The sequence below is a fragment of the Dryas octopetala genome, chromosome 1 (genome assembly GCF_963921425.1).
Source record: "Dryas octopetala chromosome 1, drDryOcto1.1, whole genome shotgun sequence".
In the NCBI taxonomy this organism is placed as follows: Eukaryota; Viridiplantae; Streptophyta; class Magnoliopsida; order Rosales; family Rosaceae; genus Dryas; species Dryas octopetala.
This window is the reverse complement of record NC_141366.1, coordinates 17,396,843-17,538,960: the sequence shown is the minus strand read 5'-3', so window position 1 is coordinate 17,538,960 and position 142,118 is coordinate 17,396,843. Positions and strand designations below refer to the sequence as shown.

Genomic DNA, 142,118 nt, shown 5'->3' with positions numbered 1-142,118 from the left:
AATATTCATCTTAAACAGTTGTGTTGAAACCCAATACACAACGTTTACAGATACAAAACAATTGTATTAGTAATGATTAGACAATACTTATATGATATAAATGTTGTCTGAAGTCTTATTAAACATCCGTTTTAAGAAACACCATTGCATAATTAAGTATAAAACCAGCATGATGTTTGTACATAAGAAACTCAACAACAGTTTTTACTAAAACATGTTATTTTAATTACTTATACATATCATTTTATATCTTAAAACCGTTGGGTAATCATGTTTTCCACAACTTTTTTTAACTATATGCGATGTTAAGTTAGGTGTTTGACAAGTAATTTTTTTTTCAAAAATGTTGTATAGATAGATGATACACATCAATTTTTTGGTTAATCGTTTTAACTGTTGTTAGTAGGTGTTTTATACAATGGTTATTTAACTAAAACCGTTCTCTATTATTAATTAACATAATTTTTTTAAATTTAAAACTGTTGTTTGTTTGATTCACATTTTAATATCCTTGCTTACATCCAATTGAATCCCCATTAATTCCCTGCTTGCATATCCAATTGGAATTAAATCCCACTAAATCCCTGCTTGTTGCATCCAAAGTAATCCACAAATATTGGTAACTCAAAAAGATCCATGAATTCATTAAATTGGAATTGGAGTTTACAAAGTCGATCATGATAACAAACCCATTCACACATTCCTTGCCAATTAATGTACAGCCCAAAAAATTATAAGTAACTTGATAACTACAAAAAGTACTTGTTGATTACAAAAACTATAAAGCTAGGGATGACATGGTCTAACCTAAGTAATCGTGCAAAGTCAGCCATATAAATACCAAAATATCTGACTTTGCAAGATTAGCTAGTCAATGAACTGCTCCCATCATAATATTGCATGTCTACACAGCCTAGCCAGTTAGCTATACAAAATATTTACCAAAAAATGCTTGTTAAACCCAGCCAGCAGATTTAGGGAAGTGAGGAGTACGTATTGGATCTACATATAGCGCACCAGAAAGCCTGCCCATTCAGCACGTACTTCATCAATCTGGTCCTGTGAGTAGGTGTTGTCCTTAACACCTAGACAAAGTCATAGCAAACTCATTCACACATCCCTTGCTAATATTAACACCCTAAAAATTAATTGAAAGTAGCTTGATAGCTATACATATAAAAAAAGTACTTGTACAATTACACAAACTATAATGTCACTCAAACACTACAAGGAAACTAAAGATAGAAAAAGACAAAGTAAGAAATGATAGATTATTGGTTGCCTGACTTGTTCTTCTTTCCTGCTCATCTTGCATCATAAAATGACTCCATTTTGAAGTGTCCTTGGCAATTCTAAACTAGCACTTCCTCTCCTCCTCATCTGCAATTCAAAATACATACAAGCATGTCTATCATTAATCAAGTTTCTTCCAGATCTTCTATAGCTATATTCAGCATAAAAACCAGATTTTAAACTCAATAAAAGCCATGGCATGGTCCAAGCTAAGTAATCGTGCAAAGTCAGCCATATACATACCAAAATAACTGAATTTGCAAGATTAGTCGATAAACTGCCCCTAGCATATATGTACCAAAAATAATATATGTCTACACAACCTCGTTAGCTTATCACTAGCAGCAAGGCAAATGACAACCACACATCGAGCTATTGAATACAAAGCTTATTTTGCAACCCTTGTACTTCCTCTCCTCCTCATCTACAATTAAAAATACATACAACTTAATTACAATCTAATGGAAGTCAATGTACTTAATCGAAGCTGCAACTTAATTTGCGTACCAAATGAGTAACTCAAGGATAAAAAGATCCTAATAAACTTTAGATGAACCTTAGGGAATGTTTACAAAGATGCAAATTGCTCAACTGATCGAATGGGAGAGTTTTAAAAAAATGAAAAGATTAATGAATTGCTGACTGCCAGCAAATAGATTCATCAGAAAATTTCAGATGCAAAGACAATTAAAACCGTAGAGCGATAAGATAATATTCTATACTATTTATGTTTTGAAGTGTCTGACCTAGAAGAAAGATCACAGATTCTTCTTTGGCCAGCTTGAAGTGTCTGACCTACAAAAACAAATGAGCTTCTTTTTCAGGGAGGCATTATCAAGGAATACTCATTAAGCTTAGGATATTAGTCAAATGGGTCTGAAGATTTAGACTTGAAATATATTAGTCAAGTGATATTAATGAATAGAAAGTGATAGTGATACAAGTCAACAGTACAGAAAAATAAACATAAAGTACATATTAAGAAGCAATTTCACCTCACTTTCTCTAGTCTCGGTATAGAGATGAGATATGGCATATTGACAACATTCTCACCACACAAGTGAGATGCACTATAACGTAATCACAACTTATTGCACACCATACTGTAGGGCTACTATGCAACTAACAATTGTTAAACCAATCTAATTGATATGAAGAAGGAAAAAGATAATTTCGATATTCTGTCCTTTTAACAACATATATGTGTGCATGCTACGATATCTACGCTATTTATTTTTTATCTACACTTAAGTGCATCTCTTGTGGTTTTTAAAGTACTACTACATATGTAACAGCAGAAGTAAAACGATCACCATCTTATCCCTCTCCACTTCTTTCACTTTCCATAAATCTGTTGGTTTCACCTTGCTACTGTCCACCCTTAAGCATCAATCTTCATACCAGAGCTCATAGTTGCAATATAATACATCATTTCATATCATTATGACACTGCCAGACTCCTATAGTGCTTTGACTACTTTCTAATACAAAACCTAGCACCACCTGATTGCCTTACTGCACCAACAGTAAGCTGAGCCTTCCTTTTTCTCTGCTTAACCCTGTGAATGTTACCTGGGTGCACTGACTGCAGTAGCGAACATGTTTGAACCCACCCAAACTCTTTACATTCAGTAAAATTGAATGTTCTCATTTACTAGAGGTGAAACAATAACATTGTAGGCAACCTGGATGTGTGTTATCTGTTATAGGAGCCAATGTTTCATACACAGCACAGGCTGCACATCTGGTCTGGGTTATGATACCATAAACAACGATCTGGTGCATCCACCAAGTTCTGTCCTAATTCTCATACTCACACCGTTGAAGAACCTCAACTATAAATGCTTGGCTAGAGCTAAAACACAACCAAGAGAAAAAGAAAAACAATGGTTCTTGACCCTTATTCCCTCGGATTCCTAGAATCTGATTCTGCACAACAAACATATCCTAGTTGTTAGTTAGAATTTAAGACCAAACATCATATTCAGTTCAATAAGCACTTCAAGGCCGGCCTTGTTTTAGGATTTTATCAACATTCTAGCTTCATTGTGACTGTTTAACTTTCAATATTATGAACAAGTAGCTTTGAAGCTCAGTACAAGCCAAAACTTGTTATGGAAATGGTAGGCCATTCCATCTTATAATATTTCTTGTGAGACTGGAAGGAAGACATCATAATCCAAACAGCATGAACCTCGACAGGAAATAAATGTGTAGAATCAGTTTTAGGATTGTAGAGAAAAATTGCACTTCAACATTTCCATGAATAGTGATGATAGCCTTCCATTTCTAGAAATGGTCCCTTTCGTTCATATTGATTGAATTTTACCGAAGGACACATGGACCTAAATGGACCTATTCAATATATTGTGGTTAGGCATGCTGTAAGAAAATCATATTATCTCTTCAATGTTTACTAACCCTTTCTGCAATGCTTCTGGGATGAGTTGCACAGCCACGCTTAGCACGGATTTTGCAAGGAACAGAATCTTCAGGGATGTGTAGTAGTTTCTCTACTGTAGCCATTTCTAAAGTTGTCTGGGGCAGGCTAAACTGAAATAGACAATGAATCAAATTATTAAACAGAAAAATTTGCAACTCACCATGAACCAGAGACTAAAATTACAGTGAGTAATCAAGGTGACGGACTTCCAAACAAAATTCCATCATAAACTACAACATGGAACATTGGTACCATTATGATATTATCATATATTAAAGTGAGATAAGAGCAGACCGTTCCTTAGTTAGAGCTACATTTGGTACATTTGAGGGTTCAATTATGTAATCTCATCTTTTAAAGAGAGGAAGAGTTGGAGAAGTATTATCCCATGTCCATTTGACATGTCAATAAGAATCACAAAAGAACAGAAAAGTGTACGACTGGGATATAATGAAAATGTAATCATGTTTTCCTATAGTTCTAATCGTTTTTTATAAGGAAAATAATTTAGAACTACAATAGTCTTGTTGGCTATAATTCTAATCGTTCTTCTTATAAGGAAAAAAGAATTATCACCTTAAGGGAAGCTCCACAAACCAAAAATCCATCCACATCTGGCTGTATTGCCAATTCTTGCAGTTTGCTCCATTTACAGAACCTAAAGAAGATTGTGTGTGTTTAGAACATAACTTTACATGGGGTAACTATATAAATATATATATTTATATATTTACAACTAGAAAATATATATATTTATAGCTAGAAAATTGTCAAACCACATCTAGCAAAATGAACATATCTAAAAGTACTTTGATGAAAACCAGCACACAGAGCTTAACAACAAAGAAAATCGATCAGTAGAACCTACAAAGAATAAATAAAGATAGCATATATTATAAACATTAGAATTGATTCTTTACCCAATTTTATATTTCCTCGGCTAGCAGATAAATGCAAGCCCAACTAAAAAATAACATCAAATTAGATAAAGTTAGGGCCACAAATACAGAAAATTACCATAAAATAAGAAACCCCCAAATTTCACGAACTAGTGTATATAAACCCTAGAAAATGGGAATTAAAATTTAGCAAAAGGGGATCGAGGGTAAGGTTGTACGAATTACTTGAGGTCTAACTGGGAGTTGTTTCTTAAAAGAATAATTAAAGAAAATATACAGAGAGAAAGAAAAAGGAGAAAAAGAGTACCTGACATAAATTATAGCATAATGCTGATAAATTTGTTTTCGATTTAGGATATAGAGAGAAAAATAAGTTAGGGTTTGCTGAAATCAAAGAGAAATTTATGAATTCATACATTGATTTACCTAAGAAAGAAATGGGGAGTTACCTCATAACTTTAGAACAAACACGAGAAAGAAGGGTATTAAAACCATATCAGATTCCACAGATCCAGTCGCTTTGGTCTGGTCCTATCCGACCCAACCCAGGAACGAGTGTTTTAGAGTTCTTCAAGTCGAAGTGGATAACATAGATTCTCTACCCCATTTTGAGTTTAAGGTGAAAGGGCGAGGGAGAGGTTAGAGAGCGAGGGCGAGGGCGAGGGCGAGGGCGAGGGCGAGGGCGAGGGCGAGGGCGAGGGCGAGGTCAGAGAGCGAGGGAGAGGGCGAGGGAGTTTGAGCGGGAGGCTGTGAGAGAGATAGAGAGACTGAGGAGAATAGAAGAGGAAGTTTGAAAGTGAGAGAGAGATCGAGAGGGCAGATCGAGAGGGAGAGGGAGAAAGAGAAAGAGCGGATCGAGGGAGCTGAGAGAGAAAGAAGGTTTGTATGTGTGATAAAGGAGGATTAATGAAGATACTGTAGCACCGGTTTTTTTCATTTCCTTTCACATACATAACGGTTGCAGCTAGTAAGTGTTGTTTAGGCAATTTCATAAACTCTACTCTGCCAAAAACTATTGGATTTTATGCATTCATACAACGGCTTTTTAAAAACTGTTGTGTGTTAAAATTACACAACAGTTTTTAACAAACTGTTGTGTAGGTAGTGTCGTCTATTAACATTATTGTAGTAGTGAGAGGTGTGTGGGTGAGGGGGTGTGTACGGGGGGGAGGGGGGAGATGGGGATGGGGTGTGTGATTTTTGGGTGTGTGTGTGTTTTTTTTTTTTTTTTTCTGTTTAGGAAGGGTGTGCAAAAAGAAAAATGGATGGGGTATAAGGTCTTTTCCTTTGAGTTTTTTTTTTTTTTTTTTTTTTTTTTTTAAGAAAGGGTGTGCAAAGAGAAGAAAAGGGTGTGCAAATAGCAGCACTCTTAAATAATCACCACCAAAGTTGTCCTCCAGAATTCAATTTCTTGGTTCCTTCCATACAAAAGAAGGTGAAATGAATTTAATGAAAATGAAATAAAAAAGAACTTTGGCAACATTATCCACATAGACTGACATTGTCTTCACTCTTCCATGTGATGTTGCACTAAGCTAATTAAATTGACAGTTCACAGTTCTAATTAATAAGAACAGCAGCAACTGCAATCAGATCAATTGACTTCTATAGGGTTTGCCAAAATGAAATTACGCACTAACAAAGCACCACTAGCATTGTAAGACCCCCCCCCCCCCCCCACCCAAAAAAAAAAAAAAAAAAGTAACGCTAGTATCCATAGTAGTCCATCCTCGATTTCCCATACAAGGAACCTGACAATACAGGGGTTGGAAGCCTACCACAATCCATATTTTTCACGTGACCAACTTACACAGGCTTGAGTTGGCCACTTGTCGTTCTGAATTTGCAAATGGCAATGTTTGGGTGAGGTTTTCCACTTTCACTTCCTCAACATGGAATAACATGTTCTTTATTGATTCATAGTTCGATTTGCTTGTGCGTGTGTGGGTTGTGCATAGAATACTGCTTGATGGGTATGAAGCTTGGGAGATTCCGATCCTTGCTTGTGTTTTTTTTATCACCTTTCAGGAAAAATGGGAGTTTCAGTCCGGCTTAAGGTTCCCTTTTTAGTTCTAAGCAAGGAGTAAAATTTCGGTTTCGAGGAAATTTTCGATGGAAATTTCGACGGAAATTTTCGTGGAAATTTCGATTAAAATTTCGATTTCGATAAAATTAGATAAAAACGACGGAAATTGTTATCAAAATATGGAAATTTTGAATGAAACTTGACCATATGTTTATTTAACATATTATCTACTATATTAATAAAAAACATTGAAGAAACCAAATTATATAATAGGATTCATGTGATATAAGATGAATATAATGCGCGTTGGAGGCAAATACTGTTAAACAAAATTAGTATAATGAATAATGAAATCAGTATATTCTTTATACTCTATAATTTATACACTAACCCTAATACTAAACCCTATATACTCTATATATTCTAATACTCTTTATACTCTATAATCTATGCACTAAACTCTATATACTGTATGTTCTTTAAGATATGGACCATATGGTATAAAATATTATGATTTAGGCCCTTTAGGGTATTCTTCCCCACCAAGCACCAGCCCCCTGCCTCTCTCCCCCCAACCCAGTCCATCCCCGACACACCCCCCCTCACCCAGCCCCTTTTCTGTGAGACCCTGTATTTTCCAAATAATTATTTTAAATATTTTGAGAATTTATTTTAAGGATTTTGAGAATTTATTTGGAATTTAAAAAGTTTTAAATTTTATTTTAATTATTTAATTATTTTTGTTTTAAATTAGGCTTGATCCAAAGTTAACTTTTAAATTTAGTGGACTTTTGATTCGGACTTTGGGCACGTTGGATAGGTCTCGAGTTCACGAGTTCGTAGACACGTAGCACGCGTCGATCGGAGTTATGGTTTGAAAGTTACGGACATTTGAAGTAAAGGGCAATTTTGTAATTTTTACAAAAGGGGTTTTAAAACCCAAAAATCAGATTTTTATCCCATTCTCTCTCCTCTCTCCCGGTTCTCTCTCTCTCTCTCTCTCTCTCTCTCTCTCTCTCTCTCTCTCTCTCTCTCTCTCTCTCTCTCTCTCTCTCTCTCTTCTCGCGTGCCTTACCTTCGCCGCGCCTGCCACCGGCGCGTGGCGGCGCGTCCAGCCATGGCTGGCAACGGGACCGGCCCAGATCTCCTCGCCATTCTTCCTTCTTCCTCCCCCTGGTGGCGGCGCAGCCCAGAAACCTCCCCCGAGTCGCGAACTAGCTGAGGCCGATCCTTGGAGCTCCGGCGGCGATCTCACTTTTCTGGCGACGACGCGACCTCCCATCACCTGGGTTGTCTTCGTCTCGTCACGGTGAGTCTGCCCATGTGCTTCCCTGGCTCCGACGACCCCGCACGGCGGCGGATCGAAGATTTTGCCAATTTTCCCGAAACCAGCCCATTTTCCCCCAAACCCAGCCGAAATTTCGAGAAATTTCGCCAATTTCGCCAAAATAATTACCGAAAATAATTGGGTATGTGATAAAATTTCGGTGACCCAAAAAACGAAATTTCATTCCTTGGTTATAAGTATATATATATATAAATATGCATTTGTAGTTGTGTGTATATATATATATATATATGAATTCTCATGTGCAGTCTGCAGAGGATCCGCACTAATTGTTTTTGCGGATGTGTATAGGATGACGTGATTCCTATATAGGTCCTATACATAAATCAAGTCATTCTATATGCATCCACAAAAAAATAAGTGCGGACATCCTCTCTAGAGGACTATATATATATATACAAGAATGCTCTAAAACTAACTAGTTAGTAAGTTAATACAAAGTTAACCACCATGTTGAGCCCACCACACAATGTAATCTCAAAATCCGAACCGTCTATTTTTTAGGTCCTACTTCAAAGATCATCCCTGTAAAAAATTTTTAAATTCAGAAATCATTTAGTCATTTGATTATAACAACTATTTATATGTTTTTATCAAAAACACTGATCCTCTATTTATTTGATCTCAATTAGATGACTAAATGATTTCCAATTTAGTTGATTTTTTGTAATGATGATCTTTGAAGTATGACCTAAATAATTGACGGTTCGGATGATAAGATTAGTTATGTGGTGGTCCCAAAAGCATGGTTAGCTTCGTATTAACTTGCTAACTAGTCAGTTTTAGAGCATTCTTTTATATATATATATATATATATATAGTCTTCTAGAGAGGATGTCCACACTTATTTTTTTGTGGATGCATATAGAATGACTTGATTTATGTATAGGACCTATATAGGAATCACGTCATCCTATACACATCCGCAAAAACAATTAGTGCGGATCATCTGCACATGAGAATTCCTATATATATATACACACAACTACAAATGCATATTTATATATATATATATATATACAAGAATGCTCTAAAACTAACTTGTTAGTAAATTAATACAAAACTAACTATCATTTTGGGACCACTGCATAATGTAATCTTAAAATCCGAACCGTATATTTTTTAGGTCCTATTTCAAAGATCATCCCTGTAAAAAATCTTCAAAATCGGAAGTCATTTAGTCATTTGATTATAACAACAATTATTTCTATGCTTTTATCCAAAACACTGATCGTCTATTTATTTGATCTGAATTAGATGATTATATGATTTCCGATTTAGTTGATTTTTTTCTATGATGATCTTTGAAGTATGACCTAAATAATTGACGGTTCGGATTATGAGATTAGTTAAGTGGTGGTCCCAAAAGCATGGTTAGCTTCGTATTAATTTACTAACCAGTTAGTTTTAGAGCATTCCTCTATATATATATACTTATAACTAAAAAGGGAAACCACATCAAATAATGTAGCAGCAGTGCTTTTAGATACTGGAAACTTCATTTTGAGATAAAATATATTTGGAGGGATCCTATGGGAAAGCTTCAATTATCCTTGTGATACTTTCTTACCTGAAATGAACACCAAACCGGAGAGAGACGCTTCTTGGAGTCTTGGAAATCAGAAAATGATCCATCACCCGGAGATTTTTTCATTGGAGTTACTCCTGAGATGCCACCGCAAGTTTTTGTTTGGAAAGGGTCAAATCTATACAGGAGAAGTGGCCAATGGAATGGGTTGAAGTTCATAGGGATACCAGAATTAGGTGCCTTTTACTTTAATAGATTTAGGAGGATGTATTCAATTAGGATTTTAAATGACTTTGGTGGAATTAAAAAGTCTGGTGGTATTCAATCAAAACTTTTAAAAAGTTTATAAAAGTCTGGTGGTATTCAATCATAACTTTTAAAAAGTCTCTGGTATTCAATTAAGACTTTTAAAGAGTCTATAAAAATGACATGGTATTTAAAAAGTCATTGACTTTATTAAATGATAGACTTTAAAAGACTTTTATGGACTTTGTAGTGTAAATTATGTTATATCAAAGTCAATAATTCTCCAGCGTTCTCTTTGTAGATTTTAAAGGATTTCAAATATTAAAAAGCTATTAAAAAAGTGGTATTTTTTTTTTAAAGAGTGATGCTAAACCCCCTAATTTTATTTCTTCACCCACCTCTTAATTTATTTTTCTAATTACTATATCCTCTTATATTAATTTTCTTTTTCTCTTATATTAATTGACTCCTCATCATGGGTTGAAACCAACAGCATTGCCAGAATGCAATGTAACAACAAGATATTCAAACCAACCACTTCACAGTTTTTAAGTACTCAACAAAATCATAAGATTATATATTCATAATTTGAGAAATAATGTTGCCACCACATCATATAATGTTATCAACCTGTCAATTCAATTAGACAAATTCTAGCAATTCGTTATAACACAATATTTGACAATCTAATAACATAAAAACATAAAATTCAAAACACTTATAATAAATTATGCAACAAAATAATTTTGGTCTCTACAATTTTAGTCCCAACTTTTTTATATTGTTTGCAATATTAGGACAATTTATAACACATGCATCTCGGTCTTGAAGCTCATCCTCATTCCACTCACTCATAGAGGACAAAAAAATAAAAAACATATTGGAAAAATCATAAAATAAATAATAATAAATTATATCAAAGTTATTAGAAGTTTATAAAAATCTTTCAAAATCTATGAGAAAAATCAGGGAAACTCTAAATAGGATTCTGTCAAAGTTTATGTGGAGTTTATGAAAGTTATTAAAAATCTATTAATTGACTTTTAAAAACTCTACAAAAGTCCATTAAAATTCTAATTGAATACACCCCCCTTAGTCTCATGCAAGATGATCAACAAGGGACCCAATATTTTACATTCAAATTGCACAACAGCTCTTATATATGTTGCAATCATGTCCATAACATCTCGAGGGTCACTGCAGAAAATGAGTTGGTCGAAGAAAAGAAGGAATGGGTTGTTACTTGGGTGGCAATAAAGAGTTCATGTGATGTTTATGGAGCCTGTGGACCCTTTGGTGTTTGTAATCAACTTGAATCTCCAATTTGTAGGTGTTTGAAAAGGTTTGTCCCAAAGTCAAGCGAAGAATGGGACAGAGGAAACTGGACAGGTGGGTGTGTAAGGCGAACTTTGTTACCTTGTAAGAAGAACAACAGCAGCTTCATCACTGGGAAAGGGGAAAATTATGGGTTTTGGAAATTAAGTGGGATGATACTACCAGATAATTCGGAAACTGTGTATGAAAATGATGGCAAGAGATGTGAAACTTGGTGCTTGAATAACTGCTCTTGTGTGGCATATGCATATGTGACGGGGGTCGGGTGTATGGTTTGGGCAGGAAATCTAATTGACATTGAAAGTTTTTCATTTGGGGGTGAGGATCTTTTCCTTTGCCTTACTAATTCAGAGCTAGGTATAACTGTACTTTTTTGGAGATAGATTATTCTTTTGTCATTCTTGAGATTTCTATTTTCATCTTTTTCTTGGCTCACATTTCTCAACTGCTTTTCTAATTTGCAGGTAAAGAGAAACAAATAGCAGTACTTAAAATCTGTCTCTCAGTTATATCTAGCTAGTGTCCTCATCTCTGGCATTTTAGTGTATGGCCTCTGCTGGTGGAAAGGAAACTGAAGGGGTAAGAATTAAGGCCACTACGTACAATATATTCAAGGTTTCTAATTCCATATTGTTTCTAAATAAAATATACTCTACTCTTGTCAAGTTGCTTGAACCTTCTCCATCTGAGGACATCAGAAAGGAAAGAACGTACGTACTGCAACTTGATGAACCCAAAATGTTGCATTTGAGCCTGCTGAAGAATGGCAAGTTGACTGATTTGTATTCATTTATTTTCTTTTCATCAGGGAATTTTGCAGTTCCATCCAAAAAATGGGATAAGAGAAAAGGAAGTATGGAAGGCTTCTTTTCTGACCTAATTGACACTTTAAGTGGCATCTCAAAATGAAGCATGAAAAAACGAGATCCACCAATTTTTAACTTCAATGAAATAGTAGTTGCCACCGAGAACGTCAATCTTAAAATTAAGGTTGGAGAAGGGGGATTTGGACCAGTTTATAAGGTAAGTAAATTGGCTTCGAAATGCTTTTGTATTGCAAATAAAACTGCATGTATTGATCTATTATGGAGTATGGACTGTACTTTCAGGGAAAGCTTCAAGATGGACAGGAAATAGCAGTAAAAAGACTTTGTAGCAGCTCAGGGCAAGGCATAGAAGAGTTTAAGAATGAGATCACATTAATTTTGGAACTCCAACACAGGAATCTTGTCAATCTCCTGGGCTGCTGCATTGAAGGAGAACACAAGTTACTGATATATGAATACATGCCCAACAAGAGCTTGGATTCTTTTCTTTTTGGTTGGTTTCATTCTGCATGAACTGTCTGATCTATTCTCTTGCAAGTGCCTGTTATGTGATATTGCTACATTGATGTGGAACTGACCTTGTTCATTATCTTCTTAATGGGTGAATTGGCTAGATCCAACTAAAAGAGGACAGCTATGTTGGGCTAAACGTTTCCACATTCTCCTTGGCATTGCAAGAGGATTTGTTTATCTCCATCATGATTCTCGCCTAAGGGTTATTCATCGAGATCTCAAAGTCAGCAATATTCTATTGGATGAAGATATGAACCCAAAAACTTCTGACTTTGGGTTGGCGCGAATTTTCCAAGTCCCTTGCCAATACTCACAGAGTTGTGGGAACATTGTAAGCACCCTTCCTTCTCTACCGGCCAGCAATTGATTTCCTGCTCCCTCTGAACCTTATTTTTGTTAATGCAGCGGCTATATGTTAGCTGAGTATGCCATGGGAGGAATATTCTCTGAGGAATCTGATGTGTTCAGTTTCGGAGTTTTGCTGCTCGAGATTGTTAGCAGCAGGAGGAACACAAGCCCTGATTAATTATCGCGAAAGCCACAAACATCTAAACGTTCTTGGTTATGTATGTTCACAAGCTGACCTTATAAAGTGCAAAAACTTCCAGTCATCTTTAAAGTTACACATTTACGAGCTCTCTAATTTTTGTTTCAGGCATGGCATTTTTGGAGTGAAGGCAGGCCACTTGACTTGATTGATTCAGAACTGGCTGTTGCTTCTTCATTTTCCCCATCAGAAGTAATGAGATGCATACATGTTGCGCTTCTTTGTGTTCAGGACAATGCCATGGATAGGCCGACCATGCCAGACTTGATTCTCATGTTAGGCAGTGAAACAGGTCGTTGTCCACAACCTAAGCAGCCAACTTTTACCTTGCGAAGCTCATTGACCTATGAATTTCAGCCGCAAATTGACGATATATGCTCCGCAAATGAGGTCACAATGACAAGGGTTGAAGGGCGTTAGCTGAATTCTAGTTTTATCTTTGTAATTCAATGAACTTTATTAACTTATACTCCATTACTCTTCTAGTCTCGATCTGTGTCGATCATTTTGACATGAAACATGCTATGAAAGATTGCAAGCTAGCCACATACAATTAAAAGGAGATGGGGGAGACTTATTAGACTAATTTAAATACTAGATGAACCATGCACCCACCATATTTGGCCTCAAATTCAACCAAAAAAATTCTCTCATCCACATGAGAGTTATCTATATATCGTCCGCATGTAATCCTATACGAGCAATCCTATATGCAAATTTTGTATAAATGAGCAATCCTATATACCAAATTGATGGTCATCAATCTTACATGTATACATGGATTTGACATATAGAATTACTCGTTTATATAGAATTGACATAAAATTGTAAGATTTTATGTGAACCACATGGAGATGACCTGATTTTATGTGGACCACATGCAGATTACTTGTGATGCGAGAATTACGTACCCCCTTTCAACCATATCATCAAAACTAGCTACTTTAAATAGTATTTTGTAAAGACGCTAAGAAAAAAACAACTTTTTGACACGAGTGGATTGGGTGTATAGCCAGGTCAAAATAATATAATATAATGATTACCCAATAAGTTCTCAATTTGTTGTTGGCTCTTAATGTTATGGAAGGGTTGGTGGTTTGTTTTAAAGTCCAGATTATGAAAAATTTGTTAATGATCAGTCAAGTCATTAGATTCATATATTAGTACATGGTGAGTAACGTTTCATTATTTATGTAGAGAATAAAAATAGCCGTCTTTCCAAACGCACTCTGACCTACTTGCAATGGAGAATCAAAATAATTGATCATTTTCAAGTCATGATCGCGATTTGATAAGAACAAATATGGTTTTTTGAAATTAAATAAGAATGTATGGGACATGTTCGGTTGGTCAAAGGTCAATGAAAATTACTGAAATAAAACATAATCCATATGATTCTAAAAGAACTAAGGAATGCAATGCCTTTGATGGTAAATAAATGTATAAAGAAAGAACCAAAAAAATTTATTACCAAATCTTAATTGATTTGATAAAGAAATCAGATGAGTTTATTTTAAAAATTACATAAGAATGTATATGGTGACCTGTTGAGTTGGTCAACGATAAGTACTAAAATAAAACACAAAATAGAATGCATGCATTTGATGGCAATAACTGATCAATAAAGAAGAACATGTGTGCACCACGACAAGGGTTTCACTTTTCCTTGGTGCATCAATTGCCTATATGAATGACTTTATAGTTTGTGCACATATCCGTCTTTCATTACAATATTACATGCCTTGCTTACTCCCTATTTGTTTGAACACTGCTTAATTGGAAATGAATATGAGATTTTATCATTATCATATTTGGTATGAACATTTTCAGAAATGTATTAACTTTTACATATTATGAGTTTTTATGATCAAAATTATTCTTATTATAAATTAAGATTATAATTCTAGTCATGCAAGTATGAATAACTTTTAAATTATCATTTTGGTTCATTTTATTGACGTACCAAACCAAGTATTGAAATTAAATGAGAATAAAAGTTATTTTATAGCTATCATTTTCAACATTTCCAAACACTAGAGTCATTTATCCTTTTATCCCTTTAAAACCCGTATATATGAAATGGGGGCAAATGGCTTATTCCATCAAGCATATATTTAGATTACTGAGACTAGGGGTGGGTTCGGTCCGGTTACCGAACCGAGAACCCCAAACCGGCAATCGACCGGACCCCCCTCGGATGCCCCTTTTGGTTACCGAGACCGGAACCGAAATGCCGGTAAACCGGCACTCGGTCGGACCGGCATTTCGGGTCGGCTCGGCTCGGTATGGGCCTTGACCGGCTTGAGTTAAGAGAGAGAGAGAGAGAGAGAGAGAGAGAGAGAGAGAGAGAGAGAGAGAGAGAGGGAGAAGAGCAAGGGAACAGAGAGATGCCATCGGAGGTCGAACTGGGTGGCTTCGATTCGCCGCCTTGGGGAGTCGTCGGCGTGAGGGAAAGGTACCAAAATGACCGGCTCGATGAGAGGAATGAGTTCTGGGTGGTGGGAAGTCGCGAAGCCGTCGGAGCACAGAGATCGCCGGCAAAGGGCTCAGCTCTGCCCCAGCTCAGGTTGCCGCGATCCTTGCCTTTCTGGAAAATCAAAACACATGGGCAAAGAGAGGAGGGAGAGGCGAGCATTTCGAAGGTGGTCTCGCCTCCATTAGCCGCCGAACGACAGTGTATCGCCGATCAAAGGCACGGCGAGAGAGAGAGAGAGAGCGTGACGTCAGGGAGAGAGAAAGGGAAAGTGAGAAATGAGAGAGAAATGGGGAGTGTTGGCAGGAGAGAGAAGAGATGATTAAAAACTAAAAATAAAATGTTTTAAAAATTCATTAAACATTTAGACAATAGGGTATTTTGGGGTTTGGACTTTGGGGTTTGGGTGGGGTTTAGGGTTTGGACTTTGGGGTTTAGATTTTTACTTTGTATTACATATGTTTTATAATTTATATAAAACATTTTATAAAATGCATTTCTAAACCCTAAACATTTATATAGACTATAGTTATTAGTTATAGACTATTATCATATTATACCATACTAAACATTTCTATAGACTATAATTATTAGTTATATACCAACTATAAATTATTGAATTATTATCAATTATAGTCTTAGGGTATATGGTATATAGGTATATGATATAATAAGCCTTATAATGTATATGATTTAAAAATTTTAAAATACACAATAGAGTTAGGGTTTAGGGTATGAGATATAGGAATATGATATAGAGTTTAGTATTTAGTTTATAGTTATATGATATAAATTGTTTAGAATATGGTATAATATTAGTTTAGGGTATTTGTAATTAGTTTTTATATAGAAATGTATTATATAAATTAAAAAACATATAAATTATTAATTATGGGGTTTAGGGTATAGAAAGGGTTAATTTAGGGTTTAGGGTTTATAAATTTATATATTTTTTATATAAATGTATTATAGAAAGGTATTTTAGGGTATAGAAATGTATAAAAATGTAATATTTAAATTAAATGTTATATATACTTGGTTCGGTTTGGTAAACCAGCGGTTTTAGAATCTGAGAACCGGAACCGGAACTGAACATACCGGTTCGGTTGGCAAACCGAGATCTCGGTACGGTTTCTCTCCGGTACGGTTATTTTCGGCATCGGTTGAAGCGGTTTCGGGTACGGTCTCGATTTTTCGGTCAAACCAACCCAGCCCTAACTGAGACTGGCATTGTAAAGCAGACAAATTGATCGACCATTGGAAATGGAAACGTTGTGCCTTGTCATACGCTCTTGGACTAAACTGCGAAATTTTATATATCGAGAACCAAAATAATTTTTATTAAAGGACATAAAATAATTAAATGAGAGAAGACTTGACGCAGCGAAAATCTAAGGGATTCAAACGAAACCATAAAAGTAATGGTGTGTTTGGATGGAGAAAAAAAACTTGGAATTTAAACAAAACTCAGCATTTAAGAAATTACATGCTCTAATTTCCTTGTTTGGATCTATAATTATAGAATTTTGTAAATTCTATGTGGAAAAAAACTTGGGATTTGAAGGTTGTAAATTCCAAGTTTAAATTCCACCTAAATTGGTGTCATTTTCAAAATTCCAATTTTTATAAATAAAAAAAAGGTCGTGTTCACCCATCACCTTGCCAATTAATTACAATACCACCACCACTACCACCATGCCGTAGTTACCATCACCGCCACCATCACCACCACTGCCACCTACGCCACCACCATCACCACCATAACCATCGACACCACTTCCGCCGCCACCACCACCTTTGCCACCACTACGACCGCCACCGCCGCCACCGTCACCACCACCACCACCGACACCGCCACCACCACTACCACACCCGCTGCCACCACCACCACCACCGACACCACCTCCACCGCCACCACCACAGCCGCCACTACTGCCACCACCGTCGCCGCCACCGTCACCACCACTGACACTGCCACCACCACCAAAACTGACACTGCCACCAGTACCACCACCACCGACACTGACACCGCCGCCGCCGCCTCCATCACCAGTGCCATCACCACCACCACCACCACCACCGTCGCCGTCGTCACCACCACCGCCAATGTTGCCGTTGCCGCCACCTTCAATACCCCAATTTTTGCCACTACCATTTCTCTCACCGCTCATGGGCCATCACCCCTATTACCATCATCAACTCACCAAAAGCATCATTTTTATTATTGTCACCATCACCATCACCATCAGTCTTTTATAAAACTACTATAAATTTCATTTTTAAATTCTATTATGATTACATTTATCAAAACAAGAGAATTTACAAATTTTAGAATTTTAAATCACGTCATTTTTAATTCCGTCATTTGTGAATTCCTTAGTAGTTTCAAATTACTTCATCCAAACGTACCATAATAGATTCTGGAGTCCACCAGAAAGATTGAGAGAAAACCCTCGTTTTTAATATTGATAAACTGAATAATAATAATCCAGGCAATTGTAAAATTGCTTAAATATGTTTAGGAAAACCCTAGGGCGCTAACAACCTCATAACTAAAGCCCACCGACATTAGGAAACCCAAATCAAATAGAAGCGAAAATTAATAAAATGTCTGAAAATTCGGAAAATAATTAAAACGCTGTTTTGAGGCCCTAAACGAAGGAATTTTGCCAAAAACTGAACGGGCTCATGATAGTACTATGAGTCTTGTAGATCTCATCGTTTCCCTTGAAATCGATATATTATACGCTCAATTCTGACACCAAAATATTCTTTCCTGCCTTTTATGTCTCCATATTAACTGTATATGATTTGTTTCTTTATTTCGTGTTTTGCTAATTTTCAGCCGCTTTCTTTTCCTGGTTTTATTTTTCTTAAATCGAACGTACCCTAACTTGTCCTATATCAAGACTTCCTGGCCAAAAAAAAAAAGGGAAGACTTTTTTTTATTGGAAAATTCCTATTGAATAGAAAAGAGAAGATTTGAACAGTTGCATATGCATTTACCTCAGAATTTCTTTAGTAAGGCGGTCGTGCCACGTGTTTGGTACGACCTTCAATAATATACTAACATGTGTGTATATTTTAAGTAAAATTTACAATTATTTAAAATAAACAATACACATGGCATCGTAGAACTTGATGGTCATACCATATACATGATCAAACAGTTTTATTTAAGAATTTCTCCATTTACCTTCTAAGGGGATTGTCTTTTACAAATCAAGATAGGCACAACAATACAATATGGTATGTGCAAACAATAATAATTGTGTCTGGGAAAGCAAAATACTACTTAATGCAAATGAAGTATATTTTTCCGAGATGATTATGTAATTTTTCTAATTTTTAATTACCTTTTTTTTTGTAAAATAATTTTTAATTACTTCACAACTGTTTTATAAGGCGTAAAGTTGAAAGAATAAAAGATTATATAATTGACAAAACTATTTAGCCTCTCCTCATTCGACCGTATCAAATAACAGATTACGTGATAAACTAATATGTTATTTTTTTAATTACATTAGAGGGAAAAAGAAATCTTAACCTACCATGATCCTAATCTATTATCTCATCTACCTTCACTACTTGAGTTAACCCTAAAGACTTGTATTGTGTTACCATTCTTTTTGTGAAAACTAATATGTTATCATTTTTTTTTGTACAACTAATTAATTGTTATCATTGATACATCGTAACCAACACCTCGAGTTTTCTTTAGTTAGTCAAAGTATGTATGGGGTTGTGAAAATTAAAAAAAAAAAAAATTCTTAATTCAACCTGTTAACAAATAATTTTCAGAACATAGTTGAAAAGTGAAAGAATCAAACTCAATCAATGTAAACGAGGAAAGATGGAGCAAGAGAGAATGTATTTTGTGCAAACCATGAAAGAATACAAATTTGGGGAAGGAAATCCAAATCCTCCAAAATCAAAACGAAAAAAAAACAAAAAAGTAGATTCAAATCTTTGGGAGATCAAGCAAAATTTGGAAAGCCAAAAACAAGGGTTAATACTCGGGCTTAGTAAAAGTTTGTCAAACACGTATACAGGCCCAAGTCATGCCAAGTCCATTACCCTTCCATGTTTGTAACTTTTGTTTTTCAAAATTCTTTTATTCAAAGAAGAAAATAGGAAAGACTAGGAAAATACATAAAAGGCAAAGTCGTCAACAAGTCCTCTTTTGTCTTTGCCTAACAAAGAATACCAAATGGCTTAAAAATTGAACAAAAACCCAATGCCTCTCATATCATATGTGGTTTCAGCAAGAGAACCCCAATAGTGAAACAATGAAAGCCTTAACAATAAAGCACCATTGTTCCACCACCACTCTGTGCCTCTCTTTACTCATCACTTTCTTCCCAATTGCCACCTCCAAAGACACCTTGTATGCAACCCAATCACTCCAAAACAACCAAACCCTAGTCTCAGCCGGCGAGGTCTTCGAGCTGGGCTTCTTCAATCCAGACAGTAGTAGTTCAAAGTGGTACTTGGGAATATGGTACAAGAACATTGAACCTGCTCTGATACCATGACAAGATTCATGGAACCTCCATTAGAGAGTTGCAGAAGAAATTCTTAGAGAGAGAAAGAAGATATTGTATGAAGAGAGGGAGAGAGAGAAGATTAGATTTTGTTATTTAATCTCAGAATGATTTGTTACAGATACAAGAAAAAGGCATTGTGCCTTTATACAAAGTCAACTGAACAAACAAACAAAATAAGACAGCTGGTGAATAACAATCACCAGACTGTTATACAAAAGTAGACAAAACTCATTGGCCATGTCAGCATTGATGATACACTCTTATCAGCCTCCCTCAAGCTCATGCTGGGCAGAAGGGCACAACATGAGATTGGTTCTCATAGATTGAAGTAAGGGAGAGGATAAGGCCTTTGTAAGAATGTCTGCATATTGTTCTGCACTAGACACAAACTCAAGCCGCAAGTCACCTCTTGTAACTCTCTCTCTAATGAAATGATAGTCTATTTCTATGTGCTTGGCCCTGGAGTGAAACACAGGGTTAGAAGAGAGGGATATGGCAGAAAGGTTATCACAATGAAGCACATGAGGAGTGGGTAGATACACATGAAGATCACAGAAGAGCTGTCTAAGCCAGGCCAATTCAGCAGCAGTAACTGCCATGGCCATGTATTCTGCTTCAGTAGATGATCTAGAAACTGTTGGTTGCCTTTTGTAACACCAAGAAATGGGATTGTGACCAAGAAACACTACATAACCTGTAGTAGACTGTCTTTCATTTGGATCACCCCCCCAATCAGCATCAATATATGCATTGAGATCAAGCTGACTAGGTCTAAACTGTATGCCATATCCAAAGTACCCTTGATATACCTTAGAATTCTTTTGACTGCCTTTTCATGAAGATTTGTAGGAGATTGCATAAATTGACACACTGTGTTCACTGAATAAGCAATATCAGGTCTTGTAAAAGTAAGATACTGCAACCCGCCAACAATACTTCTATATGGAGTAGGATCTGCAAGAGGAATGCCATTGGACTTGAGCAATTTCACAGTTGGTAAGCATGAAGAGGAGCATGGTTTACAGTCTGACATGCCAGCCTTTGAGAGAAGGTCCTGAGCATATTTCTGCTGATTCACAAACAGACCAGAGACAGATGTAGATATATGCAACCCTAAAAAGAAGTTGAGAGAACCAAGATCCTTCATATCAAACTCTTGAAAGAGATGATCAATGACCTGTTGAATAGCAGCTGAATCATTCCCAGTTAGGAAAATATCATCCACATAGAGAAGAAGGATGACAAGGGATGACCCAATACATCGGACAAAAAGAGAAGAGTCTGCATATGAAGATTGGAAACCAAGACTGGGAAGAAAACTTGTGAATCTTTCATTCCAAGCCCGAGGAACTTGTTTTAAACCATAGAGTGATTTTTCCAGCTTGCATACATAATGAGGATGATCTGGATCAACAAACCCCTGAGGTTGAGCCATATAGACTTCTTCACGAAGAATGCCATGCAAAAATGCATTCTTAACATCAAGCTGCTTTAAAGGCCAATGAAATTGAGCTACCAATGCAAGAATAACTCTGACTGTAGCATGTTTGACAACAGGACTGAATATTTCATCATAATCAAGTCCTGCTTGACAAGGGACACTAGATCTGGCAAATACTCACAGGCTTGTGGGAACACTGTAAGCATCCTTTTTGATCTAACATTTTGTGGTTGCTATTACTTTTTCTTATACCTTGCGTGTTAGTTAGTAGCATATTTATGTACAATTTGGGATACCATCTGAGTTAAATGGGTTATCATCCACTTCATCATACTAGTTTGCACATGCTAAGTGAGCATTAAAAATATCATATCTTGGACTTCAGTGAACATTCAAGTCATTTCAATTAGTATTAGACTTTGTCAAGAAATTGGGTTATCTACTAAAGGAGAACTATGAAAATTATTAGTGTTGGAATTTAAATTCATGCACTGTATGATTTTGTTCAGCATGTGTTAGCACTTAATGTAGTAACCCTTTGCTTGATACTTGTGAGATGGATAAACACTTATGTTTGGACACTCATCATAAATCATATTTGAATCAACTGCAGTATGTCTCCTGAGTATGCGATGAGTGGACTATTTCTTGTGAAATCTGATGTCTTTAGCTTCGGTGTATTGCTACTGGAGATAGTCAGCGGTAGGAAGAACACCAGCAATTCTACAATGATGAGCAACAGATAAGCCTGGTGGCTTATGTAAGTATTTAGTACTCTTGCATCTTTATTAAATAACCCTTATATATGAATCTATCTTACAAGTGATGTACCATGCATATCAGGCATGCAAATTATGGAAGTGAATACAGGGGACTAGAATAAGTGGATGAAGCATTGGTTGGCTCATTTTCTCCTTCAGAAGCACTGAGATGCATACCGCTAACACATAGGCCAACTACACCGGATATAGTGTTTGTGTATAAATCCACATGGATTTAACAACCAATAATGGATCGACACGTGGCAAGTCAGATCCAACATCAGGCTTTGACTTTTCAACGGTTAGACTTGGACCTCCACATCATCATGCCAGCTCGGCACAATTTCATTGCTAGTTCGGATCGGCTCATCTCGGCGAATCTCCATATCTGATCCGACCCGATCTGAGGATCTTCTAAGAATTGAGTGTTCATCTTTTCTTAATTATCCCAATTCGGTTCGGCTCGGCTTATGGTGATTATCTTCTCAGACGAACAGATTATCATCGGGTGGTGACTACCATGTCATATGTCGAGCCAGTCCGAACTAGTCCATCCCTGTCCGATCCGAACGTAGACATATTTTATACCCGCGTATATAATATCTGTGATCGATTCGGCTCAGATCCACCGCCATTCTAGAAAATTGGAGTCAGGACGAACCGCCTCACTCGAATATCTCTGACATGGCTCTCTGACAGATGAGACTTCCCAGCTCACAGTCATGACTATTAGGGCATCCCAGTTTATCTTCCATCCTTGCATTTAATGCAGCATTGAATGTAAAGAAGATGGGTAGCTGTGCATGTCACTATTCATGACCGAACGCGTAGCCTCTTCTCAACCATTCACCTTCATGCAGGTAACTTACCCCTCACCATTTCCTTTGCCTATATAAACTACCTTATGTGCACAAAAAGGAGAATCTAAGACACAACTTCACTCACCAAACAAGCCTATCAGAATATCTCTTACTTGCTGAGAATAAACCCAGGAGATCTTACCTTGTTCTTCCTCATTCTCCCAAGTTCATCACATGTTCTTCCTTGTTCTTACACAAACACCTCCAAACACACATCACTGACTTCATCATTGGAGCGTGTTTGGCTGGTACCACACCGGTCCATCTCCTTTGATCTTGTGTTCGTACAGGAAGATCTCGGTTCAACATCCACTTCATCATCCAGTAGGACTTCTGATCAGCCAGATCAGCCCCTCTATGTTGTTGCATCTCTTTTACAAAAATTTGCATCATCATATAGTTTCCATGCTAAGCAGTGAAACAGATCGTCCACAACCTAAACAACCTATATTTGCTTTACAGAGCTCTTTAAAATATGATCTCCAATCACAAAGTGACGATATTGTATGCTCTCTAAACGAAGCTACCGTAACAGTGGTCCAAGGGAGATAGCTAGGTAAATTACAAATTTTTGGGCCATAGTTTTCAAGAATAAAAGTAGAAAAAAGTTTGGAGTTAGATTTTGATAAAATAAACACTAGTTTGTCTGTGTAATATTTGAAACCCTACTATCAATGTATGAAATTCTGAAGTAAGCCCTCTGTCATAATAACTTTCCAGTGCACCCACCAATCCATTATAGTTTCCAATTTTTTTTTTGTCTTTTGTGATTTCTTTATTGGACTACGCTCTTCAGTCAAATGATCTCCAGAAGGCGCCCAAGCCTATTATTTTTCAAAGTTTTTCTGCGCAAGACTTCGAAAGCATTGGCAGAATTTTCTTCATGACAACGAAGTTCAATAAATATCTTGGGCTTCGCTGTTGAGTAGTTGGGATGACAATTAGAGACCACATGTTCGTTAAGAAAAATCAACAAGCTGCAATATGTTAACCCATTTGTTATGGACAGAGTCTGGATCTAAATTTTAGCCCAAAATAGTATTGGGATGCAAATGGGTATTGGAAAAGCGTACATGTTCTTCCTATTCTTCATCTTGCTTCTGTCACAGTATTATTGTGCTGAAGTTTATAACATAACTCGTTCCCAACCATTAGCTCAGGAACAAACCCTTACCTCCCCTGGCCACGTTTTCGAATTGGGTTTCTTCAGTCCTAATAATTCAACTAATAAATATGTGGGGATATGGCACAAGAATAGATCTCCCCGCAAATTTGTATGGGTGGCCAACAGAGAGAAGCCTCTTGCAGTTTCAGACACCTTGGCTACTTTGACAATTAGCAGCAATGGGACTCTGGAGCTTTTAGATGGGATGCAGAGTTCTGTCTGGTCAACCAATATTTCGGTGCAATCTAATGGCTCAGCTGCAATTCTTTCAGACAATGGAAACTTTGTTGTCAAAGATAGTATAGGAACTGAATTATGGAAGTCCTTCGATTATCCGAGTGACACACTTTTACCAACTATGCTGTACGGGCTTAACAGTAAATCTGGAAAGAGGAATTTCTTGACTGCCTGGAAAAGTGAGAATGACCCATCAAAAGGGGTATTCATGGCTGGACTGTCACAACAGACCCCATCACAAGTTTTCATTTGGGTTAATGGATCAACGCCCAACTGGAGAAGTGGACCGTGGGATAAATCAAAGTTCACAGGCATACCGCAAATGGATGATCAATATCGAAGTGGGTATACTCTAATTGAAGACGTGGACCAGGGAACAAAGTATTTTTCTTATAAATTGTTTGACAAAACTTTGGCATATTTAGACCTTTCTTCAGAAGGAGTACTAAAGATGATGGTTTCGGAAAATGGCGATAACTGGTATCCTAGATGGGTGTCACCAAGGAATCAGTGTGACATTTATGGAGCATGTGGACCTTATGGGGTTTGCAGAGCTTCTAAAACTCCAATCTGCAAGTGTTTGGAAGGGTATGTTCCTAAGTCAGGTGAGAAATGGAGCGGGTGTGAGAGGAAACTCCAATCGTCTTGTAAGACCGATGATGGGTTGTGGTCCTTTTTGAAGATGGAAAGGTCAAAACTACCAGATTTTCATGAATTAATTCCGATGTTGGATGCTGCAGAGTGCAAGATATGGTGCCTTAATAATTGTTCTTGCATGGCTTATGCATATGTTAATAATATAGGGTGTTTGGTATGGTCCAAAGACCTTATTGATTTACAGGAGTTTTCCTCTGGCGGAGTAGATCTTTTTATTCGCCTAACAAAAGCAGAACTGGGTAATTGATGATATTGTTTGCACAACTCTAAGATTAGCACCATATTTTCTTTTCTGTCTCGTTCTTCTTTATGTATATTACAAATTCATTTTTTCAGGTGAAGGAAAGCCAATAAAGTTAATTGTCAGCCTCACTGTTATTAGTTTTCTCAGTATCTTGGGTGCCATAGTGTTCCGTTTGCACAGGTTGCGAGCTAAGAAAAGGGGTAAGAGAATAGTATTAATCATATCAGTAGACTTCCATGCATAACTTTGCAAGAGCTTATCTACTGGTTGATATCCCAAAACTTGATAGCCTTGCTGTGGTGTAGGTGAGCTGACTGATCTGACTACTTTGTTATTTTTCACTGACTCGGAATTTGTTTGTGTATTTGAAAAATCAGGAAACATCAAAGTATCAAGAAAGGGCTTTGGATTGACTGATACGATTGGGACTTCAAGAGACACTCTTCAAGAATATATAAGAAAGCATGATCCGTCCGAGCTATTCATCTATAATTTTGAAAGCATATTAATTGCTACGAACAACTTCAGCATCACAAACAAACTCGGAGAAGGAGGATTTGGCCCAGTTTATAGGGTGAATATTTATTTATTTCTTTGTAAAGGAAGATCTAGTATTACAACAGCTACATTACAAGTACAGACATGAATGCAATGACTAATTTGTGGACCTTATGTAGGGTATGCTACAAGAAGGGAAGGAAATAGCAGTAAAAAGACTGTCCAGTAGCTCATCACAAGGCATAGAAGAGTTCAAGAATGAGATGTTGTTGATTTACAAACTCCAACATAAAAATCTTGTTAAGATCATGGGTTGCTGCGTTAAGGAGGATGAGAAGTTACTGATTTATGAGTTCATGCCAAACAAAAGCTTGGATACTCTTCTATTCGGTTAGTTTACCTGGGGATTCTTATTTGCTGCAATTTCTCATTCTTGCCTATCTTTTTTCAATTAGGGGTGACAAATTTTGACACAACACGATAACACGACTCGAACTCGACACGAAGTTAGCGGGTTTGGGTTAGCTATTTCTTGACACGAGCACAAAAATGACACGACCTGCTAAACACAAATAATAAACGGGTCGGGTTAGTGTCAAGTAGTGTAACACGATTGTAACACGATAAACATATTTAAGTAGTATTATATGAAGAAAATGAATAATTTTTCTCCTTTTTTAATATGTGTTATATGACCTACTGTAGAATTATGACTTATTTGTATATGACCTACTGTGAGTATAGTTCAGTTCTCTATAAAGTTGAAGAATAATATTGAACTAGACCTTGAAATCAGTTTTAATCCACTTACTCCGATCCCCTCTTTCACTATTGTCCATACAACTGTGTCTGTATTTTCTAGCATATAAGGGCTAGAAATCAAGTGATAGTCAATGTTTTCATTGTACAATGAATGTGATATATGACATTATTGGTTACATCTTGAATGGGTGCATTGATTAGATCCAACGAGAAGAGCAGAGCTTGATTGGGCTAGACGGTTCAATATTATTCAAGGTGTTGCTAGAGGGCTTCTTTATCTCCATCATGATTCCTGCTTGAAGGTCATACATAGAGATTTGAAGGTCAGTAACATTCTCTTGGATGAGAACATGAACCCAAAAATTTCAGATTTTGGATTGGCTCGTATCGTTCAAGGGACACAGAATCTAGCAAATACTCAGAAGGTCGTGGGAACACTGTAAGCATCATTTCTTCCCTATTCTCAGAATCGTTCTTTCACAACTTAAGTTCTAATGCTTAGCCTATTACTAGGCATTGTGTCAGTTAAATGGTAATGATCAATTGTCTGTGCAGTGGCTATATGTCTCCGGAGTATGCCATGGGTGGGATATTTTCTGAAAAATCTGATGTCTATAGCTTCGGGGTCTTGGTTTTGGAGATTATTAGTGGCTGGAAGAATACCAGCTTCTACTACAATGACCAACACCTAGGCTTCCTAGCTTATGTAGGTTCACACTCTAAATCTTGATGTGAAATTGTGAATTTTATGATCAGTCTCTTTCATATAGCTTGAACAATACATATCAAGCCAAATGCAGCAGTCTAACAATTTCTAGCCAACATATATAAATTTTGTCAGGCTTGGCACTTATGGAGTGAAGGCAGGGGACTGGACTTGAAAGATGAAGTATTGGCTGATTCATATTCCACATCAGAAGTAATGACATGCATGCATATTGGGCTCCTTTGTGTACAGGACAATGCTGCAGATAGGCCAACCATGTCGGGTGTAGTTTTCATGCTAAGTAGTGGGACTGGTGGTCCTCAACCTAAGCGACCTATATTTACTTTCCAAAACTCACTCTCTGATCTTCAACCACAGTATGGCAGTATTTGCTCAGTAAATGAAGCTACCATAACAACCGTGAAAGGACGATAAGTGATAGAAAATTAGGCAATGGCTTTTGGTCATTTTGAATTGTTCATATACATATTGAAGGCTTTCCTTTTGCCACATCATTTGTGAGCTAAATTTGTTACACAAATTTAGAATTCTTAGCATTATTGACTTAAGACTGGTGTAATATAACATCTTATAAATAATGATTTGTATTTTGCTCTGTTAGCCATTTATGAAGTACGTATTTCATCCCCGCCAAATAAAAAAATCTGGATTCGTCCCTGGGTTATACGACTAGGCGATCATACAGAAAAGAAAGGGTTAGGATATTGAGATGAAGGACCCTCCTTCCTCACAATCCTAGCCTCCTTGGCAGGTTTTTCTTGTCATGACACATGTCCATGGGCCATAAGTAGAAAGTAGAAAGTCTACAGGGGTATGTGCAAATACGTTTGTTGTACATGGTTGTGGAAAACTATGAAAGATTCTCATTCCTACATAAAGCTATGAAAGAATTCACATCAACTAAATTATCTGGGCACAAAGAATCATTGAATTATTTTTGAATGATGCACAATGAATTGTGGATTATTTTTTATACACTAGCATTAATCGAGCAAGACAGCTCTGCTGATTAAATTCTCCTAACTATCAACTGAATTTCCCACTCTGTGAGTACAGTTCAGTTCTCTAAAAAGTTGAAGAGAATATGAAACTAGACCTTGAATCATTTTTACTCTATTTACAACCCTGTTTCATTATTGTTCCTACAACTGTTTTAGTATTTTTTAAGCAATTAAATGAGGTATAATGTATATAGATTTATAAAGCTTTTTGTAAACTTTTTTAAGTGATAGACTTTTATAGAATTTACAGATTTTCGCTGAGGTTTATTGAGTTCTACAGTGTCTATAGAAATCCTTAGAAATCCGCAGGGGAGAAATCGAATTTCATAAATATACATAAAAGTCATTACAAATCCGGCCATCATTAAATGAATTTCATAAAAGTTAATGACTTTTTAAATACACAGAGACTTTTACAGATTTTTTAAAAGTTTTAATTGAATGTCACATGATTTTTATAGACTCCTTAAAATTCTTATTTAAATACACATAGACTTTTACAGACTTTTTTAAAGTCTTTAAAAATCTTAATTAAATACAACATGACTTTTAAATTTTACAAAAATCTTTTAAAATTCATATACAATACACTCCAGTAAAGTAGAAATCTAGCCGGTGACGCTTCAATATTATTCAGGGCGTTGCAAGAGGGCTTCTTTATCTGCATCATGATTTCCGTTTGAAGGTAATACATAGAGATTTGAAGGTCAGTAACATTCTCTTAGATGAGGAAATGAATCCAAAGATGAAGAGTAGTACTCGGTGAAAAACCATTGTTACTCATTTTTAATATCATATCCAAGTGTTTTAGGTTAAAGATTCAGGGGTTAGTAGTAAAATAGCTAAAAGCCAAAATACCGTGATTTTAAGCTTGTTGGGTTGATTCCTCTAAAGGATGCAATTAGATGGTTTGACTTTGACAAATCACAGGGTCATCCAAAAGGCAATCCCAGTAAACCCTAAAAAGTAAAAAAGAAAAGCAAAGTATTCATATTTATCAAACCAAGAAAATATTTAAATAGAAAAAGTAATTAAGAGACTAGTTTGTTGAACAAAATAAATACTTGAATTATTACCTGTATAAGTAAATATCATAATGATGATTAATGATTAACTGACCTAATTGTACGTTCAACCGTACGTACTGTTAATGTGCTGGCCTATGAGAATTGAAAGTTGGTCATGCAAATGGCCAAAAACAAGAGAAAGTAGGTCATGCAAGAGTCTAAACAGGTTTATATTCTCATTAAATAATCACCACCAAAGTTGTCCTCCAGAATTCAATTTCTTGGTTCCTTCCATACAAAAGAAGGTGAAATGAATTTAATGAAAATGAAATAAAAAAGAACTTTGGCAACATTATCCACATAGACTGACATTGTCTTCACTCTTCCATGTGATGTTGCACTAAGCTAATTAAATTGACAGTTCACAGTTCTAATTAATAAGAACAGCAGCAACTGCAACCAGATCAATTGACTTCTATAGGGTTTGCCAAAATGAAATTACGCACTAACAAAGCACCCACTAGCATTGTAAGACCCCCACGCCCCCCAAAAAAAAAAAAAAAGTAACGCTAGTATCCATAGCAGTCCATCCTAGATTTCCCATACAAGGAACCTGACAATACAGGGGTTGGAAGCCTACCACAATCCATATTTTTCACGTGACCAACTTACACAGGCTTGAGTTGGCCACTTGTCGTTCTGAATTTGCAAATGCCAATGTTTGGGTGAGGTTTTCCACTTTCACTTGCTTGTGTTTTTTTATCACCTTTCAGGAAAAATGGGAGTTTCAGTCCGGCTTAAGGTTTCCCTTTTAGTTATAAGTATATATATATATATATAAATATGCATTTGTAGTTGTGTGTGTATATATATATATATATAGGAATTCTCATGTGCAGATGATCCGCACTAATTGTTTTTGCGGATGTGTATAGGATGACGTGATTCCTATATAGGTCCTATACATAAATCAAGTCATTCTATATGCATCCACAAAAAAATAAGTGTGGACATCCTCTCTAGATGAATAAAAATATATATATATACAGGCTCCTTCTGTTGAGGTATACCTCAACTTATTTATGTTGAGGTATAAAACAAATAGACGGTTTCATAAAAAATATTTGGTTCGTCCATTTATTTGATCAAAATTAGATAGGCAAATGATTTCCGATTTGGCTAATTTTTTGCAAGGATGATCTATCTATGGAGATATAAAAATTGAACGGTTCGGATCGACACAAAACGACTCGTGTGGGCCCCAACAGGGTATACCTCAACATAAATAAGTTGAGGTATACCTCAACAGAAGGAGCCTGTATATATATATATATATATTTGGTGTGTAAATTAAGACACCCCTCTTCCAAATACCATCCTTTGTACGTTGCTTATTCTGTATTTTGTTTCCTAATGCAGACAAGGTGTGATGAATTGGAACAGAATGTGTTGACAGCCTATAGTGCAGTTTCTATGCATGACATAATGTCCATTCTTGATTGGAGGTGAAACAGAATCCAGAAACCTTTAGAATTAAGCATCCTCAGATGTATACTCTCAGGTCTTGATCCTTATTCTTATATCCAACATCTTTCAAGGCAAATGGTTTCATCACCTATTTACAACATGCTGTTCTTGTCCATATTTCTCTTGCACTACTTGATTTCTTTTCATTCTACTGCTGCAATTGACAGTTTAACTCCGTCCAAGCAAATCTTGCAAAATGACACTTTAAGCTCTACCAACCAAATTTTCGAATTGGGCTTCGTTAGTCCTGGTAATTCAGGAAAACAATACATTGGAATATGGTATAAGAATATCTCTGTACGCCGAATTGCGTGGTTGGCCAACAGAGAGAAGCCACTTGCGCGCAGTTACAGACTCCTCCGTGAGTCTAAGAATTGGCAGTGATGGAAAAATGGGGCTTGTGGATGGAAAACAGAACACTGTGTGGTCAACCAATGTCACAACCACATCAAATAATGTAGAAACTGTTGTAAATATATTGTTATATGTGGCTATTCCTGTAATTAGTTGTAGGGGCATACTAGTAAATATTCTAAATCTAGTAAACCCTATCTCTATATAAGGATATTTATAAGATGAATAAGATGACGACTGATATATTTCTCTCTGCCTCCTCTTTTCCACAAACCCTAATCTCTACATATTTTACAACACGTTATCAGCACGAGAAGCTCTTTGGATTGTGGATCGTTAAACGAAAGAGGATCATCATTCAATTTGTTCTTCAATCAAGTAGGTTTTATAAAATAATTTTATGTTCATGGTTATTTAACCTTGATTGATTGAAAAATCCCCATAAAGCATGAACCCTAGATTTATGTGATTGATTTATTTGGGTTTACATATTTTATACATGTCTTCTTGGATTGAATGATTAAAATAAAAAGAGGAATAATTTTTGGGTGATCGGAAAACCACCCCGCGCGTGGCCAGCAGCCGCGCCTCGCTGCCAGCAGCCTTGCTGCCCTGTGCTGCCAGCAGCAGCCCCACTGTAGCCTTGCACTTCGCTGCCAGCAGCAGCAGCTCTCGCGCGCGCAGCAGTGCCTCGCTGCACGCTGCCAGCAGCAGCTTTGCTGCCCACCAGGCAGCCCATGCAGGCCTACCAGGCAGCCAAGCCGCTGTCACGTCAGCGCCATGCAGGCGCCACGTCATTGACACGTCAGTGCCACGTCGCTGCCACTCCCACGCTGACACATGGCGAGCCTCCTGAAACTTTGTAAAAATGAGATGTTAATTCTTGTCATACCTGGGGTTTGAACCCAGGACCTCTTGGGTACCAAGAGTGCACCTTAACCACTGTGCTACTGATAGTTTATTGTTAGTATGCAAACCGTTTAATATATATACCTTAAATGTCAGAAACTTTTATTCAAATAATTTTGTGATATTTTTCTGTTCTACTTGGGTATATGAATATTTTACTTGTTTAAATTTTTGCACTAGAATATATGTGTAGAAATTGCAGGTAATTAATGAACCAGTAGTTCATACATAAATATTGAACCTGTAGCTTCAATAATGCCATATAAGGAACCTGAAGTTTCCTTTATAATTTCACCATACATGATAAAACCAGTAGATTTTACATGTCTATACCATGTTATAGAACTTGAAGTTCTTATTTATTGTTTATGGATATTATTGCCCGAAGCACTAATCATGATTATTTGTTCCTTTCAACCAAAGAATGTCAAATCTCAACAAGCTTGATTTCGTCGCTTTGGAAGTTTCCGGAAGAAACTATCTAAAGTGGACTCAAGATGTTAAGCTTCATTTGACTGCCAAGAAGATGAGATCGACAATCAATGCAGACAATGTTGTCGCAGAATCTCTTAAGGCAAGTGCCATGATCTTCATTAGGATGCATATGGACGAAGCACTTCAAGTTGAGTACCTCGCTGAAGAGGATCCACGAGCTCTTTGGGTTGCTCTGGAAGAGCGGTTTGACCATCAAAAGACCATTTTCTTCCCTGAAGCAAGACATGATTGGCAGAACATTCGTTTCCAGGATTTCAAATCCGTGAATGAGTATAATTCGGAGATTTGCCGGATCCGGTCGCTCCTCAAATTTTGTGGGGAGGAGCTCACCGAAGCTGACCTATTGGAGAAGACTTTCTCCACCTTCCCTGCCTCCTGTTTGGTCCTGCAGCAACAATACAGGGAGAGGAATTTTACCAAGTTCTCGGCATTGATCACCACTCTGTTGCTCGCTGAAAAGAACAACAACTTATTAATGAGAAATGATCAAGCCCGACCTGTCGGTACTAAAGCAGCACCATTGCCTGAAGCAAACGCTGTTGCTTATCGCGATTCAAACCGTGAAAGAGGATACCGAGGTCATGGAAAAGGCACAAAGTCTGACCGCCCGAGATATGGAAGGAAAGGTTCTCAAAGGAATGGCATGTATGACCGAGGCCAACGTGGTAGGAACCACGGTCTCTCGGCCCCAAGAACTCGAAATAAGAGGAACACTGGTTCGGCCCGTCGCCACCAGAACCAGAATTAGAATCAAAATGATCTCTGTTACCGATGTGGAGGAACTGATCATTGGTCCCGCACCTGCCGTGCATCAGCGCAAGCTGTAAATGAGTATCACGCCAGTCGCGGAACTCGAGAGACCAATCTCGTTGAGGGATCATTCCCTATGGATACCACCTTAGAGGTCACTGATTTCCAGACTGAATCTGGACACTTCGAGAATTAGAAACTCGATGACATGGATATGATCGGCGCTTGTGCCGTATTTATTTTCTGAATAAAGTTTTTCTTATTCAGATTATTTTGGTGATTTATGATTTGGATTATTTGTTTTGAAAATTTGGTTATGCTCGAATATTATTTAATTCAATTAAGTTATTTTCATACATGTGATCTATTGAATTAAATTTATGAATAAGCATGTTTAGTGGGGAAGTTTGTTGTCTGGCAGATAGTGCTATTACGCACACCATACTTCAAGATCAGAAGTATTTTTCAAACTTATTGCTTACTCGTACCTCTGTGAAAACCATATCAGGCTAATCCAACCTGATAGAGGGCCATGGCAAAGCCCATTTTTATGTTGTCCAATGGTACTGAATTACCATTAATGAGGCCTTATATTCTCTAAGTTCCAGAAGAACGTTGTTGAGTTATAAGGATATTCGAGCCAACGGTTATCACGTTGAAACCACTGAGGAAAATGGAGTGGAATATCTTTGCATAACCTCCAATTTGTATGGCCAGAAGCGTACATTGGAGAAATTGAAATGCCTATCGAGTGGTCTTTATATGACCACCATTAGATCGATTGAGGCCAATCACATAGTTAACCAGAAGTTAACCAATTCGAGCAGTTTCTTTCTATGGCATGACCGGTTGGGATACCCAGGTCAAAGTATGATGCGCCGTATCCTCAATTCATCACACGGGCATCCCCTTACTAATAAGGATCTTGTGTTTAGTGACACACTATGCCAAACTTGCTCGCTCAGAAAGTTGAATACTAGACCATCATATGCAAAGACTAGTAAAGACTCCACCATTTTCTTGCAAAGGATACAAGGGAATATTTGTGGACTTATCCAACCACCATGCGGACCATTTAAATATTTCATGGTTTTGGTTGATGCATCGACAAAGTGATCACATGTTACACTATTGTCCACAAGAAGCGCTGCTTTTGCTAAACTTCTCGCCCAGAAGGCTCACCACACGGATTATCCTATAAAGTCCAGAAGATTTGATAATGTCGGAGAGTTTACATCGAAAACTTTCGATGATTATTGCATGCCCCTAGGGATTAATGTTGAACATCGAGTTCCCCATGTTCACACCCAGAATGGTCTCGCAGAAGCGTTCATTAAAAGATTACAAATGATCGCACGAACCTTGGTTATGCGCACCAAGTTTCCAATTTCTGCGTGGGGTTATGCAATCTTGCATGCAGTCATGTTGGTCCGGTTGAGGTCCATTGCTACCTAACCTTACTCCGCGTTACAGCTGATGACTGGGTACGAACCTGACGTTTCGTACTTACGCGTAATTGGGTATGCAGTTTACGTGCCAGTTGCGCCGCTACAACGTACCAAAATGGGTCCTCAACGAACGATGGGCATATATGTCGGTTATGAATCCCCATCCATTATACGCTTTTTAGAGCCCTTGACAGGCGATCTCTTTACCGCTAGATTTGCGGATTGTCACTTTGATGAGACAGTCTTCCCGCCGTTAGGGGGAGATAAGAACGTCACCGTTCCTGAAGAACGACGTGAATTGACGTGGAATGTCCCCACTATGTCTCATCTCGATCCCCGAACCGCACAATGTGATAGTGAAGTGCGGAGAATTCTAGATCTACAGAGTATAACTCATAATATGCCAGACGCATTCTCTGATCTAGCTAAAGTGACGATATCACATATACCTGCTGCAAATGTGCCTGCAAGGATACCCGTCCCCGAAGAACGTGTGGTCCTAGGAGGACGTGTCGTCCTAGGAGGACGTGTCATCCCAGATGGACGAGGTACAACAATAGTGGCTAACCAGTCATATGTCCCTGCCCAGAAGTGAGGTTGACCACTAGGTTCGATGGACTCTTATCCCCGGAAGAGGATACATTTGGCACAAATGAGTCCCCTTGACATCGCGATCTCAATCGATCCATCTCACGAAATAGTTCCGGATTATGGGTCCGTCCCAGAAGAGACGGCGTTGGGGGACGCTCCAACGTTAGAACCCACTCCCGAGAACATAGAGATCTCTATAAATTATGCATGCTTAAGTGAGCTCTGGAATCGAAAAAAGATTATCATCGATGATATATTTGTATTTTTGTATTCGCGGTAGCTACCGAAATCATAACTAGCGATGACATCGAACCTCACTCTGTTGATGAATGTCAACGTCGAGACGACTGGCCAAAATGGAAAGAAACAATCCAGGTCGAATTAGATTCTTTGACAAAGAGAAAGGTATTTGGGCCTGTCGTTCATACACCTTCCCCATGCTAAACCTGTAGAATTTAAATGGGTATTTGTAAGGAAGCGTAATGAGAAAAACGAGATTGTGAGATACAAGGCTCGTCTAGTGGCGCAAGGATTTTCTTAACGCCCTGGGATTGATTACGAGGAAGAGTATTCCCCCGTAATGGACGTCATAACGTTCCACTACCTTATCAGTTTGGTAGTTTCCGAAAAACTGAGTATGCAGCTTATGGATGTGGTCACTGCTTATCTCTATGGGGATCTTGATACAGAGATTTATATGAAAGTTCCCGTAGGACTTAAGACACTCGATGCAAATAGTTCCAGACCACGGAACACGCTCTCCATTAGTTTGAGGCGTTCACTTTATGGATTGAAACAATCCGGACGGAGGTGGTATAACCGTCTAAAGTGAGTATTTGATCGAGATGAGATATGTGAATAATGTTCTATGCCCTTGCGTGTTTATTAAGAACAAGTTCCGGTTTTACTATTGTAGTTGTTTATGTCGATGACATGAATCTAATTGGTACTTCTGAAGAGATCAAGGAAACAACTAAACACCTGAAGTTGGAATTCGAGATGAAAGATCTTGGGAGAACGAATTTCTGTCTCGGCCTGGAGCTCGAGCACCGTGTAGATGAAATTCTAGTCCATCAATCGAATTACATCCAGAAGATGTTAAGGCGCTTTAATGAGGATAAAGCAAAGCCTTCTAGCACGCCCATGATCGTCCGTAGTCTAAATCCTAAGAAGGATCTGTTTCGTCCCGCAGATGATAACGAAGAGATATTGGCACCAGAAGTCCCATATCTAAGTGCAATAGGCGCATTATTGTACTTGACTCAATGTACTAGACTGGACATCTCATTCGCTATGAACTTGTTAGCTAGATATAGCTCTGCGCCAACACGCCGCCACTGAAATGGCATAAAAGACATTTTCCGCCACCTTAGAGGTACGACGGATATGGGCTTATTCTATCCCTAGCTACGCATCAAGGAATGAATCGAACCCCCTCGATCCTCGGAATGATGCCCGCCTTTTGGATATGCTGACGCAGGGTATCTATCAGACCCGCATAAGGCGCGTTCTCAAACTGGTTATGTCTTTACTATTGAGAATACAACAATATCTTGGAGGTCTACGAAACAGACCTTTGTTGCTACCTCTTCGAATCATGCTGAGATTCTAGCCCTTCACGAAGCAGTTCGTGAATGTATATGGCTAAGAGCAGTTTCCAAGCATGTTCGAACTACGTGTGGGCTGAATTCCACCACTGATGAACCAACGATTATCTATGAGGATAATGCCGCTTGCATCCAGTAGATGAAGACAGATTTCATCAAAGGAGACAACACCAAGCATATTGTACCGAAGTTCTTCTTCAATCAACAGCAACAAGAGCATCAGATGATTGAAGTCAAGCAGATCCGATCTCAAGACAACCATGCAGACCTCTTCACCAAGTCACTGCCAAAGTCCACGTTCTTGATGCATGTTCGAGGTATTGGTTCACGTAGATTGGCTGATTTACCTAGTATGTAGTCTTCAGGGGGAGTCAACATCAGGGGGAGTATCCCGAAGCATACTCGCTTGATCATCGTGTACTCTTTTGTCCTTCGTCCAGGGTTATTTTCTCCCACTGGGTTTTGTTACCTGGCAAGGTTTTAATGAGGCACATCTTGGCATGGTCACCCTACTCATACTACATCCTGAAGATGTGTTGATCTGATATATATGCATTTGCTCATCTTTTCCCTTCGACCACGGGTTTTTCCCATTGGGTTTACCGGGCAAGGTTTTGGTGTAGCAACTCTAATGCATCTCGCTCCCATAGACATACTATCTGCTCATGATCCAGAAGATATGACTTCACCTACTTTTGAGGTTCTGATGTGACTACTCCACACTTACGCGCGTTGCACTCTTTTTCCTTCGACCAAGGTTGTTTTTGTTCCCACAGGGTTTTTATTACTTGCCAAGGTTTTAACGAGGCAACTTAGAAGCGCATAGCAAAGACAACACTAATGACATGGAATATCCAAGGGGGAGTGTTGTAAATATATTGTTATATGTGGCTATTCCTGTAATTAGTTGTAGGGGCATACTAGTAAATATTCTAAACCTAGTAAACCCTACCTCTATATAAGGATATTTATAAGATGAATAAGATGACGACTGATATATTTCTCTCTGCCTCCTCTTTTCCACAAACCCTAATCTCTACATATTTTACAACAGAAACAGTGCTTTTAGATACTGGAAACTTCATTTTGAGATAAAATATATTTGGAGGGATCCTATGGGAAAGCTTCAATTATCCTTGTGATACTTTCTTACCTGAAATGAACACCAAACCGGAGAGAGACGCTTGTTGGAGTCTTGGAAATCAGAAAATGATCCATCACCCGGAGAATTTGTCATTGGAGTTACTCCTGAGATGCCACCGCAAGTTTTTGTTTGGAAAGGGTCAAATCTATACTGGAGAAGTGGCCAATGGAATGGGTTGAAATTCATAGGGATACCAGAATTAGGTGCCTTTTACTTTAATAGATTTAGTCTCATGCAAGACGATCAACAAGGGACCCAATATTTTACATTCAAATTGCACAACAGCTCTTATGTTGCAATCATGTCCATATCATCTCGAGGGTCACTGCAGAAAATGAGTTGGTTGAAGAAAAGAAGGAATGGGTTGTTACTTGGGTGGCAATAAAGAGTTCATGTGATGTTTATGGAGCCTGTGGACCCTTTGGTGTTTGTAATCAACTTGAATCTCCAATTTGTAGGTCTTTGAAAGGGTTTGTCCCAAAGTCAAGCGAAGAATGGAACAGAGGAAACTGGACAGGTGGGTGTGTAAGGCGAACTTTGTTACCTTGTAAGAAGAACAACAGCAGCTTCATCACTGGGAAAGGGGAAAATTATGGGTTTTGGAAATTAAGTGGGATGAAACTACCAGATAATTCGGAAACTGTGTATGAAAATGATGGCAAGAGATGTGAAACTTGGTGCTTGAATAACTGCTCTTGTGTGGCATATGCATATGTGACGGGGGTCGGGTGTATGGTTTGGGCAGGAAATCTAATTGACATTGAAAGTTTTTCATTTGGGGGCGAGGATCTTTTCCTTTGCCTTACTAATTCAGAGCTAGGTATAACTGTACTTTTTTGGAGATAGATTATTCTTTTGTCATTCTTGAGATTTCTATTTTCATCTTTTTCTTGGCTCACATTTCTCAACTGCTTTTCTAATTTGCAGGTAAAGAGAAACAAATAGCAGTACTTAAAATCTGTCTCTCAGTTATATCTAGCTAGTGTCCTCATCTCTGGCATTTTAGTGTATGGCCTCTGCTGGTGGAAAGCAAACTGAATGGGTAAGAATTAAGGCCACTACGTACAATTCAAGGTTTCTAATCCAATATTGTTTCTAAATAAAATACACGCTACTTTTGTCAAGTTGCTTGAACCTTCTCCATCTGAGGACATCAGAAAGGAAAGAACGTACGTACTGCAACTTGATGAACCCAAAATGTTGCATTTGAGCCTGCTGAAGAATGGTAAGTTGACTGATTTGTATTCATTTATTTTCTTTTCATCAGGGAATTTTGCAGTTCCATCCAAAAAATGGGATAAGAGAAAAGGAAGTATGGAAGGCTTCTTTTCTGACCTAATTGACACTTTAAGTGGCATCTCAAAATGAAGCATGAAAAAACGAGATCCACCAATTTTTAACTTCAATGAAATAGTAGTTGCCACCGAGAACGTCAATCTTAAAATTAAGGTTGGAGAAGGGGGATTTGGACTAGTTTATAAGGTAAGTAAATTGGCTTTGAAATGCTTTTGTATTGCAAATAAAACTGCATGTCTTGATCTATTATGGAGTATGGACTGTACTTTCAGGGAAAGCTTCAAGATGGACAGGAAATAGCAGTAAAAAGACTTTCTAGCAGCTCAGGGCAAGGCATAGAAGAGTTTAAGAATGAGATCACATTAATTTTGGAACTCCAACACAGGAATCTTGTCAATCTCCTGGGCTGCTGCATTGAAGGAGAACACAAGTTACTGATATATGAATACATGCCCAACAAGAGCTTGGATTCTTTTCTTTTTGGTTGGTTTCATTCTGCATGAACTGTCTGATCTGTTCTCTTGCAAGTGCCTGTTATGTGATATTGCTACATTGATGTGGAACTGACCTTGTTCATTATCTTCTTAATGGGTGAATTGGCTAGATCCAACTAAAAGAGGACAGCTATGTTGGGCTAAACGTTTCCACATTCTCCTTGGCATTGCAAGAGGATTTGTTTATCTCCATCATGATTCTCGCCTAAGGTTATTCATTGAGATCTCAAAGTCAGCAATATTCTATTGGATGAAGATATGAACCCAAAAATTTCTGACTTTGGGTTGGCGCGAATTTTCCACGTCCCTTGCCAATACTCACAGAGTTGTGGGAACATTGTAAGCATCCTTCCTTCTCTACCGGCCAGCAATTGATTTCCTGCTCCCTCTGAACCTTATTTTTGTTAATGCAGCGGTTATATGTTACCTGAGTATGCCATGGGAGGAATATTCTCTGAGGAATCTGATGTGTTCAGTTTCGGAGTTTTGCTGCTCGAGATTGTTAGCAGCAGGGGAACACAAGCCCTGATTATCGCGAAAGCCACAAACATCTAAACGTTCTTGGTTATGTATGTTCACAAGCTGACCTTATAAAGTGCAAAAACTTCCAGTCATCTTTAAAGTTACACATTTACGAGCTCTCTAATTTTTGTTTCAGGCATGGCATTTTTGGAGTGAAGGCAGGCCACTTGACTTGATTGATTCAGAACTGGCTGTTGCTTCTTCATTTTCCCCATCAGAAGTAATGAGATGCATACATGTTGCGCTTCTTTGTGTTCAGGACAATGCCATGGATAGGCCGACCATGCCAGACTTGATTCTCATGTTAGGCAGTGAAACAGGTCGTTGTCCAACCTAAGCAGCCAACTTTTACCTTGCGAAGCTCATTGACCTATGAATTTCAGCCGCAAATTGACGATATATGCTCCACAAATGAGGTCACAATGACAAGGGTTGAAGGGCGTTAGCTGAATTCTAGTTTTATCTTTGTAATTCAATGAACTTTATTAACTTATACTCCATTACTCTTCTAGTCTCGATCTGTGTCGATCATTTTGACATGAAACATGCTATGAAAGATTGCAAGCTAGCCACATACAATTAAAAGGAGATGGGGGAGACTTATTACACTAATTTAAATACTAGATGAACCATGCACCCACCATATTTGGCCTCAAATTCAACCAAAAAAATTCTCTCATCCACATGAGAGTTATCTATATATGGTCCGCATGTAATCCTATACGAGCAATCCTATATGCAAATTTTGTATAAATGAGCAATCCTATATACCAAATTCATGGTCATCAATCTTACATGTATACATGGAATTGACATATAGAATTACTCGTTTATATAGAATTGACATAAAATTGTAAGATTTTATGTGAACCACATGGAGATGACCTGATTTTATGTGGACCACATGCAGATCGGATTACTTGTGATGCGAGAATTACGTACCCCTTTTCAACCATATCATCAAAACTAGCTACTTTAAATAGTATTTTGTAAAGACGCTAAGAAAAAAACAACTTTTTGACACGAGTGGATTGGGTGTATAGCCAGGTCAAAATAATATAATATAATGATTACCCAATAAGTTCTCAATTTGTTGTTGGCTCTTAATGTTATGGAAGGGTTGGTGGTTTGTTTCAAAGTCCAGATTATGAAAAATTTGTTAATGATCAGTCAAGTCATTAGATTCATATATTAGTACATGGTGAGTAACGTTTCATTATTTATGTAGAGAATAAAAATAGCCGTCTTTCCAAACGCACTCTGACCTACTTGCAATGGAGAATCAAAATAATTGATCATTTTCAAGTCATGATCGCGATTTGATAAGGACAAATATGGTTTTTTGAAATTAAATAAGAATGTATGGGACATGTTCGGTTGGTCAAAGGTCAATGACAATTACTGAAATAAAACATAATCCATATGATTCTAAAAGAACTAAGGAATGCAATGCCTTTGATGGTAAATAAATGTATAAAGAAAGAACCAAAAAAATTTATTACCAAATCTTAATTGATTTGATAAAGAAATCAGATGAGTTTATTTTAAAAATTACATAAGAATGTATATGGTGACCTGTTGAGTTGGTCAACGATAAGTACTAAAATAAAACACAAAATAGAATGCGTGCATTTGATGGCAATAACTGATCAATAAAGAAGAACATGTGTGCACCACGACAAGGGTTTCACTTTTCCTTGGTGCATCAATTGCCTATATGAATGACTTTATAGTTTGTGCACATATCCGTCTTTCATTACAATATTACATGCCTTGCTTACTCCCTATTTGTTTGAACACTGCTTAATTGGAAATGAATATGAGATTTTATCATTATCATATTTGGTATGAACATTTTCAGAAATGTATTAACTTTTACATATTATGAGTTTTTATGATCAAAATTATTCTTATTATAAATTAAGATTATAATTCTAGTCATGCAAGTATGAATAACTTTTAAATTATCATTTTGGTTCATTTTATTGACGTACCAAACCAAGTATTGAAATTAAATGAGAATAAAAGTTATTTTATAGCTATCATTTTCAACATTTCCAAACACTAGAGTCATTTATCCTTTTATCCCTTTAAAACCCGTATATATGAAATGGGGGCAAATGGCTTATTCCATCAAGCATATATTTAGATTACTGAGACTGGTATTGTAAAGCAGACAAATTGATCGACCATTGGAAATGGAAACGTTGTGCCTCGTCATACGCTCTTGGACTAAACTGCGAAATTTTATATATTGAGAACCAAAATAATTTTTATTAAAGGACATAAATAATTAAATGAGAGAAGACTTGACGCAGCGAAAATCTAAGGGATTCAAGCGAAACCCTAAAAGTAACAGATTCTGGAGTCTACCAGAAAGATTGAGAGAAAACCCTCATTTTTAATATTGATAAATTAAATAATAATAATCCAGGCAATTGTAAAATTGCTTAAATATGTTTAGGAAAACTCTAGGGCGCTAACAACCTCATAACTAAAGCCCACGGACATTAGGAAACCCAAATCAAATAAAAGCGAAAATTAATAAAATGTCTGAAAATTCAAAAAATAATTAAAACGCTGTTTTGAGGCCTTAAACGAAGGAATTTGGCCAAAAACTGAACGGGTTCGTAGTTTACTATGAGTCTTGTAGATCTCGTCGTTTCCCTTGAAATCAATATATTATGCGCCCAATTATGACACCAAAATATTCTTTCCTGCCTTTTATGTCGCCATATTAACTGTATATGATTTGTTTCTTTATTTCGTGTCTTCTTGCTAATTTTCAGCCGCTTTCTTTTCCTGGTTTTATTTTTCTTAAATCGAACCCTAACTCGTCCTATATCAAGACTTCCTAGCCAAAAAAAAAAAAAAAAAAAGGGAAGACTTTTTTTTATTGGAAAATTCCTATTGAATAGAAAAGAGAAGATTTGAACAGTTGCATATGCATTTACCTCAGAATTTCTTTAGTAAGGCGGTCGTGCCACGTGTTTGGTACGACCTTCAATAATATACTAACATGTGTGTATATTTTAAGTAAAATTTACAATTATTTAAAATAAACAATACACATGACATTGTAGAACTTGATGGTCATACCATATACATGATCAAACAATTTTATTTAAGAATTTCTCCATTTACCTTCTAAGGGGATTGTCTTTTACAAATCAAGATAGGCACAACAATACAATATGGTATGTGCAAACAATAATAATTGTGTCTGGGAAAGCAAAATACTACTTAATGCAAATGAAGTATATTTTTCCGAGATGATTATGTAATATTTCTAATTTTTAATTACCTTTTTTTTTTTTTTGTAAAATAATTTTTAATTACTTCACAACTGTTTTATAAGGCGTAAAGTTGAAAGAATAAAAGATTATATAATTGACAAAACTATTTAGCCTCTCCTCATTCGACTGTATCAAATAACAGATTACGTGATAAACTAATATGTTATTTTTTAAAATTATATTAGAGGGAAAACGAAATCTTAACCTACCATGATCTTAATTAGTTAATTACACTTATACCCCCTGAGGTTTATCGTCTTTTCACATACACCTCCTGGGGTTTCAATAATTACACATACACCCCCTGAGGTTTTAAAGCTATTGCATATAACCCCCTACAAGAGAAAAAAAGAAATAAACAAAAAATAAAATATTTGTATTGAAGTTGAACCTTACACCTTGAGTAATCTTATTAGGCCATTTTACCCATTAGCATGTCTTTTTGCATAATTTCTCAACATTTTTCGTCTTACTATAGGGGGTTATATGTAACAGTTTTGAAACCTCAGGGGGTGTATGTGTAATTATTGAAACTCCAGGAGTGTATGTGAAAAGACGATAAACCTCAAGGGGTGTAAGTGTAATTAACTCTATTATCTCATCTACCTTCACTACTTGAGTTAACCCTAAAGACTTGTATTGTGTTACCATTCTTTTTGTGAAAACTAATATGTTATCATTTTTTTTTTGTACAACTAATTAATTGTTATTATTGATACATCGTAACCAACACCCAAGTTTTCTTTAGTTAGTCAAAGCATGTATGGGGTAGTGAAAATTCAAAAAAAAAAAAAATTCTTAAACTAATATGTTAACAAATAATTTTGAGAACACAGTTGAAAAGTGAAAGAATCAAACTCAATCAATGTAAACGAGGAAAGATGGAGCAAGAGAGAATGTATTTTGTGCAAACCATGAAAGAATACAAATTTGGGGAAGGAAATCCAAATCCTCCAAAATCAAAGCGAAAAAAAAAAAAAAAGTAGATCCAAATCTTCGGGAGATCAAGCAAAATTTGGAAAGCCAAAAATTAAGAAGGGTTGATACTCGGGCTTAGTAAAAGTTTGTCAAACACGTATACAGGCCCAAGTCATGCCAAGTCCATTACCCTTCCATGTTTGTAACTTTTGTTTTTCAAATTTCTTTTATTCAAAGAAGAAAATAGGAAAGACTAGGAAAATACATAAAAGGCAAAGTCGTCAACAAGTCCTCTTTTGTCTTTGCCTAACAAAGAATACCAAATGTCTTAAAAATTGAACAAAAACCCAATGCCTCTCATATCATATGTGGTTTCAGCAAGAGAACCCCAATAGTGAAACAATGAAAGCCTTAACAATAAAGCACCATTGTTCCACCGCCACTCTGTGCCTCTCTTTACTCATCACTTTCTTCCCAATTGCCACCTCCAAAGACACCTTGTCTGCAACCCAATCACTCCAAAACAACCAAACCCTAGTCTCGGCCGGCGAGGTCTTCGAGCTGGGCTTCTTCAACCCAGACAGTAGTAGTTCAAAGTGGTACTTGGGGATATGGTACAAGAACATTGAAGAAAAAACATATGTTTGGGTGGCCAACAGAGACACCCCACTTTCAAATTCATCATCAGCAACTTTCAAGATCGGAGGCGGCGATCATGGAACTACGAGTAGCCTTGTCCTTCTCGATCAAGCCGGGACCATCAAATGGACCTCTGCTTCTTCATCATCCAATCAAACCCAGTTGGGTCCTTCCCCTGTTGACCCAATTGTGCAGCTTTTAGATTCAGGCAATCTCGTCCTCAAAGAAGCAAACGAAAACGACCCAGAAAAGTTCCTCTGGCAGAGCTTTGATTACCCAACTCACACTCTGCTCCCGGACATGAAGCTTGGGTGGAATCTAACCACAGGTTTGAACAGGTACTTGACCTCATGGAAATCCCTAGAAGACCCCTCTACAGGAGACTTCTCTTTCAAGCTAGACTACCATGGTTTCCCGGAGATTTTCCTCTGGAACAAACAGAACATAACATATCGCAGTGGACCCTGGAATGGGTTGAGATTCAGTGGCGTCCCAGAAATGAGCGCTCCAAATGGTATCGAATTCAGCTTCGTAACAAATCAGAAAGCGGTCTATTACTCGTTCCACATTCAAACCCATTCCTCGGAATCTTTGTACTCGCGGTTGATTGTGAATCCCGAAGGAGATCTTCAACGCCTGACATGGATAGAAAGCAGAAAGACATGGAATCTGTTCTGGTACGCGCCGAAAGACCAATGCGACAGATACAGGGAGTGCGGTCCGTACGGTATCTGCGACTCGAATGCATCACCAGTTTGTAAATGTGTGAAGGGGTTCGCGCCCAAGAACTGGGACGCGTGGAGTCTGAGAGACGGGTCCGATGGGTGCGTGAGGAAGACGGAGTTGGGGTGTGCAAACGACGAGTTCTTGCGTTTGGGGAACATGAAGTTGCCGGAGAGTGGTGGCGCGTTTGTGGATAGGAGCGTGGGACTTGAGGAGTGTAAGAAGAAGTGTTTGGCCAATTGCTCTTGCACTGCTTTTGGGAATGCTGAGATTGAAAATGGAGGGACGGGTTGTGCGATGTGGTTTGGGGAGTTGATGGACATGAGGGAATATCCACAAGGTGGTGGTCAGGTTCTCTATGTCCGATTGGCAGCTTCCGAACTAGGTAAGTCCTTTTGCTTTCCCACCTTTCCCATCGTCAGTTAGTACCATTTCTAATAATATATTTATATATGTGCTTATTTCAAGTAAAATTTTTTATTTTTAAAAATATATAGTACATAGAGTGATCATATCATATATGCCATCAAACAGTCCTGCTCAAAACTTTACTTAATATTATTATCACTATTCCAATTTATTATTATTATTATAGCAATATAATAATAATAATAATAATAATAAATGTTATGCTAGAGGAAGACCTAGTGATGGGTGAGTTCTATATGTATTTTTTATTACATTAGGGAGATGAATCTACCGTTCAAATCGTTAAAATTTTTTATAAAATAGGTTTTATTAAAAATTTGTGTTAAAACATGTGTAAAAGATATGGTGTCAAGGATCGTCTCTTTATATTAGAAGGGTCCAACACTTTTTTTTTTTATTACAAGAAACGAGAGAGGTTCGAACCCAATTGTGTAGAGAGATATTTTTTGTCCTCAGCCAATTATGTCAAACCCAATTCACATAAAGGTCCAACACTTCACTTGTCATAATTTTAATTCAATTTCTCACCTCCTTCACAAATACCCAACTCAAACCGGAGGTTTCTTCTTAGAATGACTAGCCGTATGGAAAGTGGAAAGTGGAAAGTGGAAAGTGAGAAAGGAAATGAGAAATGCATGAGAAATGCATGTGACTGAGAAAGGAAATGAATGGAGGTGTGCGTCACTGGTGTCTATATGTCAATTTCGTGGAACTGGGCCACTTGTTTTGTCGTTTGTGTGGGTCCCATCCGATTCAAACGTCTTTCACATTTGTAGATAGTTGTCTTTTGTTGGTAGGATATCGTCTTTTTTTTTTTTTTTTGACACAATAGTTTATATGATATACAATTATAACTACTGATAAAGAATTTGGTTAAATGTGATTTGAATGCATTTTGACCCTTAGATGTTGATAAAGTCGACTTATCTCTTGTTAGAGTGTAGTTTTTCACCATCAGATCTAAGTGTATCAATTCCAATAACTATATCACAGAAGTTTTAGTATGCGCTGCTGTCTAGAAATACCATTCGATTATACCAATAGCAAGTTGGTAATTTTTGTGAACTATGAAAACAGTTTCAGTCTTTCCTCTAGTGGTTGCGTGATACAATCCTTAGATTGAACCAATTTTGATTTGGGATCAGCCCCACATCACAAGAAAAAGATTATAATATAATGCCATGGGGCCATACCCTTGTTTCTTTTTTAAGTGATTTTTGGACGGTCACCCAGCCCCATGTATAATGTATGCAGCTTGTGGAGTTAGGTTCTAAATCTTTAGACTTTGTGGGCCGACATTTTTGACTTGGTTAGGTTTTCTTGTGCTAGAGCTGGGGGTCCTTTTCATTCTTTGCTTTTGAAAAATTAATTCCGCTGGTAAATGGTCCAAATATTCCAGGCGGGACAACATATCTGTGGGCTCCTCTATAGATATTTTTTATTTTTTTTGGCCACTAGCACCTCTATAGATTTTAGTAGAGAAAGAAAGGAAATTGAACCTTTTGAAAATTTCGACCACAAGAAAAAGAACCTTTTGATAATAAGTCCGGTGTGAACTTCCAGTGTGATAAATCGTTGCTGTTGTTGTTGTTTCTTTTTTTTTTTTTTTTTTTTTCTTCTGGTTAGTCACTGACTCACTCTAATGATTATTATTGAATTATTGTTTAGAAATGTTAATCACGTTTTCCAAGAACATTTATGCACTCTTGTTAGTAGTACTGTTCATGTTGGGTCAGTCCATCAAGTCTTTGATCATCGAAAAATATGGGGCCCATTTACCGATGGGTTAGGTATGCTTCCACATCTACTTGGTAGTTTGCATATTTTTAACTTTTATTAAATTTTCAATCAAAAACTTTATAGGTTGATATTGTGATTCACCAGTATTTCTTTTATTTTTAATTTTATAAAGTTCTATAAAATAAATTAGTGCAACTTTGATATTTCTGCAAAAAGAAAAGAGCTCAGTTTATCATACATGTGCATATTGTGAATGTGCATGCCTTTAATCTTAATTATCATTGTTAAGAACATTCCAATCACAACTTTTTTTTTTTTGGAACAACATTGAATATCACTAACTAAAGATATACGTTCAATATTTCAGGAGATGATGGGAAAACAAAACGTATAATCATGATTGTAAGCATTGTAGTTGGTATTGGCATTCTGCTATCAGGGCTTGGTATCTACTTTCTATGGAAGAGGAATTTGCGCAAAGGAAAGATAGAACGAAGAGGTACCAAGGAACTTCTATATTCAACAAATGAGTGTGTACTAAAACTTAGATATCTACCTACCAAGAAACCAAGAATTTCTATTTTTTTTACTTTTTTTGTGAACAGGTCCTCATGAAAGAAGCCAGGATTTTCTGCTAAATGAGGTGGTTGTCTCCAGTAAGAAAGAGCACTACTACTCAGGTGAAAGGAGCAATGATGAGGTAGAGCTGCCATTGTTTGATTTAAGCACTTTGGCAGCGGCTACGGAAAACTTTTCAGATGAAAATCAGCTGGGACAAGGTGGTTTTGGTATTGTTTACAAGGTAAACATTTTGTTAGAAATCACTAGAATATATAAGAGAAAGTACAGATGTAACCAAAGAGATATTTAACCTGACAGATTCATGTGTGGTTAATTTAGGGGTTGGTTGATGGTCAAGAAATTGCTGTGAAGAGACTTTCAAAGAACTCTGGACAAGGAACTGAAGAATTCAAAAACGAAGTAAAGTTGATTGCAAGGCTTCAGCACAGGAATCTTGTTCGACTGCTTGGTTGCTGTGTTGACACAGATGAAAAGATGCTGATTTACGAATACATGGAAAACAAAAGCCTCGATTCTGTTTTATTCAGTTAGTGCCTCAACTCTATAGAGTTAGAATTGTTATGAAACCAATTTTGATCAGATGGAATAACATAAAGTTGAAAACATTGCAGGTAAATCAAAAAGGTCTTTGCTGGATTGGCCAAAGCGCTTCAACATTATTTGTGGGATTGCTCGAGGACTTCTTTATCTTCACCAGGACTCCAGATTTAGAATCATCCATAGGGATCTCAAGGCAAGCAATGTTCTACTTGATGGAGAATTGACCCCGAAGATATCGGATTTTGGAATGGCTAGAATATTTGGTAAGGATCAGACAGAAGCCAATACGAGAAGAGTGGTGGGAACATAGTGAGTACCATATATATATAATAAGCTTTCAATTTTGCTAAGGCCAACCCATTTACGGATTTACCTGACTAATATACTAATTTCACTTGATTGGTGATCTGCAGTGGCTATATGGCTCCTGAATATGCAATGGATGGGCTCTTCTCGATCAAGTCCGATGTCTTTAGTTTTGGTGTTCTAGTGCTAGAGATTATCAGTGGTAAAAAGAACAGGGGATTTTATTATTCAAACAATGAACTGAACCTCCTAGGACATGTAAGTAAATAGGCATATCTAGAAATGGTTACATCCCATTTGTAAAACCATTTCATTTCATCACTACTAACAAAGAAATGACTTCAAACTGTTGCAGGCTTGGAAGCTATGGAAAGAAGAAAAGGGGTTGGAAATAATAGATTCATCAGTTGGGGATTCATATTCCCCCTTGGAGGTGCTGAGGTGCATGCAAGTCGGCCTTGTATGCGTCCAAGAGCGTGCAGAAGATAGACCTACAATGTCCTCTGTGGTTTTGATGTTGAGTAGTGAAACTGCAATATTGCCACAGCCTAAAACCCCTGGTTTTTGCCTCCAAAGGACTGCGGTTGAAACTGATTCATCGTCAAGCAAGCAAGAACAATCCTGCACTGTAAACCAAGTAACAGTCACAATGCTAGATGCTAGGTAGTGAAAGGTATGACCTCATTAGGCAGACTGGCATGTTTGTATCTTACATAAGCGCAATTTTGAGTGTATATATATTTAATAGGGATTTTTTTTCTCAAAGCTTCGAGGATCAACGGATCATCTTCAACGTAACATGGAAGGGATTTTATGTCACAATTTGTATTAGAAAGTCTTGCAGCCAGGGCCTCCATTAATAACCACATTTGGGTTTATGGAGAAGTATTTTCTTAGCTTTTTTTGGTTGACCATGTATTTGCTTTTCATGTCCCATTTGTGTGGTTTTTTTTTTGGCCAGGCCATTTGTGTGGTTCAATATGCTTGATAATTAACATAGGCATGCTAGTTTAATGTTTCCAGTTCTGAGTAGTGTTGTCACCCCAAAATTGAAACCTAGACATGTGACAAAACATGTGGTACTTCTAACATTACTCATCAAAATAGAAAGTCTTTTGTGGCCACAAGGCTGAAAAGGATGGCACTGGTGCCCTGAGCAACTGAAAAGAATGGGGACTGCAATTTATATATTTCAATTCGTGGCTTATCTACAGTTGCACATCCATTTTCCAGAGGGGAAAAGAAAACTTTGAATGTAGATGACATACTTGCATAACTTGATAACTTAAAGCTTTGACTTGGCGCCAGCGCTGGCGGACTAGTGTCAAGTGGTTTCAATCTAACTTTTTCCAGATGATGATTGAAGACCCAGAAATACAAATTAATCAAAATCGTGTTTAAAATATCAAAATTATTATACTATTGGTATTTGGTACTTTAAGCACTGATTCATTTTTCTCAGCATCAAAGTCCAAATGGGTTACCCTCTATTGCTTGCATTCTGTTGCATTTTGCTATCTTCAACTTCACCAATTTCCACTGCACCAGATACTTTGAGACCAAACCAGGGCCTCAAAGATGGCCAGAGTTTGGTGTCCTCTGGCCAGCGTTTGAGCTTGGGTTATTTAGCCCAGGAAGTTCAGAAAACAGTTACTGGGGTATTTGGTACAAGAACCAGCTCCTTCTCACTGTGATCTGGGTGGCCAACAGAAACAACCCAGTTTCTGGTTTTTCAGGACGTTTGGCATTGGACTCTATTGGGTTTTCGATCACCACTACTAAAAGTTCTGTGACTGTGTGGTCTGTCAATGTCACTGTGGACTTAAAACAGTCCCATGTTGCAGCTCTTTGACAATGGCAATCTTGTTGTGAGGGATGAAAATGGATGGCGTCCATGGGATGGGGTCAGGTTCATTGGTAGCAATGAGCATAAGTCCAATCCTGTATTCATACCAATGTTAAATTCAAGCACAGTAGAGCTTTTTTATACTTTCAAAGTCATATACCAGTCCATTTTTTCAAGGTTTGTGGTTACCCAAGAGGACTTGGTTCAATACCTCACATGGAGAGAAAGTAGCAATGGGTGGAGTGTTATGGGGACACTTGTGATAGGTATGGGGTATGTGGTCCTAATGGGAATTGTTATACAGATCATCCAAATTGTATGTGTTTGAAAGTTTTCACCCCCAAGTCATCACAGGATTGGCAGTTGATCAATTGGTCAGGCGGCTGCCTCTGCACTCTGCAAAGGGACTTGGATTGTGGGAATGGAGATGGGTTTGTTAGGTATAAGGGACTGAAGTTGCCTGATAATTTGCGTTTGGCTGGAAACAAAAGCTTGAGCCTTGAGGGATGTGAGGCAGAGTGTTTGAAGAATTGTTCTGTGTGGCTTACACTAGAATCGACATTCATGGAAAAGGGGGAGACGGAGTTATGTGGTTTGCTGATTTGATTGATATGAGAAACTTCCCTGATGGTGTGGATGAGCTTTATATACGAATGGCAAGAAAAGAACTCGGTATATAATTGATCAGCTTTATGATGGATTCTGTTGCTTGACTTACTTTGATTATAGTCACCCTTTATATTAAGTTGCTCTAGTTTACACACAATGTGATACTTGAAGAACCATATGACTAATTTTGTCAAATTTTCCGATGGTCAGAGTCAATTGCTGATGCTAAGATGAAAAGGCAAGTGAAATTGGTTGTTGTGATCATCATGTCATCAGTTTCTGGGATGCTTCTCTTTGGTGTCATGGGCTGGAATATTAATCGGATTAGGAAGACAAGGAGGAAAGGTATAACAGCTTATGAAATCCTGTTTGTTTCTTCCACTATTTTTTTTGTCTTTTGTATTTTCTTTTCCTTCTACTGATGAATTTTCAATGTACTAGCTAGAAGCAGAGACAATCAATATCAAGTATACAAAGAAGAAATGCAGGAAGAGGACATGGAGTTACCTGTTTTGGATCTGGATACAATTCTTGCTGCTACTGACAAATTCTCTATTGCAAATAAAATCAGACAGGGTGGCTTTGGTACTGTATACAAGGTAATTTCTACTAATCTTATGAAATTATCTTGCAAAACATAAAAATAAGATGTAAATAAGGCTAAATGGCTCTGTGTATATGACACAGTTGCAAATATTCAATATGATAAATTGCAGGGTGTATTACCTTCTGGTCAAGAAATTGCAGTGAAGAGACTCGCAATGGTGGTATATATGTATAATATTATGTAACTTAGCAAGAAAAAGAAATAAAAGATACATGTTGCCTCAAGCAAACAATGTCGGTTTTTGTTTTGTAAAACTACATGTCATCTGCAATTTACAAGTGGTTTCCATCCCAGATTAGCAGCGCTTGAGCAGTGGAACAATTGAATAAACAGATTTCATAATCAAAAGAAAATTTACGTTTCTTTTTCTTTTTTCTTATGTGCAGGTCTGTTCACCAAATTCTCATCCACGCAGTCAATATGCAGCCACTGAGGGCCTGCATCTTTATCGTCCTACAAATTTAGTTATTGTCACATCATTATCGGAAAAAGATCCTCCTGCTATTGATGAATCAGTATTTTTGCAGCAAGTTTTTTTGTAGACGAATGCTGGCTGTTGAGGGGATGCAAGAGCTCTTTCACCACTCAACATGTGAACAACTTCTGACATAGTTGGTCGATCCATTGCATCTTGTTGTAGGCATAAGAGCCCAATTTGAATGCATCTGAGGACTTCATCAATATGGAATGACTCTAGTGATGAATCCACAATGTCTAAGACTCTCTGCTCTCTCCATAGGTCCCAAACCTGTGTAGTTCACAACATCATCTAAGAAAGAGAAAAATAAGTGCAAAGGGTATATGAGTAGAATTAGCATAAATTTGTGTTACTTACATGTCCTATCAAATTGAGGGAATGATCCTCCTGATAAGCACCATTGTTTTTCTTGCCACTTACAATCTCCAGCAATATGACCCCAAAACTGAACACATCTGACTTTGTTGAGAATTTCCCATACACTGCATACTCTGGTGACATATAGCCACTGCATATGACAAAAGTAGAATATGGAGAGGTGATCATATGGCATTTTATTCACAAATGTATGTGTGTAAGTGTGATACTTACTATGTCCCAACAACTCTGTTCGTCTTATCCTGTAGTTGGTCCCCATTAAATATTCTGGCCATGCCGAAATCTGAAATTTTTGGCTTCATGTCAATATCTAGAAGAACATTGCTGGTTTTTAGATCCCTGTGGATAATTCTCAACCTTGAGTCTTGATGGAGATACAACATCCCACGAGCAACTCCGACGATTATTTCAAACCGGTTTCCCCAATCCAAGAAGGACCTTCTTGTTCGATCTACATCAAGATTTTGGCTTTCATGTACATAGAGTAATCTTATACTGTAAGGTAGGAAAATTTCAAATATATTCTTTTTAACATGGTCATAACTTCGGAGTTGACAGAAAACAAATGGCATAAATAAATCTTTCGTCAAGACATACCAAAAAGAAAAGAGTCCAAGCTTTTGTTTGGCAAGTACTCATAGACTAACATCTTTTCTTCTCCCTTTATACAACATCCTAACAGTTTCACAAGATTCCTGTGTTGAAGTTTCGCAATCAGCGTAACTTCATTTTTGAATTCTTCACTCCCTTGTGTTGAACTCTTGGACAATCTTTTCACAGCAATCTTCTGTTCATGGGATAACTGACCCTGAAACAATAATCCAATGTTAAGCTTTAACATAATCATTTCTGAAGGAGGTACTAGTTCTGTTTCTTAATAAAGAAAGATACAAAATCAGGAGGAATCATAATCATCCTTTTTTATTCATAAACCTCAAATTACTTTAGCTTCCAATTTCAAAATTCCAGGGATATTTAATTTGGACCTTCACCTTATAAACAGAGCCAAAACCACCTTCTCCAAGTTTGTTAGCCAGAGAGAAGTTGTCTGTTGCAGCTATTATTGCACTCAGATGGAAAAATTGCAAATCTGGGTGTCTACTAGTTTCCTCTAGTTCATCTGCCACCAAAGACTCAATGCAATCACTAAAATGAAAGTATTGTCTACCCCATTTCCTTCTCACTCTCCTGACCACATTAAAGATATAATGATAAAAACACTAATTTCTTACTAAAGGAATATGGATCAAATACATTGTTTCCCCTTCAATGAATATATATTCACACCTTTTCAAGATTATAACAGAGATAATTCAATGGAGATGAAACTCTCATACCTTTTGTCTTCCTCTGTTTCCTAACCCACCAATAGGAAAACATGATGATGAAAAGTAGTGCTAGCAAAGCAGACAAAATTAAAACAGCAAGCATTCCCTTCCTTTTGAGGAAACTTCTTGATTTTCTGGTATTCTCAGCTGCAGGGGAGAGTGAAAGCAAAACAAAACACGATGACAAGGAGAACTTGTAAACTAGAAAGTTCCATTTATTTCACAAATTCTATCAAATGTTGTGAACGAGCCTCTGAAATTTGAGGAGAAAATCAAAACCAAGAGATGTTTTGTTTGTTCAAACTACTAAGGAGCACTTTATGTGCCTTTTAAGACATGGTCAAGTTTGCAGAACATAGGGTCAGTCTCATTCTAACCAATAGATGTTTTGTTTGTTCAAACTACTAAGGAGCACTGTATGTGCCTTTTAAGACATGATTAAGTTTGCAGAACATAGGGTCAGTCTCATTCTAACCTATCACATGTTAGAGCAGAAAATTCTATAACAAGCAAACAATACATCCAAGGAGAATAAAATCTCCTGTTGGCCGTTTCTGATGAAATTCTATCATTCACAACTCAAGTTTGCTACCTTTGGCATTATTATGATCAACAAAATTATAATTCCATTATGGAAACTTTTATAACAGACAAGAATATCAAATTTGCTTCCTAGGAAAGTAGTACCTAACTCAATTGCATCTGCCCGAACATATAAATCACGTCCCTCAACTGAAAACGATAAAATGTCCATCAATTCACCATGCCATGCCAAGCAACCACCTACTCCATCAATTTCTGGGTTCGCAAATGCCACGCATGAACAATTCCTCAGGCATGTCTGCCTGCACTCTTTGTCACTCATTTTTGTGTTCAACCAAGCTGATATTGATGCATCCGGAAGCTTCACACGTTCCACCTTCACGAATCTTTCTCCATTCCCACACTTTGACACTTGTGCTCGCTTACTCATACACCCATCTGACCCATCTCCCTGGTACCAATCCCCCGAAGACCTTGGTTGATACCCTGGCAAACACTCACACTGAAATTGAATATTGTCAGGACTACATGTACTGAAGGCACCACACTGTCCATAATGGTCACACCGGTACTTTGGTGCACCCCAGATTTCTTTCCATTGACTCTGAGCATCATTCCATGTTAGACGCTGGAGCGTCCCATCATAGTTCACCGTAAGTCTTGAAACTTCAGAGGTGTTATTAGCAAAATCAATCATATATGTCTCATCTTGATTATTGACAAATCTGTAGGTATATACATAAGTTGTGGTACGTGATGCAATTCTCCATGGCCACGAAGCAGTTCGCCAATCCTGAGTTGAACCGTTATACAGAAAGAACTGTGGGGAGCCATTAGTGTTGAGCCTATATGAATAATTCCCAATTCCAGGGTCATCTTGTGACTTCCAGGATGTTAAGAACCAGTCTAACCCGGTCTTCCGGTTCAACCCAAGTTTCATTCCTGGAAGCATAGTATCTGTAGGATAATCAAAGCTTTGCCATAAAACCTCTCCATTATTATCACCCTGAGCCAAAACCAAATTTCCTGTATCAAAGAGCTGAGCTGAAGTACTTGTGCTTTGGACCGACACCTTTGTGGACCATATAACCAAGTCTTCTTTATTGTAAGCATAAAGAACAAGGTTTCCATACCTGTTTATTGTGAGTACACCAGAGGAGTCATTGATCGGATTGTCCCTGTTTGCAACCCATACCACTGGTTTTCCGGCTATTTTAGGATACCAAATTCCAACATACCTGTGGGTAGAGTTGCCAGGGCTGAAGAAGCCTAACTCAAACTTCATTTCCTTAGATACTATGGTGTCCCCATCCTTGATATATTGGTTTGGTGTTATGGTGTCCATGGATGTGCAACATAGGAAGAGGAAGAACAGAAGCAAAGTATTCAGCAACATTTTTGGTCAACTTCCTGTTGGAAAATACAGAGTTTTTAGAAAAATACCAAGTTATCTTCTTCAAGCCATATCCTATATTGAAACCCAATAAGCATCTGGATGAGTATTAGAAAAATAAATCAGCAAAATCAGATTGAATTGGAACAAATGACCTACTCAGATGTATTTTGAAATATTCAACTTCAAGTCTGAATCAATTGTCTTTACACACAAGCTGATGTTGGTCAATAAACTATAAAAAATGTTGTAGGTCCTTTCATTTTATTTCTTCAACACTCTTAGACTGTTACTGCAGGTATCAGCTTGCCTTTTTGGGCTATTGACGCTGATAACATCTTTTTTTGGTTGTTGACGTTGAGATAATAACTTAACCAATTCTAAAATAACTCAGGTTGCCAAGCGTTGAAAACATACACAGTAAACTCCATCTCCACACCACACACACTCTGAGACAGTATATGTTTACTGTGTGGGTAACCGGTTTCAGAAGGTGACAAAATGGGAAAGACTAATAAAAAAAATGGATCTAGCCTTTGAACATTTCAAGGAAAGGAACCTGCATTAAACAAGTTCGAGAATTCTTCCACCTTCAATCAACAGAAAATAAAATATTATAATTATTGGGAGAAAGTTTAGCTTCTGAGTTTACATGAAAATGATTGAGTTACAATGGCCAACTACAGAAGAAAGATGAGGCATCAGCTGGCCCACCAAATTCCTCCAAAATCACAAAGACACAAATACCGTAGACTTCTAAACGCATTGAATATCTTGATTTCTAGAACATCAGCAATCAAAAGTCAACTTTGTAGAGGAAACCCCAACGTATGCTTTTCTTACCAACTATTCAAAGCTATAAGTTTATATGCAGCCACGCACATCTTTAATTATCGACCTACATTTAGTAATTGTCACATCATTAGCGGAATAAGATCCCCCTGCTGTTGTTGAATTAGCATTGCTGCAGAAAGTTGCTTTGAAGACGAATGCTGGCTGTTGAGGGGATGCAAGAGCTCTTTCACCTCTCAACATGAGAACAACTTCTGACATAGTCGGTGGATCCATTGCATCTTCCTCTAGGCACAACAGCCCAATTTGGATGCATCTCAGGACTTCATCAATATGATATGACTCTAGTGAGGAATCCATAATTTCTAAGGCTCTCTGTTCTCTCCACAAGTCCCAAACCTGTGTAGTTCACAGCATTGTCTAAGAGACGAAGAAAGAATACAATAAGTACAAAGGTTAGATGTGTAGAATTAGCATAAATTTCTGTTACTTACATGTCCTATCAAATTGTGGGAATTATCCTTCTGATAAAAACTATTGTTTTTCTTCCCACTTACAATCTCCAACAATGTGCCCCCAAAACTAAACACAACCGACTTTGTTGAAAATTTTCCATATGCTGCATACTCTGGTGACAGCTGCATATGCCAAAAGTAAAAATTAAGAATATGAAGAGGTGATCATTTAGCTCTGTTACACAAATTTGTGTGTGCAAGTTCGATACTTACTCAGAAAAAATAAAAAATAAAATTTCAATACTTACTATGTCCCAACAACTCTATTCGTGTTATCTTGTAGTTGGTCCCCATTGAATATTCTGGCCATACCAAAATCTGAAATTTTTGGCTTCATGTCAGAATCTAGAAGAACAGTGCTGGTTTTTAGATCCCTGTGGATAATTCTCAACCTTGAGTCTTGATGGAGATACAACATCCCACGAGCAACTCCAATGATTACTTCAAACCGATTTCTCCAATCCAAGAAGGACCTTCTTGTTCGATCTACATCAAGATTTTGTCTTTCATGCAGGTAATCATACACTTTAAGGAAGGCAATTTCAAATATATTCTTTTAAACATGGTCATAACTTCAGAGCTGGCAGAAAACAAATGGCGGAAATAAATGTTTCTTCCAAGACATACCAAAAAGAAAAGAGTCCAAGCTTTTATTTGGCGAGTACTCATAGACCAACATCATTTCTTCTCCCTGTATACAACATCCTAACAGTTTCACAAGATTCCTGTGTTGAAGTTTCGCAATCAGCACAATTTCATTTTTGAATTCTTCACTCCCTTGCCTTGAACTCTTGGCCAATCTTTTCACAGCAATCTTTTGTTCATTAGATAACTCCCCCTGAAACAATAATCTGATGTCAATCATTCACATAATTAATCATCATTCTAAAAAAGGAAACAGTTCTGTTTTCATATTATCAGGAGGACACATAGTCATCATTTTTTGGGCAATAAACCTCAAATTAATTGTGGTTCCAATGTTCATTTTAATATTGTGACTTCCAATTTCAAAATTCCTGTGAAATTTAAATTGGGACTTCACCTTATAAACAGAGCCAAAACCAGCTTCTCCAAGTTTGTTAACCAGAGAGAAGTTGTCTGCTGCAGCTATTATTGCAGTCGGATGGAAAAATTGCAAATCTGGGTGTCTACTAGTGTCCTCTAATTCATCTGCCACAATAGACTAAATGCAATCACGAAATTGAAGGTATTGTCTACCCCATTTTCTTCTCACTCTCCTGACGACATTGACAATATGATGATAAAAACACTAATGGACCAAATAAATTGTCTTTTCTTCATGGAATTGATATTCACTGGAGATGAAACTCTCATACGTACCTTTTGTCTTTCTCTGTTCCATAAGCCACGAATAGGCAAACATGATGAGAAAAAACAGTACTAGCAAACCAGACAAAATCAGAATAGCAAGCATTCCCACCCTTCTGAGGAAGCCTCTTGATTTTTTGGTGTTCTCAGCCGCAAGTGAGAGTGAAAAAGACAAAAGGAACACCATGACAAGGAGAACTTACAAGTAAACTAGAAAGTTCCAGTAAATTTTACAAATTCTACAAATGTTGGGAGTGAGCCTCTGAAATTTGAGGGGAGAAACAAAACCAAGAGATGTTTTTCTGGCTGGAACTACTAAGACAGTCAAGTTTGCAGAACATAGGGTCAGCCTCATTCTACCCTATCACATGTTGTTAAAGCAAAAAATTATGACAAGAAAACAATACATCTAAGCAGAATAAAATCTCCTGTTGGCTGTTGCTAATATGAAATTCTATCATTCACAACTCAAGTTTTCTGCCTTTTAAGTGCATTATTGTGATTGACAAAATTATGATTTCATTCTGGAAACTTTTATAACAGACATGAATACCAAATTTGGTTCCTAGGAAAATAGTACCTAATTCAATTTCATCCGCCCAAACATATAAATCACGTCCTCCCTCTGAAAACACTAAAATGTCCATCAATGCACCATACCATGCCAAGCAACCACCTACTCCATCAATTTTTGAGCCTGCATATGCGACACATGAACAATTCCTCAGGCATGCCTGCCTGCATCCCGCGTCACTCATGTTTATGTCCAACCAAGCTGATATTGATGCATCTGGAAGCTTCAGACATTCCACCTTCACGAATCCTTCTCCATTCCTACACTGACATTTCCATGCACTTACTCACACACCCTTCGAACCCATCTCCCTGATACTAATCCCCGAAAGACTTTGGTTGATACCCTGGCAGTAACAATTTTGCGAATTATAAAAGCAAGAGCCTGCATGGTTATCGAGCTTCAACTTTAGTTATTGTCAAGTCGTTGGTAGAATATATTCCTTCTGGATTTGATGGATCAGCATCATCATAGGAATTTTTTCGGAAGACAAATGCAGGCTGCTTCGGAGATGGAAGAGATGCTTCACCACTCAACATGAAAACAACGGCGGACATGGTTGGTCTGTCCATTGAATCTTCTTGCACACACAAGAGCCCAACTTGAATGCATCTCATGACTTCATCACACTGACATGACTCTAGTGATGAATCCACAATTTCTAAGGCTCTGTCTTCTTTCCACAGCTTCCAAACCTGTAGTTGACAGTATCGTATTGAAAAGGGATGAATAAGTACAAAGGGTAGATTCTTAGCAGAATTTCTGTTACTTACATGTCCTATCAAGTTCAGGGAATGATTCTCCTGATAAGAGCCGTTGTTTTTCTTGCCGCTTATAATCTCCAATAATATGATCCCAAAACTAAAGACATCTGATTTCATTGAAAATCTCCCAAACACTGCATACTCTGGTGACATATAGCCACTGGAAACGAGAAAAATGTTACAGCAAAAGAAAAGTAAAATGAATATGGAAGGTGACATTATGGTGATTTATTCCAAGAGTGTTGAGTGCAAGTATGATTCTTACTATGTTCCAACAACTCTGTTCGTCCTATCCTGCAGTTGGTCTCCATGGAATATTCTGGCCATGCCGAAATCTGAAATTTTTGGGTTCATCTCAGCATCTAGAAGAACATTGCTTGTTTTTAGATCTCTATGTATAATCCTCAGTCTTGAGTCCTGGTGAAGATACAGAATCCCACGAGCAACCCCATTGATAATTTCAAAGCGCTTTTTCCAATCCAAGAAGGACCTTCTTGTGTCATCTACATCAAGATATTTGGCTCTCATGTAAACCAATGTTGTACATTTTGGTAAGAAGTTTCAAATATATTCATAAGTTCAGAAATCGCATAAACAAACGAATATTTCCTTAAATTCCTTTAGACATACCAAAAAGTAAGGAGTCCAAGCCTTTGTTCGGCATGTATTCAAGGATCAACAACCTTTCTTCTCCTTGTATACAACAGCCTAAAAGTTTCACAAGATTCCTGTGTTGGAGTCTCTCTATCAGCACAACTTCATTTTTAAATTCTTCAATCCCTTGTCCTGAAGTTTTGGACAATCTTTTTACAGCAATCTTCTGTCCATTTGGTAACTGACCCTGAAAGTGTGATTCGGTATTAAGCTTTCACATAATCATCACTTTTGAGGAGCAATTATAGAGTTATTAATTAAAGAAGAATGGTAAAAAGGAAAAAAAAAAAAAAAAAAAAAAACAGAACAAGAGTATTTTTTACTACTTAGAAGAAATCACTGAATTATGAATGTTTAGGGAATCTAAATTGGAACTTACCTTATAAACAGAGCCAAAACCACCTTGGCCAAGTTTATTGACAGGAGAGAAGTTGTCTGTGGCTGCTACTAATGTACGCAGATGGAAAAACTGCAATTCTGGGTGTCTTGTAGTTTCCTCAAGTTCTTCTACCATCACAAAGTCTTTGCTATCACAAGAGAAAATTATTGTCTACATCATTTTCTCTTCACTATTCTAACTCCACTGACAAAATGACATTGTGAATGAAAATTCTTTATGACACAGATGGATCTCGCTTATGTTCATATATTTTGATGTGGTTTATAGACTGCACAGGTGTTATCATCAACAACTTCCATGAGCACCTTGCTTTTATCCAGAGGATCAAATATGGAAATTTTTTTTTTTTTTTTGTCATAGAATATATACTCGCAGCTTTGCATGATAACTAAAACAGTTAAAACAATTCAAAATATCAGAGTACTTTTCATACCTTTAGTCTTCCTCTTTTTCTTAAGCTGCCAACAGGCAAACATAATGATTAGTACCAATGCCAGCAGAACAGACGAGATTGGAATAGCCACCATACCCCTCCTTCGGAAAAAACCTTTTGATTTTCTGGCATTCTCAGCTACATATAAGAGTGGGACAAAGGATTAGAAAACAATGACAAAGAGAACTTACATGGACACCAAAACCATTTCAGTAAGTTTAATAGATTCCATGAAATTCTGTCCTGTGGACCACTGAAATTATTTGAGGGTAAAAGAAACCACTAAACAGATGTTCTGCTGCTAAAATTATTCATGGATTCATAGTCCATCCAGGGAATTTATCTGTACAAAGGTTTGCTGAAGCAAGGGTCAGCTTCGTTATAAAGCACCATAATTGTTGATGCTAGCAGAAGAGGACTATAAGAAGCATACAATAAATCTGAAGAGAAATTAAATCCTCATAACAGTGTTAAGATGAAGTTCCTTCATGCTCAGTTGTTTTTGCATTCCGAATGACATTATCAATAATTAAAAAAAATCATAATTGTTATTCAGCAAAATTTATAATTGGAAGTTTTCCTTGGCAAGCAAAGTAGTACCTAGCTCGATTGCATCCACGCGAACATATAGATCCCGTCCAACCTCTGAGTGCACTAAAATGTCCATCAACTCACCATACCATGTCAAGCAATCAATTCTCCCTTCAAGTTCTAGGCTCATAAATGCCGTGCATGAACAATCCCTTAAGCACTCCTGCCTGCATTCTTTAGCACTCATACTTGTTTCCAACCGTGCTGCTTTAATTGTGTCTGGATCTTTTGCCCGTGCCACCTTCACGAACCCTTCTCCATTCCCACACTTTGACACTCCAACTCGTTTACTCACACATCCACCTGAGCCATCTCTCCTCTCCCAATCATTTACAGATTTTGGTTCATACCCTGGTAAACACTCACACTGAAACATATTAATATTGTCAGGGCTGCATTTGCTGTAGGCACCACACTGTCCATACTGGTCACACCGGTATTTTGGTGCACCCCAGAGTTCCTTCCATTGAGGGTCACCATCATCCCATGTTACTTGATGCAGCAACCCAGAAAAACTCAACACTTCTCTAAAAATTACAGAGGTGTTATTATTTACAAGAATATAATACATTTCTTCGTGATTACTTACAAAATTATGCCATGGCACAGGATCACTTCGCCAATGCGGAGTCAAACCTTTATACAGAAAAAATTGCGGGGTTGCAGTCGGATTCAAATAGAGCCTGAAGGTATAGTCCCCTGTTGCAGGGTCATCTAGTGACTTCCAAGATGTTAACACCCATTCTAGCCCAGTTTTCAAATTCAACCCAACTTTCATTCCTGGGAGTAGAGTATCAGTAGGATAATCAAAACTTTGCCACATAAAGCTTTCACTCTTATTGGCCTGGAACAGAACTAAATTTCCTGTATCTAATAGATGAGCTGTGCAAGTGCTTGTGGTTTGTACTGACACATTTGTGGACCATATAGGAGTGTTCTCCATATTGTAAGCATAAAGAACCAGTTTTCCATACCTGTTGATCGTAAGGACACCAGAGGTATCGTTGATCGGATTGTTTCTGTTTGCAACCCATACCACTGTTTTCTCTGATATTTGAGCATACCAAATTCCAACATACCGGTAGGTAGAGTTTCCGGGGCTGAAGAAGCCTAATTTGAAGTTGTTTTCTTTGGACACCAAAAGGTCACCATCATCCTTCACATGTTGGTTCCATGTTATGGTGTCCCTGGATGTGCAGAGTGGGAAGAGAAGGAACACAAGCAAAGCATTCAAAAACATTTTCTGGGCATCTGCATGTATGATGAATAATCAGTGATGTTTGTTGGGTACATTGAATCTGTGATATTTGTATGATCTTGTTGACAATTCTACTACTTTGAATTCAACCCCACATGGCACATTTAGTCAATGGCGCACGACAATTAAATATCTAAAAGGTGGCTCAAGTCAAGTCTTTGTTACTTGTCTGTGATGTTGACTATGACTCAGTGACAAAGTTCAGATTTGGTTAGCACTGCCATCGCAGCATAGCTAAAGTAGGAAAACCCCTTCTCTCCATTAATCGGTTGCACCACCCAGCCCAGACGGCAGGGAGTACAAACTGCACTTCAGTATTGCATCTGATAAATATTTAGATACATATATTAAAATATTGCACTGAAACAGGGGATTTTTTCTGCCTCTTTTTTTTTTTTTTTTTTTTTTTTTTTTTTTTTTTTTCCGGTCGAAAAAAGCTAAGATATGTACATTTTTCTGTTTAGCTAATGTATTCAATATGATTACATTTAACTGTAATATTTCTAATACGAGTGATGGCATTGCAATAGTTAAATACTTAAATGTCCCTAATCTGTAAATATGAGTGGCAATTGTGGTGCGACAACAATGGTTTCTGTTTAGCATTGTTTGCTATTGCAATACCAATATGTCATATGTAGGTGAATGAATGCTACATTATATTTGTTGACTTGTGCGTTCTGCTGTATATAGAAAATATTGATTTTATGTAATTAGCATGTAATCAGGAAAGTTGACTTCTTAGCTTAATTATCTTCCTATTGTATAATCAGATTGTATAGTATAAATTACCTCCAAAAGGAGAAGAATAGACATCTAAATTTATTCCTATAACTTTAGAGAAATTTTCATGGTATCAGAGCTCTCTAGAGAGGAATTCTGAAAATAAGGGTTCACTGAAAATATCCCAAATTTCTAATTACTCAGCCATACCCACCACCACAGAAATTGCAAACACAACCATTCACAGATCAGACTGTGTATCAAAGATTCTCTGCTTTCCTTCTGCAATTTTGGCATCTCTAAACCCAGGTCTTTACCAAAATGACTGACGGCATTGCACGATCATCAAGACTTGATGAATGCCCACTTTATACCTCATAAACTTGATGGCACTAACTATTTGGTTTGGTCCAATTTTGTGAAGTTATATATCACTAGAAAAGGCCGATTGGGATATCTAACAGGTGATCGGCGACAACCTGCAATTTCATATCCAGGTTTTACAACTTGGATGGAAGAAGATTCACTGCTTCGATCATGGCTCTTTCAGACCATGACTCCTGATTTAAGTCTTGGGTTTATGCGTCTCAGCTCCGCCAAGGCTATTTAGGACGCTGTTACTCAAACTTGTTCTGCTGGAGGCTATGATGCCCATATTTATAAGTTGAAGCGCCGGATTCATGCTACGACTCATCAGGGAAAAACTTTGGAGGCATATTACAATGTCTTACAAGCCTTGTGGCAAGAACTTGATTATTATCAGCCTTGTGAGATGGAGTGTACAAATGACACTGCTTTGTTGATTAAGCGGATTGAAAAGGAACGTACGTTTGGGTTTCTTGCTGGACTTAGTCCAGATCTTGATCAGGTCTGCACACAGGTGCTTGGTATTAGTCCTTTTCCCTCCCTTCATGAAGCTTATGCTTATGTTTGTGCTCAAGTTCTTAATCGATCTGCAATGATCGTGCCACCGGTTTCAGAAGGATCTGCCCTAGTCTCTATTTCCAATCGCATGTCTCAGCAACCACCAATATATCAGCCACATGCGCATCATGTTGCTCTATCACCTAATGTGGCTTATGGTAATGTAGCTAAAAGTACTAAATCTTCTTTGGTTTGTGATTATTGTCACCAAACTAGACATGTGAGGGAGCAATGCTTCAAACTTAATGGTTACCCACCTTGGTGGCCTGGAAAGAAGGGCGAAAAGGGTGAGGGCAGCAAGGGAGGCGGTGAAAAGGGTGGTCATTCTGGTCCTAAGGCCCATCTCGCATCCTCTAGTGATCCGTCTGCCCAACTCTCCTCTACTCAGATGGAACAAGTAATCCAAGAGTGTACTCGCTTGCTTTCCGGTAACGGATCTACATGGGCTTCTACTTCCTTAGCCACTACCTCAGGTAACTTTGGGTATTGTTTAAGTGTATATGGTAAGTCTTTCAAAGACTCTTGGATAATAGATACATGAGCGACTGATCATATGACCTCTAAATTTAGTTTATTTTCTTCTTATGCGTCTTCTAACCAACCATATATGTGTCACAACCGCTGATGGGGACCTTCTATCATGACAGCAGGCATGCAATGCCTGCACCAAAAAAAAAAAAAAAAAAAAATGATAACCTGCTGAACTGGTAAACAAGTTTTACCAATTTTTTGATGCATCCTTCAAGATAATGGTAACTCTTGATCAAGATTTGGTAACTTACCATATTCTTGATCGAAGTTACCATTTTCTTGAACCAAACATCAAGAAAATGGTAACTAAAACCTTGCCTCAAACCAAGTTACCACTTTTTTGATCATTCGATCAAGAAAATGGTAACTTGGTTCAAGAATGTGGTAACCAAGCCCAATCATGACCAAAATTACCATTTTTTTGATTTTTTTCCTCAAGAAATGGTAACTTTTTCTCAAGAAATAGTAAGTTACCATTTTCTTGATCAAAGTTACCATTTTCTTGAACCAAACATCAAGAAAATGGTAACAAATCAGTGGGGCAAAAACCGTTACCACTTTCTTGATCGTTCGATCAAGAAAATGGTAACTTGGTTCAAGAATGTGGTAACCAAGCCCAATCTTGACCAAAGTTACCATTTTCTTGATTTTTTCCTCAAGAAATAGTAACTTTTTCTCAAGAAATGGTAAGTTACCATTTTCTTGATCCAAGTTACCATTTTCTTGAACCAATCCTCAAGAAAATGGTAAGCAAATCAGCCAAACAAAAAACATTACCACTTTCTTGATCATTTGATCAAGAAAATGGTAACTTCGATCAAAAAAGTGGTAACCAAGCCCAACCTTGACCAAAGTTACCCTTTTCTTGATTTTATTTCTCAAGAAATGGTAACTTTTTCTCAAGAAATGGTAAGTTACCATTTTCTTGATCAAAGTTACCATTTTCTTGAACCAATCCTCAAGAAAATGGTAACCAAATTAGCCAAGCAAAAAACGTTACCACTTTATTGATCATTCAATCAAGAAAATGGTAACTTGGATCAAGAAAGTGGTAACCAATCCCAACCTTGACCAAAGTTACCATTTTCTTGTTTTTTTTTCTCAAGAAATGGTAACTTTTTCTCAAGAAATGGTAAGTTACTATTTTCTTGATCCAAGTTACCATTTTCTTGAACCTATCCTCAAGAAAATGGTAACCAAATCAGTGTTGTTACTACTTTCTTAATCATTCGATCAAGAAAATGGTAACTTGGTTCAAGAATGTGGTAACCAAGCCCAATCTTGACCAAACTTACCATTTTCTTGTTTTTTTTCCTCAAGAAATGGTAACTTTAGCTCAAGAAATGGTAAATTACCATTTTCTTGATTGAGGTTACCATTTTCTTGAACCAAACCTCAAGAAAATGGTAACCAAATCAGTGGGGCAAAAAAACGTTACCACTTTCTTGATCATTCGATCAAGAAAATGGTAACCACAGTCAAGAATGTGGTAACCAAGCCAAATCTTGACCAAAGTTACCATTTTATTGATTATTTTTCTCAAGAAATGGTAAGTTTAGCTCAAGAAATGGTAAGTTACCATTTTCTTGACCCAAGTTACCATTTTCTTGAACTAATCCTCAAGAAACTGGTAAGCAAATCGGTGGGGCTAAATACGTTACCACTTTCTTGATCGTTTGATCAAGAAAATGGTAACTTTGATCAAGAAAGTGGTAACCAAGCCCAACCTTGACCAAAGTTGCTATTTTCTTGATTTTTGTTCTCCAGAAATGGTAACTTTTTGTCAAAAATTTGTAAGTTACCATTTTTTTGATCCAAGTTACCATTTTATTGAACCCAACATCAAAAAAATGGTAATTTCATCACTGGGCCAAAAATCGTTTCGCACTGCAACTGCGTGTAGACGAAAAGGCAATTGCATTATTAGACTTCTAAATACACGCTCCTGTTTGACAATCAGGTTTGGACATGCAATCCAAAATTCTGAACAAAACTGCTTCTATAGTTATATACCAAGTTACCATATTCTTAATTCAAGTTACCATTTTCTTGAACCAAATCTCAAGAAAATGGTAACGGAATCACTGGGCCATAAAACGTTTCGCACTGCAACTGTGTATAGACGGAAGGGCAATTGCATTCTCAGACTACTCAATGCAAGCTCCTGTTTGGCAATCCGGTTTTGACATGCAATCTAAAATTACAGAGTTTGACTAGTCTGGAAACGCGCCGGAGGCAGCATCTGTTGAAGAATCTGCCTCCTTCTTGGACACATTTACTCTGCCTGGTATTGAATGATAGGTCTACTGCATCCTCGTGCACAACTGAGGTTCCTATAAGGCATATTATTACGGAGGCAAGCCCCTGCCCATGACAATATGTTTTTCAGCATCTCTTCTTAAATGAATGTATTTGTCTAGTCTAACATACCCAATTATCCTCTGCTAGTTTAAGTTGGAGTGCCTGAATATTTACTAACGAACATAAACTTATTAACGTCTCAATAACTTAATTGTCATAATTTTCAGGATGCACACCGCTACGTCATTTATTTACCAAACAATGCAGCCACGTATTCATACACACAGTCACATTACTCACATCCATAAACAACAGAACGAACAAAATGCATAAAATAAAATGGCCAAGCATACACTTCATCCATAGTACTTAGATTGAGTCTTAGTACAACAATAACCAAGCAGATACCGAAGAAGCAATTATCACTACATGAAAACTGCAAAATTAATCAAGAGTAACTGCAAAAAGCCTCCCAATTGTAGCCTGCCAAGTTTGGTGACGTTACGACCAGTTTTTCACATTATAATTACATTCGTTATTACGGGGAGTAAATGTCATCAGGATCAGGTGACCACGATGAGTCAGATGGCCACCATGGACGCCAATTGGCAGGGGTGCAGTCCGGCGATGACTCTGAATGATAGTCGTTCCCAGGTTCTTCATCCACCAAATCCAGTGGTCTGGACTGTTGAGATAAATCAGGGGCAGCTGACCCTTGTGATGAATCCGCAACATTTGACACTCCGGTATCTTTGGGTGGTTGTGATGCCGAAACAATTGTGAATCCACAGCTACTGTACTCATCTACCCATATCCAGCCATGGCAGTCAGCCTTACCCTAATACAAAACACATGCATTATGACATTTCAATGTTTTCGTTGCTTTAAGGATTGGGCAAACTTAACAACAACGTTCACTTACATTAGTCCCTTCGCATCCCCAGGCTGGACGTTGATTACCTTCAAAATTGGCAATATATTGCATTGAACCATTGCAAACTAAGCACCGTGGACCTAAGTCGTTGGCCATATGTTCCTACTTGCACAAAAACACATTGTCTTTATTCTTTGCAAACATATTATGGAAAAATACCTAACAATGTGAAATTTTGATCCATAACACACCATGTACGCAATTTCCAATATTCAACTGCAGCAAGATAATAATGCTTTTGAATGAAAAATCATAGTCTTTTCAAGAAGCTTTTTCTTCTTTCTTTTTATGGCCATTCATTTTGTTTTCACGAAACATTTTGCAAACTCCTTCCTGAAATGGGAGAACCTAAAATGGATATCTGTCCTCCCAAGACTAAATAACTTGACATCCGCGTGTATGACAGTAGAAAAAAAACCGACCACATGCACAAAAAAATTAAAAACAAACTCCAAACAAACAAATTACGTACATACATACCCAACCTTTACAGCAAAAACAAGTACAAGGGCAGGGAGATGATCAAAAAGAGAAAAAATCCCACGTTTTGCTTATTTTGAGTAACTTCCGTACTAGATTGAAGAGGGGTAGCCGCCGCAGCCCCTGTTGGGACTACTTCAGCTCTACAACTCTCATCACTTGTTTTTATTAACAATAAATTTTTAAAATTCCTAACCAATAACACAGCAAGCAAGTATAGCAACCAATAACAGTTTAGTTTACTAAATTACTCACAAGTTAGGAACCAGGTATCAAGCTGCCATAAATGAAATCCATAACATTAAGCAACCAATCTCACAACTTAGTTTACTAAATTCGTTTAGAAAATACTAGCTTTCTAATACGCTTGTGTAAGTGATTTTTTTATTATTTGTTTTTAAAATCCCAAAAACAAATATAAGCATATCTGCATATTTGATATATGGAAATCTTACCTTGCTCCTGTTCTGAAACCAAACTTGAACGTGTCTTGGCTTCAATGTAAATTGCTGCAAGTGCCTGTTTCTGAGCCTGAATGAATTAGTTCAAAATCCAAATATTCAGTTCATGAAAGAGATGGAGAGTTTGACATATGAATAAAACTACAAAAACAAATGTAAACAAATCGAAGCCCTAACCTGGGTGAGCGAGACAGCGTCTGAGTTTTACGGTTTCTGCGAGATCGAAACTCGGTGAGATAGAGAGTGAGCGTGAGTTTTCTGGGTTTCTATGTTTCGAAACTCAGTGAGAGAGGGTCTGAGTTTTCTGGGATGATGGGCGATGGACGTGCTAGGATGGGTTTCTGAGTTTTCTGCGTTTTTGGTGGGAGGATGGCGAAAGGGTGGCGACAACGAGGATTGAACGACAGTGCCAGGACGGCGAGAGAGAGTCTGATCTTTCTGGGATGGGTTTCTGAGTTTTCGGTGAGAGGATGGCGAGATCGAGGGTGGCAAGAGGGCGAGGATTCAGTCAGAAGGTGAGGGCCTCAGAGGGCGAGGGCGGCGAGATAGAGTCTGGGTGAGGCTAGGTTATTTATTTTGAATCGAGAGTGAGCTGAGCGGAAATTCTGTGTGATTTGGGTTTTACCATTTTTTTGATGCACCTCTCAAGAAACTGGTACCTCAGGCAATATTTTGTAACTTACCAAATCTTGACCAAGAGTTACCACTTTCTTGAGGGATCCCTCAAAAAAGTGGTAACTTCACAAAACTGCCTAAAACCCAGGATACCACTTTATTGATCTTATATTGAAGAAAATGGTAACTTCACATCAAGAATGTGGTAACCACGTACACAGGCAACTGTGTACCGACCATCATGCAATTGCATTCTACAAGCCTTAAATACGAGCTCCTGTTTGGCAATCAGGTTTGGACATGCGATCACAAAATTTAATCTTCACCAAACTTACCATTTGTTTAAATTTTTTTTTAAAGAATTGGTAACTTAATCTCAAGAAATGGTAAGTTACTATTTTGTTGATCGAAGTTACCATTTTCCTGAACGAATACTCAAGAAAATGGTAACCAAATCAGCCAAGCAAAACACGTTACCACTTTCGATTTTTTTATTACATTTATTGCTTTAGATATGTTTTACAATTTATATAAAACATATGTTTTGTGGTTATGAATTTTTGTTATTACATATATATATATGCTTTGGGATTTGGCTAGATTTAGCCACTGGGTGATTGGGGTTTGAGCAATTGGGTTTGCCCAGAAAAGTAGGTAGAATTTTCTGAAAATGTTGGCTTGAGCCACATTTTTCAGACCTTTTGTCTTATGCATAAATCAACTTACACATTAACTTCAACAACTATGTGGTAATTCATAAATTAAAGTCTGACTGCCAATGCTATACAAGCTAAGCACAAATAAATGACATGGTAATAGTGTTATTTTTTTCCCATCTTGGGTGGGTTAAGTTTAATAATTTGGGACGGGGAAGGAATTTTGGTTTGAATTTCAATATTTTTGGCGGGGACTGAATTTTAGTTTCATACAAACACATTTTTTGGGAAGGGAAGCAATTTTGGTTTCAATTTTTAGTTTTTGTGCGGGGAATGCTAAATTTGATTTCCATTCCAAGTCTGTAAGGTGAAAATTCGTTATATTTACCTCAAGCCTCCAATAAATGCACAAAGCACTTCCGATCATCCCCCTACATACTATATCAAGTAAATTGATCAAAATTAACTTAGCCAATATATTAGAGTTCAATATCGGTACTCAAAATCCTTTTAGATTGACAAGAAAACATATTATGTTTTGTAAACCACAATATATGTATTCTAACAGTTTTAAAATATAAATTGCTTGCATTTCCAAATGTGAGCGTCAAACAGGAGTGTCAAACTGCCAATTTGATATAGCATTTGCACATCGGGCTGCAATGGATTGGCATAGCAATAATATTTCTTCCATATGTTCATGTATCACATTATCCTAATAAGGGCATATCACTTAAGAAAAAGATCCCCGTGTATCCCCAATAATATTCACCAAAGTGTCAATACATATTTTTGCAACATATCCACATTTACACCTGAAAGTACCAAAAAGTGCCAATTCAGAGTTTGCCAATACACATGCTTGTATTTTGATGCCAGCTGCAATAATACCCGTTTATGTATTAACCAAACCAACTTCAACAACCTTCGCCCTCATGTCATCCCCAATAAGTATGTTTGAGGGCTTCAAATCTCTTGTGCTGGGGTATTCCTGTCGAAGATTGCTTTGTGGGACAGGGGGATGTGGTTCTTGCTGGCTGCCTTCTGTGAGGGGCGTGTTTTATGCCTGGGTGCAAATTTCGAAAAATAAGAATGAACTTCATGTAAGGGGACATGAGATTCCTAACCAATTTAAAGCAGCTGTAAGATACGAAGGAACTTCATTTCATAATTTGATACCAATGCAAGGAAATAAAGTTAAAAAAAAAAAAAAAAGCCAATTTTCAACCAATGCATAATAACCTGTACGAAGCCTATAAAATGTGCCAATGTGCAGCTAGTGTATATAATTTGGATCAAGTGTATGAAATTAGGAGCCTACCAAAGCTTTATGTAATTGAGGTTGCAAGCAGCCAAACCAATCCTAATTGTACCTTTCTTTTATTTTTAATGTTTTTGATTTGAATTTGCAAGTTAAAAGGTTATTATAATTGGTAACGTATACTAATGAATAGATTAAGCATAAAGATCAGCAGTCAAAAGCAACTTCGCACAGTAGTACAAATTAACTGATTTGTAACAATGTATTCAACTGCAAATTTTTTAGCACAAAGGAAGAACCTCTAACTTACTGAGCAATACAGAAGTATGATCTACTAATTCATACTATCAGAATATTTTAATCAAACTGTGCAATTAATCAGAGTGTTTTAATCATGAATCGATACCTACTGAAATCATAATCTATATACCAAGGTAAAAAAGTCGAACTACTTTTCCACATCACCCCTGAACGAAGACAAAACGAAAAACCAGAAAGCGTACTCTCTATTTGAAGAGACTTAAAGCCCTAGCCGAAATGACTGTATGTCCATTTTACGTTGGACAATTGAATTGAGAAGCCTAATGAATTAGCTTTCAAAGTCAATTTTTGCGACGTCTGTATCTTGCTAAGTAGCTATATGTATACATATACAATATTAACCATTAAACCATCTTATTATTGGGCATGTGATCAACTATTTAAGAAACCTGAAGATAAAAAAAATGATTTGACAACATGTTTATGTGTTTATTAACATTATTGTTTAGGTACAAACTTGCCAAAAGCAGACATAATATACAATGGGTTTATAAAATGTTAGGGTCCTAAATATAACACGGCCTGAGATATATAGTTATCTCATTCATTTGCCTACTTTGGAGACCAGTCTTAGACATAACCAACCTTTCAAGTGTTGCAAACGAAATGAAATCAAGTGCATAACGAAAATCAAATACTGCCATCTTTGCCAACATTCTGATTAAACAAGTAAACAGAACATGCAAGCACTAGTCAATTGAAAAACTACAAACGTTGTGGTTATATATATGTAATTCGACAAAGTGTCTTCAATAAGATGAATAGATATCCCAAGAAGTGAAACTTTCTATGTACAAATTCTGAAACAAGAATAATCAAGGTAAAAGTCCAACTTCCATATAATTCCAGAAAATGACAATGATTTCATTTAATAAAAAAAAGGACATATTTAAGATATTTTTACTGCACATACATACACTTCCTAGAAGCTATCTAATACAGTCCTATTTCATAGTTTGTAAATGAAGCAGTCAAATGTTTCATAATATATTGCAACAAGTTAACAACTGCAAGAGCAAAGAAATTATTGCATTGATAAAAGATATGAGAATCCAAAAAAAAAAAAAAACCTGCAAGAGGAAAGAGACTCTAGGCTTCATAATGAAGAGAAAGTCATGTCAATCAATAGACATTACTATTGACCTTCAGCAATCACTCAATCTTCTCATCTTTCTTAGCAATTGTGTGCTTGAAGGATGCTACCTGCAAGATTTAATAGATAATTACAAATTTTGATTAAGAGATGCATAAAAGTAAAAACATTTAGTGAAAAGAAGATTACTTTTTACGTAAAAAGATTAGGTAGACACAATATAGTAACAGGATAATTTCAATAAGAACATATACATCTCACTTGACTGTCTACCATGGCTTCAAAATGTACCATGGGCTTTAAAGTTAAGTTAAAGTAAAACTTTCAATTTGTTCTCCCTAAAGCAATACTGTCTTTCAACTAGTGCAAATTTTAGTTAATGAATATTGACACCCAAAAAAAAGTGGAAAAGCTAAACAGTGCATGCATTTCCAGTTTATGGATGTCATCATATGAATTGTAGACCCAGCCTACAAGGGTGCTCAACAAACCCATCCTACGCATGATCTCATACCTTCCAGTTATTTAGAAATATTGCTCTCCACCTGATCAAGTTTCTGAATAATTTCAACGGAACCTCATCATCGTAAAGTATATCTAATTTTAAACCTTCATGGAAAATAAAATAGCCTAACAAATCAGCCCCACTTACGTACTCCTCCTCCCCCCCCCCCCTTTCCAAGATTTTGAAAAGAAAAAGAGCATAAAAACAAACCCCACTTTTCTTTTTCCTTGCACAAATTAAAAAGAAAAAAGGGAAAGCTATAACTATTCACTACAAATGAAAAAACTCTTATTGCCACACGAAAAAATAGTACGCAATCAATTAATTGGAAAGGTAGTAATCCTTCATATATCAGAGGTCAAAGAAAAGATGATATTCAGAATCAAGAAATAAAGGTGTGCACTGTGATAATCCTTCATATATTCCTAAACTGTCCACTCTTTAATAAAACTAATGCATGTAATTGTCCCCTGTGCATAGTCATAGTCAAACTTATTCCTAACAAAAACAAACACACAGAGGAGAACCTTAGAAAAATGAATATACCGATTCTCCTTTTGATTTAGCAGTGCCAATTTGTTTTCATACTCTGCTTCCCAGATGTCAGTGGTGCACAGGGATAAAAGGGATTTGGGATTGAAGTTGACAACTCACATAATTCAACCTGCATAAACACAGGTCATCCCTGCGCAGAAATATTTGTCATTCAAGGTGTCTTGGCTTCAGATTAATTAAATTGCTGCAAGTGATAAATTAGTTCAAAATCCAAATATTAAATTCATGAAAGAGATAGAGAGTTTGACATATGAATAAATCTACAAAATCAAATGTAAACAAATCGAAGCCCTAACCTGGGTGAGAGAGACAGAGTCGGAGTTTTATAGTTTCTGAGAGATCGAAATCGGTGAGAGAGAGAGTGTGAGTTTTCTGGGTTTCTAGGTTTCGAAACTCAGTGAGAGAGGGTCTGAGTTTTCTGGTATGATGGGTGGGATTGAACGACAGTGCCAGGACGGTGAGAGAGTGTCTGATCTTTCTGGGATGGGTTTCTGAGTTTTCGGTGAGAGGATGGCGAGATCGAGGGTGGCGAGAGGGCGAGGATTCATGGAGAGAGTGAGAGACTGAGAGGGCGAGGATTCAGTGAGAAAGTGAGAGACTGAGAGGGCGAGGGCGGCGCGAGAGGGTCTGGGTGAGGCTACGTTATTTATTTTGAATGGAGAGTGAAATGGCCAGGAATTCTGTGTGATTTGTGAAGTTACCATTTTTTTGATGCATCCCCCAAGAATGTGGTAACTCAGTCAAGATTTGGTAAGTTACCAAATCTTGACTAAGAGTTACCACTTTCTTGAGGGATGCATCAAAAAACTTGTAACTTCACAAAACTGCCTAAAATCCAAGTTACCACTTTCTTGATCTTAAATTCAAGAAAATGGTAAATTCACATCAAGAATGTGGTAACCACCTACGCATGCAACTGTATATAGATGAAAAGGCAATTGCATTCTCGGAGTATTAAAAACTAGCTCCTGTTTGCCAATCATGTTTGAACATGCAATCACAAAATTATATCTTGACCAAAGTTACCACTTTCTTGATTTTTTTCCTCAAAAAATGGTAACTTTTTCTCAAGAAATGGTAAGTTACCATTTTCTTGATTCAAGTTACCATTTTCTTGAACCAATCCTCAAGAAAATGGTAACCAAATCAGCCAAGCAAAACATGTTACCAAATTCTTGATCGTTCGATCAAGAAAATAGTAACTTGGTTCAAGAATGTGGTAACAAAGGCCAATCTTGACCAAATTTACAATTTTCTTGATTTTTTTCCTCAAGAAATGGTAACATTTTCTCAAGAAATGGTAAGTTACCACATTCTTGATCAAAGTTACCATTTTCTTAAACCAAACATCAAGAAAATGGTAACCAAATCAGCCAAGCATAACACGTTACTACTTTCTTGATCAATCGATCAAGAAAATGGTAACTTGGTTCAAGAAAGTGGTAACTCAGCCTAAGCTTGACCAAACTTACCATTTTCTTGATTTTTTTCCTCAAGAAATGGTAACTTTAGATCAAGAAATGGTAAGTTACCATTTTCTTTATCCAAGTTACCATTTTCTTGAACTAATCCTCAAGAAAATGGTAACCAAATCAGCCAAGCAAAAAACGTTACCACTTTCTTGATCATTCGATCAAGAAAATTGTAACTTAGTTCAAGAATGTGGTAACCAATCTCAACCTTGATCAAAGTTACAATTTTCTTGATTTTTTTCCTCAAGAAATGGTAACTTTTTCTCAAGAAATGGTAAGTTACCATTTTCTTGATTCAAGTTACCATTTTCTTGAACCAATCCTCAAGAAAATGGTAACCAAATCAGCCAAGCAAAAAACGTTACCACTTTCTTGATCGTTCGATCAAGAAAATGGTAACTTGGTTCAAGAATGTGGTAACGAAGCCCAATCTTGACCAAAGTTACCACTTTCTTGATTTTTTTCCTCAAAAAATGGTAACTTTTTCTCAAGAAATGGTAAGTTACCATTTTCTTGATTCAAGTTACCATTTTCTTGAACCAATCCTCAAGAAAATGGTAACCAAATCAGCCAAGCAAAAAACGTTACCACTTTCTTGATCGTTCGATCAAGAAAATGGTAACTTGGTTCAAGAATGTGGTAACCAATCCCAACCTTGAACAAAGTTACCATTTTCTTGATTTTTTTCCTCAAGAAATGGTAATTTTTTCTCAAGAAATGGTAAGTTACCATTTTGTTGATCCAAGTTACCATTTTCTTGAACCAAACATCAAGAAAATGGTAACCAAATCAGCCAAGCAAAACATGTTACCACTTTCTTGATCGTTCGATCAAGAAAATGGTAACTTAGTTCAAGAATGTGGTAACTAAGGCCAATCTTGACCAAAGTTACAATTCTCTTGATTTTTTTCCTCAAGAAATGGTAACATTTTCTTAAGAAATGGTAAGTTACCACATTCTTGATCAAAGTTACCATTTTCTTGAACCAAATATCAAGAAAATGGTAACGGAATCAGTGAAGCAAAACACGTTACCACTTTCTTGATCAATTGATCAAGAAAATGGTAACTTCATTCAAAAAAGTGGTAATCCAGCCCCAGCGTGACCAAACTTACCATTTTCTTGATTTTTTTCCTCAAGAAATGGTAACTTTTTCTCAATGAATTGTAAGTTACCATTTTCTTAATCCAAGTTACCATTTTCTTGAACCAAATCTCAAGAAAATGGTAACTTCATCACTGGGCCAAAAAAAGGTTTCGCACTGCAACTGTGTATACACGAAAGGGCAATTGCATTCTCAGAGTGCTAAATACAAGCTCCTGTTTAACAATCAGGTTTTGACATGCAATTCAAAATTACACTATTTTACAAGTCTGGAGACGCGCCAGAGGTTCATTTTTTTTTCAACTTGGGTGGGTTAATTTTATATTTTGGGCGAGGATGGAATTTTTTTGGTTTCAATTTCAATATTTTGTGTTTTAATTTTTTTGTTTTAGTGATTTTCAGTTTTAGTTTTTTGAATTTTAAATTTTGTAGGGGGTTTTTTTTAGATCAAATTTTTTAAGGTATTAAGTATTAACAAGTTTAATTAAAAACCTTATACTAAAAGTCTAAAACTATATACATTACACATTTACATGTGTTTTACATTTTTAATCAATATTGTATCAAAATGTTTAGGCATTCTTGAGTTGGGTAAAATTTGTTGAATATCAAGTACCCAAAAGTGCCAATACATATTTTGCCAATACACATGCTTGTATTTTGCTGCCCCTTTATGTATTAACCAAAATCTTTTTCTGTTTTTTAATCATTGAATAATGCTGTTATAATTGGGATCCTGAGCAGTCCCTGTCGAATCGTTTAAAATCATTTCATCAGATCAAACGCAATGGATGAATTGTCAAAAGAACAAAGCAAATGCCATTTGTTTTTTCAGCCCAACTGATATCCAAAACAAGATTGGAAATCGTAATCAAGTTTTTTCGATGTATAAAACCTCCTGAAACTGATATAAATAAACAAGATTATACATGTCAATTTTTAATGGGATTTGGATGTTATAAATGTTATTTATATTCCATTCTCTCATAAAAATCCATCCATTCAACAAAAATCCATCCATTCATAAAAAATTTCATCCATTCATTTAACTAATCAATATTTGTTCAAATACATGTTCCAAAAGCACGGAGAGTTTCAGAGACCAATTTTGATCCTTGGAGAACATAATGGGACCATTGGAAGTGGTTTGGAAAATATCAGCAACTAGCTTGAACACACTTGGTATGAAATACTAGTCAATCTTCATGTGTTGATTGCTGAGACGTTGCAGACCACACAATGGCAAGATACTCTGCCTCTGCAATAGGTCTGGAGGCAAGGTTGCTTCTTCACACAATTTTAACATGAAGATATATTATTATAGAGGCAAGCCCCTGCCCATTGCAGTATTTTTTCAGCATCTTTCACAAAAGGAATGTATTTGTCTAGTCTAACATACCCAATTATCCTATGCTAGTTTAAATTGGAGTGCCTGAATATTTACTAACGAACATGAACTTATTAATTTTAATCCTCAATTTCTGAAATAATGATTAGAACCCCCAGTTAATCTACTCATTCCAAGCACATGAAAAAGTAACGTCTCAAACAGTTAATTGTCATAATTTTCGGGATGCATATAGATCGATTGTCCTCCTACGTCCAAAAGTTTTGCCTTTGAGCAGAAGTAGGTAGAATTTTCTGAAAATGTTGACTTGAGCCACATTTTTCAGAACTTTTGTGTTATGCATAAATCAACTTAGACATTAACTTCAACAACTAGGTGATGATTCATAAATTAAAGGCTGATTGCGAAGGCTATACATGCTAAGTAAAAATAAATGACATAATAACAGTGTGTTTTTTTTTTTCTCAACTTGGGTGGGTTAATTTTAATAATTTTGGGCGGGGAAGAAATTTTGGTTTCAATTTCAATATTTTGGGCGGGGAATGAATTTTAGTTTCATAAAATCACATTTTTTGGGAGGGGAAGCAAATTTGGTTTCAATTTTAAGTTTTTGGGCAGGGAATGGTACTTTTGATTTCCACTTCAACTTTGTAGGGTGAAAACTGGTAATTTCTTTTGGAAGCGTCCAATAAATGGCCAAAGCACTTCCGGTCATCCCACTATATACTATATCAAGTATATTGATCAAAATTAACTAAGACAATATATTAGAGGTCAATATCGGTACTCAAAGATCCTTTTAGATTGACAAGAAAACATCTTATGTTTTTGTAAACCACAACATATGTATTCTAAAAGTTTTAAAATATAAATTGATTGCATGTCTAAATGTGATTGTCAAACAGGGGTGTCAAACTGCCAATTTGATACAGCAATTGCACATCGGGCTGGAATAGATTGACATTGCAATAATATTTACTCCAAATGTTCATGTATCACAATATGCTAATAAGGGCATATCACTGAAGAAAACATCCGTGTGTATCCAAACATAATATTTACCAAAGTGTCTACATATTTTGACAACATATCCACATTTACACATCAAGTACCAAAAAGTGCCAATACAGAGTTTGCCAATACACATGCTTGTATTTTGATGCCAGCTGCAATAATACCCCTTTATGTATTAACCAAACCAAAGTCAACAACCTTCGCCCTCATGTCATCCCCAAGAAGTATGTTTGAGGGCTTTAAATCTCTCGTGCTGGGGTATTCGTCTCTTCATTGCTTTGTGGGACAGGGGGGCTGTTGTTCTTGCTGGCTGCCTTCTGTGAGGGGCTTTTTTTGTGCTTGGCTGCAAATTTGAAAAATAAGAATGAACTTCATTTAAGGGGACATGAGATTTCTAACCAATTTAAAGCAGCTGTAAGATAAGAATGAACTTCATTTCAGAATTTGATACCAATGCAAGGAAAGAAAGTCTAAAAAAAAAAAAAACAAATTTTCAACCAATGCATAATAATCTGTATCAAGCCTATAAAATGTGCAAATGTGCAGCTAGTGTATAAAATGTGGAGCAAGTGTATGAAATTTGGGGCATACTAAAGCTGGATGCAATTGAGGTTCCAATCAGCCAAACCAATCCTAATTGTACCTTTTTTTTAAATGTTTTTTATTTGCATTTGCAAGTTAAAATGTTATGATAATTGGTAACTTATACTAATTAATATATTAAGCATAAAGATCAACAGTCAAAAGCAATTTTGCACAGTAGTACAAATTAACTGATTTGTAAAAATGTATTTAAATGCAAATTTTGAGAACAAAGGAAGAACCTCTAACTTACTGAGCAATACAGAAGTATAATCTACTAATTCAAAATGATCATAATATTTTAATCAAAGTGTTTGATTAATCAGAGTGTTTTAATCATGAATCGATACCTACTAAAATCATAATCTATATAAGGCAAAAAAGTGGAACCACTTTTCCACAGCACCCCTCACCAACGGAAAAAAGAAAACCAGAAAGCCTAATCTCTATTTTAAGAGACTTAAAGTCGTGGCCCAAATGACTGCATGTCCATTTTACGTTGGACAATTGAATTGAGAAACCTCATGAATTAGCTTTCAAAATCAATTAAGCGACGTCTGTAGCCAGGTAAGTAGCTATATCTATACATAGTCAATATTCACCATTAAACCATCTTATTCTTGGGCATGTCATCAACTATTTAAGAAACCTGAAGATAAAATAAATGATTTCACAACATGTTTATGTGTTTATTAACATTTGTTTAGGTAGAAACTTGCCAAAAGCAGACATAATATACAATGGATTTATAAAATTTTGGGGTCCTAAATATTCGACGGCCTGAGATATATAGTTATCTCATTCATTTGCCTACTTTCAAGACCAGCCTTAGACATAACCAACCTTTCAAGGGTTGCAAACCAAATGAAATCAAGTCCATAACGAAAATCAAAGACTGCCATGTTTGCCAACATAAAGGGAAAAAATTAGCAAGCTTAAATTCACATGCATTAAGTGGAGGGAATTTGATAACAATGCCACCCCCAAAACAAACTCACAGGCTCGACAACCTTGCAGGTCAATGCAGACGACCAAGCAAACCAAACCCAGGAAGAAAAACAGAAGGCAAGCAAGCAAACGCAAAGAAAAGGCAAACAAAAAATATTTGATGCCGCGGACAAATATTGTAATGGATGAAAAGGTAAAATGTTATAATATTATAATATCTCAAAAATACCTTATAGCTCGAGAGCAGCCCATAGTTTCACCTTTGAGAGAAAATATAAAAAACATTCATTTTCACCATTAGTATCCCTGTTTCTTTTTTCCATAACTTGTACAAAATTGAAGTCATGCTAAGTTTCAAAAAATTATTGACAAAAAAAAAAAAAAAACAAAAACAAAAAGTGAGATATACTAAGCTATAATCCTCTAGCCACAACACCTTTACGTTGAATATACATTCACATCCAAAAGAAAAAAAGGTGGATCATCAAAAGAACAACTAAAGGCTTACTGCATCATGAATGAATGTAATTGCACAACATATGGATAGCTATAAATTTCTGCCTGCAGTATCCATTGTTTGAACATGACAGAAAATAAAGAATACACCTGCTCCTCCTCAACATATAAAACACTCATACAAAAATTATAAATAAATAAAAGAAAAAAGCAACATTACCTCTGGGTGAGGAATCAAGAATTAAACAACCAATACCCACTTCTTACAAACACTAAAAAATAACAGAAAACTACAATGAGAGAAACTAAAAGTATATTGAAAGTAAATTAGAATGACCTGTAGGCTTCTATGCCAAGTAAATTAACAATGAAGGGTACTTTCTTCTTTAAGAAAAGTTCAGACTATATTCTTCTAGTTGAATTGTTGAATCCTTGTTTTTCTTTCTTTAATAACTATTTTCTAGAGGGGAGGGGTAAACTGATAATGGATTCCCAAGATTGCTTTAAGACATGTAGTTGATTTGATAATGGAGTCATGATTGTGTTAAGACATCTAGATGCTCCTCGCAACAAAAATTTCCGTTTTTTATCTCCAACATTCTGATACTAGTGATAATGAAGCAAAATGAATCAATTATCACAATTCGGATTGCATAAAACGCATACAGTAAGGCTTCATAAAATTGCCCTTCACTTACGCCATCCCTGATCAGAAATATTTGCCATTCAAATAAGAACAGAGCAACCTAGTTGAAGGGTAACCCAAGTATTTTTTACAAACATGCAGTGCCAATGTTAAATTTTGTTGCACAGACTGACCTAGGAATACAAACATGTACCTGTAAAATATAATCCTTAGTGGCTTCTGCCCTATTACCTTCCTACATGAAACCAAAAGATCCCTGGACAAAAGAGAATATGATATTGAGATAGAACATTGCTATATGTGAAAACCCAAATCGGGGAAAAAACCAATTACATTTTCTGGCATAGCAAGAAAAACCAATTCCTCTGAAATCCATACAAGTAAGAGAATTTAAATACACAAATTTCAGAAAGCCATTGCAAGGTAATTGACAAGATTCACAATCTCTCTATGAGGACGCAATTATACCTCTGTAATGATCCGGTAGCGACCATGACCTGATACCTGATCCCCGAGAGAGACCTCGAAGCCGCTAGAAAACTCAGATCGCCGGCGAAGGGGTTGGATCTGTTCTCCTTTGATTCTCCTTCATGATTGAATTTTAGGTCTAAAGGAGGACACCCAGACGATCAGTGTGTCGAGAGGACGATGTCTTGGGTGGTCGGTGTCGCAACTCCGCCGGAGAAGGCGGATGGCCGTCACGAAGTTCAATCGGTTCATCGATTTCGACATGGTAAGTGGTAGACGAATATTTGGGGCCGATTTTGTCAACGTTGCCGCCGGACGGCTGGGTTTTGATCGGAGAAAGGGTGCGGGAGAGAGAGGGTAAAGAAGCAGATGAGATTTGCGTTTTTTGTTTACGACTCAGAAGGATTTCTTTTGTTTTGTTCAGTTACGTCTTTCTCTCTCATAATGGGCTACCGATTCAGCCTTTATTTTTTTTCTCAACCGTTAGATCAAATATATCTCATCTAACGGTCAAAAGGTTGAAGGCATCTAATACCTGCAGTTATGTTAGAATTTCCGCCGCTGATGGTTCTCCAACTTCTGTTGTTGGAAAAGGCTCAGTTTCCCCTTTTGGTTGCTTGCCACTTTCTAATGTTCTCCATGTCCCTCGATTATCCAATAACTTACTGTCTATTAGCCAACTTACTAAAGCATTACATTGTTCTGTCACTTTTTTTGACACCCATTGTGTATTTCAGGATCTTCGAACGGGGTCGATGATTGGTCGTGGTAGTGAGAGAGGAGGCCTTTATCTCTTAGATGTACTACCTGGCTCGTCTTCTGTTTATTCTGTTCAGTCTACCTCTGGATCGTCTCATGATATTTGGTTATGGCACAAACGTTTAGGGCATCCATCGTTTCTCTACTTAAAAAAATTGTTTCCCTCTTTATTTTCAGGAATTAATGTTTCTACTTTTCATTGCGAGACTTGTGAACTAGCTAAATATCATCGTGTTTCTTTTCCTTCAAGTATTAATAAGAGTGTCATGCCTTTTTCTATTGTTCATAGTGATGTTTGGAGACCTTTTCGTGTACCTAATATGTTAGCTTCACAATGGTTTGTTACGTTTATTGATGACTACTCTCGAGTTACTTGGGTTTATCTGATGAAAAACAAAAATGATGTCTTTTCGATCTTTCAATCTTTTCATCAAATGGTTCAAACTCAATATGACTCCAAAATCAAAATCTTCCACTTAGATAATTAACGGGGGTGAGAACATCAATTCCGGTCTCCATTCTTATTTTTCTGAATATGGCATTATCTATCAAACTTCTTGCAGTCATACCCCTCTGCAAAATGGAGTTGCCAAACGTAAAAATGGCCATCTTCTTGAAGTGGCCCGCGCTCTGCTTATTTCCATGCAAGTACCAACTACTTATTGGGGGGAGGCTGTTCTTACAGCAGCCTTTTTAATTAATAGGCTGCCTTCTCGCGTCTTGCAATTCCAATCCCCTCTTATGGTTTTTGCTGCCTCATGCTCCCCATCTTCTCTTAACAACCTCTCCCCTCGAGTTTTTGGATGTGTTAGCTTTGTTCATATTCATCGTCCCAACAAAGGTAAGCTGGACCCCCGAGCTCTGAAATGTGTCTTCCTTGGGTATTCTGCTACTCAGAAGCGTTACAAATGTTATCACCCCCCTTCTCGCAAAACCTTTGTCTCTATGGATGTTACCTTTCATGAGAACCAAGCTTATTTTTCTCCTTCTGTCCATGAGCCTTCGCTTCAGGGGGAGACAAGTGGTGAAGCTTTATCTTGGGATAGTGCATGTGCTGGTGTTTGACATTGAAAAAAATGAAACAAGTAAAAATGGTGGAAAAGAAAATACAAACAATGAAGAGAGTGAAACATCCTTGACTTGTTCTCCAGTTAGTCATCGTTTATCCCCTTGCAGATTGGTATATCAAAGGAGAAAAAAGGCACATCTCAAGCCAAGCAATCAATCTACTGCCCCTGTAACAGGTAATCCTGAGGTACAATGCTTTGATCCAATTTCTTCTTTTGTTGATAATACTTGTCTAGAATTTGATTCTTCACTTCATGATATTGTTGAAGACTTAGATTTGCCAATTGCCTTGAGGAAACCTACTCGTAGTTGTCAATCTAAGTATAAACATCCTATTTCCAATTTCATGTCCTTTCATCGTCTCTCACCATCATTTAAAGCTTTTGACTATCAGTTGTCTTTTGTATCTGTACCTACAAAATTGCAGGATGCACTTGACAATCCAAAATGGAGAGAGGCAATGGATGAGGAATTAAAAGCTCTTCGTAAAAATTCTACTTTGGAACTAGTGGAGTTACCAAAAGGAAAAAGGATTGTTGGCTGCAAATGGGTGTTTACCTTAAAACACAAGCCTGATGGCACAATTGACAGGTATAAGGCGAGATTGGTGACTAAAGGCTACACGCAGACATATGGAATTGACTATCAGGAGACATTTGCTCCAGTTGCAAAGATGAACACTATACGGGTTCTCTTGTCTATGGCAGCTAACTTGGAGTGGCCTCTTCATCAATTTGATGTAAAAAATGTCTTCCTCCATGGAGATCTAAAGGAGGAAGTGTTTATGGATATCCCACCAGGTATTAATGCTACTAAAGGGAAGGTCTGCAGGTTAAATAAGTCTCTATATGGCCTTAAACAATCTCCTAGAGCGTGGTTTGGCAGATTCTCTCAAACTATGAAGAAGTATGGGTATCATCTGAGTCATGCTGATCACACTTTGTTCCTCCGACATTCAAAGCAAGGTAAACTTGCAATTTTTATTGTCTATGTGGATGATATTATAGTTACAGGAGATGATATTGAGGAGATAAAGAAACTCAAGTTGTATTTGGCCAAGAAATTTGAAATTAAAGACTTGGGTTCCTTGAAATATTTTCTTGGAATTGAGGTGGCCCGCTCTAAATAGGGAATCTTTGTCTCTCAAAGAAAGTATGTACTTGATCTCCTAAATGAGACATGGATGCTAGCCTGCAAACCTGAGGCTACTCCAATTGAAGAACATCATGGATTGACCGAAGCACTTGATGATGCGCCAGTAGATAAGGGAAGATATCGGAGATTGGTTGGGATATAAACTTGATATAACTTATGTAGTAAGTGTCGTTAGTCAATTCATGCATGATCCACAGAAAGTTCATATGACCACCGTAGATAGAATACTTAGCTACCTGAAATTAGCCCTGGGTAAAGGTATTCTATTCTCAAAACACGGTCACTTTAGAGTGGAAGCATATACAACCTCTTATTGGGGAAGCTGTAAGATAAGTCGAAGGTCTACTTCAGGATATTGTGCATTTGTGGGCCGGAATTTGGTCACTTGGCGGAGTAAAAAGCAGTTGGTTGTTGCTATGTCCAGTGCCGAGGCAGAATTTAGAGCTATGGCTCATGGTGTGCGTGAATTACTATGGTTGAAGGGCTTGTTGGAGGAATTGGGAGTTCCACCTAGAGGTTCCATGAAACTACATTTGTGATAACAAAGCTGCCATCAGTATTGCTCATGACCTGGTACAGCATGATCGGACAAAACACATTCACAGACACTTCATTAAGGAGAAATTAACTAGCGGGTTGATTAGTACCCCTTTCATAAGATCCAATGATCAACTCGCAGATATTTTGACTAAGGGAGTTGCTAGCAAACCCTTCAATAATGCTCTTGTCAAGCTGGGAATCCGAGGTATCTACTCTCCAACTTGAGGGGGAGTGTTGACTTGTGCGTTCTGCTGTATATAGAAAATATTGATTTTATGTAATTAGCATGTAATCAGGAAAGTTGAATTCTTAGCTTAATTATCTTCCTATTGTATAATCAGATTGTATAGTATAAATTACCTCCAAAAGGAGAAGACTAAACATCTGAATTTATTCCTATAACTCCAGAGAAATCTTCAATATTATATCACAAGCAACTAAAACGGGCATGCTTATAGAAAAAGAAGTACAGTGATAGGAAGGAAAAAAAAAAAAAAAGATTACATTTTGAGAATTATGGAAGCAAGAGCCTGCATCATTATCGACCTTCAACGTTACTTATTGTCAAATCGTTATCCGAATATAATCCTTTTGGAATTGATGGATCGGCACCATCACAAGAATTGTTTCTGAAGACAAATGCAGGTTGCATAGGAGAGGGAAGAGATGCTTCACCACTCAACATGACAACAATAGCTGACATCGTTGGTCGGTCCATTGTATCTTCTTGCACGCACAATAGCCCAACTTGAATGCATCTCATGACTTCATCAGGCTGATATGACTCTAGCGATGAATCCACAATTTCTAAGACTCTGCCTTCGCTCCACAGCAGCCAAACCTGTAGTTGACAGTATCATTTGAAAAAAACAGGGATAAATATAAGTGATTACAAAGGGTAGATTTGTAAGCAAAACTTGTGTTACTTACATGTCCTATCAAGTTCATGGAATGATCATCCTGATAAGAACCATTGTTTTTCTTGCCACTTATAATCTCCAATAATATAATCCCAAAACTAAAAACATCCGATTTCATTGAAAATCTCCCAAACACTGCATACTCTGGTGACATATAGCCACTGAAAACGAACAAAATAAAACGTTACAGCCAAAGAATAGTAAAAGTAATATAAAAGGTGACATTATGGTGATTTATTCCAAGAATTTGAATGCAAGTATGATTCTTACTATGTTCCAACAATTCTGTTTGTCCTATCCTGGAGTTGGTCCCCAAGGAATATCCTGGCCATGCCGAAATCTGAAATTTTTGGGTTCATCTCAGCATCCAGAAGGACATTGCTGGTTTTTAGATCTCTATGGATAATCGTAAGTCTTGAGTCCTGATGAAGATACAGAATCCCACGAGCAACCCCATTGATAATCTGAAAGCGCTTTTTCCAATCCAAGAGGGACCTTCTTGTGTGATCTACACCAAGATATTTGGCAATTATGTAAATAAATTTTGTACCTTTTGGTAAAAAGCTTCAAATATATCCTCCATAGTTTTAGAAATGGCATAACCAAATTAATCTTTCTTCCAGACCCACCAAAAAGAAAGGAGTCCAAGCTTTTGTTCGGCATGTATTCAAGGATCAACAACCTTTCTTCTCCTTGTACACAACAGCCTAAAAGTTTCACAAGATTCTTGTGTTGAAGTTTAGCAATCAGCACAACTTCATTTTTGAATTCTTTAATCCCTTGTCCTGAAGTTTTGGACAATCTTTTTACAGCAATTTTTTGTTCATTTGGTAACTGTCCCTGAGAATGTGATTTAGTATTCAGCTTTCACATAATCATCACTTTTGAGGAGCAATTATATTGTTATTAATTAAACATTCAACACTCAAAGAAACAGAACAAGAGTATTTTTTACTACTTAAAAGAAATCAGTCAATCATGAAATGTGTTTAGGATATCTAAATTGGACTCACCTTATAAACAGAGCCAAAACCACCTTGACCAAGTTTATTGAAAGGAGAGAAGTTGTCTGTGGCTGCTATTAGTGTACTCAGATGGAAAAATTGCAAATCCGGTTGGCTCCTAGTTTCCTCAAGTTCATCTGCCACCAAAAAGTCTTTGCTATCAGAAAAAGAAAATTATTGTCAACATCATTTTCTCCTCATGTTCTAACCACATTTCATATGATGTTGAAAATGAAAATTCTTCCCAAGGCATATGGATCCTGTAACCTGTTTAAGTGGTGTACTTTAATATGGTTTACAGAGCGCACAGCCGTTATCATCAATGCCATATATACTTCCATGAGCACCTAACTTTTAGTAAGAGAACCAAACATTGGATTATATTTGTTTCTCTATCTTGGAATATATACTCCCACCTTTGCATATTGAAGCTGAACAATTCAAAATAGATGAGTACTTGGCATACCTTTTGTCTTCCTCTTTTTCTTAAGCCACCAAAAGGCAAATATAATGATTAGAACCAATGCCAGTAGAACAGACAATATTGGAATAGCCAGCATGCCCCTCCTTCTGAAAAAACCTTTTGATTTTCTGGCATACTCAGCTACATATAAGAATGGGACAAAGGATTAGATAACACAGAGAAAGAGAACTGACATGGACACCAAAACCATTCCAGTAAGTTTCACAAATTCTACAATTCTGTGCAGTGGACAAGTGAAATTATTTGAGGGTAAAAGAAACTACTAAACAGATGTTCTGCTAGCTCAAATTACTAATGGATTCATAGTCCAGCCAGAAAGTTTAACAATAAAAATTAAGCTGGAGCAAATATCAGCCTCATTATAACCCACCATAATTGTTTAAGCTAGCAGAAGTCAACTATAAGAAGTAAACAATAAATTTGAAGAGACATTAAATCCTCCTAATATTTTTTAAGATGAAGTTCCTTCCTAACAATCATGTTTGTTGCATTGGAAATGACATTATCATAGTTAAAAGAATTCATGATTTTCATTCTGAAAAATTTATAATTGAATTTTTCCTTGGTAAGCAGAGTACTATAACTTTCTAGCAAGAAAAAAAGTAGTACCTAACCCAATTGCATCCACACGAACATATAGATCTCGTCCTATCTCTGTGCGCACTAAAATGTCCAGCAACTCACCATACCATGCCAAGCAATTAAATTGTCCTTGAGATTGTATGCTCATACATGCAGTGCATGAACAATTTCTTAAGCACTCCTGCTTGCACTCCTTGGCACTCATCCTTGTTTCCAACCGCGCTGCTTTCGATGTGTCAGGATCTTTCACCCGTGCCACCGTCACAAACCCATCTCCATTCCCACACTTTGACACTCCAAATCGTTTACTCACACATCCATCTGAGCCATTTCTCTGATTCCAGTCATTGAAAGATTTTGGTTCATACCCAGGTAGGCACTCACATTCAAAAATATTAATATTGTCAGCGGTACATTTGCTGTTGGCACCACACTGTCCATACTTGTCACACCGGTATTTTGGTGCAGTCCAGCGGAGCTGCCATTGATGTTTGACATCAATCCATGTTAGGTGCTCCAGCAACCCAGAATCCCTCAACACAGCTCTTACAATTTCAGTCGAGTTATCAGTGTCAAGGGAAGCAGACATTTCATCAGGATTACTAAGAAAAGTGCGCCATGGCCCTGGATCACTTCGCCAATACGGAGTCAAACCTTTATACAGAAAAAATTCCGGCGTGGCAGACTGATTCGAATAGAGCTTATAGGTATAGTCCCCTGTTGCAGGGTCATCTTGTGACTTCCAAGATGTTAACACCCATTCTAGCCCAGTTTTCCAATTCAACCCAACTTTCATTCCTGGGAGTAGAGTATCAGTAGGATAATCAAAACTTTGCCATATAAAGCTTTCACTGTTGTTGTCTTGGAACAGAACTAAATTTCCTGTATCTAATAGCTGAGCTGTGCAAGTGCTTGTGGTTTGTACTGACACATTTGTGGACCATATAGGAGTGTTCTCCATATTGTAAGCATAAAGAACCAGTTTTCCATACCTGTTGATCGTAAGGACACCAGAGGTATCGTTGATCGGATTGTTTCTGTTTGCAACCCATACCACTGTTTTCTCTGATATTTGAGCATACCAAATTCCAACATACCGGTAGCTAGAGTTTCCGGGGCTGAAGAAGCCTAATTTGAAGTTGTTTTCTTTGGACACCAAATGGTCACCATCATCCTTCACATGTTGGCTCCATCTTATGGTGTCCCTGGATGTGCAAAATGGGAAGAGGAGGAACACAAGTAAAGCATTCAACAACATTTTCTGGGCATATGAATAATCAGTGATGTTTCACTCAGTTTTCTATGTCAGATGTTGGGTACATTGAATGCTTGATATTTGTTTGATTTTGCTGACAATTCTGCTACGTTGAATTCAAACCCACATGGCATATTTGGTCAATGGCGTACGACGATCACATATCTGAAAGGTGGCATTTTGGGCTAGCCTCAAGTCTTTGTAACTTGTCTGTGATCCGTGCCGGTCCAGAAGGGGGGCACTGAGTGCGACCTAGGGCCCATTTTTAAGGAGGGTTCACAAATTTTTTTATATTATATATATATGTTAATATATATATTTAAAAATAAATTGTTATTGTTAAAAAAAAAAAAAAAAAAAAAAAAAGAAAACAAAGTTATAAGCCTACTTGCCTACAAAGACCTAAATGGCCAAATTCAATGTCAAAAAAAAAAAATTACAGGAGACCCATTATTAATGATCAATTAATTTAATTAATGTGATTAATATTTCAAAAAACAAAACTTTAAAAGCTTTAAACTTACGTCTAGTCATTCATCTTTCTCTTTTTCAAAAAAAAAAAAAAAATTTTACAGCGATACAGTTTTTACATTTTTGCCTTAGCAATAATGCTATTGCTTTATTAAATAATAGATTTGAACGATTGAAAATATATAAAAATATTTTTGGGTTCTTATTTAATTTAAAGAAGTAAACTGAATTAGATGACAATGAATTAAAAAATTATTATGTTAACTAAATTGGATTGTTGGATTTTATTGAAGTTAATGGAAAAAGTCCGATGTTGCTGCTATTTTTCTTTTGTCAATTTATTATATTTAATTTGAAATTATTATTGATAATTTTATATTTAGAAATGTTAGAAAAATAACTTTTATTAATGAAAGTAGGCTTAATTATCGATTTACCACCCAAAACTGTAACTCATTCACACTTTACCACCTGAAAGTTTTTTTGTCCCAGATTACCACCTGTAACTTACATCCGTGTCCCATTTTACCTTGTTCCGTCAACAATTCCGTTAATGCTGACGTGGCGCGCTGGATGTGCGCCACGTGTCACAAATTTTTTTTGTATTTTTTGATTTTTTTGATTTTTCTATTTTTATAAACTTTGAAAATTAATTAAAAATAGCTCCGAACTTAGAAAAATATACGGAAAATTCCTACTGACTTGTCTTGACTAGTACTAATTTACTATAGGGTCAAAATGCCAATTTTTCCTCTAAAAATTTCCAGAAAATTTGGAAAGTCCAAATTTATTTCTAGAAAATTAAAATACTCTAGACTCTTTGGAAATTCATAGAATAATATCCCGAACTCCAAAAAATATGAGGTCTGCACCGTCAGTCTTCTAAAAACTAACAATACCTTTCTCGTGAACACTTGCTACCCAAAAGACCTCTCGGTCTTAGAGGAAAATAAAATTCCCTATAAAATAAATTCTAGAAAAATTCTAGAATTTCTGTAAAGTCTCTAAATAATTCTCTAAAATAGGCTTTTGGTAATTTTTCAAAATATTTTTGAGAATTTTTCCAAGAGTTTACGAAAATTCTAGAATTTTTTCTAGAATTTATTTAATAGAGGAAAATTTATTTTAATTTTTTAGAAATAAATTTGGATTTTTAATTTTTTTTGGAAATTTTTAGAGGGCAAATTGGTAATTTAACCTTATAGTAAATTAGTGCTAGTCAAGACGAGTCCGTAGAAATTTTTCGTGTATTTTTCTGAGTTCGGAGCTATTTTTAATTAATTTTCAAAGTTTATAAAAATAAAAAAAAAGTGAAAAAAAAAATTAAAAAGATGTGACACGTGGCGCACATCTAGGGCGCCACGTCAGCATTAACGGAATTATTGACGGAACAAGGTAAAATGGGACACGGATGTAAGTTACAGGTGGTAATCTGGGACAAAAAAACTTTCAGGTGGTAAAGTGGGAATGAGTTACAGTTTTGGGTGGTAAATCGATAATTAAACCATGAAAGTATTATAATGCATTGATTTCTAATGTCAATTGTCAATTGTTTTACAAAAGTTTTTTGTTTTTTTCTACCTCTTTCTCTCTCCCGAGCCTACTCTCTCTCTATCTCTCTCTCCTCCTCTCTCGTCTCTCTGGTGTCTCTCTTTGCAGGTAAATATGCCGAGCCTCACTCTTCTTCCCCAACGTCTGGAAACGATGAACTCGCCAAAGAAGATGGTGGCTGGTTCGGCAGGCCAATGACGAAACCGGTGGTTTCGCTCGGACTGGCCCGCCGAACCAGCCACACCTGCAAATTTTATTTTTGCCACCACCAGCAAATTTTGTTTTTAAAGTGGATGTTCAGAGGAGAGATGGAAGGAGAGAGAGAGGGGGTGGTTGCCGGAGGTTGTGCAAAATAGCAGAGACCTCTGCAATAACCATTACAAAAATTCAAAATATCAATAGGCCTCTGCAACTACTCTAGAAAAAGAAAAAAAAAAAAACCAGAATTAGGAAAAAGAAGGCACTTTAGTTTTTTTCTTTATAGAAAACGACTTGGGGTTATACATTTGCTGCTGCTTAGCATAAAAAAAATGTACTTCAACCATAGCCATGTAAGATGTTGATGCAAATTTCCGTAAGAAAGTTACAACAACTTAGAGGTAGTGACCTGGCTGATCCGAAGTCCTGCTGGATGATGACGAGAGATTTTCCTGTAAGAGAAACAAGGTCAAAGGAGATGGACCGGTGTGGTACCAGCCAAACACGCTCCGATGATGAAGTCAGTGATGTGTGTTTGATGATAGATGAGGAAGAACAAAGGATGAACTTGGGAGAATCGGAAGAATAAGGCAAATATTATGGGTCTATTCTCAGCAAGTTGGGTATGCTCTTAGGTGAGTGAAGGTTCTTTTTTGACAAGTGTTTTCTCTAGTGAAGGGTTGATAGCTTGATCCCCCCTTTTTGCACATATAAGTAGGTATATATAGGCAAAGGAGATTGTGATGAGTAAGTTACCTGCATACGGTGAGCTAGTGGAGAAAGATCTACGCGTTCGGTCGTGAACAGTGGCATGCACAGCTACCCACCTCCTTTGCATTCAATGCTGCATTGAATGCAAGTATGGAAGATTCAGGTGAACTGCCTCAGAAGTCATGAATGTAGGCTGGGTTGTCTCTCTTGTCAGAAGACCTTTGTCAGGTGCATTTAATGGTGGCGGTTCATCCCAACGTGATCTTCCTTGGAATGGCGGTAGAGAGCCGAGCCGATCCGAGCACATATTCTTATGTGTATACATGAAGTCCATGTGTGATAGGGTCGGACATGGAACTCCCGATCGAACCGATCCGAAAGATAGGGTTCCTTCCGCGCCGAGCCGAACCGAGACGTCCGTGGAAAGATGAACATTCGATCCCTTGGAAGATCATCGGTTCGGGTCGGACCGGGCACGAAGAATTCGGCGTAGAGATCTGATCCGAGCCGACAAAAGAAGTGCCGATCCGTGATGGTATGGAAGTCAAAGCTTGACCACCGAGAAGTCGAAATATCGAGAATGGGTCTGACCAGCCACGTGTCCAGCCATGGTTGGCTGTTGGATCGGTGTGGGTTTATCCACAAACATAAGACTTATGAAAAAAAAAAAAAAAAAAAAAAAAACTACTGGAGGAGGCGACGGAACTCAGGGTAGCCAAAACTAGCAGAGGAGGGAGGGGATCTGCGACTGCCCAGCGTGAAGTCGACCCAAGAGTTTTGCTTTCTTAAATGATTCTTCCAACCGACGTCGTTTGGAGCGTCTGGTCTTGTGCGAAATAGCAGAGACGATGCCCTCTGTTTGTTATATACACCAATATCCTTTGATTTTTTTATTTTTCGGGGTGAGGGACTGTGGGAGAAGGAGGGACTGTGCGTATGTTTTTATTGTCTGAGTGGTGGAGTGTTGTTACAAATTTTGTGAAATTGATAAAATAGGAGTATTAGGGTAATTGGAGGGGTGTGTTGAGAAAATCAGAATTTTAAAAGAGAATATAAGGTGCGTAGGAGAAGAAAAGAGAAAAAGGTGTGCAAAAAAAGAAAAAATTGTGTGCAAATAGCAGCACTTTTGATTTATTAATTTAAATTTAGTGTTGTTATTTGATTTATTAATTTAAATGTTAAGTTTGTTTTTTTTTGTATAGGAAATTTAAACTTTGTCAGGTAAAATGTAAAAAATTTGGTATCTCAAGTTCAAAAACTTTCATTTGAGTATATCAACTTCAATATCTCGTCAAACTGAATACCTCGATTAATCTGATTGTTAGGAAGCTCGTTATATGCATACGTGGTGCTAATGTGGCATACACATATCCCACCACTAATTGTTGACTTGGCAATTAAAAATAAAAAATAAAATCTTTTAAAATGCGATAAAATATAAAAAATTAAATAATTGAATAAAAAAAGAAACAAAAAAAAGCCCAGTAACCCAGCCACGAAACCCTCCTCCCCCCTCTCCCGCGTCGGCAACCCAACCCACTCACCTCCCTCCGCCTCCCTCTCCGGCCACAAGTTGGAACCTTCTCCTTGCATCGGCAACCCCACTCCCAGCCGCATCTCTCTCTTTTTCATTTTCTCTCTGTAACTCTTTATATCTCTCTCTGTCACTCTCTTTTTCTCTCTCACTTCACTACTCCTTGTGTAAAAGAAGATAATGATAGTAGTGGAATCACATGAAGCTAAGCAACAACATATCCATTTGGAATTTGTGGCGATCACCCAAAACATATAGAAATCATACCCATCAATCTTAGATCTCTAGGATCTTAGAATTTTGATTTTTTTTTTTCGTCTTCTTTTTGCCCTCCGACGCCGATTCAATTCTCAAAATTTGTGGTTCTCAAACTCCCCATGTCCTTTCTAACGCCTATTCAATCCTCCTACCACTCGCTTCCGCCACTGTCGTCGTCGTTGTCAAGGCAAGGTTGAGAAAGAGAGTGACAAAGAGAGATAGAAAGAAAGTGAAACAAAGAGAGATGCGATTGGGAGGGGGGTTTTTGACGTGGGGGAGGAGGCTCCCAATTGATGGCCGGAGAGGGGGAGGGAGGTGGATGGGTTGGGTTGCCAACGCGAGGAAGGGGTAGGAAGGAGGTTTGGGGGCTATAGGATGATGGGCTATTTTTTGTTTTTAAATTCAATTATTTATTTATTTTTATATTTTTATCATTTTTAAAGGTTTTATTAGTTTTCTTACTAGTTTTTGTCAAGGAGTAAAATTTCATTTTTTGAGAGTATGAAAATTTTAACACATATTCATTAATTTTTCGTCAATATTTCACTAAAGTAATTATCGAAAATTATCGAAGTTCGACGAAATTTTGCTTACTTGCACTACAAACCCATAGCGCGCCACAACTAGAAGACCCACCACGCATATGACGGCGCAGAGCAGCGCCGCAAGTATGACGACGAAGTCCGACTCCAAAGTGACCGCCTGATCAGGAGGTGGCGTTGCCGCTGGTGCTGGTGCTGAGAAACCTTTGAGAGCGAGTCATGACTAGCTCATACGACGCCGTTTAATGTCTATGTGTTTTGTTTTGTCCATACTTTTTGGGAGAGTCAGCGAAAGAAATAAAGAAAGGGGTTTGGAGAGTTCAAGTGGGTTTTTGAATTTGGGGGTTTGGGAATTTTTAGCTTCTGGGGGAGGTTTTTATACAAATAGTTTGCGAGATAGAGAGTAGTAGAGTTGGGTTAGGTGGGTCTAAAAGGGAAATGAAAATGTATGTTTGGAGAAGATGGGGTAAGAGAGGCAGGCAGAGTGGGTAGTCCATGCAGGTTGGTCCAGGTGGCAGTGGCTTTGACTATTTTCCATATTTAGTTATTCTTATGCTCTTCATTTATCTTTTTCTTGTACACATTAGTACATTACCAAAAGACAATCAATGTTTTTTATTGTTTTAAATACACAATTTAATCACTCTTTTAATTGCAATTATTAGGCTCCTTCAATTAATTAATCAATATGTTTATCTTTTAATTGTAATATTGTAGTATAAATAAAATTGAGGTATTATTTATGTAATTATTAATTAGTGAACCATTTTTTTAACAGTATTTGTCTCAAACACGTATTATATTCATCTTATATCACATGAAACCTATTATATAATTTGGTTCCTTCAATGTTTTTTTTATCAATATAATATATAATATGTTAAATAAACATATAGTAAAATTTCATTCAAAATTTCCGTATTTTGATAGCAATTTCTTTTGTTTCTGTCTAATTTTTGTTGAAATTTAAAATTCTTCAAAATTTCTATTGAAATTTTTGCGAAATCTAAAATTTTACTCCTCGGTTTTTGTCAATGTGGCTATTTAATTTTTAATGTCAAGTAAACATTAGTGGTGGGGTATGTGTATGCCACGTTAGCGCCACGTACATATGCCATTAGTGCCACATGTATAGGTTACACGGGAGAGTGATGCATCTACTAGTGCACGCCATTGGCATTTGGCAACACATGGCGCCTCATTAGGCCATTGTGTCTAACCAAAGGTATATAAGTATCAACTCTGCTTTGGTCAAAGCCTTCCAATACCTTTGCAAAGAAACTTAAGAGGCCAAAATCAATACTTATGCATGCAAGATACTCATCATTTTGTCTTAACCTCCACTTGCCAACCAAAAGCACATGCTGACCATGCCTAGTAAAATATCCACGTTCATCAACTTTGATGATAGATATGGATATATATATATATATATGGCTTATTAGCACATTTGCCCCTTGACTTTTAGGTTTTTTCTCATTTTGTCCCCTTACATTTATTTGTTTCATATAACCCCCTGAACTTTTATGTTGTTTCATACGTTGTCCGATTCCGTCAACTTCATCAACACCACAGTTAGAAATGCTGACATGGAAGGATAATTTTGTCATTTCAACAGTAAAATATATTTAAATTAATAAAATAATAAAACTTTGAATTAAAATAACATTTAAAATATAAAATCTTTAAAATTCAATTAAATTATTAAAAACAAAAAAAACCAAACCCTTCCCTTTCCACCCACTGCGCAGGCCGGCCACCTCTCTCTTCCCACCCACTGCACATTCTGGCCACCCCTCCCTCTCCACCCACTGCACATGCCGACAACTCCCATTTCCTTCCTCCATTTTCTCACTCACTCTCTCTCTCTCTCTCTCTCTCTCTCTCTCTCTCTCTCTCTCTCTCTCTCTCTCTCTCTCTCTCCCTGCACATGCCAGCCACGCCCCCACCCATCCCCAACTCCACGCAGCCTAGCTTTACCCCTCCCCGCCCAGCCCCAGCCTTAGCCCCACCTCGCCCAGCCTCGCCTCGTCCAGCCTCACCATCCTTCAATATGCGCGCCCCGCCCTTTCTCTGCCCCAATCTACCCCACACAGCCCAGCCCCCGCCCAGCCCCGCCCTCTCTCTACTTCGATCCGCCCCACGTAACCCAGCCCTGCCCTCGCTCTGCCTCTCCTTGCCCTACGCAGCCCAGCCCCAGCTTGGCCTACCCCTACCCAGTCCATCCCCAACCTCCTCCCCCACCCCCACCCAGCCCCTCCCACACCTCTCCTCCGCCTCCGCCTCCCCTTCCCCCTCCCCCCTCCCCAGCCCCATTGCACAATCCAGAGAAACTGTTTTTAAAAAATTAAAATTTTTGATTTAATTAAAGTTTCAGTTTTATATTTTTAAATAAAAAAATGTGAAAGGGTTGCCAACATGGCATATTGGGTCCCACAAATTACCACATGACGCAAACATGGCAAAGATTGGTCCTTTGTGGCTGAAAAGATGAAATTACCCCACCACGTAGACACCGCGTCAGCATTTCTAACGGTGGTGTTGACAGAGTTGACGGAATCGGGCAACGTGGGAAACGACATAAAAGTTTAGGAGGTTATATGAGACAAATAAATGTAATGGGGCAAAGTGAGAAAAAACCTAAAAGTCAAGGGGTAAATGTGCTAATAAGCCTATATATATATATCCATATCCACTTTTGGGAAGTGTCCAAACACACGGGTCACAATATAGCCAATTTGTATTCATTTTCCAGCTCTAGCATTCTATCATACAGTTGATGGGCAAGGCCAACTATTCCAGTTGGACTACAGACTGCACTTCCGTCTTGAAATGGAGACCATCTTCATATCAACCAGTCTCCTTCTCCATCTCAACTGGTCTCCATCTCCATCAGCGCTATTCTTTCCAACATTTTTATTGCTTTGTCCTTGACCCATATGCAATATGTATTGTCGTTGATTCCTGGTTGAACCTCTTAGATTTAGGATTTGATTTTTTTCATCTGTGGATGCTATGTATCTTGAAAGGGACAGAGGGACCTTGTTAATCTCGCTCATGAAAACCCACTTCAAACCCATCGCATGTTAAATATCAAAGCTTTGAATACTGTAGTGCAAATATACTTGTGAAGTTGACTTATCTTGAATGAAAGCAGAGGCCTTGATTAAATAGGCTTACAGAAATTTACTGAACATAAAAAACAGAGAAAAACAATATCCCACGTCTAACAGCCCTAGACTTATAGGATTCTCCTAAGGAATAGATCAATTGCTAACTAAGTCCTTGACAAATAGGGATTATTAACAAAGAAAAACAAAAACAACGGCTAAATATCTAACACCCTCCATTAAACTGAATGGTACTCAAGCAATCAGTTTACAGAGGCAATTGAACAGACTCTAAGCAGACTTCGCAGCTTCACAAAAGCTTCCAGCTTCAATGGTTTGGTTAATATATCTGTAATCTGGTCTTGACTCTGACAATACACTAGCTCAACCACTTCTTCTTTTGTGAGGTCACGAAGAAAATGAAACCTGACATCTATATGTTTGCTTCTTCCATGTAGCATTGGATTCTTGGAGAGTTTAATAGTTGAACTATTATCACAATCAATCAAAGTTGGCCCAACCTGATTGCAATTTAACTCTTCGAGAATTCTTCTTAACCAAACAGCTTGACAAGCACAAGAAGCAGCTGCTATGAACTCAACTTCAGTTGTGGATAAAGTGACCACATGTTGCTTCTTCGAGGACCATGAAACAGCTCCTGAACTCAGCATAAAGACATAGCCAGATGTACTTTTTCTATCTTCCAAATCCCCCGCATAATCACTATCACTAAAACCAATTAATTGATTTCCTTTTCCCTTCTTGTAAAACACATCATAATCAGTAGTACCTTTCAAGTATCGTAGCACTCTTTTTGCAGCTTGGAGATGAAGTTCAGTTGGAGCTTCCATGAATCTGCTGATGAGACTAACCACAAACATCATGTCTGGTCGAGTGGCTGATAAATACATTAAGCTGCCAACAATTTGTTTGTAAAGAGTGATGTCAACTCTCACTCCTTCTGCATCTTTTGTGAGCTTACAACATGGAACAATTGGATTCTGAACAGGATTGCAATCAGTCATCCGAAACCTTTCTAATATTTCTTGAGCATACTTTCTTTGACCAATAAAAATTCCAACTAGTGATTGCACCACCTCGATCAATGCCAAGAAAGTAACGCATCTTTTCTAGATCAGTCATATCAAACTCATCCATCATAGACTTTTTAAACTCAATGAACATTGTTTCATCATTTCCAGTGAATATCAAGTCATCTACATACAGACAAACAATCAGAGAGTTACCTCCCTCTCCAGATTTAATGTACAATGTATGCTTATAGAGACATTTTTGGAGGCCTGCCTTTGTGAAGTAAGCATCTATACGACTGTACCAAGCCCGAGGTGCTTGTTTAAGTCCTTATAGAGCCTTTTTCAGTCTATAAACTTTCTGCTCACTCCCTTTCTTTACATAACCTAGATGTTGATCAATGAAAACTTGCTCATTCAACTCACCATAAGAAAGGCTAATTTTACATCAAGCTGATAAATGGACCAATAATTCTGTGATGCCAATGAAACCACTAAACGAATGGTGTCATGTCTTACAACAGGTGCAAAGACTTCAACATAATCAATGCCATATTCTTGTGTATATCCCTTGGCCACCAGTCGAGCCTTAAATTTGTCAACCTCTCCTTTCTCATTGCGCTTTGTTTTGTAGATCCATTTAACACCAATGGTTTTTCCTCCTTCAGGAAGATCAGTTAATTCCCAAGTATCATTCTTTTCAATTGCTTCTATCTCTGCATCCATGGCTTTCCTCCATTTTAAATTCTTGACAGCATCATTAAATACTATAGGATCACTATCTGCAAATAGAGCAAGATTTGCAATAGTTTCATCATCAAATAATTCATTCCCACTTACATAGTATGTCATCCAATAGGGTCTTTTTCTTGGACGTTGAACATCTTCACTTAAAGATTCAATTTCAGCTGGCTCTTCAATTTCAACTGGTTCATTTAATGGAGCATCTGATAAACTATCTCCAAGGAATTTCACTTCCTCTTCATTCTTGCTTTCATCATTTGCATCTAAATCAACTGAAATAGATTTATTTCTTGTGCTACTCCAATCCCAGCTGCTGTCTTCATCAAACACAACATCACGGGTGATGATTATTTTCTGAGTGAGAGGATTAAACAGTTTGTATGCTTTGGATTCTTCGCTAACGCCAAGTAATATGCATTTCACCCCTTTGTCATCAAGTTTGCTTCTCTTCTCGTTAGGTATATGTGCATAGGCTAAGCATCCAAATATCCTGAAATGATCAACGGCTGGTTTGTTCCCAGTCCATGTTTCCTCTGGTGTCATGTTCTTTATTGCAAGTGTGGGGATTCTATTCAGTACATGAACACTCCAGTTCACAGCCTCAAGCCAGAAAGTCTTAAGAATGTTCTTCCTTGCAATCATGCTTCGCACCATATTCAAGATCGTGCTATTTTTCCTCTCTAACACACTGTTCTGCTGTGGTGTGTATGTTGCAGTAAGTTGTCTACGAATGCCATTTATCTCACACAAGTTAGTGAACTCATGTGAGGTAAATTCACCTCCACGATCAGTGCGAAAAACCTTTGTGGACTGGCCAGTTTCTTTCTCAACTTGAGCTTTAAATCTTTTAAATACAGCAATGGCCTCAGACTTTTCTGTCAAAAAATAAACCCATGTTTTTCGACTATAGTCATCAATAAAGGTAATGAAATACCTTTTGTTGCTGTTTGATGTGGGATTAATTAGCCCATAGATGTCTGAATGGACTAGTTGCAGTGGTTGTGTAGCTCTCCATATGCTTTCTTTAGGAAATGAATCACGATGCTACTTGCCAATGATGCAATCCTCGCAAACCTTTGAAGGAGACTGAATATGTGGAAGTCCTTCACCATTTGCTTTTGTTGCAAGGTTTTAGCCCTTTAAAGTTCAAGTGCCCATATCGATAGTGCCACAGCCATGCAGGATCTTGTACTATTGATTTCTGACATATCGGATCAGCGTGTTCAGTTTGAGTGTACAAAGGAAACATCCGATTTCCTGTCATCTTGACCTCTGCAATAAAGCCCTTCTGTGGATGATGAATTTGACAGCAATCCTTTTGAATGATGATGGAAAAACCCTTCTCTTGTAACTGACCAAGGCTAACCAAGTTACTTTTGAGTGCTGGAACATAAAACACACCAGTAATAGTGTACATATTGCTATTCATCATAACTTTAATGTTACCCTTTCCCATGACACATATGCTAGTATTATTTCCAAGCTTCACATTCTCTCTAAAAGTCTCATCTAAATCAGAGAATAAGAGTTTGTTACCACTCATGTGATTGTTGCAACCAGAGTCTAAGTACCATGTATCACCTAATGTAGTCTCCCTTTTGTCAATGTAAGACATCAAAAGCATCTCTTCTTCAGTTTCAGCAAAATTCATCTTTGTTTCCTTCTCTTTGTCAGGACATTCATATTGGAAATGCCCAAGCTTGTGACAGTGATAACATTCCACATTTGCCTTGTCAAATGGTGCTCTTTGACTATATGAAAGCTGGCGTCCTCTACCTCTTCCTTTTCCTCGAAATCCACCACGTCCTCTGCCTCTCCTAGGGGATGTTTCTCCATGAATGGTAACATTCAAGGCTTGCTCCTCCACAACATGACTAGTCATCCTCTACTCATGTACTAGCAATGAGCTCTACAACTCATCAATCGAAAGACTATCAATGTCATTCGATTCTTCAATAGAACACACAACATAATCAAATTTGGAAGTCATCGAGCGAAGGATTTTCTCAATAACTGCAACATCTCCCATTTTCTCTCCATGAATACGCATTTTATTTGCAATTTCCAGTGTTCTTGCAAAATAATAGTTAACTGACTCCTCTCCCTTCATGTGAAGAGTCTCAAACTCTTTGCGAAGAGCTTGAAGTTGTGCACGTTTGACCCTTGCCGTGCCTTGATACTTCTTTGCCATGGAGTCCCCGATATTTTTAGCAGTGTCCTTCTTGAGGATGGTTTCCAAGATGGCACGATCGATGGCCTGGAACAGGTAATTCTTTGTCTTCAAATCCTTCAGCTTTTGTTCTTCCATAACCTTCATCTGTGCTTCAGTCAGGACTGTAGCTTCTTCTGGTTTAGCAATACCATTCTCTACAAGACTCCAATACTCTTTAGATCATAGAAAATTTTCTATCAGCATGCTCCAATGGTCATAGTGACCATCAAAGCAAGGGATTACTGGTTGCACAAAACTACTGTTCTCTGACGCCATTTGATCTTGCTGCTGCAAGTGAGAAGATTGCTGCTTCTTTGATAATCAGATCCCTTGATGTGGCTATGATACCATATGTTAAATATCAAAGCTTTGAATACTGTAGTGCAAAAATACTTGTGAAAAGTTGACTTATCTTGAATGAAAGTAGAGGCCTAGATTAAATAGGCTTACAGAAATTTACTGAACATAAAAAACAGAGAAAAACAATATCCCACGTCTAACAACCCTAGACTTATGGGATTCTCCTAAGGAATAGATCAATTGCTAACTTCGCATTGAACTGATTCCCAGTCCTCTGTACAAGAAACTGATTTGAGAGAGAGAATCGTCTGCCTTGGCTGCACGCTTTTCCAATGACGACCAAATCCATATCCATGGCAGCTCCTTCATGCTCTGGAGTCTTGAGGCATAAAGCTTTGGGTTCATTTTCGTTGTATTTCATTAATTTTTTTATCTAATCTATTGTTCTGTTATTTTTTGCTGTATTAGATTATTAATTTAAATTTAGTGTTGTTATTTGATTTATTAAGTTAAATGTTAAGTTTGTTTTTCTTTTATAGGAAATTTAAACTTTGTCGGGTAAAATGTAAAAAACTTTCAACTTGGTATTTTCGGTTCAAAAACTTTTATTTGAGCATTTCAACTTTAATATCTCGTCAACTAAGTACCTCATTTAATATGATCATTAAGAAGACCGTTATATGCATACATGGCACTAACGTGGCATACGAAGACCCCACCACTAAATGTTGACTTGGCAATTAAAAACAAAAAATAAAACCTTTTAAAATGCGATAAAATATAAAAAATTAAATAATAGAATAAAACGAAAGGCAAAAACAAAGCCCAGCAACCAAGCAGCGAAACCCTCTTCCCCCCTCTCCCGCGTCGGGAACCCAACCCAACCCAACCCACCCACCTCCCTCTCCATGCAACCACAAGTTGGAACCTTCTCCTTGCGTCAACAACCCCACTCCCAGCCGCATTTTTTTTTTTTCATTTTCTCTCTGTCACTCTCTTTCTCTCTCTCACTTCACTACTCCCTATGTAAAAGAAGATAATGATAGTAGTGGAATCATAGGAAGCAAGCAAAGCTAAGCAACAACAAACCCACTTGGAATTTGTGGGGATCACCCAAAACATATAGAAATCACACCAAGATCTCTAGGATCTTTGAATTTTGATTTTTTTTCGTCTTCTGTTTGCCCTCCGATGCCGATTCAATTCCTAGAATTTGTGGTTCTCAAACTCTTGATATCCTTTCTGACGCCTATTCAATCCTCCTACCACTCGCTTCCGCCACTACCGTCGTCGTCTATGAAGCATGAATACGCTAGTTAGGTAGCATATCCCTTATCAGATGCGTAATTGAATACGATACGCACGAATACGCGTCAAATATGTATCTGGGTGAACGGATACGTATTTGACTTACAGATACGTGTATCCAATTATCTCGACACGGGTATCTGAAAAATCGAATATGTTTCACTGTTAATTAGATAAAGAATTAAAAGAGGCTGCACAAATTAAGAGGAGAGAAATAACTTTAATTGAAATTCGAAGAATACGAAGTGGTTTCCAACCTTGCCTTTCCTCCCGCACTTCTTCTTTTGTATCTAGCTTCTTCGATATTTACATATTATATAAAGATGCCCAATTGCACACTCATCATATTCAATTGCATATATACTCGAACAATGACCTATTCTTCTCATCGTCTAGTGTTTCTTCTTTCATTGGGCTTTCAAGCGACGAGTATGTTCTGTTTTTTCACTTTTCAGATATTATAATCAATTAATTATTATTAGTATATCATTGTTGCTAATATTAGTATATCTTTGCTTATCAAAGGCAATCTGATTTTGTGAGTCTGTGTTTGCTCAAAATTCATTATTTATTTTTTTTGGGTCTCTGAATTTTCACATATTTGGAAATGGGTATTGGTAATTTCTTATTTTTCCGTGATGCTTTGAACTTGGTCTTTGTTATTTCTTCGTTATGCTAGATATTTTGAAATCGGTATCTATCTAAATAGTTACATAATTTGATTATAATAGTATATCACTGTTGCTACTTTCCACTCTCCAAAATTGATTATTTTTCTTTATGTTGCTTATACTATATAAATTATTCATGTTCAGGAAAATGAGTCATCCAGATAAGAATGCAAATACTAATGTTAATCTTATTGAGAATACTGAAACTGAGGTAAATGATCATGCCCCACTGTGGAAGTATGTTAAGAGGCTTGAAAAAATAGGAAAGGCACGAGGAAATACTATGTTTGAATGTAATTTTTGTAATAAAACTTTCAAAGGATCCTACTCTAAAGTCAAGTTTTATTTGTTGAAAATGTCGGGAAATGGGATTGTATGTTGCAGCAAGGTTACTGATGAAGTTTATGCATATATGAAAAAACTTGTGAGAGAATGTAGTACAGGTTGAAAAGTGCAACTCCAAGCTAGACAAGTTTTTTTGCCCAATACTAGTTCTTTGAGTTATTATGTACCTATGCATGTTAAGCAAAATAAGAGAAATGGAAAAAATAGGACCCCTGATAAAGCTTTTCAGAAGGAAGCTAGAGAAGAACGTGATGCAGAAGTTACAAGGATGTTTTATACAGGTGAATTGTCCTTTCACTTTGCAAGGAATTCACATTATCGAAACTCCTATTTTCGTGCTTCTACGCTTTCAAGATATGTTCCATCAGGTTACAATGCACTTAGAACTACTCTTTTGCAACAAGAGAATAGCCACATTGAGCAATGTTTACAACCAATCAAAAGTACATGGAGCACTAAAGGTGTAAGTGTGTATAGTGATGGGTGGATAGATTCACAAAAATGACCACTTATTAATGTTATGGCAACTTCTGAAAGCGGGCCTATGTTCTTGAAGGCAATTAATTGTGAAGGAGAGTACAAGGACAAACATTGTATTTCCAACTTCCTTATCGAATCTATTAAGGAAATTGGCCGGTTATCAAAATGTGGTTCAAGTAATCACTGACAATGCACCCATTTGTAAAGCTGTTGGATTACTTGTTGAGGCCAAATATCCCAACATCTTTTGGACACTATGTGTGGTGCACACCCTTAATCTTGCTTTGAAGAATATATGCTGACGAAAACAAAATGATGATTAGTATGATGAATGTAGTTAGATATATTTTAGAAACTTCTACTGATGTTTGGCTATGTTTAAGGACCACTACAAATTGAAGATGCTCTCCATTGCTGAAACAAGGTTTGCTTCTAAGCCTTTTATACTTGCTACTTTTTCCTTTTATTTTCTCTTTTGTCAATTTTGACTTTTGAGCTATCCTAATTTTTCAATTTTCAGGTTTGCTTCAACACTTGTAATGATTAGAAGATTTAAGGAAGTAAAGGAAGGTCTACAACAAATGGTGATTAGTCCAAACTGGTCTTTATATAAAGAGGATGATGTGGGCAAAGCAAATGCAGTGAAGCAAAAGATATATATTGGATGAATACTTTTGCTCTAAGAACTGCTCTTGCTCTGCATATGCCAAAGCAGATGCGGTGAGGGGGTGGTGCATGACATGGTATGGAGATTTAGTAGATACAAGGACTTTTGCTGAGGGAGGCCAAGATTTATACATACGTGTTGATGCACTTGAGTTTGGTATTCTCTTTTCAAATCTAACTTTTCTAAATACTAAAATAATATTCATTTGAATATAGCTTACACTCTTACTAATTATAGTCTTAACATTGCATATATTTTATTACGGATGCAGGTGTAGACAATATGTGAGGAATTTTTTTTTTCTGACGGTATGGAGTACAAACTGCACTTCAGTATTGCATCTGATAAATATTTAGAATTTTAGATACATATATTAAAATATTGGACTGAAACAGGGGAGTTTTTCTGGTTTTTTTTTTTCGGTCGAAAAAAGCTAAGATATGTACATTTTTCTGTTTAGCTTATCTATTCAATATGATTAGATTTAACTGTAATATTTCTAATACGAGTGATGGGATTGCAATAGTTAAATACTTAAATGTCCCTAATCTGTAAATACGAGTGGCATTTGTGGTGCGACAGCAATGGTTTCTGTTTAGCATTGTTTGCTATTGCAATACCAATATGTCATATGTAGGTGAATGAATGCGACATTATATTATATCACAAGCAACTAAAACGGGCATGCTTATAGAAAAGAAGTACCTTGATAGGAAGAAAAATAAAAAAAAACGATTGCATTTTGAGAATTATTGAAGCAAGAGCCTGCATCATTATCGACCTTCAACGTTACTTATTGTCAAATCGTTATCCGAATATAATCCTTTTGGACTTGATGGATCGGCACCAACACAAGAATTTTTTCGGAAGACAAATGCAGGTTGCATAGGAGATGGAAGAGATGCTTCACCACTCAACATGACAACAATAGCTGACATCGTTGGTCGGTCCATTGTATCTTCTTGCACGCACAATAGCCCAACTTGAATGCATCTCATGACTTCATCAGGCTGATATGACTCTAGCGATGAATCCACAATTTCTAAGACTCTGCCTTCGCTCCACAGCAGCCAAACCTGTAGTTGACAGTATCATTTGAAAAAAACAGGGATGAATATAAGTGATTACAAAGGGTAGATTTGTAAGCAAAACTTGTGTTACTTACATGTCCTATCAAGTTCATGGAATGATCATCCTGATAAGAACCATTGTTTTTCTTGCCACTTATAATCTCCAATAATATAATCCCAAAACTAAAAACATCCGATTTCATTGAAAATCTCCCAAACACTGCATACTCTGGTGACATATAGCCACTGAAAACGAACAAAATAAAACGTTACAGCCAAAGAATAGTAAAAGTAATATAAAAGGTGACATTATGGTGATTTATTCCAAGAATTTGAATGCAAGTATGATTCTTACTATGTTCCAACAATTCTGTTTGTCCTATCCTGGAGTTGGTCCCCAAGGAATATCCTGGCCATGCCGAAATCTGAAATTTTTGGGTTCATCTCAGCATCCAGAAGGACATTGCTGGTTTTTAGATCTCTATGGATAATCGTAAGTCTTGAGTCCTGATGAAGATACAGAATCCCACGAGCAACCCCATTGATAATCTGAAAGCGCTTTTTCCAATCCAAGAGGGACCTTCTTGTGTGATCTACACCAAGATATTTGGCAATTATGTAAATAAATGTTGTACCTTTTGGTAAAAAGCTTTAAATATATCCTCCATAGTTTTAGAAATGGCATAACCAAATTAATCTTTCTTCCAGACCCACCAAAAAGAAAGGAGTCCAAGCTTTTGTTCGGCATGTATTCAAGGATCAACAACCTTTCTTCTCCTTGTACACAACAGCCTAAAAGTTTCACAAGATTCTTGTGTTGAAGTTTAGCAATCAGCACAACTTCATTTTTGAATTCTTCAATCCCTTGTCCTGAAGTTTTGGACAATCTTTTTACAGCAATTTTTTGTTCATTTGGTAACTGTCCCTGAGAATGTGATTTAGTATTCAGCTTTCACATGATCATCACTTTTGAGGAGCAATTATATTGTTATTAATTAAACATTCAACACTCAAAGAAACAGAACAAGAGTATTTTTTACTACTTAGAAGAAACCATTCAATCATGAAATGTGTTTAGGATAGCTAAATTGGACTCACCTTATAAACTGAGCCAAAACCACCTTGACCAAGTTTATTGACAGGAGAGAAGTTGTCTGTGGCTGCTATTAGTGTACTCAGATGGAAAAATTGCAAATCCGGTTGGCTCCTAGTTTCCTCAAGTTCATCTGCCACCAAAAAGTCTTTGCTATCAGAAAAAGAAAATTATTGTCAACATCATTTTCTCCTCATGTTCTAACCACATTTCATATGATGTTAAAAATGAAAATTCTTCCCAAGGCATATGGATCCTGTAACTGGTTTAAGTGGTGTACTTTAATATGGTTTACAGAGCGCACAGCCGTTATCATCAATGCCATATATACTTCCATGAGCACCTAGCTTTTATTAAGAGAACCAAATATTGGATTATATTTGTTTCTCTATCTTGGAATATATACTCCCACCTTTGCATATTGAAGCTGAACAATTCAAAATAGATGAGTTCTTGGCATACCTTTTGTCTTCCTCTTTTTCTTAAGCCACCAACAGGCAAACATAATGATTACAACCAATGCCAGTAGAACAGACAATATTGGAATAGCCAGCATGCCCCTCCTTCTGAAAAAACCTTTTGATTTTCTGGTATTCTCAGCTACATATAAGAATGGGACAAAGGATTAGATAACACAGAGAAAGAGAACTGACATGGACACCAAAACCATTCCAGTAAGTTTCACAAATTCTACAATTCTGTGCAGTGGACAAGTGAAATTATTTGAGGGTAAAAGAAACTACTAAACAGATGTTCTGCTAGCTCAAATTACTAATGGATTCATAGTCCAGCCAGAAAGTGTAACAATAAAAATTAAGCTGGAGCAAATATCAGCCTCATTATAACCCACCATAATTGTTTAAGCTAGCAGAAGTCAACTATAAGAAGTAAACAATAAATTTGAAGAGACATTAAATCCTCATAACATTTTTTAAGATGAAGTTTCTTCCTACACAATCATGTTTGTTGCATTGGAAATGACATTATCATAGTTAAAAAAATTCATAATTTTCATTCTGAAAAATTTATAATTGAATTTTTCCTTGGTAAGCAAAGTACTATTAACTTTCTAGCAAGAAAAAAAGTAGTACCTAACTCAATTGCATCCACACGAACATATAGATCTCGTCCTATCTCTGTGCGCACTAAAATGTCCAGCAACTCACCATACCATGCCAAGCAATTAAATTGTCCTTGAGATTGTATGCTCATACATGCAGTGCATGAACAATTTCTTAAGCACTCCTGCTTGCACTCCTTGGCACTCATCCTTGTTTCCAACCGCGCTGCTTTCGATGTGTCTGGATCTTTCACCCTTGCCACCGTCACAAACCCATCTCCATTCCCACACTTTGACACTCCAAATCGTTTACTCACACATCCATCTGAGCCATTTCTCTGATTCCAGTCATTGAAAGATTTTGGTTCATACCCAGGTAGGCACTCACATTCAAAAATATTAATATTGTCAGCGGTACATTTGCTGTTCGCACCACACTGTCCATACTTGTCACACCGGTATTTTGGTGCAGTCCAGAGGAGCTGCCACTGATGTTTGACATCAATCCATGTTAGGCGCTCCAGCAACCCAGAATCCTTCAACACAAGTCTTACAATTTCAGTCGAGTTTTCAGTTTCAACGGAATAATACATTTCATCAGGATTACTGACAAAAACGCGCCATGGCCCTGGATCACTTCGCCAAAACGGAGTCAAACCTTTATACAGAAAATATTCTGGCGTGGCAGACTGATTCGAATAGAGCCTAAAGGTATAGTCCCCTGTTGCAGGGTCATCTTGTGACTTCCAAGATGTTAACATCCATTCTAGCCCTGTTTTCAAATTCAACCCAACTTTCATTCCTGGGAGTAGAGTATCAGAAGGATAATCAAAACTTTGCCACATAAAGCTTTCACTCTTATTGGCCTGGAACAGAACTAAATTTCCTGTATCTAATAGATGAGCTGTGCAAGTGCTTGTGGTTTGTACTGACACATTTGTGGACCATATAGGAGTGTTCTCCATATTGTAAGCATAAAGAACCAGTTTTCCATACCTGTTGATCGTAAGGACACCAGAGGTATCGTTGATCGGATTGTTTCTGTTTGCAACCCATACCACTGTTTTCTCTGATATTTGAGCATACCAAATTCCAACATACCGGTAGGTAGAGTTTCCGGGGCTGAAGAAGCCTAATTTGAAGTTGTTTTCTTTGGACACCAAAAGGTCACCATCATCCTTCACATGTTGGCTCCATCTTATGGTGTCCCTGGATGTGCAAAATGGGAAGAGGAGGAACACAAGTAAAGCATTCAACAACATTTTCTGGGCATATGAATAATCAGTGATGTTTCACTCAGTTTTCTATGTCAGATGTTGGGTACATTGAATGCTTGATATTTGTTTGATCTTGCTGACAATTCTGCTACGTTGAATTCAAACCCACATGGCATATTTGGTCAATGGTGTACGACGATCACATATCTAAAAGGTGGCATTTTGGGCTAGCCTCAAGTCTTTGTAACTTGTCTGTGATCAGTGCCGGTCCTGAAGGGGAGCACCGGGTGCGACAAAATAAATTTCTATTGTTAAAAAAAAAAAAAAAAAAAAAAAAAAAAAAAAAAAAGAAGCAAAATTATAAGCCTACTTGCCTAAAGAGACTGAAATGGCCAAATCGAATGTCAGTAGAAAGAACTACACGGAGACCCAATATTAATGATCAATTAATGTAATTCAAATTTCAAAAAACAAAAGTCTTGAAACTTTAAACTTACGTCTGGCCCTTTATCCTTCTCTTTACTTAAAGAAAGAAGAAACTTTACAGCGATACAGTTTTTACGCTTTCTACCTTAGCGATAATGCTCTTGCTTCATTAAATAATAGATTTGAACAGTTAAAGGTATTTTTGGGTTCTTGTTTAATTTAAAGAAGTTAACTAAATTAGATTACAATGAATTAAAAAATTGTTGTGTTAACTAAATTGAATAATTGGATTTTATTGAAGCTAATGGAAAGAGTGTGATGTTGCTGCTATTTTTCTTTTGTCAATTTATCATAGTTAATTTGAAATTATTATTGATGATTTTGTTTCTAGAAATGTTAGAAGAAAACCTTTTGTTAATGAAAGTATTATAATGCATTGATTCCAAGGAATAAAATTTCGGGTTTCGAGGAAATTTCGATGGAAATTTCGATGGAAATTTCGACGGAAATTTCGAAGATTTTTAAATTTCGACAAAAATTCGACGGAAACGATGGAAATTATTATCAAAATACGGAAATTTTGAATGAAACTTCACAATATGTTTATTTAACATATTATCTACTACATTGATAAAAAACATTGAAAAAAACCAAATTATATGGTAGGTTTCATGTGATATGTGATGAATATAATGCGCGCAGGAGGCAAATACTGTTAAATAACATTAGTATATTCTTTATACTCTATAATCTTTACATTAAATCCTATATACTCTATATACCCTAATATTCTATATACCCTAATATTCTTTATACTCTGTAATCTATATACTAAACTCTATATACTCTATAATCTATACTTCATATTATTTATGATATGATATAAGATATTAGGGTTTAGGTCCTTTAGGGTATTTTTAATTATTTTTTATATAAAAATATATTAGAGTTTAGAATTTAAAAATAACTAAACGAAGCCTCAAAAGAGCTAAACGAAACCCCAAACTTTTTTTTTTCCTTCCAAGATAAAGAATATTACTATTTGTTTGTGTTACTATATATTTTTATTAATGTACAAGCATTTAGTAGTTATAGTAATCTGGGTTTTCTTTCTTGTTACTTTTAGATTAATTTCTATTATTGTTTGTTTTTGGCATCTGATTTTCTGGGTGTTGTTAAATTAATCTTTAATTTAGTCTCATAATTTTAAGAAATTACTAATTAGTTGGTGAAGAGGTTTTTTAAATTAATGTTGACCAAATATGGCCATAAGCCCATAAATTCATAATCTATGTGCTGGCCAAACTACTAAAGATCAACACCCAACAATATCACCTCTAGTAGATTAACACGTAGCCACCAACTTTTGGCATCTGAAGGGTACTAAGTCTAAGTGTCTAACTTTATCTTTTTTTTTTTTTTTTTTCTCTTTTCTTTTTTTCCTTCCTTTCTTTTCTTTTTCTTTCCTTCACTTTCTTTCCTTTACCGTGACTTTTCTTCCCTTTTTTCTAGGTCTGCTGGGACACTCTTCTCTCTCTACTAGTCCCAGGCTCCCAGCCCATCTCTCTTCTTCCCTCTCATTTCTCTCTCCCAGCCCAGTCGCGCGCATCTTTTTCTTTTTCCTCCTTCATCCTTCTCCTCTTCTTCCTCTCCTTCCCGATCTCTTCTCCCTCCCTCCCCGTTGGCTGAGTTTATTTTGGTTGTTTTTGGACTGTTTTTTACAGGTTTGCTGGGTTTATTTTGGCTGGGTTTGAACGATTTTTTAGAGTGTTGCTGGGTTTGGACTTTGGACAGAGAAGGAGAAGATCGACGGATAGAGAAGTGATGAGCGAAATTTCGACAAATTTCGGTAAATTTCGGCGAAATTTCCGAAATTTCGAAAATTTCGGCGAAATCTTCACGAAATTTGGACGAATACTTGTTAAAATTTCCTTACCTCTAAAAAACGAAATTTTATTCCTTGATTGATTCCAAATTGTCAATTGTTTTACATTTTTTTTTTTTTCTACAACTAAAATTAAGGGCCTAATTTAGATTTTCGTCCTTAGGCCTTCCACAAGTCAGGACCAGCCCTGCCTTCTCCTTGTATCGACAACCTCACTCCCAGCGGCATCTTTTTTTTTTTTTTCATTTTCTCTCTGTCACTCTCTTTCCATCTCTCTCTCTTTCACTCTCTTTTCTCTCTCACTTCACTACTCCCTATGTAAAAGAAGATAATGATAGTAGTGGAATCACAGGAAGCAAAGCTAAGCAACAACAAACCCACTTGGAATTTGTGGGGATCACCCAAAACATATAGAAATCACACCAAGATCTCTAGGATCTTTGAATTTTGATTTTTTTTTTTTGTCTTCTTTTTGCCCTCCAACGCCGATTCAATTCTTAGAATTTGTGGTTCTCAAACTCATGTCATTTTCGACGCCTATTCAATCCTCCTACCACTCGCTTCCGCCACTGCCGTCGTCGTCTGTGAAGCACGAATAAGCTAGTTAGGTCGCATATCCCTTATCGGATACATAGTTGGATACGATACGCACGAATACGCCTCAGATACGTATCTGGGTAAACTAATATGTATTTGACTTACAGATACGTGTATCCAATTATCTCGACACGAGTATCCGAAAAATCGAATACGTTTCACTGTTAATTAGATGAAGAATTGAGAGAGGCTACACAAATTAAGAGGAGAAAAGTAGCTTTAATTGAAATTCGAAGAATACGAAGAGGTTGCCAACCTTGCCTTTCCTTCCGCACTTCTTCTTCTGTATCTAGCTTCTTCGATCTTTACATATTATATAAAGATGCCCAATTGCCCACTCATCAGATTGAATTGCACACTCGAACAATGACCTATTCTTCTCATCTTCTGGTGTTTCTTCTTTTATCGAGCTTTCAAGCGACGAATATGTTCTGTTTTTTCACTTTTCAGATATTATAATCAATTAATTATTATTACTATATCATTGTTGCTAATATTAGTATATCTTTGCATATCAAAGGCAATCTGATTTTGTCAGTGTTTGTTTGCTCAAAATTCATTGTTTATTTTTTTGGGTCTCTGAATTTTCACATATTTGGAAATGGGTATTGATAATTTCTTATTTTTCCGTGATGCTTTGATCTTGGTCTTTGTTATTTCTTCGTTCTGCTAGATATTTTGAAATATGTATCTATCTGAATAGTTACATAATTTGATTATAATAGTATATCACTGTTGCTACTTTCCACTCTCCAGAATTGATTATCTTTCTTTATGTTGCTTATATTGTATAAATTATTCATGTTCAGAAAAATGAGTCATCCAGATAATAATGCAAATACTAATGTTAATCCTATTGAGAATACTAAAACTGAGGTAGATGATCATGCCCCACTGTGGAAGTATGTTAAAAGGTTTGAAAAAATAAGAAAGGGACGAGGAAATACTATGTTTGAATGTAATTTTTGTAATAAAACTTTCAAAGGATCCTACTCCAGAGTCAAGTTTCATTTGTTGAAAATGTCGGGAAATGAGATCGTATGTTGCACCAAGGTTATTGATGAAGTTTATGCAGAAATGAAAAAACTTGTGAGAGAATGTAGTACAGGTTGAAAAGTGCAACTCCAAGACAACTTTCTTTGCCCAATACTGGTTCTTTGAGTTATTCTATGCCTATGCATGTTGTGCAAAAGAAGAGAAATGGAATGAATAGGCCCCCGATAAATCTTTTCAGAAAGAGGCTAGAGAAGAATGTGATGCAGAAGTTGCAAGGATGTTTTATACAGGTGGATTGTCCTTTTACTTTGCAAGGAATCCACATTATCGAAACTTCTATTTTTGTGCTTCTACGCTTCCAAGATATGTTCCATCAGGTTACAATGCATTAAGAACTACTATTTTGCAACAAGAGAATAGCCACATTGAGCAGTGTTTACAACCAATTAAAAGTACATGGAGCACTAAAGGTGTAAGTGTGTGTAGTGATGGGTGGACAGATTCACAAAAAAAAAACCACTTATCAATGTTATGGCAACTTGTAAAAGCAGGCCTATGTTCTTGAAGGCAATTAATTGTGAAGGAGAGTACAAGGACAAACATTGTATTTCCAACTTCCTTATCGAATCCATTAAGGAAATTGGCCGGTTATCAAAATGTGGTTCAAATAATCACTGACAATGCACCCATTTGTAAAGCTGCTGGATTACTTGTTGAGGCCAAATATCCCAACATCTTTTGGACACTATGTGTGGTTCACACCCTTAATCTTGCTTTGAAGAGTATATGCTGACTAAAACAAAATGATGATTAGTATGATGAATGTAGTTAGATATATTTTAGAAATTTCTACTGATGTTTGGTTCATAAAAATTTTATTGTGAACTATAGTATGAGATTGGCTATGTATAAGGACCACTACAAATTGAAGATGCTCTCCATTGCTGAAACAAGGTTTGCTTCTAAGCCTTTTATACTTGCTATTTTTTTCCTTTTATTTTCTCTTTTGTCAATTTTGACTTTTGAGCTATGCTAACTTTCAATTTTCAGGTTTGCTTCAACACTTGTAATGATTAGAAGATTTAAGGAAGTAATGGAAGGTCTACAACAAATGGTGATTAGTCCAAACTGGTCTTTATATAAAGAGGATGATATGGGCAAAGCAAATGCAGTGAGGCAAAAGATATTGGATGAATACTTTTGGGATGAGATTGATTATATACTTTCCTTTACAGCTCCTATATATGAGATAATTAGGATGGCTGAGACAGATAAACCATGTCTTCAACTATTTTATGAGTGGTGAAATACCATGATAGAGAAAGTGAAGGCAGTTATCTATAGGAAAAAGCATAGGCAACTACATGAACAAAACAACTTCTTTTATGTGGTGTATCTCATTTTAGTGGAGCGATGGACTAAGAGTAGCACACCACTTCATTGTTTAGCTCCTTCTTTAAATCCTAGGTAAGTATTATGTGCTTCTTTCCTTTTAAAGTCTTTAAAATTTACTTTTAATTTTGTGATTATAATTTTATAAAATGATATCATTCTTTACTTTTAGGTATTATAGTCCAGAATGGCTTCAAAAGGATCCTAGCCGCATTGCTCCACACCAAGATGCCAAGATTACAAGGGAAAGAAAAAAGTGTCTTGAGAAATACTTTTCGGATCAACAAACGCGCTATAAGATATATCAATGTGGAGCATGCCTTTTTTTCAATGTGCTTGAATGACTTTGGAGCTATTGATGCTATGAATGATAGGTTTCACATGGAACCAATGATGTGGTTAATTGTCAATAGAGCTTCCACACCAACTATCCAATCCATAGCTTAATTCGAAACTACTTGGACAACCTTGTTCCTACTTGTGTATTGTGAAAGGAATTGGAGTACGTATAGTTTCATTCATTCGTAAAGAAGGACCAAGTTAACACCACAAAGAGATGAAGATTTGGTATTTGTGCATAATAACCTTCGTTTTTTATCAAGGAAGAGCTCAAGCTACAAAGAAGGTGTTACTCAAATGTGGGATGTTGGAGGAGATAGATTTGATAACTTGGGTGAAGAATGTGTTAGGATGCTTGAAATTACTAGCCTTTCTCTTGATGAACCATCATTGGAGGTTGCTTTATTCATTGAATATGAATATTGAAGTTGATTAAATTTGGATTTGGATGATGAATTTGAATTTTTATGTTATTTAAAATATGTTTTAAATTATTTATATTTTTATTATTATATATTAATATGTATTTTTAATTGTCGTATCCATGATATATCGTATCCTAGTTTTTAAAAATTTGTTGTAAGAAGAGGGAGGTGGATGGGTTGGGTTGCCAGCGCAGAGAGGTGTAGGAAGGAGATTTGGGGGCTGCAGGTTGTTGGGCTGTTTTTTGTTTTTTGTTTTAATTCAATCTTCTCTTCTTTTTTTTCTTTTTTTTTTTCTTTTTTTAAAGGTTTTCTTATGATTTTTTGTCTGTGGCTATTTAATTTTAAATGGCAAGTAAACATTAGTGGTGGGATTTCTGTATGCCGTATGCCACATCACTGATAATACATTATCAGACGTAAGACTGAAGCCCAATGCTCGGAGTCACCGCCAAATGCTTGGAGTCTTGACCAATGATGGAAGTGCTCGTACTCCTGACTAATGGCTTATGCTCAGCACCCGTATTTATGATCTCATGTAGCCAACCATACTTTACCTTTAGTGGAACTCTCTCCACCTGTATGGGTTGCACGGGAGAGGGATGCATCTATTTGTGCACACCATTGCCAACACATGGCGCCTCTTCAGGTCAAAACAGCTGGCCAAGAAAGTGACGTCAGCTGTCAGCATAACTATATTATAAAAGGCACCTCCCGCCATGTGTCACTCATATATTGGAGGGTCAGACCAGTCCTTTTGATTTGACTTAAACATTGGAAGGTCAGACCATTCCCTCTGGTCTGATGTGGCGTTGACTACTCACCCACTTTTGACCATCAAAACTCCCTAAATCTGAAAATATGAGTGGTGGTAGCGGTATGACAGCAATGGTTTCTGTTTAGCATTGTTTGCTATTGCAATGCCAATATGTAATATGCAGGTTAATGAATGCTACATTATATTATATCACAAGCAAAAAAAAACGGGCATGCTTATGGCAAAAGAAGAAAAATGATAAGAAGGAAAACAAAAAAGATTACATTTTGAGAATTACGGAAACAAGAGCCTGCATCATTACCGACCTTTAATGTTACTTATTGTCAAATCGTTAACAGAATATAATCCTTTTGGAATAGATGGATCGGCACCATTACATGAATTTTTTCTGAAGACAAATGCAGGCTGCTTAGGAGATGGAAGAGATGCTTCACCACTCAACATGAAAACAACGGCAGACATGGTTGGTCGGTCCATTGCATCTTCTTGCACGCACAATAGCCCAACTTGAATGCATCTCATGACTTCATCAGGCTGATATGACTCAAGTAATGAATCCACAATTTCTAAGACCCTGTCTTCACTCCACAGCAGCCAAATCTGTAGTTAACAGTTAAAAAAGGGATGAATAAGTGATAACAAAGGATAGATTTGTAAGCAAAACTTGTGTTACTTACATGTCCTATCAAGTTCAAGGAATCATCCTTCTGAAAAGAACCATTGTTTTTCTTGCCACTTATAATCTCCAATAATATGATCCCAAAGCTAAAAACATCTGATTTCATTGAAAATCTCTCAAACACTGCATATTCTGGTGACATATAGCCACTGCATATGAACAAAATAATATGTTACAGCCAAAGAATACTAAAATGAATATGAAAGGTCACACTATGGTAATTTATTCCAAGAATTTTGAATGCAAGTAAGATTCTTACTATGTTCCAACAATTCTGTTCGTCCTATCTTGCAGTTGGTCCCCTAGGAATATCCTGGCCATGCCGAAATCTGAAATTTTTGGGTTCATATCAGCATCCAGAAGGACATTGCTGGTTTTTAGATCTCTATGGATAATCCTCAGTCTTGAGTCCTGGTGAAGATACAGAATTCCACGAGCAACCCATTGATAATCTCAAAGCGCTTTTTCCAATCCAACAGGGACCTTCTTGTGTGATCTACACCAAGATATTTGGCAATTATGTAAATAAATGTTGTACCTTTTGATAAGAAGTTTCAAATATATTCTCGTCGTTTCAGAAATAGCATAATGAAATTAATATTTCTTCCAGACCCACCAAAAAGAAAGGAATCCAAGCTTTTGTTCGGCATGTATTCAAGGATCAACAACCTTTCTTCTCCTTTTATACAGCAGCATAAAAGTTTCACAAGATTCCTGTGTTGTAGTCTAGCTATCAGCACAACTTCATTTTTGAATTCTTCAATCCCTTGTCCTGAAGTTTTGCACAATCTTTTTACAGCAATTTTTTGTTCATTTGGTAACTGTCCCTGAGAATGTGATTTGGTATTCAGCTTTCACACAACCATCACTTTTGAGGAGCAATTATATTGTTATTAATGAAACATTCAGACCCTCAGAGAAACAGAACAAGAGTAATTTTTACTAAAAAGAAATCATTCAATTATAAAATGTTTAGGATATCGAAAATGGACTTACCATATAAACAGAGCCAAAATCACCTTGACCAAGTTTATTGACAGGAGAGAAGTTGTCTGTGGCTGCTAGTAGTGTGCTCAAATGAAAAAATTGCAAATCCCGGTGGCTCTTAGTTTCCTCAAGTTCATCTGCCACCAAAAAGTCTTTTCTATCAGAAAAAACAAATTATTTGTTTGACGTTATTGACAATCCTGCTACTTTGAATTTGCCCCAATATGGCACATTTTGTCAACTCAAGTTTAAAGGCGGCATTATTCAATTATTGATATCTCTACTTTCATGATGTAGAGACTATGAATCAATCATTGATACCTCTACTTTCATGTTCCATACATAAGATAATTGGTGACTAAGTTGAAATTCAAAACTCCTCAACTGCCAAAATGGACCTAGTCTACAGGTAATTGTACATCTATCTTAAATATTGAGATTAATTTTACCATATACTTTGATCTTCACCCACTTTGGGCATACCAAATTCCAAAATACCGGTAGGTAGAGTTTCCAGGGCTGAAGAAGCCTAATTTGAAGTTGTTTTCTTTGGACACCAAAAGGTCACCATCATCCTTCACATGTTGGTTCCATCTTATGGTGTCCCTGGATGTGCAGAGTGGGAAGAGAAGGAACACAAGCAAAGCATTCAAAAACATTTTCTGGGCATCTGCATGTATGATGAATAATCAGTGATGTTTGTTGGGTACATTGAATCTGTGATATTTGTATGATCTTGTTGACAATTCTACTACTTTGAATTCAACCCCACACGGCACATTTAGTCGATGGCGCACGACAATTAAATATCTAAAAGTTGGCTCAACTCAAGTCTTTGTAACTTGTCTGTTATGTTGACTATGACTCAGTGACAAAGTTCAGATTTGGTTAGCACTGCCATCGCAGCATAGCTAAAGTAGGAAAACCCCTTCTCTCCATTAATCGGTTGCACCACCTAGCCCAGACGGCATGGAGTACAAACTGCACTTCAGTATTGCATCTGATAAATATTTAGAATTTTAGATACATATATTAAAATATTGGACTGAAACAGGGGAGTTTTTCTGGTTTTTTTTTTTTTTTGGGTCGAAAAAAGCTAAGATATGTACATTTTTCTGTTTAGCTTATCTATTCAATATGATTAGATTTAACTGTAATATTTCTAGTACGAGTGATGGCATTGCAATAGTTAAATACTTAAATGTCCCTAATCTGTAAATATGAGTGGCAGTTGTGGTGCGAAAGCAATGGTTTCTGTTTAGCATTGTTTGCTATTGCAATACCAATATGTCATATGTAGGTGAACGAATGCGACATTATATTATATCACAAGCAACTCAAACGGGCATGCTTATAGAAAAGAAGTACATTGATAGGAAGGAAAAAAAAAAAACGATTACATTTTTGAGAATTATGGAAGCAAGAGCCTGCATCATTATCGACCTTCAACGTTACTTATTGTCAAATCGTTATCCGAATATAATCCTTTTGGAATTGATGGATCGGCACCATCACAAGAATTTTTTCTGAAGACAAATGCAGGTTGCATAGGAGAGGGAAGAGATGCTTCACCACTCAACATGACAACAATAGCTGACATCGTTGGTCGGTCCATTGTATCTTCTTGCACGCACAATAGCCCAACTTGAATGCATCTCATGACTTCATCAGGCTGATATGACTCTAGCGATGAATCCACAATTTCTAAGACTCTGCCTTCGCTCCACAGCAGCCAAACCTGTAGTTGACAGTATCATTTGAAAAAAACAGGGATGAAAATGAGTGATCACAAAGGGTAGATTTATAAGCGAAACTTGTGTTACTTACATGTCCTATCAAGTTCATGGAATGATCCTCCTGATAAGAACCATTGTTTTTCTTGCCACTTATAATCTCCAATAATATAATCCCAAAACTAAAAACATCTGATTTCATTGAAAATCTCCCAAACACTGCATACTCTGGTGACATATAGCCACTGAAAACGAACAAAATAAAACATTACAGCCAAAGAATAGGAAAAGTAATATAAAAGGTGACATTATGGTGAATTATTCCAAGAATTTGAATGCAAGTATGATTCTTACTATGTTCCAACAATTCTGTTTGTCCTATCCTGCAGTTGGTCCCCAAGGAATATCCTGGCCATGCCGAAATCTGAAATTTTTGGGTTCATCTCAGCATCCAGAAGGACATTGCTGGTTTTTAGATCTCTATGGATAATCGTAAGTCTTGAGTCCTGATGAAGATACAGAATCCCACGAGCAACCCCATTGATAATCTGAAAGCGCTTTTTCCAATCCAAGAGAGACCTTCTTGTATGATCTACACCAAGATATTTGGCAATTATGTAAATAAATGTTGTACCTTTTGGTAAAAAGCTTCAAATATATCCTCCATAGTTAAAGAAATGGCATAACCAAATTAATCTTTCTTCCAGACCAAAAAGAAAGGAGTCCAAGCTTTTGTTCGGCATGTATTCAAGGATCAACAACCTTTCTTCTCCTTGTACACAACAGCCTAAAAGTTTCACAAGATTCTTGTGTTGAAGTTTAGCAATCAGCACAACTTCATTTTTGAATTCTTCAATCCCTTGTCCTGAAGTTTTGGACAATCTTTTTACAGCAATTTTTTGTTCATTTGGTAAATGTCCCTGAGAATATGATTTGGTATTCAGCTTTCACATAATCATCACTTTTGAGGAGCAATTATATTGTTATAAATTAAACATTCAACACTCAAAGAAACAGAACTAGAGTATTTTTTACTACTTAGAAGAAATCAGTCAATCATGAAATGTGTTTAGGATATCTAAATTGGACTCACCTTATAAACAGAGCCAAAACCACCTTGACCAAGTTTATTGACAGGAGAGAAGTTGTCTGTGGCTGCTATTAGTGTACTCAGATGGAAAAATTGCAAATCCGGTTGGCTCCTAGTTTCCTCAAGTTCATCTGCCACCAAAAAGTCTTTGCTATCAGAAAAAGAAAATTATTGTCAACATCATTTTCTCCTCATGTTCTAACCACATTTCATATGATGTTGAAAATGAAAATTCTTCCCAAGGCATATGGATCCTGTAACCTGTTTAAGTGGTGTACTTTAATATGGTTTACAGAGCGCACAGCCGTTATCATCAATGCCATATATACTTCCATGAGCACCTAACTTTTATTAAGAGAACCAAACATTGGATTATATTTGTTTCTCTATCTTGGAATATATACTCCCACCTTTGCATATTGAAGCTGAACAATTCAAAATAGATGAGTACTTGGCATACCTTTTGTCTTCCTCTTTTTTTTAAGCCACCAACAGGCAAACATAATGATTACAACCAATGCCAGTAGAAAAGACAATATTGGAATAGCCAGCATGCCCCTCCTTCTGAAAAAACCTTTTGATTTTCTCGTACTCTCAGCTACATATAAGAATGGGACAAAGGATTAGATAACACAGAGAAAGAGAACTGACATGGACACCAAAACCATTCCAGTAAGTTTCACAAATTCTACAATTCTGTGCAGTGGACAAGTGAAATTATTTGAGGGTAAAAGAAACTACGAAACAGATGTTCTGCTAGATCAAATTACTAATGGATTCATAGTCCAGCCAGAAAGTTTAACAATAACAATTAAGCTGGAGCAAATATCAGCCTCATTATAACCCACCATAATTGTTTAATCTAGCAGAAGTCAACTATAAGAAGTAAACAATAAATTTGAAGAGACATTAAATCCTCATAACATTTTTTAAGATGAAGTTCCTTCCTACACAATCATGTTTGTTGCATTGGAAATGACATTATCATAGTTAAAAGAATTCATAATTTTCATTCTGAAAAATTTATAATTGAATTTTTCCTTGGTAAGCAAAGTACTATAACTTTCTAGCAAGAAAAAAGTAGTACCTAACTCAATTGCATCCACACGAACATATAGATCTCGTCCTACCTCTGTGCGCACTAAAATGTCCAGCAACTCACCATACCATGCCAAGCAATTAAATTGTCCTTGAGATTGTATGCTCATACATGCAGTGCATGAACAATTTCTTAAGCACTCCTGCTTGCACTCCTTGGCACTCATCCTTGTTTCCAACCGCGCTGCTTTCGATGTGTCTGGATCTTTCACCCGTGCCACCGTCACAAACCCATCTCCATTCCCACACTTTGACACTCCAAATCGTTTACTCACACATCCGTCTGAGCCATTTCTCTGATTCCAGTCATTGAAAGATTTTGGTTCATACCCAGGTAGGCACTCACATTCAAAAATATTAATATTGTCAGCGGTACATTTGCTGTTGGCACCACACTGTCCATACTTGTCACACCGGTATTTTGGTGCAGTCCAGAGGAGCTGCCATTGATGTTTGACATCAATCCATGTTAGGTAATCCAGCAACCCAGAATCCTTCAACACAACTCTTACAAATTCAGTCGTGTTATCAGTTTCAAGGAAAAAATATACTTCATCAGGAGTAGTGCCAACATCACGCCATGGCCCTGGATCAATTCGCCAAAACGGAGTCAAACCTTTATACAGAAAATATTCCGGCGTGGCAGACTGATTTGAATAGAGCTTAAGGGTATAGTCCCCTGTTGCAGGGTCATCTTGTGACTTCCAAGATGTTAACACCCATTCTAGCCCTGTTTTCAAATTCAACCCAACTTTCATTCCTGGGAGTAGAGTATCAGTAGGATAATCAAAACTTTGCCATATAAAGCTTTCACTGTTGTTGTCTTGGAACAGAACTAAATTTCCTGTATCTAATAGCTGAGCTGTGCAAGTGCTTGTGGTTTGTACTGACACATTTGTGGACCATATAGGAGTGTTCTCCATGTTGTAAGCATAAAGAACCAGTTTTCCATACCTGTTGATCGTAAGGACACCGGAGGTATCATTGATCGGATTGTTTCTGTTTGCAACCCATACAACTGTTTTCTCTGATATTTGAGCATACCAAATTCCAACATACCGGTAGCTAGAGTTTCCGGGGCTGAAGAAGCCTAATTTGAAGTTGTTTTCTTTGGACACCAAAAGGCCACCATCATCCTTCACATGTTGGCTCCATCTTATGGTGTCCCTGGATGTGCAAAATGGGAAGAGGAGGAGGAACACAAGTAAAGCATTCAACAACATTTTCTGAGCATCTGCATCTATGATGAATAATCAGTGATGTTTCACTCAGTTTTCTATGTCAGATGTTGGGTACATTGAATGCTTGATATTTATTTGATCTTGCTGACAATTCTGCTACGTTGAATTCAAACCCACATGGCATATTTGGTCAATGGTGTACGACGGTCACATATCTAAAAGGTGGCATTTTGGGCTAGCCTCAAGTCTTTGTAACTTGTCTGTGATCAGTGCCGGTCCTAAAGGGGGGGCACCGAGTGCGACCGCCTAGGACCCATTTTCAAGGAAGGCCCACAAATTTCTGTATATTATATATATATATATATATTTAAAAACAAATTTTTAGTGTTAAAAAAAAATAATAATAAAAAATAAAAAAAAAAGCAAAGCTATAAATCTACTTGCCTACAGAGGCCCAAATGGCCAAATTTAATGTCAGTAGAAAGAACTACACAGAAGCTCAATGTTAATGATCAATTAATGTGATTTAGATTTCAAAAAACAAAAATTTAGAAACTTTAAACGTACGTCTGGCCCTTCATCCTTCTATTTTCTCAAAGAAAGAATAAGTTTTACAGCGATACAGTCTTTACGTCTTCCGCCTTAGCGATAATGTTTTTGCTTCATTAAATAATAGATTTGAACAGTTAAAAATATATGAAGGTATTTTTGGGTTCTTATTTAATTTAAAGAAGTTAACTGAATTAGATGACAATAAATTAAAAAATTGTTGTGTTAACTAAATTGGATAGTTGGATTTTATTGAAGCTAATGGAAAGAGTGTGATGTTGCTGCTATTTTTCTTTTGTCAATTTATCATAGCTAATTTGAAATTATTATTGTTGATTTTGTTTCTAGAAATGTTAAAAGAAGACCTTTTGTTAATGAAAGTATTATAATGCATTGATTTCAAATTGTCAATTGTCAATTGTTTTACAAAACTTTTTTTTTTCTACAACTAAAATTAAGGACCTAATTTAGATTTTCGCCCTTAGGCCTTCCAAAAGTTAGGACCGGCCCTGTCTGTGATATTGACTATGACCTCTACTTCCACGGTCCACGTAACACGATTGATGATTAAGTTGAACTTCAAAACTCCTCCACTGCCAAAATGGACATATTTTTTCATCTCCGATTACTCGATAATTTCCACAAGCACAAATCCCACTTTTTATAGGCCCAAAAATTCTTTCACAAAATAATCCATCTTTTTCAGGCTTATTGATTTTGTAATGAAAAGTATAGGGTTTTGTCACCTCTCCAACTATCTCTCCATTAGGTAATATCTTTTTGGGCCAAGCTCTTATTTGTTGAGGGGGCGTATCGCTCCGGTATTGATGTGGCTTTTCCACTAGGCAAGATGTCTAATATTTACAACGCTCTAGTAGTTAAGGGTTGAGATATATACTATTTGTCAACAAATTAATGTGACTTGTGAAGTACAACAATTATTGGGAAATAATCGAGTTAGAGCTGTAGCTATGAGTGCTCCCTTAAGAATGAGCTTTCAAGAATTCATTACTCGTTGCAGCTACAACCGTAGCCTATTTGTTAACTAGATCTCCTACCTCCACTTTTAGAGAAGGTTGTATTGAAGACACCATACTTAAGAAAAAAGCATATGACTTCCTTAGCGTTTCACACTAAGCTCTTCAATCCTTAGCGCAAGCACTAAGTAAGCAAGCTACCTTTGAGGAGAAGCCCATTTTGTTTCTCTCTTCAAACGAACGAGCCTATCCTCTGTATGGGGCTTACGCGGTGGTTGGCACAAAAACACATTTTTTGTTGTGAGCCAAGTGTAGTGTGGTGTAGTAGTAGGCACTTATAGGCCCCTTCCAAGCTACTGGATGACTTCAACGCTTTGGGTACTACGGATCTCTGCCATCCATTGTAGCGGAGCCGTTTCATGAGCGGGGGTGCTAAGCGCAATTCTTAGGATCAAACGTTGAATGAAATCGATTCTTTTTTAGATATCAAAATGTAAGGATAGATGGATGGATCTATCTTTCTATTCATATATATTACTCATTAAAACAAAAAATGAATTTTTTAATATAGTTAAGTAGTGTAGCAAGAACCCCGTATTTATATTGTACTTTTTGACCCTTCATCTTTTTGAATCGAGGCCCGGCCCGGCTCACGTCGTTCCAACAATCGGCGGGGAGCACCTCAGTATATGATCGCGCACAGTAACTGGGAGTCCCCATTACAGGTAATTGTGCATCTGTATTAACCCATTGAGATTCATTTTAACCACATAGTGACTCCCATCGCAAAGTTACCTCTAAGGTGTTCCCATTAGCACGGGTCATAGTAACTCTTTTTCATTTTCTCTCTGTAACTCTTTATATCTCTCTCTGTCACTCTCTTTTTCTCTCTCACTTCACTACTCCTTGTGTAAAAGAAGATAATGATAGTAGTGGAATCACATGAAGCTAAGTAACAACATATCCATTTGGAATTTGTGGGGATCACCCAAAACATATAGAAATCATACCCATCAATCTTAGATCTCTAGGATCTTAGAATTTTTATTTTTTTTTCGTCTTCTTTTTGCCCTCCGACGTCGATTCAATTCTCAAAATTTGTGGTTCTCAAACTCCATATGTCCTTTCCAACGCCTATTCAATCCTCCTACCACTCACTTCCGCCATTGCCGTCGTCGTTGTCAAGGCAAGGTTAAGAAAGAGAGTGACAAAGAGAGATAGAAAGAAAGTGAAGCAAAGAGAGATGCGATTGGGAAGGGATTTTTCGACGTGGGGGAGGAGGTTCCCGATTGATGGCCGGAGAGGGGGAGGGAGGTGGATGAGTTGGGTTGCCAACGTGAGGAAGGAGTTTGGGGGCTATAGGATGATGGGCTATTTTTTGTTTTTTTGTTTTTAAATTCAATTATTTATTTATTTTTATATTTTCATCATTTTTAAAGGTTTTATTAGTTTTCTTACTAGTTTTTGTCAAGGAGTAAAATTTCGTTTTTTGGGAGTATGAAAATTTTAACACATATTTATTAATTTTTTGCAATATTTCACTAAAATTATCGAAGTTCGACGAAATTTTGCCCAATTGCACTACAAACCCACAGCGCGCCACAACTAGAAGACCCACCACGCATATGACGGCGCAGAGCAGCGCCACAAGTATGACGACGAAGTTCGACTCCAAAGTGACTGCCTGATCAGGAGGTGGCGCTGCCGCTGGTGCTGGTGCTGAGAAACCTTTGAGAGCGAGTCATGACTCATACGACACCATTTAATGTCTCTGTGTTTTGTTTTGTCCATACTTTTTGGGAGAGTCAGAGAAGGAAAGAAAGAAAGGAATTTGAAGAGTTCAAGTGGGTTTTTGAATTTGGGGTTTTGGGAACTTTTAGCTTCTGGGGAGGTTTCTATACAAATAGTTTGTGAGATAGAGAGTAGCAGAGTTGGATTGGGTGGGTCTGAAAGGGAAATGAAAATGTATGTTTGGAGAAGATAGGGTAAGAGAGGTAGGCAAAGTGGGTAGTCCATGCAGGTTGGTCTAGGTGGCAGTGGCTTTGACTATTTTCCATATTTAGTTATTCTTATCTTCTTCATTTATCTTTTTCTTGTACACATTAGTACATTACCAAAAGACAATCAATGCTTTTTATTGTTTTAATTACACAATTTAATCACTCTTTTAATTGCAATTATTAAGCTCCTTCAATTAATTAATCAATATGTTTATCTTATATCATTTTTTTAACTAAGTTAATCAATATGTTTAATCACTCTTTTAATTGCAATTATTAAGCTCTTTCAATTAATTAATCAATATGTTTATCTTTTAATTGTAATATTGTAGTATAAATAAAATTGAGGTATTATTTATGTAATTATTAATTAGTGAACCATTTTTTTAACAGTATTTGTCTCAAACACGTATTATATTCATCTTATATCACATGAAACCTACTATATAATTTGGTTTCTTCAATGTTTTTTTTATTAATATAATAGATAATATGTTAAATAAACATATGGTAAAGTTTCATTTAAAATTTTCGTATTTTGATAGCAATTTTCTTTATTTCTATCTAAGTTTTGTCGAAATTTAAAATTCTTCGAAATTTTCATTAAAACTTTTGCAAAATCCAAAATTTTACTCCTTAGTTTTTATTAATGTGGCTATTTAATTTTTAATGTCAAGTAAACATTAGTGGTGACTATGTGTATGCCACATTAGCGCCATATATGCCATTAGCGCCACATGTATGGTTACACAGGAGAGGGATGCATCTACTAGTGCACGCCATTGGCATTTGGCAACACGTGGCGCCTCATTAGGCGATTGTGTCTAACGAAAGGTATACATGTAGGGCTCACCAAATAGCCCAAGGCCCGAAGCCCACCCGAAGCCCGCCCGGCCCATTGGGCCCGAAGCCCGATTTGGCCCGACATTTGGGCCGGCCCGGCCCGGCCCGAAAATTTCTTGGGTTGAGCTTGGGCCATCCTCTTGAAGCCCACGGCCCGCCCAAAGCCCGGCCCGCTTAGGCCCGCCCAAAGCCCAAAGCCCAAAGCCCGTTTAATATCTTCAATAAAAAAAAATATAGGATTTTGGCTATGTTATGAATTGAACTTGAGACCTCATAGAACAAATTTCAACTCTCAACCAACTGAGCTGACTAGTTTATTTGTCTAATTTGTGAATCATAACATATTTAATAGGTTTTTCGTTTGTTTACTCTAATAAATTATTAATATGCTTATTAAGTTATTATATAATTCTATAATATTAGTAAATAGTAATAGTGTAAAGTGTAAACTATACTATGTAATACCATAAATAATAAACTTTGAAAATTATATACAACATTACAAATTTACAACTATAATAAAACATAAATGTATATGTATATATACAACTTTTATAATACAACTATAATTAAAGTTATTAAACCATGATTGTTCATTAATTTAATAATTTGAACCGTTCATTTTATATGTTGATAGTCAAAGATTATCCTTACAAAAAATCGGCCAAATCGGAATTCATTTACCCATTCGATTATCATTAAAAAAACCATGATCATTCATTAATTCGACCATCGTTACGTCACTTTTACATATAAATACACTTGAAGAGTTGAAGAGTATAATTCTAATAACTTTCTCGTTGAAACCTTATTGTTTTCATAATTGTGAAGACCACAACGTGATTTCAACAATCTGAGCCGTTCATTTTCTATATTCATAGTCAAAGATCATCCTTACAAAAAATCAGCAAAATCAGAACTCATCTACCCATTCGATTATCATTAGAAAAATCACGATCGTTCATAAGTTGGACCACCATTATCTAATTTCTACATTTCCAATTGAACTAATTTTTTGCAGGGATGATCTTTGAGTGAAAAACTAAAAAATGAACGGTTCGGATCATTGAAAACTTGGAAACACGATCGAGATGTGAGCTTCTACATATAAATACACTTGAAGAGTTGAAGAATATAATTCTAATAACTTTCCGGTTGAAACATTGTCGTTTCCATAATTGTGAAGACCACAACGTGATTTTAACAATCTTAGCCGTTCATTTTTTATGTTAATAGTCAAATATCATCCTTACAAAAAATTGGCTATATCGGAATTCATCTACCCATTCGATTATCATTAGAAAAACCACAATCGTTTATTAATTTGACCACCGTTATGTCACTTTTACATCTCCGATTAAGCTAATTTTTTGCAAGAATTCACTTTGAGTGGGGAACTAAAACTTGAACGATTCGGATCGTTGAAAACACGATCGATATGTGAACTTCTACATATAAATACACTTGAAGAGTATAATTCTAATAACTTTCCTGTTGAAACCTTGTTGTTTCCATAATTATGAAGACCACAACGTGATTTCAACAATTTGACCCGTTCATTTTCTATGTTCATAGTCAAAGATCATCCGTACAAAAAATCGGCTAAATCGACATTCATCTACCCATTCGATCATCATTAGAAAAACCACGATCGTTCATTAATTCGACCACCATTATGTCACTTTTACATCTCCGATTAAGCTAATTTTTTGCACGAATTATCTTTGAGTGAGGAACTAAAATTTGAACGGTTCGGATCGTTGACAACACAATTGCATCGTTTGTTTATAAAAATATGTAATAAAATATATAATAAAACATATGTACATTTATGTTTTATTATAGTTGTAATGTTGTATATAATTTTAAAAGTTTATTATTTATGGTATTACACTATTACTAACATAATAGTATTATAGAATAACTTAATAAGCATATTAATAATTTATTGAAGTAAACAAACGAAAAAGCTATTAAATATATTATGATTCACAAACTTAACAAATAAACTGGTCAGCTCAGTTGGTTGAGAGTTGAAGTTTGTTATGTGAGGTCTCATGTTCAAATCACAACATAGCCAAAATCCTATATTTTTTTTTAACATATATATGTGTCTAAACAGGCTTTGGCCCTATTTGGGCCGCCCGTTTGGGCCTAGCCCGGCCCGGCCCTCCAAGCCCGCAAGCCAAAGCCCGATGGGCGGGCCTTGGGCTTGTGTATTAAAGCCCAAGCCCGGTCCGAACCCGAAAAATTTGGGCCGGGCTAGCCCGGCCCGGCCCATTGCCGACCCCTATATACATGTATCAACTATGCTTTGGTCAAAGGCTTCCAAAACCTTTCACGGCAAAGAAACTTAAGAGGCCAAAATCAATACCAATGCATGCAAGATACTCATCATTTTGTCTTAACCTCCACTTGCCAACCAAAAGCGCATGCTGACCATGCCTGGTAAAATGTCCATGTTCATCAACTTCGATTATAGATATATATATATATATATCAATAATGTTAGTTATTTCATATTTGTATTTCACTTGATGTGTCATTATTTTACTGGAAGGGTATTTTTTTTTCTTTTTTAAGTTTTATTTTTTAATTTGTAGTGTCCAATGTATGAATGCCATGTAAGATGATATGCAATTGTAATATAAAAATATAATAAATATAACATTACTGTGTATATATATATATATATCCATATCCACTTTTGGGAAGTGTCCAAATACACGGGTCACAATATAGCCGATCTGTATTCATTTTCCAGCTCTAGCATTCTATCATACAGTTGATGGGCAAGGCCAACTATTCCAGTTGGACTACAGACTGCACCTCCGTCTTGAAATGGAGACCATCTTCATATCAACCAGTCTCCTTCTCCATCTCAACCAGTCTCCTTCTCCATCTCAACCAGTCTCCATCTCCATCAGTGCTATTCTTTCCAACATTTTTATTGCTTTGTTGATTCTAGGTTTGCTTTGTCCTTGACCCATATGCAATATGTATTGTCGTTGATTCTTGGTTGAACCTCTTAGATTTAGGATTTGGGTTTTTTTTCATCTGTGGATGCTATGAATCTTGAAAGGGAGAGAGGGACCTTGTAAATCTCGCTCATGAAAACCCATTTCAAGCCCATCGCATTGAACTGACTCCCAGTCCTCCGTACAAGAAACCGATTTGAGAGAGAGAATCGTCGGGCTTGGCTGCACGCTTTTCCAATGACGACCAAATCCATATCCATGGCAGCTCCTTCATGCTCTGGAGTCTTGAGGCAGAAAGCTTTGGGTTCATTTTCGTTGTATTTCTTTAATTTTTTTTATCTAATTTATTGTTGTGTTATTTTTTGCTGTATTTGATTTATTAATTTAAATTTAGTGTTGTTACTTGATTTATTAATTTAAATGTTAAGTTTGTTTTTCTTTTATACGAAATTTAAACTTTGTCGGGTAAAATGTAAAAAACTTTCAACTTGGTATTTCCAGTTCAAAAACTTTTATTTGAGTATTTCAACTTCAATATCTCGTCAACTAAGTACCTTGTTTAATTTAATTGTTAAGAAGATCGTTATATGCATACATGGCACTAACGTGGCATATGTAGACCCCACCACTAAATATTAACTTGGCAATTAAAAACAAAAAATAAAACCTTTTAAAATGCGATAAAATATAAAAAATTAAATAATTGAATAAAACAAAAAAAAAAAAAAAAAAAAAAGCCCAGCAACCATGCTGTGAAACCCTCTTCCCCCCTCTCTTGCGTCAAGAACCCAACCAAACCACCCACCTCCCTCTCCTGCCATAGGTTCGAACCTTCTCCTTGCGTCGGCAACCCCATTCCCAGCCGCATCTTTTTTTTTTCGTTTTCTCTCTGTCACTCTATTTCCATCTCTCTCTCTCTCTCTCTCTCTCTCTCTCTGTCACTCTCTTTCTATCTCTCACTTCACTACTCCCTATGTAAAAGAAGATAATGATAGTAGTGGAATCACAAGAAGCGAGCAAAGCTAAGCAACAACAAACCCACTTGGAATTTGTGGGGATCACCCAAAACATATAGAAATCACACCAAGATCTCTAGGATCTTTGAAATTTTTTTTTTTGTCTTCTTTTTGCCCTCCGACGCCGATTCAATTCTTAGAATTTGTGGTTCTCAAACTCCCGATGTCCTTTCCGACACCTATTCAATCCTCCTACCACTCCCTTTCACCACTGTCGTCGTCGTCTGTGAAGCACGAATACGCTAGTTAGGTCGCATATCCCTTATCGGATACGTAGTTGGGTACGATACGCATGAATACGCATCATATACCTATTTGAGTGAACGGATACGTATTTGACTTACAAATACGTGTATCCAATTATCTCAACACGGGTATCCGAAAAATCGAATACGTTTCACTATTAATTAGATGAAGAATTAAGAGAGGCTGCGCAAATTAAGTGGAGAGAAGTAGCTTTAATTGAAATTCGAAGAATACGAAGAGGTTGCCAACCTTGCCTTTCCTCCCGCACTTCTTCTTTTGCATCTAGCTTCTTCGATCTTTACATATTATATAAAGATGCCCAATTGCGCGCACACTCATTAGATTCAATTGCACACTCGAACAATGACCTATTCTTCTTATCTTCTGCTGTTTCTTCTTTCATTAGGCTTTCAGGCGACGAATATGTTCTGTTTTTTCACTTTTCAGATATTATAATCAATTAATTATTATTAGTATATCATTGTTGCTAATAATAGTATATCTTTGCATATCAAAGGCAATCTAATTTTGTCAGTGTGTGTTTGCTCAAAATTCATTGTTTATTTTTTTTGGGTCTCTGAATTTTCACATATTTGGAAATGGGTAGTGGTAATTTCTTATTTTTCCGTGATGCTTTGATCTTGGTCTTTCTTAATTCTTCGTTCTGCTAGATATTTTGAAATAGGTATCTATCTGAATAGTTACATAATTTGATTATAATAGTATATCACTGTTGCTACTTTCCACTCTCCAGAATTGATTATTTTTCTTTATGTTGCTTATACTGTATAAATTATTCATGTTCAGAAAAATGAGTCATCCGGATAATAATGCAAATACTAATGTTAATCTTATTGAGAATACTGAAACTGAGGTAGATGATCATGCCCTACTATGGAAGTATGTTAAGAGGTTTGAAAAAATAAGAAAGGGACGAGGACATACTATGTTTGAATGTAACTTTTGTAATAAAACTTTCAAAGGATCCTACTCCAAAGTCAAGTTTCATTTGTTGAAAATGTCGGGAAATGAGATTGTATGTTGCAACAAGGTTACTGATGAAGTTTATGCAGAAATGAAAAAACTTGTGAGAGAATGTAGTACAGGTTGAAAAGTGCAACTCCAAGACAAGTTTCTTTGCCCAATACTAGTTCTTTGAGTTATTATGTGTCTATGCATGTTGAGCAAAAGAAGAGAAAGAGAATGACTAGGCCCCCTGATAAAGCTTTTCAGAAGGAGGCTAGAGAAGAATGTGATGCAGAAGTTGCAAGGATGTTTTATACAGGTGGATTGTCCTTTTACTTTGCAAGGAATCCACACTATCGAAACTCCTATTTTCGTGCTTCTACGCTTCCAGGATATGTTCCATCAGGTTACAATGCACTAAGAACTACTCTTTTGCAACAAGAGAATAGCCACATTGAGCAGTGTTTACAACCAATCAAAAGTACATGGAGCACTAAAGGTGTAAGTATGTGTAGTGATGGGTGGACAGATTCACAAAAAAGACCACTTATCAATGTTATGGCAACTTGTGAAAGCGGGCCTATGTTCTTGAAGCCAATTAATTGTGAAGGAGAGTACAAGGACAAACATTGTATTTCCAACTTCTTTATCGAATCCATTAAGGAAATTGGTTATCCAAATGTGGTTCAAGTAATCACTAACAATGCACCCGTTTGTAAAGCTGCTGGATTACTTGTTGAGGCCAAATATCCCAACATCTTTTGGACACTATGTGTGGTTCACACCCTTAATCTTGCTTTGAAAAGCATATGTTGACCAAACCAAAATGATGATTAGCATGATGAATGTAGTTGGATATGATTACCTGTAAGATAAGTCGAAGGTCTACTTCAGGATATTGTGCATTTGTGGGCAGGAATTTGGTCACTTAGCGGAGTAAAAAGCGGTCGGTTGTTGCTATGTCCAGTGCCGAGGCAGAATTTAAAGCTATGGCTCATGGTGTGCATGAATTACTATGGTTGAAGGGCTTGTTGGAGGAATTGGGAGTTCCACCTAGAGGTTCCATGAAACTACATTGTGATAACAAAGCTGCCATCAGTATTGCTCATGACCCCGTACAGCGCGCATGATCAGACAAAACACATTCACAGATCGACACTTCATTAAGGAGAAATTAACTAGCGGGTTGATTAGTACCCCTTTCATAAGATCCAATGATCAACTCGCAGATAATTTGACCAAGGGAGTTGCTAGCAAACCCTTCAATAATGCTCTTGTCAAGTTGGGAATCCGAGATATCTACTCTCTAGCTTGAGGGGGAGTGTTGACTTGTGCGTTCTGCTGTATATAGAAAATCCTGATTTTATGTAATTAGCATGTAATTAGGAAAGTTGACTTCTTAGCTTAATTATCTTCCTATTGTATAATCAGATTGTATAGTATAAATTACCTCCAAAAGGAGAAGAATAGACATTTGAATTTATTCCTATAACTCTAGAGAAATCTTCAATATTATATCACAAAAAACTAAAACGGTCATGCTTATAGAAAAGAAGTACAATGATAGGAAGGAAAAAAAAAAAGATTACATTTTGAGAATTATATATGGAAGCAAGAGCCTGCAACATTATCGACCTTCAACGTTACTTATTGTCAAATCGTTATCCGAATATAATCCTTTTGGAATTGATGGATCAGCAACATCACAAGAATTTTTTCTGAAGACAAATGCAGGTTGCATAGGAGATGGAAGAGATGCTTCACCACTCAACATGACAACAATGGCTGACATTGTTGGTCGGTCCATTGTATCTTCTTGCACGCACAATAGCCCAACTTGAATGCATCTCATGACTTCATCAGACTGATATGACTCTAGCGATGAATCCACAATTTCTAAGACCCTGCCTTCGCTCCACAGCAGCCAAACCTGTAGTTGACAGTATCATTTGAAAAAAAGAGATGAATATAAGTGATCACAAAGGGTAGATTTGTAAGCAAAACTTGTGTTACTTACATGTCCTATCAAGTTCATGGAATGATCCTCCTGATAGGAACCATTGTTTTTCTTGCCACTTATAATCTCCAATAATATAATCCCAAAACTAAAAACATCCGATTTCATTGAAAATCTCCCGAACACTGCATATTCTGGTGACATATAGCCACTGAAAACAAACAAAATAAAACGTTACAGCCAAAGAATAGTAAAAGTAATATAAAAGGTGACATTATGGTGATTTATTCTAAGAATTTGAATGCAAGTATGATTCTTACTATGTTCCAACAATTCTGTTTGTCCTATCCTGCAGTTGGTCCCCAAGGAATATCCTGGCCATGCCGAAATCTGAAATTTTTGGGTTCATCTCAGCATCCAGAAGGACATTGCTGGTTTTTAGATCTCTATGGATAATCGTAAGTCTTGAGTCCTGATGAAGATACAAAATCCCACGAGCAACCCCATTGATAATCTGAAAGCGCTTTTTCCAATCCAAGAGGGACCTTCTTGTGTGATCTACACCAAGATATTTGGCAATTATGTAAATAAATGTTGTACCTTTTGGTAAAAAGCTTCAAATATATCCTCCATAGTTTTAGAAATGGCATAACCAAATTAATCTTTCTTCCAGACCCACCAAAAAGAAAGGAGTCCAAGCTTTTGTTCGGCATGTATTCAAGGATCAACAACCTTTCTTCTCCTTGTATACAACAGCCTAAAAGTTTCACAAGATTCTTGTGTTGAAGTTTAGCTATCACCACAACTTCATTTTTGAATTCTTCAATCCCTTGTCCTGAAGTTTTGGACAATCTTTTTACAGCAATTTTTTGTTCATTTGGTAACTGTCCCTGAGAATGTGATATGGTATTCAGCTTTCACATAATCATCACTTTTGAGGAGCAATTATATTGTTATTAATTAAACATTCAGACACTCAATGAAACAGAACAAGAGTATTTGTTACTACTTAATTAGAAGAAATCATTCAATCATGAAATGTTTAGGATATCTAAATTGGACTCGCCTTATAAACAGAGCCAAAACCACCTTAACCAAGTTTATTGACAGGAGAGAAGTTGTCTGTGGATGCTATTAGTGTGCTCAGATGGAAAAATTGCAAATCCGGTTGGCTCCTAGTTTCCTCAAGTTCATCTGCCACCAAAAAGTCTTTGCTATCAGGAAAAGAAAATTATTGTCAACATCATTTTCTCCTCATGTTCTAACCGCATTGACCATATGATGTTGAAAATGAAAATTCTTCCCAAAGCATATGGATCCTGTAACCTGTTTAAGTGGTGTACTTTAATATGGTTTACAGAGCACACAGCCGTTATCATCAATGCCACATATACTTCCATGAGCACCTAGCTTTTATTAAGAGAACCAAACATTGGAATATATTTGTTTCTCTATCTTGGAATATATACTCCCACCTTTGCATATTGAAGCTAAACAATTCAAAATAGATGAGTACTTGGCATACCTTTTGTCTTCCTCTTTTTCTTAAGCCACCAACAGGCAAACATAATGATTACAATCAATGCCAGTAGAACAGACAATATTGGAATAGCCAGCATGCCCCTCCTTCTGAAAAAACCTTTTGATTTTCTGGTATTCTCAGCTACATATAAGAATTGGACAAAGGATTAGATAACACAGAGAAAGAGAACTGACATGGACACCAAAACCATTCCAGTAAGTTTCACAAATTCTACAATTCTGTGCAGTGGACAAGTGAAATTATTTGAGGGTAAAAGAAACTAAACAGATGTTCTGCTAGCTCAAATTGCTAATGGATTCATAGTCCAGCCAGAAAGTTTAACTTTAAAAGTTAAGTTGGAGCAAATATCAGCCTCATTATAACACACCATAATTGTTTAAACAACTATAAGAAGTAAACAATAAATTTGAAGAGACATTAAATCCTCATAACAGTTTTTAAGATGAAGTTCCTTCGTACACAATCATGTTTGTTGCATTGGAAATGACATTATCATAGTTAAAAGAATTCATAATTGTCATTCTGAAAATTTATAATTGAATTTTTCCTTGGAAAGCAAAGTACTATAACTTTCTAGAGAGAAAAAAAGTAGTACCTAACTCAATTGCATCCACGCGAACATATAGATCCTGAACGTATAGATCCTGTCCAAACTCTGAGTGCACTAAAATGTCCATCAACTCACCATACCATGTCAAGCAATCAATTTGCCGTTCAAATCTTTCGGGTTCGAGCCGGGCTCGTGCTTGAATTATAGGAGCTCAATAGGGCTTTCGGGCCGGCCCAGGCTGGGCTTGGACTTTAATACACAAGTCCAAGACCTATCCATCGGGCTTGGAGCGCGGGGTCGGGCTAAGCCCGAACGGGCGGTCCAGAATGGGCCCAAGCCTGTTTAGACACATATATATCTTCAATAAAAAAAATATGAATTTGGCTATATTGTGATTTGAACATGAGACCTCACATAACAAGCTTCAACTCTCAACTAACTGAGCTGACTAGTTTATTTGTCAACTTTGTGAATCATAACATATTTAATAGCTCTTTCGTTTGTTTATTTCAATAAATTATTAATATGCTTATTAAGTTATTATATAATACTATTATGTTAGTAATAATGTAATACTATAAATAATAAACTTTTAAAATTATATACAACCTTACAACTAGGTGTGGGTTCGGTACGGTTATCGACCGAAAACCCCAAACCGTGTACCGACCGGACCCCCTTTGGTTGGCCATTTTGGTTACCAAGACCGGTACTAGAATGTCGGTAAACCGGCACTCGGTTAGACCGGCATTCTCGGTCGGCTCGGCTCGGAATGGGCCCTGACTGGAAAGAGAGATTGCAGAGAGAAGGAGGAGATAGAAAGAGAGAGATATATATATATATATATATCGCATCAGAGAGAAGGAGGAGAGAGGGAGAAGATGAGCACTTGGGGCAGCAGCAAATCTTTGCAAGTTCTTCTCCAGAAATCAAAGTTGGCCGTGATCGGAGATGAAGGCGGTGATCAGAGATGAAGGCATGGCTCGGAGATGATGGCACACTACAAGAAAAACTTTAATAGACATCACTATTTTAATATCAGTTTTTATAAAAACTGATATTGTAAAATTTTAGATATCGGTTAACTTTTTAGACGATATCTTAATTCATTAACATATCACCAATTTTATTTTTCGATATCTTAATTTTACACTTTTGATTAACTTTTTTTGAAAACTGATATTATAAAGTCATATCTGATAACTATATTTCACCTTAAAAAAAACACGGGCCAACTTAAAAATTTTAGCCAAGTTTCCAACTCTCCAGTCACGACACACACATTTTCTCAGACTCCTTTTTTCTTCTTTGGCTCGGACACTCTCCTTCTCTCTCACTCACTCGATCTCTCGCCCAGCTCTATCCTTCTCTAGTTCTCTCTCGTTCTCATTCTCAGTCGATCTTGGCGTCGCCATTGCCGGAAGTCCTTGGCGTCGCCATTGCCGGAAGTCCTTGGCATCAGTGGCTCTGATTCTCCCTCCTCTCTTTCGCGTCGGTGGCGTCCTTGGGTTATAGCATCGATCAACTGGAGTGTGGAAATTGTAAGCTCAATCCCTCGTCTCTTTCGCTCTTTCCCCTTATCTGTACCTCCTCCTCATGGGTTTCTTCTTTCTGAAAATAGGGTTTCAAATTAAGGGTTTTTTGTGGTTTCTGTTTTTTTAAATTTGGGGTTTTCTTAGTTTGTTTGTACTGGGCTCTAGAAAATTAATCAAGAATGGGTACTGTGCAGCAAGGTTTTGGGTGTTTGTATTAACATCTGTTTTTAGTGCATAAAGTTATAATTTTCTTACTTGCATGTTTCGAGTGTTTGTATTGTTCATTCATTTTGTAGATTGGGTAACTTTTGTGGTTGCTTACTCACTTTCTTTATTTTGTGGTGACATGATCCGTTCACTAGTGTTGAAATTGATGGCCTCATTAAGGGATGTAGAAGGTGTCAAGGAATCTGGCTCAAAAAAGAGGTACAAAACTTGGACTTTTCTCACCAAAGATAATCACAATGTGTAACCATTTTAAAATTTCATTCTCACTGACTCTTTTCAGGGCTTTATACCTTTTACCTTCATATTTGGCTATGTTTTGAATACCTGTGCTGCTTATGGAAGAGATGATTAATTTGTTTTACAGTAGCCATATTCTAGAATTCTAAATCAAATTTTAGCATGAGGTCTTCAATCACTAACAAGCATGCTTACTTGCCATCATCATCGTCTATCTTTGGTTAGATGTTGAGCCCCCAAAAAATGAATGAAAAGAAAAACATGTCAAGTTTATATGTTCTGTCAAGTGCCTGTGGATTTGGCACAAGATGACATGAATATGGCAAAAACTCAAAAACAAGAACATGACATGATACCATGATGTGTTAGTATGGCCTGGTACAAACACAACCCATTTATTAAATGGGTGACATGAGACTAGTAACACTTGTGCTTTATTTTCAGAGGGTTATTTTGTGTCAGTTGCATCAATTTATGTATCAATTTTGTGCCAATTCTGTGTTGGTTTAATTTCTTTCAATTTCATGTTCAAATATCCCGACATGAACACAACATCTCTTGTCATTTTTGTGTTGTTTCCTGACATTTTATCATGTTATTTTCAAAATCACTACCCCTATATATTTACATGTTAGTATTTTGAATTCATCTTATTCCATCTGGTTTCCTCTGTCTGTTGCTTTTTTCTCTTTAGGGGTAGATCTGAATCCTGCAGTGCAACTAGCTCCAAGGCATGTAGGGAGAAGTTGCGAAGGGATAGGCTGAATGACAAGTACTCTTTTCCACTCTCTCTCTCTCTCTCTCTCTCTCTCTCTCTCTCTCTCTCTCTCTCTCTCTCTCTCTCTCTATTCTTCTCTTCGATTAAACAAATCTCAGAGTTAAGAATCAATTTGGGTTTCAGTCTCAAATCGAGGGCATTTCGGAAAGAAATTTAATTATATTCTCCACAAACAACTGGTAATAAA

General features: G+C 36.9%; 11 protein-coding genes, 2 long non-coding RNA genes and 6 pseudogenes across 21 annotated transcripts; 9 read left to right on the top strand and 10 right to left on the bottom strand.

Annotated features, from left to right (window-relative positions):
* The first annotated feature begins 11,298 nt into the window (after positions 1-11,298).
* LOC147298696 (G-type lectin S-receptor-like serine/threonine-protein kinase B120) lies at positions 11,299-13,530 on the top strand (annotated as a pseudogene). Its single transcript, XR_015121092.1, has 8 exons — positions 11,299-11,436; positions 11,583-11,697; positions 11,785-11,828; positions 11,927-12,141; positions 12,228-12,438; positions 12,560-12,789; positions 12,864-13,024; positions 13,114-13,530. The product of XR_015121092.1 is annotated as a G-type lectin S-receptor-like serine/threonine-protein kinase B120 (transcript).
* Positions 13,531-24,099: 10,569 nt separating this feature from the next.
* Positions 24,100-27,994, top strand: LOC147298695 (G-type lectin S-receptor-like serine/threonine-protein kinase At1g61500). The gene is made up of 7 exons (XM_086229198.1): positions 24,100-25,385; positions 25,483-25,590; positions 25,768-25,964; positions 26,068-26,278; positions 26,852-27,089; positions 27,206-27,356; positions 27,492-27,994. The coding sequence occupies exons 1-7, from the start codon at positions 24,134-24,136 to the stop codon at positions 27,789-27,791; spliced, it is 2,457 nt and encodes an 818-aa protein (XP_086085324.1). The 5' UTR covers positions 24,100-24,133; the 3' UTR covers positions 27,792-27,994.
* Positions 27,995-32,259: 4,265 nt separating this feature from the next.
* LOC147298694 (uncharacterized) lies at positions 32,260-33,418 on the top strand. The gene has a single exon (XM_086257540.1). The coding sequence runs from the start codon at positions 32,600-32,602 to the stop codon at positions 33,416-33,418; it is 819 nt and encodes a 272-aa protein (XP_086113666.1). The 5' UTR covers positions 32,260-32,599.
* Positions 33,419-39,334: 5,916 nt separating this feature from the next.
* Positions 39,335-41,096, top strand: LOC147298693 (G-type lectin S-receptor-like serine/threonine-protein kinase At1g61500; annotated as a pseudogene). The gene is made up of 6 exons (XR_015120076.1): positions 39,335-39,379; positions 39,478-39,692; positions 39,779-39,989; positions 40,111-40,339; positions 40,414-40,569; positions 40,659-41,096. The product of XR_015120076.1 is annotated as a G-type lectin S-receptor-like serine/threonine-protein kinase At1g61500 (transcript).
* Positions 41,097-44,862: 3,766 nt separating this feature from the next.
* On the top strand, positions 44,863-50,674 carry RK3 (receptor kinase 3). The gene is made up of 8 exons (XM_086229103.1): positions 44,863-46,483; positions 48,635-48,766; positions 48,873-49,069; positions 49,168-49,375; positions 49,461-49,698; positions 49,803-49,953; positions 50,051-50,368; positions 50,462-50,674. The coding sequence occupies exons 1-7, from the start codon at positions 45,103-45,105 to the stop codon at positions 50,360-50,362; spliced, it is 2,619 nt and encodes an 872-aa protein (XP_086085229.1). The 5' UTR covers positions 44,863-45,102; the 3' UTR covers positions 50,363-50,368; positions 50,462-50,674.
* Positions 50,675-52,133: 1,459 nt separating this feature from the next.
* Positions 52,134-52,932, top strand: LOC147298691 (uncharacterized). The gene is made up of 3 exons (XR_015120166.1): positions 52,134-52,213; positions 52,361-52,495; positions 52,592-52,932. It is a non-coding gene; the product is annotated as an uncharacterized LOC147298691 (long non-coding RNA).
* Positions 52,933-53,078: 146 nt separating this feature from the next.
* LOC147298690 (G-type lectin S-receptor-like serine/threonine-protein kinase At1g11410) lies at positions 53,079-58,932 on the bottom strand. 2 transcript variants are annotated; one of them, XM_086229411.1, is made up of 8 exons: positions 58,812-58,932; positions 55,629-56,894; positions 54,951-55,088; positions 54,606-54,733; positions 54,211-54,421; positions 53,827-54,064; positions 53,593-53,743; positions 53,079-53,505 (listed from the first exon to the last, which is right to left on the bottom strand). In XM_086229411.1, the coding sequence occupies exons 2-8, from the start codon at positions 56,878-56,880 to the stop codon at positions 53,203-53,205; spliced, it is 2,421 nt and encodes an 806-aa protein (XP_086085537.1). In that variant the 5' UTR covers positions 56,881-56,894; positions 58,812-58,932; the 3' UTR covers positions 53,079-53,202. The 2 variants fall into 2 exon arrangements, with proteins under 2 accessions (XP_086085537.1, XP_086085608.1); XM_086229482.1 differs by lacking the exon at positions 58,812-58,932 and having other exon boundaries at positions 55,629-56,490; positions 56,618-56,752.
* Positions 57,407-59,700, bottom strand: LOC147298689 (G-type lectin S-receptor-like serine/threonine-protein kinase At4g03230). Its single transcript, XM_086257421.1, has 8 exons — positions 59,526-59,700; positions 59,227-59,354; positions 58,812-59,022; positions 58,447-58,670; positions 58,164-58,307; positions 57,760-58,068; positions 57,549-57,658; positions 57,407-57,467 (listed from the first exon to the last, which is right to left on the bottom strand). The coding sequence occupies exons 1-8, from the start codon at positions 59,698-59,700 to the stop codon at positions 57,407-57,409; spliced, it is 1,362 nt and encodes a 453-aa protein (XP_086113547.1).
* Positions 59,701-59,718: 18 nt separating this feature from the next.
* LOC147298688 (G-type lectin S-receptor-like serine/threonine-protein kinase RKS1) lies at positions 59,719-64,187 on the bottom strand. Its single transcript, XM_086229304.1, has 7 exons — positions 62,939-64,187; positions 62,339-62,476; positions 61,885-62,027; positions 61,482-61,692; positions 61,117-61,354; positions 60,861-61,011; positions 59,719-60,782 (listed from the first exon to the last, which is right to left on the bottom strand). The coding sequence occupies exons 1-7, from the start codon at positions 64,167-64,169 to the stop codon at positions 60,480-60,482; spliced, it is 2,415 nt and encodes an 804-aa protein (XP_086085430.1). The 5' UTR covers positions 64,170-64,187; the 3' UTR covers positions 59,719-60,479.
* Positions 64,188-69,014: 4,827 nt separating this feature from the next.
* On the bottom strand, positions 69,015-71,002 carry LOC147298687 (uncharacterized). The gene is made up of 4 exons (XR_015120157.1): positions 70,719-71,002; positions 70,536-70,611; positions 69,589-69,702; positions 69,015-69,504 (listed from the first exon to the last, which is right to left on the bottom strand). It is a non-coding gene; the product is annotated as an uncharacterized LOC147298687 (long non-coding RNA).
* A 16,536-nt stretch (positions 71,003-87,538) lies between these two features.
* LOC147298686 (G-type lectin S-receptor-like serine/threonine-protein kinase RKS1) lies at positions 87,539-91,363 on the bottom strand. Of its 3 annotated transcripts, none has more exons than XM_086229643.1 (7): positions 90,125-91,363; positions 89,498-89,635; positions 89,041-89,183; positions 88,657-88,861; positions 88,298-88,535; positions 88,038-88,188; positions 87,539-87,948 (listed from the first exon to the last, which is right to left on the bottom strand). In XM_086229643.1, the coding sequence occupies exons 1-7, from the start codon at positions 91,353-91,355 to the stop codon at positions 87,646-87,648; spliced, it is 2,409 nt and encodes an 802-aa protein (XP_086085769.1). In that variant the 5' UTR covers positions 91,356-91,363; the 3' UTR covers positions 87,539-87,645. The 3 variants fall into 3 exon arrangements, with proteins under 3 accessions (XP_086085769.1, XP_086085705.1, XP_086085832.1); XM_086229579.1 differs by having other exon boundaries at positions 87,540-87,948; positions 88,657-88,867; XM_086229706.1 differs by having other exon boundaries at positions 87,541-87,948; positions 88,657-88,867; positions 89,041-89,168.
* An 8,627-nt stretch (positions 91,364-99,990) lies between these two features.
* LOC147298685 (secreted RxLR effector protein 161 pseudogene) lies at positions 99,991-101,544 on the bottom strand (annotated as a pseudogene).
* A 5,314-nt stretch (positions 101,545-106,858) lies between these two features.
* Positions 106,859-107,486, top strand: LOC147298684 (uncharacterized; annotated as a pseudogene).
* Positions 107,487-108,119: 633 nt separating this feature from the next.
* Positions 108,120-111,981, bottom strand: LOC147298683 (G-type lectin S-receptor-like serine/threonine-protein kinase RKS1). Of its 3 annotated transcripts, none has more exons than XM_086236098.1 (7): positions 110,740-111,981; positions 110,111-110,248; positions 109,654-109,796; positions 109,270-109,480; positions 108,911-109,148; positions 108,651-108,801; positions 108,120-108,561 (listed from the first exon to the last, which is right to left on the bottom strand). In XM_086236098.1, the coding sequence occupies exons 1-7, from the start codon at positions 111,968-111,970 to the stop codon at positions 108,259-108,261; spliced, it is 2,415 nt and encodes an 804-aa protein (XP_086092224.1). In that variant the 5' UTR covers positions 111,971-111,981; the 3' UTR covers positions 108,120-108,258. The 3 variants fall into 3 exon arrangements, with proteins under 3 accessions (XP_086092224.1, XP_086092227.1, XP_086092233.1); XM_086236101.1 differs by having other exon boundaries at positions 109,270-109,474; XM_086236107.1 differs by having other exon boundaries at positions 109,654-109,781.
* Positions 111,982-115,853: 3,872 nt separating this feature from the next.
* Positions 115,854-117,986, top strand: LOC147298682 (uncharacterized; annotated as a pseudogene).
* A 3,741-nt stretch (positions 117,987-121,727) lies between these two features.
* LOC147298681 (G-type lectin S-receptor-like serine/threonine-protein kinase RKS1) lies at positions 121,728-125,624 on the bottom strand. 2 transcript variants are annotated; one of them, XM_086236092.1, is made up of 7 exons: positions 124,337-125,624; positions 123,710-123,847; positions 123,253-123,395; positions 122,869-123,079; positions 122,514-122,751; positions 122,254-122,404; positions 121,728-122,164 (listed from the first exon to the last, which is right to left on the bottom strand). In XM_086236092.1, exons 1-7 carry the CDS (start codon positions 125,568-125,570, stop codon positions 121,862-121,864), a joined length of 2,418 nt encoding a protein of 805 aa, XP_086092218.1. In that variant the 5' UTR covers positions 125,571-125,624; the 3' UTR covers positions 121,728-121,861. The 2 variants fall into 2 exon arrangements, with proteins under 2 accessions (XP_086092218.1, XP_086092221.1); XM_086236095.1 differs by having other exon boundaries at positions 123,253-123,380; positions 124,337-125,623.
* Positions 125,625-135,212: 9,588 nt separating this feature from the next.
* On the top strand, positions 135,213-135,940 carry LOC147298680 (uncharacterized; annotated as a pseudogene).
* Positions 135,941-136,642: 702 nt separating this feature from the next.
* LOC147298679 (cysteine-rich receptor-like protein kinase 10) lies at positions 136,643-138,254 on the bottom strand. Its single transcript, XM_086236112.1, has 5 exons — positions 138,127-138,254; positions 137,740-137,950; positions 137,381-137,618; positions 137,121-137,271; positions 136,643-137,033 (listed from the first exon to the last, which is right to left on the bottom strand). Exons 2-5 carry the CDS (start codon positions 137,771-137,773, stop codon positions 136,731-136,733), a joined length of 726 nt encoding a protein of 241 aa, XP_086092238.1. The 5' UTR covers positions 137,774-137,950; positions 138,127-138,254; the 3' UTR covers positions 136,643-136,730.
* On the bottom strand, positions 138,151-139,315 carry LOC147298678 (uncharacterized). Its single transcript, XM_086236120.1, has 3 exons — positions 139,199-139,315; positions 138,586-138,723; positions 138,151-138,269 (listed from the first exon to the last, which is right to left on the bottom strand). The coding sequence occupies exons 1-3, from the start codon at positions 139,278-139,280 to the stop codon at positions 138,151-138,153; spliced, it is 339 nt and encodes a 112-aa protein (XP_086092246.1). The 5' UTR covers positions 139,281-139,315.
* Positions 139,316-142,118: the final 2,803 nt, after the last annotated feature.

Coding starts and splice junctions, on each gene's coding strand:
- LOC147298695 (XM_086229198.1), top strand. CDS start 24,134: ATGCAAATGGGTATTGGAAAAGCGTACATGTTCTTCCTATTCTTCATC. Junction 25,591..25,767: donor GTTGCGAGCTAAGAAAAGGG/GTAAGAGAATAG, acceptor TTGAAAAATCAG/GAAACATCAAAGTATCAAGA. Junction 25,965..26,067: donor GATTTGGCCCAGTTTATAGG/GTGAATATTTAT, acceptor GACCTTATGTAG/GGTATGCTACAAGAAGGGAA.
- LOC147298694 (XM_086257540.1), top strand. CDS start 32,600: ATGTCAAATCTCAACAAGCTTGATTTCGTCGCTTTGGAAGTTTCCGGA.
- RK3 (XM_086229103.1), top strand. CDS start 45,103: ATGTGGTTTCAGCAAGAGAACCCCAATAGTGAAACAATGAAAGCCTTA. Junction 46,484..48,634: donor ATTGGCAGCTTCCGAACTAG/GTAAGTCCTTTT, acceptor TCAATATTTCAG/GAGATGATGGGAAAACAAAA. Junction 49,376..49,460: donor CCTCGATTCTGTTTTATTCA/GTTAGTGCCTCA, acceptor AAAACATTGCAG/GTAAATCAAAAAGGTCTTTG.
- LOC147298690 (XM_086229411.1), bottom strand. CDS start 56,880: ATGTTGCTGAATACTTTGCTTCTGTTCTTCCTCTTCCTATGTTGCACA. Junction 54,734..54,950: donor GAAACAGAGGAAGACAAAAG/GTATGAGAGTTT, acceptor CTTTGGTGGCAG/ATGAACTAGAGGAAACTAGT. Junction 54,065..54,210: donor CTTGGACTCTTTTCTTTTTG/GTATGTCTTGAC, acceptor ATCTTGATGTAG/ATCGAACAAGAAGGTCCTTC.
- LOC147298689 (XM_086257421.1), bottom strand. CDS start 59,700: ATGGTGTTCCTTTTGTCTTTTTCACTCTCACTTGCGGCTGAGAACACC. Junction 59,023..59,226: donor GTTTTGGCTCTGTTTATAAG/GTGAAGTCCCAA, acceptor TTATTGTTTCAG/GGGGAGTTATCTAATGAACA. Junction 57,468..57,548: donor TTCTTCTGTAGTTGGCCATT/GTAACTCAATCA, acceptor TGTTGATTGAAG/GTGGAAGAATTCTCGAACTT.
- LOC147298688 (XM_086229304.1), bottom strand. CDS start 64,169: ATGTTTTTGAATGCTTTGCTTGTGTTCCTTCTCTTCCCACTCTGCACA. Junction 62,477..62,938: donor CGTGGATGCAATCGAGCTAG/GTACTACTTTGC, acceptor TCTTATATGTAG/CTGAGAATGCCAGAAAATCA. Junction 60,783..60,860: donor CCCTGAACTTGATAGGACAT/GTAAGTAACAGA, acceptor TGTCAACTACAG/GTTTGGAAGCTGTGGAAAGA.
- LOC147298686 (XM_086229579.1), bottom strand. CDS start 91,355: ATGTTGTTGAATGCTTTACTTGTGTTCCTCCTCTTCCCATTTTGCACA. Junction 89,636..90,124: donor TGTGGATGCAATTGGGTTAG/GTACTACTTTTT, acceptor TCTTATATGTAG/CTGAGTATGCCAGAAAATCA. Junction 88,536..88,656: donor CTTGGACTCCTTTCTTTTTG/GTGGGTCTGGAA, acceptor ATCTTGGTGTAG/ATCACACAAGAAGGTCCCTC.
- LOC147298683 (XM_086236098.1), bottom strand. CDS start 111,970: ATGTTGTTGAATGCTTTACTTGTGTTCCTCCTCTTCCCATTTTGCACA. Junction 109,797..110,110: donor GAAAAAGAGGAAGACAAAAG/GTATGCCAAGAA, acceptor CTGATAGCAAAG/ACTTTTTGGTGGCAGATGAA. Junction 108,562..108,650: donor CCATGAACTTGATAGGACAT/GTAAGTAACACA, acceptor TGTCAACTACAG/GTTTGGCTGCTGTGGAGCGA.
- LOC147298681 (XM_086236092.1), bottom strand. CDS start 125,570: ATGTTGTTGAATGCTTTACTTGTGTTCCTCCTCCTCTTCCCATTTTGC. Junction 123,848..124,336: donor TGTGGATGCAATTGAGTTAG/GTACTACTTTTT, acceptor TCTTATATGTAG/CTGAGAGTACGAGAAAATCA. Junction 122,752..122,868: donor CTTGGACTCCTTTCTTTTTG/GTCTGGAAGAAA, acceptor ATCTTGGTGTAG/ATCATACAAGAAGGTCTCTC.
- LOC147298679 (XM_086236112.1), bottom strand. CDS start 137,773: ATGCCGAACAAAAGCTTGGACTCCTTTCTTTTTG. Junction 137,619..137,739: donor CTTGGACTCCTTTCTTTTTG/GTGGGTCTGGAA, acceptor ATCTTGGTGTAG/ATCACACAAGAAGGTCCCTC. Junction 137,034..137,120: donor CCATGAACTTGATAGGACAT/GTAAGTAACACA, acceptor TGTCAACTACAG/GTTTGGCTGCTGTGGAGCGA.
- LOC147298678 (XM_086236120.1), bottom strand. CDS start 139,280: ATGGACATTTTAGTGCACTCAGAGTTTGGACAGGATCTATACGTTCAG. Junction 138,724..139,198: donor CGTGGATGCAATTGAGTTAG/GTACTACTTTTT, acceptor TCTTATATGTAG/CTGAGAATACCAGAAAATCA. Junction 138,270..138,585: donor GAAAAAGAGGAAGACAAAAG/GTATGCCAAGTA, acceptor CTGATAGCAAAG/ACTTTTTGGTGGCAGATGAA.